This window comes from Coregonus lavaretus (assembly GCF_964263955.1).
Source record: "Coregonus lavaretus genome assembly, chromosome: 27".
NCBI classification, from domain to species: domain Eukaryota; kingdom Metazoa; phylum Chordata; class Actinopteri; order Salmoniformes; family Salmonidae; genus Coregonus; species Coregonus lavaretus.
The window spans coordinates 20,854,499-20,979,230 of NC_140014.1; the positions used below are offsets into that span (position 1 = coordinate 20,854,499).

At 44.8% G+C, this 124,732-nt stretch overlaps 3 protein-coding genes and 1 pseudogene across 10 annotated transcripts; all 4 read left to right on the forward strand.

The window, feature by feature from the left end:
• Positions 1-3,166: 3,166 nt before the first annotated feature.
• On the forward strand, positions 3,167-15,489 carry LOC311102661 (protein max-like). Of its 5 annotated transcripts, XM_084144022.1 has the most exons (5): positions 3,167-3,305; positions 5,774-5,897; positions 13,461-13,577; positions 13,916-14,099; positions 14,272-15,455. In XM_084144022.1, exons 2-5 carry the CDS (start codon positions 5,874-5,876, stop codon positions 14,457-14,459), a joined length of 513 nt encoding a protein of 170 aa, XP_084000148.1. In that variant the 5' UTR covers positions 3,167-3,305; positions 5,774-5,873; the 3' UTR covers positions 14,460-15,455. The 5 variants fall into 5 exon arrangements, with proteins under 5 accessions (XP_084000148.1, XP_084000150.1, XP_084000146.1 ...); XM_084144024.1 differs by lacking the exon at positions 5,774-5,897 and having other exon boundaries at positions 13,461-13,568; positions 13,916-14,054; positions 14,272-15,489; XM_084144020.1 differs by lacking the exon at positions 5,774-5,897.
• Positions 15,490-17,906: 2,417 nt separating this feature from the next.
• LOC311102728 (ras-related protein Rab-15-like) lies at positions 17,907-25,954 on the forward strand. Of its 2 annotated transcripts, none has more exons than XM_084144102.1 (7): positions 17,907-18,254; positions 22,957-23,017; positions 23,212-23,272; positions 23,421-23,498; positions 23,678-23,767; positions 23,867-23,932; positions 24,839-25,954. In XM_084144102.1, exons 1-7 carry the CDS (start codon positions 18,032-18,034, stop codon positions 24,995-24,997), a joined length of 738 nt encoding a protein of 245 aa, XP_084000228.1. In that variant the 5' UTR covers positions 17,907-18,031; the 3' UTR covers positions 24,998-25,954. The 2 variants fall into 2 exon arrangements, with proteins under 2 accessions (XP_084000228.1, XP_084000229.1); XM_084144103.1 differs by lacking the exon at positions 17,907-18,254 and adding an exon at positions 19,274-19,422 and having other exon boundaries at positions 24,839-25,953.
• A 648-nt stretch (positions 25,955-26,602) lies between these two features.
• LOC311102576 (glutathione peroxidase 2-like) lies at positions 26,603-27,411 on the forward strand (annotated as a pseudogene). Its single transcript has 3 exons — positions 26,603-26,609; positions 26,790-26,914; positions 27,058-27,411. The product of its transcript is annotated as a glutathione peroxidase 2-like (transcript).
• Positions 27,412-30,937: 3,526 nt separating this feature from the next.
• Positions 30,938-119,366, forward strand: LOC311102884 (signal-induced proliferation-associated 1-like protein 1). 2 transcript variants are annotated; one of them, XM_084144342.1, is made up of 21 exons: positions 30,938-31,144; positions 70,675-72,290; positions 72,722-72,852; positions 73,909-74,097; positions 74,324-74,498; positions 76,709-76,812; positions 77,003-77,160; positions 90,139-90,718; positions 91,683-91,957; positions 92,091-92,339; positions 92,437-92,586; positions 92,903-93,048; positions 96,828-96,910; positions 97,093-97,463; positions 112,180-112,404; positions 112,708-112,864; positions 115,914-116,115; positions 116,369-116,521; positions 116,649-116,757; positions 117,013-117,091; positions 117,450-119,366. In XM_084144342.1, the coding sequence occupies exons 2-21, from the start codon at positions 70,841-70,843 to the stop codon at positions 117,591-117,593; spliced, it is 5,130 nt and encodes a 1,709-aa protein (XP_084000468.1). In that variant the 5' UTR covers positions 30,938-31,144; positions 70,675-70,840; the 3' UTR covers positions 117,594-119,366. The 2 variants fall into 2 exon arrangements, with proteins under 2 accessions (XP_084000468.1, XP_084000469.1); XM_084144343.1 differs by having other exon boundaries at positions 116,369-116,512.
• Positions 119,367-124,732: the final 5,366 nt, after the last annotated feature.

A 124,732-nucleotide genomic window follows, 5' to 3' on the forward strand; every position in this document is an offset into this window, starting at 1 on the left:
CGTGTAAAAGAAAGAATGAATGGGGCCATGTATCGTGAGACTTTGAGTGAAAACCTCCTTCCATCAGCAAGGGCATTGAAGATGAAACGTGGCTGGGTCTTTCAGCATGACAATGATCCCAAACACACCGCCCGGGCAACGAAGGAGTGGCTTCGTAAGAAGCATTTCAAGGTCCTGGAGTGGCCTAGCCAGTCTCCAGATCTCAACCCCATAGAAAATCTTTGGAAGGAGTTGAAAGTCCGTGTTGCCCAGCGACAGCCCCAAAACATCACTGCTCTAGAGGAGATCTGCATGGAGGAATGGGCCAAAATACCAGCAAGAGTGTGTAAAAACCTTGTGAAGACTTACAGAAAACGTTTGACCTGTGTCATTGCCAACAAAGGGTATATAACAAAGTATTGAGAAACTTTTGTTATTGACCAAAAACTTATTTTACACCATCATTTGCAAATAAATTCATTAAAAATCCTACAATGTGATTTTATGGATTTCTTTTTCTCATTTTGTCTGTCATAGTTGACGTGTACCTATGATGAAAATTACAGGCCTCTCTCATCTTTTTAAGTGGGAGAACTTGCACAATTGGTGGCTGACTAAATACTTTTTTCCCCCACTGTAGCTGGTTGTTCTATGAACATTGATTCAGTTGATGTAAGTTGTCTAGTTGGGCTCGGTCTGACCCATCTGACAAAGTAGTGCCTACTTGGGATGTTTATCATTTGACAGTGTCATTCTCTTTACTGCTAAAGAATCAGTGTCAAACATAACTAATACAAGATCTTACAGAATGTATCTACTGTAAGATCATTCATTAACCATCAGGGACCATATGGCATAATTGCAAAATGTCAGATGGTTGGATAATTTATGTTTACTTATCTGATTGATTAGGTGAACACCAAACATAATCCCATTTCTGAATACTATAGGTGGCCTGTTTTTTTTTTTTTTTAAGTATTTGATCACCTACCAACCAGTAAGAATTCCGGCTCTCACAGACCTGTTAGTTTTTCTTTAAGAAGCCCTCCTGTTCTCCACTCATTACCTGTATTAACTGCACCTGTTTGAACTCGTTACCTGTATAAAAGACACCTGTCCACACACTCAATCAAACAGACTCCAACCTCTCCACAATGGCCAAGACCAGAGAGCTGTGTAAGGACATCAGGGATAAAATTGTAGACCTGCACAAGGCTGGGATGGGCTACAGGACAATAGGCAAGCAGCTTGGTGAGAAGGCAACAACTGTTGCCGCAATTATTAGAAAATGGAAGAAGTTCAAGATGACGGTCAATCACCCTCGGTCTGGGGCTCAATGCAAGATCTCACCTCGTGGGGCATCAATGATCATGAGGAAGGTGAGGGATCAGCCCAGAACTACACGGCAGGACCTGGTCAATGACCTGAAAAGAGCTGGGACCACAGTCTCAAAGAAAACCATTAGTAACACACTACGCCGTCATAGATTAAAATCCTGTAGCACACGCAAGGTCCCCCTGCTCAAGCCAGCGCATGTCCAGGCCCGTCTGAAGTTTGCCAATGACCATCTGGATGATCCAGAGGAGGAATGGGAGAAGGTCATGTGGTCTGATGAGACAAAAATATAGCTTTTTGGTCTAAACTCCACTCGCCGTGTTTGGAGGAAGAAGAAGGATGAGTACAACCCCAAGAACACCATCCCAACCGTGAAGCATGGGGGTGGAAACATCATTCTTTGGGATGCTTTTCTGCAAAGGGGACAGGACGACTGCACCGTATTGAGGGGAGGCTGGATGGGGCCATGTATCGCGAGATCTTGGCCAACAACCTCCTTCCCTCAGTAAGAGCATTGAAGATGGGTCGTGGCTGGGTCTTCCAGCATGACAACGACCCGAAACACACAGCCAGGGCAACTAAGGAGTGGCTCCGTAAGAAGCATCTCATGGTCCTGGAGTGGCCTAGCCAGTCTCCAGACCTGAACCCAATAGAAAATCTTTGGAGGGAGCTGAAAGTCCGTATTGCCCAGCGACAGCCCCGAAACCTGAAGGATCTGGAGAAGGTCTGTATGGAGGAGTGGGCCAAAATCCCTGCTGCAGTGTGTGCAAACCTGGTCAAGACCTACAGGAAACGTATGATCTCTGTAATTGCAAACAAAGGTTTCTGTACCAAATATTAAGTTGTGCTTTTCTGATGTATCAAATACTTATGTCATGCAATAAACTACTTAAAAATCATACAATGTGATTTTCTGGATTTTTGTTTTAGATTCCGTCTCTCACAGTTGAAGTGTACCTATGATAAAAATTACAGACCTCTACATGCTTTGTAAGTAGGAAAACCTGCAAAATCGGCAGTGTATCAAATACTTGTTCTCCCCACTGTATATATAAAAAAGTACACAGTTATTTCCTTGATTATCAAATATCATACCCATTTGTGAGATTATTTTTTAAAATGTTTTATTTGTTCTGCCAATGTTGCATACCCTCAGACTGCAGCCAGGGGAATTTTCAGGTGCTGGTAGGGAAACAACAGCTTTATGCAGGTCCTATGGAGAGAAGTGTATGCTCAGGGTGGGGAGTGGGGGAGGGCTTCTGAAGCTGGGCTGCCATCTGGTTTATAATCACAGGCTGCAGATAGAGATGCCTGGTTATCATCATAATCACAGGCTGCAGATAGAGATGCCTGGTTATCATCGCTGCCTGCCTATACCCCTCTATTATTCTTGTGATCAATGGCCTCTGCAAACAAGAATGTTAACCATGCATGCTTAAACAGGGAAAATATATAGATTGTACATACATACATAGGCCTAATTCTGAATAACAATAAACAGGTAAAGACAGCAATAATAATATAATATGCCATTTAGCAGAAAGCGACTTACAGACTTGCCTGTCTGTCTCTCTTTCTATACATCTGTAGAAGTCACTGAATTAGGATCAGCTGCCTATTCACCACAAGGTGTAAGGCACAATGATAAAGCAGATCTTGGAACAGTTGTAATGGTATTTTAAAACTTTGTCAGGAATAATACAGTCCAATTACAAAACGGTGACATAATGGTAAGAATCGAATGAGTCACTCCAAAGACACCAATACCTATACAACCTTTCGTCTTCGCACATGCGCTTTACAGGCTGTTGTGTCCATGTGTAGGCGAATCACGTGTAGAGAAACCGTTGAGCGTCATGTCCCTGCTGAAGGATTCACTCCGTTCTTGATTTCATTTTGGTTGCTAGCTCATCTCATTGTTTTTACCACTATTTTTTCATACATTTCACCGAAGAATGAGCGACAACGAAGATATCGATGTTGACAGTGACGTAAGTTAATGTGTGCTCGAACGAGTCTTTATGATTAGGGAAACGCGTGCTTTTCGTAGTTTCCCGGTGTACTAGCTAGCTAGCTGTAGCTGAACTGGCAGATCAGAAGTAGTTTTGACCCAATAGCCTGCAAACCCAGTCAGCTAAAACAAAGAAAATTGTCAACAAATTATAATTTATGAATTTTTTTAAATAAATGTGCATCTATTATAATGTCATCAAATAAACGTTTGACTTACTAGCTAATGTTAGCCAGCGTTACCAGTTTTAGGAGAATGTAGTTAACGTTAGCCCAACACGAAGCTTGCCTGTTTTATTTGAAGCGGTGAACTGAATGAAAATCGCTTGCTAACTTGGCTAGACCCTTGGGCAACAACAAACACCGATGTCTGCGACGCAAAAGCCAGCTGTATCATTTGTCTATCTTGCAAGAAGATACCAACCCTACCATTACGCTGAGTTGCACAGTCAGTGGGGTCGGAACGCAAACATGGTTACATTAAGATACCTGGAGCTGGCGCCAGTCTGAAAACGTACCTCAATACAGGAATGTGATTAGCCCTTGATCATGACTCTCAGTTCCATTACACGTAAGTCATTGGATGAAGGCATCTTCTCTACGGGGGAGTTTTGTTAAGAGCCCTGACACTTGGTCTCAACATTAACACGCATCTCTTGCAGTGGGGTTTTGGAAGGATAAGGATCTTATCTTTTATAATCAATGAAAAATAAATGTATACAATACGTTAAATTGATACACACCTTTACAGGGTTAGTGTTCCCACACGGCCATATCTCCATGTTACAGCGTGTGTTGGATATCACACAAATTGCGGGTAAAAAATAAATAATATATACAGCTCTGGAAAAAATTAAGACCACTGCAAAATTATCAGTTTCTCTGGCTTTACTATTTATAGGTATGTGTTTGGATAAAATTAACATTTTGATTTTATTCTATAAACTACTGACAACATTTCTCCCAAATCCCCCCCCCCCCAAATATTGTAATTTAGAGCATTTATTTGCAGAAAATGACAACTGGTCAAAATAACAAAAAATATGTAGTGTTGTCAGACCTCGAATAATGAAAAGAAAATAAGTTCATGTTCATTTTTAAACAACACAATACTAATGTTTTAACTGGGTCTTGATCTGGTGGTCCTCCATCCACACCTTGATTGACCTGGCTGTGTGGCATGGCGCATTGTCCTGCTGGAAAAACCAATCCTCAGAGTTGGGGAACAATGTCAGAGCAAAAGGAAGCAAGTTTTCTTCCAGGACAACCTTGTACGTGGCTTGATTCATGCGTCCTTCACAAAGACAAATCTGCCCGATTCCAGCCTTGCTGAAGCACCCCCAGATCATCACAGATGCTCCACCAAATTTCACAGTGGGTGCGAGACACTGTGGCTTGTAGGCCTCTCCAGGTCTCCGTCTAACCATTAGACGACCAGGTGTTGGGCAAAGCTGAAAATTGGACTCATCAGAGAAAATGACCTTACTCCAGTCCTCTACGGTCCAATCCTTATGGTCTTTTGCAAACCTCAGCCTGGCTCTTCTTTGCTTCTCATTGATGAAGGGCTTTTTTCTAGCTTTGCACGACTTCAGACCTGCCCGTAGGAGCCTGTTTCAAACCGTCCTCGCCGTGCACTTCACCCCAGCTGCCGTTTGTCATTATTTTTGTAGGTCACTTGATGTCATCCTACGGTTGTTGAGTGACATTCGAATGAGTCGGCGGTCATCCCGGTCAGTAGAGAGTCGTTTTCGCCCTCTGCCGGTCTGTAGCTTTGTTGTCCCCAATGTCTGCTGCTTGACCTTGTTCTTATGAACCGCCGTCTTTTAAATTTTAAGGATGGAAGCAACCTGACGCTCACTGTATCCCCCTGCCAGTAAAGCCAGAATTGAACCCTTCTTTTCCTCACTCAACTTTCCTTTTCAACTCTTTTGGCATGGTCCATAGTTATTTCTGATTTAATATTACTTTTGAGATACTATTAGCACTGTTTTTGCCATCCAGCTGGTCTTATTGCAAGAGGATAGTGATGACCACAGCAGTGGTTTTTATACTTTTCCTCATTAAATAAGATTTGGTTCAGGTGATCACCTAATCAGTACCTAATTCAGTAGAATGAGGTGTGCCTGTGTTGGAATTCAACAGACACTGGAATGGAATGGCTGTCATACATGTAGAGATGCTGATTCAAGAAAAATGTGCAGTGGTCTCTTAATTTTTTCCAGAGCTGTATATGGCTACCGGCTTCGGTTTGCCTCGACAATGTTTGTTCCTGAACAACCTGTGCTAATTATCTATCTAGCATGCTCTGAACACCTGTGTCACAGAGGTTGGTGGCTCCTTAATTGGGTAGGATGGGCTCGTGGTAATGGCTGGAGCGGAATTAGTATCAAATCAAATACATCAAACCTGGTTTGATGCCATTCCATTCATTCCATTCACTCCGTTCCAGCCATTATTAGGAGCCGTCCTCCTCCGAGCAGCCTCCACTGACCTGTTTGTACAAGTAACTGGGGAGAAAGTGTAGTTCATCAACTGGAGGCACACAGTGTATGGATCTGTGCAAAACCGCTACAGTAAGTGTCTCTTTTTTATTTGAAATATTATTTCTCGCTGATATGAAAGAAGCATACAGTGCGTTCTGAAAGTAATCAGACCCCTTGACTTTTTCCACATTTTGTTACGTTACAGCCTTGTTCCCGCATCAATCTACATACAATACCCCATAATGACAAAACAAAAACAGGTTTTTAGAAATGTTTGCTAATGTATAAAAATACATGAACTGATACCACATTTACATAAGTATTCAGACCCTTTGCTATGAGACTCGAAATTGAGCTCAGGTGCATCCTGTATCCATTGATCATCCTTGAGATGTTTCTACAACTTGATTGGAGTCCACCTGTGGTAAATTCAATTGATTGGACATGATTTGGAAAGGCACACACCTGTCTATATAAGGTCCCACAGTTGAGAGTGCATGTCAGAGCAAAAACTAAGCCATGAGGTCGAAGGAATTGTCCATAGAGCTCCGAAATAGGATTGTGTCGAGGCACAGATCTGGGAAAGGGTACCAAAACATTTCTGAGGGCCAAACTTTTTCAGCCTTCCTCACAACTCTGCGCGTGTGTTTGAACCATTTTAAGTCTTTAGTGATTTGGCCACGAGGAACTTGAAGCTGTCTACCTGCTCCATTGCCGCCTGTCGATGTGGATGGGGGCGTGCTCGCTTCCCGTTTCCTGTAAGTCCACAAACAGCTCCTTGGTCTTCCTGACGTTGAGGGAGAGCCCCACACTGCCAGGTCACTGTCCTCCTCCCTGTAGGCTGACTCGTTGTCGCCGGTGATCAGGCCTACCACTGTCGTGTCATCAGCAAACTTGATAATGGCGTTGCAGTTGTGCGTGGCCATACAGTCGTGGGTGAATAGGGAGTACAGGAGGGGACTAAGCACACACCCCTGTGGGGCCCTTGTGTTAAGGGTCAGCGTGGTTGAGGTGATGTTGCCTACCCTCACCACCTGGGGTCGGCCTGTCAGGAAGTCCAGTATCCAGTTGCAGAGGGAGGTGTTCAGACCCAGAGTCCTAAGCTTTGTGATGAGCTTGGAGGGATAATGGTGTTGAAAGCTGAGCTGTAGTCAGTGAACAGCATTCTCACATAGGTGTTCCTCTTATCTAGGTGGGTGAGGGCAGTTTTGAGATCAATTGAGATTGCGTCGTCTATGGATCTGTTGGGGCGGTATGCAAATTGGAGTGGGTCTAGGGTGGCTGGGATGGTGGAGTTAATGTTTGCCATAACCAACCAGAAGTGAGTGCTACAGGGTGGTAATCATTGTGGCATGAAGCCTTAGAATTCTTAGGAACAGGAATGATTGTGGTCATCTTAAAACATGTGGGGATTACAGACTGGAACAAGGAGAGGTTGAAAATTAATGTGAATATGCATTGAGTTCGTCTGGTAGAGAAGCATCGTTGGGTAGATCACGTTTGGGTCTTCCTTTTGTAATCCGTAATGGACTGTTGCCTCTGCCACATGTGGCGGGCGTCAGAGCCTGTGTAATATGAGTCCACCTTATTCCTATAGTGTCCTTTTGCTCGTTTGATGAATCTGCAGAGGTCATTGCAGGCCTTCTTGTACTTATGCCTGTCTTCGGCCATAGCATCAGGGTTGTCTACGATAGCTCTGTGTGCGGTAGCCCTGCTCTTTAGTTTAGCGCCAACCTCTGTGTTAATCCAGGGCTTTTGACTGGGGAAGCAGCGAACCCTCACCGTGGGTACAACGTCGCCGGTGCATTTTCTAATGAAGCCAGTGACTGATGTGATTAGCTCATCAATGTTATCGGCGTAGTCTCGAAACATATTCCAATCAGCGCTAGCAAAGCAGTCCTGTAGCATAACCTCTGATTTTGGTGAACATTTCTCAACGGAGCGAATCGCGGGTACTTCCAGTTTCCACGTCTGCTTGTAAACAGGAAGCAAGAGTAGGGAGTCATTATCTGATTTGCCGAATAGTGGACGAAGAAGGGCCTTGTATGCTTGCTTGTGGGTAGAATAGCAGTGGTCTAGAACTTTATCGCCCCTAAAACTCCCTCGGGAGGTAGAAGGGTTGGCATTTGACCATCAGGTATTCCAAGACGGGTGAACAGCGGGTCGACACTTCCACCACGCTGGAATTAGCACACCAGTTGGAGTTGATGAAGAGGCAAACCCCTCCTTTGTTGTTCAACGTGACGTGCCATTCCATAATGGCTGCTGTGATTACTGCTAGCTAGCATGAGGACTCGTGTGACAAATAACGTTTGATTTGAAAACAAGCAGTATTTCAATTTTCTCGATGGAGTAGGCTTTCGAAACATATGGCCTTTATCTTTCACCAGCGAGAAAGAATCCTTAAAATAAAAAGGATACACTTACTGTAGCAGTTTTGCACACATCCATACAGCTATGGGTGCCTCCATCCAACAAAACTACACTTCCGCTACACTTCTCGAGTTACGCTGACACACAGGTGTTCGGAGCATGCTAGATAGCTAATTAGCACAGGTGGTCGCCTCTGTCTTCCGTCTGTGTTCTGTAAACAAGCGCTGTAACATGGAGATATGGACGTGTGGTAACCCTATAAAAGGTGTGTGGTAATTTAACCTTTTGTTTTTTGAAAATTATTTGGAAAATACGTTCCTTATGTTTCCAAAACCGTAAAAACGATGTGTTTTAATGTTCAGAACGAGTGTCGGGACTCTTAACAAAACTTCCCCGGCCAGAAGATGGTATCATCAATGGGTGCCAAAGGTAGTTTTAGTGTCTATGAATGGGTTAATATTACCCCAACAACACGGTTGCGAGGTCAGCTAAGCTCGTGCAGAGAAGTGTACAAGGACAGTGCCATTTTTCCAAAGTTAGCTAGCTAGTTATACTTTTCTCTTATACATGTAGTTAGCTAAAATGACAACTATGAGGTTTATGAAAGCGTAATTCCATCCTATATGCCTAAACACATCCTATATTTAGCTAGCTAGCGGGAAGAAATTACCCTTTCCTTTAGTTTGTTTTCTTGCATGCAGCTTGTAAACCTTACGGCTTAACCTAACCATGTTAGATGGGTAAATTCCGCCAAGTATCAAGCTAGTATCATGCTATGCAGAGGATGCCATTCTCAAGTCATGTCATTTTTGGCTGTGTACTGTGCTCCCCAGGAGAGGGAATAATATACATTGTGTCCTTCCCGTCAAGATTTCACATTTATTTAGTATTTTGACAGGTTGTTCACACTTCATCGATAGGTGAAAAGACAATGCATTTGGGCTGTTTGTTTCTGTTAAAGCCCAGAAAGCAACATATAAATGTTTTTTTCTTCATATTGTTGTGCATGCCAGATCATGGCACTTGTTGTCTGTATGATGCTATCAGAGCTTTTTCATAGAGATCTAAAGGAGGATTCCTGTCCCCCATTTTGATTGAGCTGGATGATGGATCACCAGCTCTGGATAAGAGCAGTGATATTACACTGACTGATATGGCATATTGTCTTCTTGCATAAATTCAATGATTGGCGAATCCCTCATAATGCTTGGTGATGAACATGGAGTCATACACCATTTTGTTAGCTGTTTAGAGAGCAACCAACTGACGTGGTACCATTCAGTCCTGCTTAGAACTTGGGACATTGGTGATTTCAAAAACAATATTAAAAGGACATGTAGGCTAGAGGTGGGTGATGATGAGGATCAGACAGAGTACATCGGAGGTAGTATAGTATTAGACCGACATTGTCCATTAGGGCTGGGAATTGCCAGGGACCTCACGATACGATATTATCACGATACTTAGGTTCCGAAACTATATGTATTGCAATTCTCATAACTCTCACGATTCTATATATAGTTTGTTCATGTTTATTCTGTTATTCAGTAGGTGATTGATAACATTTCATCTTAGATATAGAATGAAATTACTATAACTTTGTACATTTGAAATAGCAGTGTCATAATTTGCTGTCTGTCTTTTGGGACCCTGTCATAACGCAGAATGTCACATCCATAACACTACATTTTTCCTCTAATGTTATTATGAAAGTGCAAATATTTCTAGAATTGTTATTGAGGTATGCAGCCCTCTAATTCACAATAAAAATAGTGATTTTTCAAATAAAGAATTGCAAATGCATGATGCTTTTGATGAGTCAGGGAAATAAAAGTGCAGAAAACCTGTTGGCTCACTATTTAGAAGGAGAACAAGAAATAGGATAAAATACTGGAATTTTGGCGCAGGTACAGCCGACTAGCGCTAGCTAACTCTACCTACAGTAGCAAACCTTTTTTTTTTTTTTTTTTTTTACAAATCGATACTTGGAGTCAGATAGTATCGTCCCAAAATAATATTTGTGACAAGATGGCGGCGAGTTCCAACCCAACTTTGCTATATAGTGACTTTTATCGTGTTTATCTTAACTTTTTTTGTACAGAAAGTTCATACTATTATCACATTATACCCTAGACCCACTCCAATTCGCATACTGCCCCAACAGATCCACAGAACACACAATCTAAATTGCACTTCACACTGCCCTCTCCCACCTGGACAGTAGGGGAAATAACTAGGTAAGAATGCTGTTCATAGACTACAGCTCAGCGTTCAAAACCATAGATCCCTCCAAGAGGGCACGGCAGCACCTCGTGAAGAGGGCACGGCAGCACCTCGTGAAGAGGGCACGGCAGCACCTCGTGAAGAGGGCACGGCAGCACCTCGTGAAGAGGGCACGGCAGCACCTCGTGAAGAGGGCACGGCAGCACCTCGTGAAGAGGGCACGGCAGCACCTCTTCCCCCTCAGGAGGCAAAAAAGATTTGGCATGGGCCCTCGTATCCTCAAAGTTCTACAGCTGCACCATCGAGAGCATCTTGACTGGCTGCATGCCCGCTTGGTATGGCAAATGCAACGCCCTTCACCGCAAAGTGCTACAGAGGGTGGTGCGGACAGCCAAGTACATCACTGGGGCCGAGATCCCTGCCATCCAGGACCTCTATATCAGGCGGTGTCAGAGGAAAGCCCGAAAAATTGCGAAGGACTCCAGCCACCCAAGCAATAGACTGTTCACTCTGGTACTGTCCAGCAAACGGTACCGGAGCATCGGCAGCTTCTGCCCCCAAGCCATAAGACTGCTAAATAGTCAATTAATGGTACCTGAACTAACTGCACTGATCCTACGCACACTCACTAGACTATACAGTGCATTCGGAAAGTATTCAGACCCCTTGACTTTTTCCACATTTTGTTACATTACAGCCTTATTCTAAAATTTATTAAATAAATAGAAGCAATCTACACACAATACGCCATAATGACAAAGCAAACACATTTTTTTTGACATTTTTGCAAATGTATTAACAATAAACTCATCACATTTGCATAACTATTCAGACCCATTACTCAATATTTTGTTGAAGCACCTTTTGCAGCGATTACTGCCTGGAGTCTTCTTGGGTATGATGCTACAAGCTAGGCACACCTGTATTTGGGGAGTTTCTCCCATTCTTCTCTGCAGATCCTCTCAAGCTCGGTCAGGTTGGATGGGAAGCGTCGCTGCACAGCTATTTTCAGGTCTCTCCAGAGATGTTCAAGTCTGGGCTCTGGCTGTGCCACTCAAGGACATTCAGAGACTTGTCCTGAAGCCACTCCTGCGTTGACTTGGCTGTGTGCTTAGGGTCGTTATGCTGTTGGAAGGTGAACCTTCTCCCCAGTCTGAGGTCCTGAGTGATCTGGAGCAGGTTTTCATCAAGGATCTCTCTGTACTTTGCTCCGTTGATCTTTCCCTCAATCCTGACTAGTCTCCCAGTCCCTGCCTGAAAAACATCTTCACAGCATGATGCTGCCACCACCATGCTTCAACGTAGGGATGGTGTCAGGTTCCTCCAGACGTGACGCTTGGCATTCAGGCCAAAGAGTTCAATCTTGGTTTCATCAGACCAGAGAATCTTGTTTCTCATGGTCAGAGTCCTTTAGGTGCCTTTTTAGCAAACTCCAAGCGGGCTGTCTTGCCTTTTACTTAGGAGTGGCTTCTATCTGGCCACTCTACCATAAAGGCTTGATTGGTGTAGTGCTGCAGAGATGGTTGTCCTTCTGAAAGGTTCTCCCATCTCCACAGAGGAGCTTTGGAGCTCTGTCAGCGTGACCATCGGGTTCTTGGTCACCTTCCTGACCAAGGCCCTTCTCCCCCGATTGCTCAGTTTGGCCGGGCGGCCAGCTCTAGGAAGAGTCTTGGTGGTTCCAAACTTCTTCCATTTAAGAATGATGGAGGCCACTGTGTTCTTGGGGACCTTCAATGCTGCAAAAATAAATGTGGTACCCTTCCCCAGATCTGTGCCTCGACACAATCCTGTCTCGGAGCTCTACGGACAATTCCTTGGACCTCATGGCTTGGTTTTTGCTCTGACATGCACTGTCAACTGTGGGACCTTTATATAGACCGGTGTGTGCCTTTCCAAATCATGTCCAATTACATTTAACACAGGTGGACTCTAATCAAGTTGTAGAAACATCTGAAGGATGATCAATGGCAACAGGAAGCACCTGAGCTCAATTTCGAGTCTCCTAGCAAAGGGTCTGAATACTTATGTAAATAAGGTATTTCTGTTTTGATTTATTTGTCAAAAATCTGTTTTCGCTTTCTCATTACGGGGTATTGTGTGTAGATTGATGAGGGACAAAAAGTATTTAATCAATTTTAGATTAAGGCTGTAACGAAATGTGGAAAAAGAGAAGGGGTCTGAATACTTTCCGAATGCACTGTATAGTGTAGAATCATTGTACCATCCATAACCCAAAATATTGTATTTTCAGCTTTTTGAAGCTGGTGTACAAAATCGAAAGTAAAAGACACAAAAACAAAACTTAAGAACGGGAAGCATAGAAATAGGGCACATAGAACATACCTACACAGACTTGCTTTCAATGAAAATGACAGATCTATAACTTTTCTATGTGAATTTGGTCGGTTGCCCAAAATGTTACATATTGCAGCTTTAAAGGGATAGTTTATCCAAATTACAAAATTACACATTGGTTTCCTTACACTGTAAGCAGTCTATGGACAAGGTATGACAGCAATCCATGCTTTGGTTTAGTTTCCACATGCTAACGTTCTAGCATTTGTGGCATAAATCCCATTCGTCATGGGACCAATATTAGCATTTTTTGTCCAAATCATCCGAAAGCATCTAAAATGTATTGTGAAGCTCAACAGTCACTTACAGATGTTTTGAACATGTGCGAAAAAGACTCATATTGGTCCCATGACTTGAATGGGATTTGTGCCACCAATGCTAAAATGTTAGCATGTCTATAGACTGCTTACAGGGTAAGGAAACCAATGTCATTTTGTAATTTGGGTGAAATATCCCTTTAAATTATGCATCAGTCTATATTTAGTCTTACCATTACTAGGATAAACTCATTAGCAATGTGTAGGGCTAATGTGTTAAATCATTGGGTTTGGAGTATAATGGGGATTGAAAGGGGCAGCCTATGGTTAAAAAAAAAAAACATTTTAACATTGGAGGATGAAACCTACTTTAACATTTGGCCACCAATTAGGCCCATTGCTAGTTTGGGTTGACATTGATTCCTCTGTGAATCTCTCTTTGCAGGCTGACAAACGAGCACATCACAATGCGCTGGAGCGCAAACGTAGGGACCACATTAAAGACAGCTTCAGCAGTTTACGGGACTCTGTGCCTGTGTTACAAGGGGAGAAGGTTAGTAAAGTTAGTAATCTGTATTTTCAACTTTCCAGCTCTGTCTGACTGTAGAATAAATACCGTATGAAGTTAGTAGTTTGTATGAATGTCCAAATGTATTCATGCTAAATGTACTACAGTAGCAATGGTGATCTAATAAGCCTCACCCATTATTTTGAACAGTTTATCTTTCATTTTCATTAATGAGTTAATAATCAGCTTGGATTGATACTTGGTTCCAATAAGCTAATGGTATTTAGACTAATCTTGAATAACTAGGCCAGCAGTGTGTGTCATCTGTAATGCTGTGTTAAGGACAAAAGCAACATTGTCTCATGGCTGAGTTTTTAATTTGCTGCTGGCAGCAATCTGTCAAACAGGCTTCCCGAGCTCAGATCCTAGACAAAGCCACAGACTACATCCAGTACATGAGACGAAAAAACCACACACACCAGCAGGACATTGACGACCTGAAGAAGCAGAATGCAATGCTAGAGCAGCAGGGTGAGTGTGGGCTCAAGGCCCAGGGACAACTGCAGGTGCAGGAGGGTGAGTCATGGTGTGTCTGGGTCAGGTGCACTACTGATCAGAGCCATACTTGCACTACTTACGCTCTGCTTCTGATGGCCTTTTTTTGCATTATCCCAGTGAACAATGTTTCATGGTGGAGAAGGGAGAGACTGATACTTCTCCTGTTCTGTGTTTCTCTGGGTGATTGCAGTCCGTGCACTGGAGAAGGCCAAGGGGAACACTACGCTCCAGCCCAACTACTCGTCCTCTGACAGCAGCTGGTACACCAACCCCAAAGGGAGCACAGTGTCTGCCTTCGATGGAGGCTCCGACTCCAGCTCTGAATCAGAGCCAGAGGAGTCGCCCAATAGAAAGAAGCTGCGTGTTGAGCCCAGCTAGACTCCATCCACAGTGCTAGCACCAGAGACTCTCTTATCCACCAGCCCCCTCCTCTTTCTTTTGGCAGTCTGTTTCCTACCTTCTCATGCCAGTCCAGGAGACAGAGGGAAGACCATGTGAGAAAGGTGCCATCATATATATATATATATATATAACGCTTCAACCTTTCTCCTCCTTCACCAGCGTATTGTCACTCCTCTCATATTGCATCAACAACTCTCAACACCCCCAAAGTGAGGCAGCTCTGCAGTTGAAGGACTTAATGCTTTTAAAACATAATTATTCAGAATCGGATATAAAAATAAAAATATGAAGGTGAACAGCTTTAGTCTAGCTACAACAAATCGTTTTGGATCAATGAACCTGTTCCAAGAGTTTGAGAAAATATCCATAGGAATAGTTGACCTTTTTAATATTTGTACTTTTCCACAAAAGAATGTGAAGTTGCTTTGAAAAATATACATGTAATGCAACCCTCCAGAATCAGTGTAGATGGCTGAAGTTTTCAGTCTTTGAAATATTTGTGTAATCAAATCCCTATATTTAAAGTGATATGTTGAAATTGATTTCTTATCCCATATTGTACATTTTTGTTGTTTAACTTTACCACTTGTCAATGGAGATTGATGGATGAACAATGTTGGCATCATTTAATATATTAAGAAAATGGAGATTCAATTATTATAATATTTTTTCAAAATGGATAAATACTAAATGTTACACAATGCAGTTAAAAGGTAGTAACTTTTTATTTGTATTAAAGGAAAAGAAGGCCATATCAGTGTAGTGCATAACACTATATACTCTTAAATGTTGTCCATTCTACAAAGAAATCTCTGGAAATATTTGCCTGGCCTGGGAATGTTTGTCATTTAGATTTTTTATTTTACAGATAATTAGTGTGTAAGAATTAGATTTGTTTGATTCCATTCTATGGCAATTACAGGTGTTGTACGTACTGCCAACAATTGTCTTGCAAGTTGAGGCATACCTTTGCTGAGAAACTATTATAAATAAAACTATTTTATCCTAGTGCTGTGTGTTTAGTGACATGATGCATTTATTTTGAATGGTAAACTCTTGGTCTGATGGGGTGTTGTGATAGCATAGCATACTTTCAGAGGAACAGTCAACTAGATTACCCTTGTTTGACAGAAGACACGTTTGAAAACCTATATAGACTGCTTCAAGGTGGTCTTGCTTCCAATCTTACAGCTGATGTTATGACATTTGTTAGTGGGGGTCAGTAGAGACTACAATACAGACGTAAGACAAATTAAATGGATCTGTACCAAGTCTACCTTATCCAGGAAGTCCCATTGCGGTCAGAATACCTCTTTTACAAGGGAGACCTGGCCTAGAGGGCAGCTTAAAATGTATGCCAAAGCATACCTTACTGTTTGTTGAGTTTTCTTGGTACTTAGTGCATGCCAGTGCTGAGCACCTCTGCACTGTTATTAGTGTCAATGTTTGTCCCACATTTTAAACCCTACCTGCTCTAAACACTGAGTTGCATGGTGCTGGCTGGCCGGCCTATTGACACTGCCAATTTGAGGTGAGCACTGAGCTCAGATTATCCACATACCTGACACCCACCTCTCATGCAGGCACATCATACATTTTAAAGGCACAGTCTTGATATCTGGTGGAGTAGGCTAGTACATTTACATTGACATTTTAGTCCCTGTTCTGTTCAGGAGTTTCGGTTTAGGAGAGTAAAGGAATGACGGATGAAGCATCCATATCAACACCAGGATCTCAAAGACTGGTGTTTGTCAAAGGTTGAGGATGAAAAAATGTTGGCAATTCAAAGAAGTTCGAAATGATTGCGAACTTTGAAAAGATGCTTTCAGTAAGTACATTTCACTGGCTTTCAGTTTTGGGAAAATGAGCCACATGAAAATATTCTCGGAGGATGGATGGTAGACTGGTATGTCCATGTACTCCACACTATCTGCTACAATAACCTATCAACACCAAAATGTACTTGCTTCTGAAATGATGCCTATGCATGCATCCAACCCTAACAGGAGGAAATAATATTTGTGATGAGAAATAGAACAACACTGACATCTCCTGGTAGATTAAGGTAATATGTAGCAATACTTTTCAGGAAATCAGTCTGTGCAGTTCAACGTGAATAAAAAAATAATTTCCAACTGCTGCCATTTGACACTATTTAAATATGAAATACCGCTTGTATTTTTTGTTTGAAAACTGTTTACAGAGATGGAACAAATATATAGCCTGTTTCATTTGTGAGAGAGATGGGCTACTTTGTAACCACTTTATTGTTGTGGTGCTCGTCGCTTCTCCAAGCCTTTGATCTAACTCTCTGAGTTTTCGCAAATTATAGAGCCACCCCCATGCAAGTGAGTTCTCACCATAGAGATCATTACTTGGAAATAACCTATTTTTGCATGAACATTGCCATTGGGAAAAGTAAACGGGTTGGGAGCCATCAGCTAATGATCAGAGAGCATTGTCTTCAGGACTACCTGGCCTGATGACTCCTTGCTGTCCCCAGTCCACCTGGTCATACTGCTGCTCCAGTTTACACTCTTCTGCCTGCGGCTATGGAACCCTGATCTGTTCACCGGACGTGCTACCTTGTCCCAGACCTGCTGTTTTCAACTCTCTCTCTCTCTGCTGCACCTGCTATTTCAACCTCTAAATGCCCGGCTATGAAAAGCCAAGTGACATTTACTCCTGATGTACTGACCCGTTGCAACCTCTACAACCACTGTGATTATTACTTGACCCTGCGGGTCATCTATGAACATTTGAACATCTTGGCGAAAAGGGTCATCTATGAACATTTGAACATCTTGGAGAAAAATCTGGCCTTAATGGCCATGTACTGTTATAATCTCCACCTGGCACAGCCAGAAGGGGCCACCCATCAGAGCCTGGTTCCTCTCTAGGTTTCTTCCTAGGTTTCTGCCTTTCTAGGGAGTTTTTCCTAGCCACCGTGCTTCTACATCTGCATTGCTTGCTGTTTGGGGTTTTAGGCTGGGTTTCTGTATAGCACTTTGTGACATCTGCTGATGTAAAAAGGGCTTTATAAATAAAATGTGATTGATTCTTAAAATTGGTTTGCGTAGTTTGTAAATGGCTTTAAGATAAGACCGCCATCTACTGGCCATAATAAATTAATTACAATATTTGGTTCAACATTCCAGCACCGCAGGTCAATCAAAAGAAGTAGAAAATGTACTACTTTAAAATGAAGATAGCCTCAATGGTGCTGCCCATGCTGTCACATATGCCATAATGGCACCTGTAGACCTACAACGTTGAGATTTCTATAAATCTCTATGGTTCTCACTGATTGGGAAGAAGGGGAAGGCCAGGGAACCAGAGGTGTATTCATTTTGTCTTGCAACGGAAACCATTTATCATTTAAGAACCAAACGGAACGAAACAGGGAGGGACCTACCTGAATTTGTCCAAAAGAAACTCTCGTTTTCGTCGCCAAACTTTTTCGTTTGAAGTAAACGGTTTCTGTTGCAAAATTTTGCAACAGACGAAACGTTTTGCAACAGAATAGGCGTAATGAATACATCCCATATATGCCTACAAGGAATGCAACTAATTTCCTCATCAGTAGCTATGCCACATCCTTGGAATATGCGACAGGCATTTTGGATTTCAGAGTTTTTTTGTCCACCATGGCAAAGCAGTACGACGTTTTGCTCAGGTTGCTGGTTTTAGGAGATTCCGGGGTTGGGAAAACCTGTTTGTTGTGCAGGTTCACGGATAATGAATTTAATTCATCGCATATCTCTACTATTGGTAAGCTGCTGTTGATTGCAATCGTTTAGTTTGACGATTTATTTATGCAAGTTTGCCGCCAACTATGCGGATCCCACAACAAGTGATTGACAGCAAGTAATTCTATACGAAACGATAGAATGGACTTTTCTTGTAGATTTATCATGCCTTCACCTAAATCTTTGTTGAAGGACATATTTCTGAAACTGTACTAGCCATAGGCCTAACTGTATTAAAGGTTGTCTTTGTTAGTCCTATAAACTTGATAAACTGAGGAAATGTTTCACAAACACGCTTTGATCCCCATCAGAGTGAGAATGTACTACAAGCTTTGATGAACCGGATGATTGTTTTCTCGGCATCCATGTTCAACATGTAATTTCCCCCACCCCCCATGGCTATGGACATGTTTGTTTAGAAACTCCAGCCGATTTTGACCCTATGTCGGAGGTAATCTGATACAAAATGTCCACAGGGAAGTGTTATCAAACTGACATTCAGTATTCTTGTCAGTATATCATTTGTATTTCCGTTTTTTATTTTCAATACATTTACATTTTGTCATTTAGCAGACGCTCTTATTCAGAGCGATTTACAGTTAGTGAGTGCATACATGTTATTTTTATTTTTATTCTGGCCCCCGGTGGGAATCGAACCCACAACCCTGGCGTTGCAAACGCCATGCTCTACCAACTGAGCTACACAGGGCTGATGCAATTCGCACGTGACAAACACTTTCACAATATGGCCAAGCCTAACCTAACAGCAAACACTTCCAGTTTATTGCAAGGAGAAACGTGCTTCTGTCAACTACATTCCGTTAGTGCGTTGTGCATCACATGCAATGCTTCAACAGATTGAAAACACAAGCAACAGAGCCTAGCATTGCCGCAAAAAGCCGGGTAAACAACACTTTCCTGTGGATACCATATCTCCACCTCCTACCGCCAAAAGGACCAACAGCATGTACAATAGTGAAGGGTCATTCGCGAACGAACATCTCTTTTTGAACATCTCTTATTTTTTTGAACGTGCATTTCATGATCTGACAATGGTAGACTACTTTTTGGGCCTTACATTAGGATATTTGAAAGTTTCCTTGGTTCTATATATAGATTCTTAAGCATTTTGAATGAGCCGGCTCAACGAAAAGACTCGGAATTCCCATCACTAATGTACAACCGGTAAAGTAAGTGTAAATATCATTTTATTCAACATTCTGCCTTCTTCTGCAATACTGATCACATACATTATCATTTAGCCTATTATGGATAGATGTTTTTTTTTAGAAAGGAAATACGCCTCTCTTTGGCAGAGCACAATGGAGCTGCAGGGTCTGTAATAGCCCTTGATAATGACTCTGTTCCGTTATTGGGATAGGTCTGTAATTCCATAGAAAGCCTCTCCAAGCCTGATGGTTATTTTACTGGAAAGGGAGTTCTTTCTTGTTGAACAGGAAGTGGCAGGGTTGGGGAAAATGTATCTTATGCATTCCCTCTGATTGGTTCTCCATTAAGCCACCACTTTGTTTTGGTTTCATACAAAGTAGAGGTGTAGACAGACAATGTGTGACTCACATTAAATTGGCGCCCTCAAGACTGAAGCATTTCCCCCACTAATTATGTGGCCAATGTCTAATGATTTTTACAAAGGTTATATGCAGCAGAAAAAGTACTTATTGGCCAGATTGACTTCCGTTTCCCATGGGTCATCAGCAGTCATTGCACCCTCTTATTTATAAACATGGTGGTGATCCTGCAGTATGACTGACTGATTGACTGGCTCAAATATTCTGAAAAGCTCAGGGCAGGGGTTCTGTTGGAAAAGTATCAGTCTGCAGGAAAGTCTACATACTATACACACACACACTAATACACATGTCTTGAGGTTGTTTATCTAACCCTGTAACTTTCTTCCTACTGTTTGTTCAACTTAAACAAAACAGTATGTGACTAGAAGGAATGGGGAAGGTTTTGACTCACTTTGCAACTAGCTCTACTGGTGAGTTTAATCTCTGTGAAGCAAGGTAATAAAAGCTGCTGCTGATCTACAAAAAAACGATTGTATTCGATTACAAGTGTTATTGAGGGGGAGAGGTACGCTACAGTATCATGCAGAACAGAATCCGAGCAAGGCACCTGATCTCTCCCCCGTGACTATCAGCCTAGATTCTAGTTTGCTTAATTCCTTATTATTCTTCAGTCCTGAACCCCCAACCCTCAGTTCCTGGAATACAGTGTAAACCTGCTAAATTAGCTCATTAAAGATTTGACTGGGTTCACTGACGATGAATGTAATGTCAGACCTATTGAACACATGATTAGCCTATAACACTGGCAAGGCAGACACCACACACACACAGGCAAAGGTAGTGAAGCATGTACAGCATGTCAAATTTGAATGTGCTCTCTCTCTCCCATGTGTCAGTGTTGGGGCAATAATTGGGAAGGCTGCCTCCACTATTAGAGATGGCATTTGTTAATCAAGTCCAACAGACAGAACAGTTTCAAACATCACTAGAAGCACAGTTTGGATTCACCAAGAACATTGTGCCTTCAGAAAGTATTCACACCCCTTGACTTTCACATTTTGTTGTGTTATAGCCTGAATAGAAAATAGATTAAATTGAGATTTTGTGTCACTGGACTACACACAATACCCCATAATGTCAAAGTGGAATTATGATTTTAGACATTTTTATAAATTAATGAAAAGTTGAAATATCTTGAGTCAATAAGTATTCAACCCCTTAATGACAAGCCTAAATAAGTTCAGGAGTAAAAATGTGCTTAAGTCACATAAATTGCATGGACTCTGTGTGCAATAATAGTGTTTAACATGATTTTTGAATGACTACCGCATCTCTGTACTCCACACAATTATTTGTAATGTCCCTCAGTCGAGCAGTGAATTTCAAACACAGATTCAGCCACAAGGACCAGGGAGGTTTTCCAATGCCTCGCAAAGAAGGGCACCTATTGTTAGATGGGTAAAAAAAGCAGACATTGAATATCCCTTTTGAGCATGGTGAAGTTATTAATTACACTTTGGATGGTGTAACAATACACCCAGTCACTACAAAGATACAGGCATCCTTCCTAACTCAGTTGCGGGAGAGGAAGGAAACTGCTCAGGGATTTCACCATGAGACCAATGGTGACCTTAAACAGTTACAGAGTTTGATGGCTGTGATAGGAGAAAACTCAGGATGGATTGTGCTGGGGACAAAAGGCAACTCTAAAATGTGCCGTTTTGTCACACGACACTGCCATAGCAGCGTGCAATTGGCATGCTGACTGCAGGAATGCCCAACAGAGCTGTTGCCAGAGAATTGAATGTTCATTTCTCTACCATAAACCGCTTCCAACGTAATTTTAGAGAATTTGGCAGTATGTCCAACCAGCCTCGCAACTGCAGACCACGTGTAACCACGCCAGCCCAGGACCTCCACATCTGGTTTCTTCACCTGCGAGATCATCTGAGACCAGCCACCTGGACAGCTGATGAAACTGAAAAGTATTTCTGTCTGTAATAAAGCACTTTTGTGGGGAAAAACTCATTCTGAGTGGCTGGGCCTGGTTCCCAAGTGGGTGGACCTATGCCCATCCATGGCTGCGCCCCTGCCCAGTCATGTGAAATCCATATATTAGGGTCTAATGAATTGATTTCAATTGACTGATTTCCTTATATGAACTGTAACGCAGTAAAATCGTTAATTGTTGCATGTTGCGTTTTATATTTTTGTTCATTATAAATGAGATTTCATTTTCAATAGATTTGCAAACATATTGTGTGTAGATGGGTGAGATTTGTAATTTATTTAATCAATTTTGAATTCAGGCTGTAACAACAAAATATGCGAAAAGTCAAGGGGTATGAATACTTTCTCAAGGCACTATACGATGCCAATCCGTTGCCTGAAGCATATCCTGGTGTGAAGTGTTTGTATCAGCTCTGTGTTGTTTACTGTGTTTGTCGGCTGGTGTTGTTGTTAAGCTAAGTGATGGTAATGTTGCAAGCAGCTGACCTTTTGCACCTGACTATTTGATGGGTTTTTACGCTTCTTCAACTGTGAAGCTTTCACACACACACCACTGACATCTAAATTGATATATTTTTCATGCAGAAGTCGATAGACAACCCAAGTCACGTCTTCCTTGGCCCTGCAGGAATACACTGTAGTAAATAACAACTGAATTCCTTTTAGCAAGATGACATGCTTTAAAGGTTACCTCTAAAGACTGATTGAAAGGACATTCAACTGGGATAAGTGGGTATCTAAGCAACCCAGTCCTCATCAGTGTCCACTTCAAGTATGTGTCACTTTTACCATTAGCCCAGAGTTACGAATATTACCCTACTTATTGAATAGTACAGGCTGTTTTGATGAGTAAAAAACAAAAAATTGCCAGCCAATGAGATGATGTCCAACTTTTTTCTATTCATTTATTTATGCAGAGACATTTTTTAAAATTGTTATGCACCAATAGGATATATTGAGATTAGGCTACACTCTTTGAGGCTTCGGTAAAACTCCAATCCTGCAATGGAAAAATGAAGAATAAAGAAACATGAAAGCACAAGCTCAAAAGATACATGTTAGTAAGGAAAACAGGAGGGAGATAAAGAATCCAACTATAGGGAGACAGAGAAGATGGATATAAAATGCAGGCAAGAGTAATACATGTTTGTTTGTAAAACATATATATATATTTTTTTGTAGGAGTGGATTTCAAAATGAAAACATTACAAGTAGATGGCATTAAAGTACGAGTACAGATATGGTGAGTGAAAAGATCTTACAGACAATGACTTACCCTAATACAGTAGTTATTGACACACCTATCACGTTAATTTTACATTCTGTAAGACAGTGTTTGAAATAAGCTTTACCTGTTGATTTGATTAAGATGATAAATATTCTGAAATGTGGTCACATCACCATGTAAAACTGAGGATTGCTTTTGTCTGTGTGCAGGGATACTGCTGGCCAGGAACGATACCAGACCATCACCAAACAGTACTACAGACGGGCACAGGTGGGTTCTCTATATACCAATAATCCCTGTTCAGGAATGAAGATATGTACCAGTTAAAAACAGTTTACTGTGCCTAGTTCCATGCTCACCCTCAGTCATGTGCTCACAATCTGTCATGATGGTCCCTCCCCTCTTGATCTTTCACCAGGGAATTATCCTGGTGTATGACATCACAAGTTCCAGCTCCTTTCAGCACATTTTGAAGTGGGCTAGCGATGTGGATGAGGTAAGGCTAACACCTACTGATAAAACACAGCCCTCTCCATTCACTGTGTCATTATTTTTGTCCCCCCTTCTCCTTTTCTCAGGTTCTCTGTGTTTGACTGACCCAGTATTTACATCCTCTCTTATTGAATTGTTGGTGCCCAGTCGTCTATTTCTCAACCCTGTCAAACTATGTTTCAGTTCGCCCCTGACAAGGTGCAGAGGATCCTGGTGGGGAACAAGGCTGATGAGGAGCAGATGAGGAAAGTTCCTAAAGAACAAGGAAACAAGGTTGGCCTTTATCGCACTGTTTTACTCAGCCATAACAACGGTTTTCTTCCATACACAGTTGAACATTTTCCATTCTTAATGAACTCCTGTGTGTTACAGCTAGCAAAAACCTATGGAATGGAATTCTTTGAGACAAGTGCCTGCACCAACTGCAACATAAATGAGGTGAGTCATAGGCCTTATTGAGTCAATACCTTGTATACTGAACAAAAATATAAACTAAACATGCAACAATTCCAATGATGTTACTGCGTTACAGTTCATATAAGGAAATCAGTCAATTGAAATGCATTCATTAGCCCTAATTTATGGATTTCACATGACTGGGCAGGGGTGCAGCCATGGCTGTGCCTGGGAGGGCATAGGCCCAACCACTTGGGAGCCAGGCCCACCCACTGGGGAGCCAGGCCCAGCCAATCAGAATGAGTTTTTCCCCACAAAAGGGCTTTTATTAAAGACCAAAATACTCCTCAGATTCATCAGCTGTCTGGGTGGCTGGTCTCAGATGATCCCACAGGTGAAGTACTCCTGAGTGGCGCAGTGGTCTAAGGCACTGCATCGCAGTGCTAACTGTGCCACTAGAGATCCTGGTTCGAATCCAGGCTCTGTCGCAGCCGGCCGCGACCGGGAGACTCATGGGCGGCGCACAATTGGCCCAGCGTCGTCCAGGGTAGGGGAGGGAATGGCCGGCAGGGATGTAGCTCAGTTGATAGAGCATGGCGTTTGCAACGCCAGGGTTGTGGGTTCAATTCCCACGGGGGGCCAGTATAAAAAAATATGTATTCACAGAGCGACTTACTTGATATGCCACATCTGTCAGGTGGATGAATTATCTTGGTAAGGTAAAGGAGAAATGCTCACTAACAGGGATGTAAACAAATTTGTGCACAGAATTTGAGATAAATAAGCTTTTTGTGCGTATGGATTTTATTTTGGATTTTTCTCTTCAGCTCATGAAACATGGGACCAACACTTTACGTGTTGCGTTTATATTTTCGTTCAGTATATGTACGCTATGTTGGGTGAACATGTGAGGCAATTGTGATCATATATTTTCTTTACATCTTCCAGTCGTTTATCCGGTTGACACAGCTGGTTCTGCAGGCTCACAAGAAAGAGATGGATGCCTTCCAGGGTTCCACTAATAAATACCTAGACATGACTTCTCTGTGGGGAGAGCAGGACAAACAGGACAGTGATGCAAACTCCCAGAAGTCCTGCACATGTTAGCATAAGGGCAAAGCTCTCCACATGGGGGTGTTTGTCTAGAAGAATGCCCCTGGCCCTGTGACATAATGACATTGAAATGTGTAACTTATGAAATGTGAGAGTATGTTCGGTGCTTACTGAATATTGCCCTTGCTGCTGCTCAGATGAATGCATTATCACTTTTTGGCCTACTCACTGTTCAGTTTTCATCTTCATGTATAATTTCATAGTTACTTGGCTTTTTCATGTTTATTACCCTATTCTGCAACACCTAAACTGATGGCACGCTGAGTTAAGTAGTCCACATGTAATAAGAACATTTGCCAGCAGAGGGGCTACTGTCTGCAAAACTCTGAAAGCTGCAACTCAGTTACTGGGTATACTTAAGCCTTCTTCTGTATAATTTGTATTGCCACAATTTTACCCTTCATATCACAAACAACTTTGCTGTCTACTTGAAATAACAAAACTTATGCTTACAAAGTCATTTGCTAAAAATTATGAAGTGTGGGACTATAGTGAAAGAGAATCTGAGGCTCTTGAGTGGTCCTTTATGAGGTGAGACAAGGATAGGGGAGACAGGGTGGGCAGAGGGCAAGGTTCAATTATTAATATGCAGAAATAGAATCCAAGCTAGCTGGAAGGGATAATTTACCTGTGGAAGAGTAACCAATACTCAGACAAGCATTAACGCAAAACCTCAATCTAAAACTGAAATTATGTTCAACACCATCTTTGAGTAACTTTGAGTATGTTGTGTGAATTTCATTGCCAATTCAAAGTATTTTTCCAGGTTGAAAAGCTGTAGCAAATGCCACACTGGTGCATACACACATACTATTATAAAGGTTATTTAGGGTGCCACTGATTGCTGACTGTTTTGACGTTTTTGAATAGCTGTGCTAGCTATAAGATAAAATATGATTTTTTGTGTGTGGAAAAATAACAAAAATACTCATTAAAAGTTCACGTTAACTTATTGGCCATCTTGTAGTTGCATTTTGTGAGATATACTAGAGGGGAGTTGAGTGAAGCCTTGGTTCATTGAGTTTAAATAGAACTAGAAGATCAAATAGGACAGTCATTCATTTTTTATCACATACTGGGAAAGGCAGGTAATGACTTGATAAATGGTTGATGGTGAGAAACTGATATATAGGCCCTTGAATTAGCATAAAGCTGAATATTGTGCCCATATCATAATACATGGTTCCCTTCCTTCTCATTATTCTCACAGGAAATAAGTCATTTGTAATGACAAACAACTGTAAATAGCTACAAGCACAGTGCATTTTACTGTACATTAGATCTCTGGTAAATGTTTTGATACCGTGGAATACATTTTTAACAGATCAGATTCACAGATGAGTCTTATCTGTAAAACCACTAGGCGTATTTGTCCATAATACAAAAACTTGAAGGGGTGAAGATATGTAATGGCATGTTAAATGCCTAAATGTAATTTGTATGAAATATTATATTAAGTAATCCTGTTTTGATATGATGCTGTTTTAACAAACCATGCAAGGAATTAACCATAGGTTTGATATAACATGACCCCGTTCATACCGATGTGTGCAAGTTTACAAGCTGAAATATGAGCATGTCTGTGTGTGAGAGTATTCTATGTCAGGTGGGTATCAGTTTTCTGCAGAGTTATTTGACACCCAGGTAAGGTAAGGCAGTAGCATATATTTGAAGTCAGGTGACCTGTGGTGGGATTAACACACAGACACACTGGTTGTCACCTCTGCCAGTGTGACCACAGTACAGGACCATGACGTTCATTGCTAAGACCTTCTATGATCTGAAGGCCACAATGTGGCATCGCTCTGAGGGACAACTACACAGGGCTATAGCCAGCTCAACCTGCTCCAGAGCAAGTACCCTCAACTGCTAGTGGTCCTGGGCTTCCCCTGCAATCAGTTTGGCTACCAGGTCAGTATGCAACATCTTGGCCTTTGGTTATGTGGTTCAGTTAAATCCATAAAAACAAGCTAATCTAGTAAAATATTCTGTTAACAGTATCAGTTGATTTGTTTAATTATGAATGTCAGATGAGAATGTTATGTGTTTTACAGGAGAACTGTTAAATGGGGAGATCCTGAACTCCTTGAAGTATGTGCGTCCAGGAGATGGCTACCAGCCTGGCTTCACAGTCCTTTGAGAAGTGTGATGTGAATGTAACCAACATCCACCCTGTCTTTGCCTATTTGAAAGACAAACTTCCCTACCCTGATGATGATCCATCCACACACCCTCATCCAGGATCCCAAATTCCTCATTTGGAGTCCCATCAGCAGGACATCTCTTGGAATTTTGAGAAATGTCTGGTTGGGCCAGAGGGAGAGCCCTTTAAACGGTACAACAAAAAATTTGAAACCATCAACATGGAGCCTGAAAGCCAAAGACTGTTGAGGCCAACCAAGACCTGAAAATGGCATTGAAATGTTTTCCTTGTATACTTCTCTTTATGCTACAGAAAGGCCTATACTCCAGCATTTTGGATTTTGTTTTATATGAGGCGACCGTACAGAATGTGGCCTTTTATTTGAGGGTATTTTCATACTGATATGTTTTACCATTTAGAAATGAATGCACTTTATGAATCTACTCCCCCCATTTTGAAGGTGTCAAGTATTTGGACACATTCACTTACAGTGTATAACATTTAGTCAAAAGTTTAGTATTTGGTCCCATATTCCACAATGACTAAGTCAAGCTTGTGACTCTACAAACTTGTTGGATGTATTTGCAGTTTGTTTTGGTTGTGTGTCGTATTATATTGTGCCCAATAGAAATGAATGTTAAATAATGTATTGTGTCATTTTGGAGTCACTTTTATTGCCAATAAGAATATAATATTTTTCTGAACACTTCGACATTAACACATTTTGAGCATTACACATTTGATTTAGTAGCCTACTAGCCTATACAGTAAGTTCATACCCCCCCAAACATGCTAACCTCTTACCATTACCAATAACAGGAGAGGTTAGATTTTTTGGGGGGGATATGATATGCCTGTGTAACTTTCTCATTCATCATTATTCACAATGCATTCATGATTATGCGTAATATGGTACATTAATATTCTATTCCTATTTACAATAAAGGTGACTGACCTAGTAAACCCTCTCCTCTCTCTATTCCCATGCTGGCCAGCAGGTGGTGCCACTGACTCATTGAGAGAAAAAAAGCTATGAACGTTTTGAGAATGACACAAAGTTCGCTGCTTCAGTGTTTAGAGATATTTTTGTCAGATGTTACTATGGTATACTGAAGTATAATTACAAGCATTTCATAAGTGTCAAAGGCTTTAATTGACAATTACATGAAGTTTATGCAAAGAGTCAATATTTGCAGTGTTGACCCTTCTTTTTCAAGACCTCTGCAATCCGCCCTGGCATGCTATCAATTAATTTCTGGGCCACATCCTGACTGATGGCAGCCCATTCTTGCATAATCAATGCTTGGAGTTTGTCAGAATTTGTGGGTTTTTGTTTGTCCACCTGCCTCTTGAGGATCGACCACAAGTTCTCAATGGGATTAAGGTCTGGGGAGTTTCCTGGCCATGGACACAACATTTCGATGTTTTTTTCCCCGAGCCACTTAGTTATCACTTTTGCCTTATGGCAAGGTGCTCCATCATGCTGGAAAAAGCATTGGTCATCACCAAACTGTTCTTGGATGGTTGGGAGAAGTTGCTCTCGGAGGATAATAATAATAATAATATGCCATTTAGCAGACACTTTTATCCAAAGCGACTTACAGTCGTGCGTGCATACATTTTTGTGTATGGGTGGTCCCGGGGATCGAACCCACTACCTTGGCGTTACAAGCGCCGTGCTCTACCAGCTGAGCTACAGAGGACCACGATGTGTTGGTACCATTCTTTATTTATGGCTGTGTTCTTAGGCAAAATTGTGAGTGAGCCCACTCCCTTGGCTGAGAAGCAACACCACACATGAATGGTCTCAGGATGCTTTACTGTTGGCATGACACAGGACTGATGGTAGTGCTCACCTTGTATCCGGACAAGGTGTTTTCCGGATGCCCCAAACAATCGGAAAGGGGATTCATCAGAGAAAATGACTTTACCCCAGTCCTCAGCAGTCCAATCCCTGTACCTTTTGCAGAATATCAGTCTGTCCCTGATGTTTTTCCTGGAGAGAAGTGGCTTCTTTGCTGCCCTTCTTGACACCAGGCCATCCTCCAAAAGTATTTGCCTCACTGTGCGTGCAGATGCACTCACACCTGCCTGCTGCCATTCCTGAGCAAGCTCTGCACTGGTGGTGCCCCGATCCCGCAGCTGAATCAACTTTAGGAGACGGTCCTGGCGCATGCTGGACTTTCTTGGGCGCCCTGACGCCTTCTTCACAACAATTGAATCTCTCTCCTTGAAGTTCTTGATGATCCGATAAATGGTTGATTTAGGTGCAATCTTACTAGCAGCAATATCCTTGCCTGTGAAGCCCTTTTTGTGCAAAGCAATGATGACGGTACATGTTTCCTTGCAGGTAACCATGGTTAACAGAGTAAGAACAATGATTTCAAGCACCACCCTCCTTTTAAAGCTTCCAGTCTGTTATTCTAACTTAATCAGCATGACCGAGTGATCTCCAGCCTTGTCCTCGTCAACAATCTCACCTGTGTTAACGAGGGAATCACTGATATGATGGCAGCTAGTCCTTTTGTGGCAGGGCTGAAATGCAGTGGAAATGTTTTTGGGGGGATTAAGTTCATTTTAATGGAAGAGGGACTTTGCAATTAATTGCAATTCATCTGATCACTCTTCATGACATTCTGGAGTATATGCAAATTGCCATTATCAAAACTGAGGCAGCAGACTTTGTGAAAATTAGTATTTGTGTCATTCTCAAAACTTTTGACCACGACTGTACTATATACATAAGATAACATTATTCAAAATTGATATAGAATTGTAGTTGGAATAAAGTTATTGTATTCTACTTTTATTATCCAAAATGTATCTTATTGTTCCACCATACCCCATTTATAGTAATCATGTTATAATCATTTTACATTGTCAAGTTTCACATGACATGTTATTTTAAAGATTGATGGCAAAATTGTTATCATACCTGAAATACCTTTGTGTTGCAGAGTAGAAATAAGATATTAGTAGTACAGGAGTTGTATATCTTGTTAGAAATATACTTCCAGGTAATTCCCCTGCACTGAACCACCCTCATGATGACAGAGGCTGGTCTACTATAATAGATTATGTCTCTACAGGCATTTGCATGCGTAATGGTGGCAAACCTCTGCCAAGTTTCTCAACATCACCCCCCCCCCCCCTCCATTTCTGCAGTCCCCTTGTCTACCCAGTCCATATGTCCTTTCAAACAGTCCCATCTACTGCTGACTGAGAGGCAGTGCTGCTGAGTAATGCCCTAATGTAATTTATGTTATGACAGTCCCTGGAGAGATCTGTGACAACAGTGAAAGGTTAGGCTACTCTTTGCTCAGAGGCAGCTATGCATTTTCTCTAAAGCCTGTGTTTTCTGCAAGTAGAGTGAGTGCCTTGACTAATGCAATACCGTAGCTCAGTCCAGAAACTACCCATAGCGCCTATACCCCCATAGCCAAAATGTACATGAACTCTAGGATAAGAAGCCTATAACCCATTACGGGAAACAGAAAGCTCATATGACATGGAAATTATGAATCGCATTTACTCATATATCACATTGACTGATTTGTACAGTATTGCAGTTGCGTTCACATGTTCTGTAATAGATAGAGGTAGTTTTGTTTTCTAAGGGCCAATTCAAGAGAGCTTCTACAGAAACACCACCAGGTGAGCAGAAATGGCGTTGTTACCACAGTAACGTTAGATTTATAGTATGAAGTCCTCTCGCGAGATTCCATAACAGTGAGGGGAGGGTGGTTGGTATGATCTCATCCCTACAGCAACTGCATAGTGCAGCGAAGCAGACCCCTAACTTTGTGTCAAACTTCTACATCTCTGACGAAGGCAACAAGATCATTGTGATTTTAACCTGAACGGAAACAATTGTTTTGAAGCAATATACATAACGGCGTTTCTGCATTTTTACACTGAAGGGTCTTGAGAAACAAAAAGGGAAAAACGCTTAGGATTGTGTTAATGCCATCCAATGGTTGACGGTAAGAGGAGAAAAGGTGAGTCGGAAACCTGTGTTTTAACGTTGGGGAATGTGTATGATGTTTTGGGGTACATGGTTGGAAGCAACATCAGGAAAGTCTCCTCAACCAATTAGAATTTTAAACAGCTAAATCTGACCGATTTGTATGTGTTCTATAGTAGCCTAAGTAGCCTACATTAGAATGCGCAATCAGGGTATTTTCTTCCCCCAAATTAGGAGGGAACCAGAAAGGTTGCTTTGTGGGTTCAGAACGCGCACTATGCGCGTGACTGGAGTGGAAAATGTCAATTTTGATCATGTCATGATCAATGTAATCCGTCATTGTATCACGTTTGTCAAAGACAATGTGCAATGTTTCGAGTCCAACTTGGGTTTGGTGATTTCCAGGTGGCATCGAGCAAACGGGCTTAACGTAATAGCGCTGTAATAGGTGTGTAATGCTGCAGCTTTCTCTGTAGTCCCCTCCTTAGCAAGCTATAAGCAATAGCCTACATCCTTTTCTACCATTAATATAGTTCGTTCTGGCCTCTACAAGTGGTGGGTTAATGTTGATGTTCCTTTGACAGTGACAGACCACCACTATCAATCCAAATAGTTGAACAAACTATTGAGCATTACACATTTGAGCTGCACATTTTATTTAGTATAGTAGGCTACGTTGTGAAGCAAGATCCATCAAGCTGCTATTAGCAAGGCAACAACCATTGATGTGGATTGGACTGTCACATGGGATAACACTATTATCTACTCAACCACTAGGTACAAAAACTGTACAGTATTGCTCAACACTGTGCGCTTAGGACATATTTACTTGGCCTTTAGGCTGTCTGTCTGTCTCTGTCAGAGAGAAGCCTCCAAGCCTGAGGGTTTGTCTCATTCACATTATATATACAAAAGTATGTGGACACACCTTCAAATTAGTGGATTCAGCTATTTCAGCCACATCCGATGCTGACAGGTGTATAAAATCTCTATAGACAAACATTGGCTATAGAATGGCCTTACTGAAGAGCTCAGGGACTTTCAATGTGGCACCGTCATAGGATGCCACCTTTCCAACAAGTCAGTTCGTCAAATTTCTGCCCTGTAAGTGCTGTTATTGGGAAGCGGAAACGTCTAGGAGCAACAACGGCACAGCTACGAAGTGGTAGGCCACACAAGCTCACAGAACAGGACCACCGAGTGCTGAAGCGTGTAGCGCGTAAAAATCGTCTGTCCTCGGTTGCAACACTACCGAGTTCCAAACAGCCTCTGAAAGTAACGTCAGCACAATAACTGTTCATCGGGAGCTTCATGAAATCGTTTTCCATGGCCGAGCAACCACACACAAGCCTAAGATCACCATGCACAATGCCAAGCGTCAGCTGGAGTGGTGTAAAGCACGCCGCCATTGGACTCTGGAGTAGTGGAAACGCGTTCTCTGGAGTGATTAATCACTCTTTACCATCTGGCAGTCCGACGGACGAATCTGGGTTTGGTGGATGCCAGGAGAACGCTACCTTCCCCAATGCATAGTGCCAACTGTAAAGTTTGGTGGATGAGGAATAATGGTCTGGGGCTTTTTTTCATGGTTCGGGCTAGGCCCATTAGTTCCAGTGAAGGGAAATCTTAACGCTACAGCATACAATTACATTCTAGACGATTCTGTGCTTCCAACTTTGTGGCAACAGTTTGGGGAAGGCCCTTTCCTGTTTTAGCATGACAATGCCCCTGTGCACAAAGCGAGGTCCATACAGAAATGGTTTGTCGAGATCGGTGTGGAAGAACTTGACGGCCTGCACAGAGCCCTGACCTCAACCCCATCAAACACCTTTGGGATGAATTGGAACGCCGACTATGAGCCAGGCCTAATCACCCAACATCAGTGCCCGACCTCACTAATGCTGTTGTAGCTGAATGGAAGCAAGTCCCTGCAGAAATGTTCCAACATCTAGTGGAAAGCATTCCCAGAAGAGTGGAGGCTGTTATAGCAGCAAAGGGGGGACCGACTCCATATAAATGACCATGATTTTGGAATGAGATGTTCAGCAGGTGTCCACATACTTTTGGTCATGAAGTGTATTCTTGTGTGCAACCTCTGATCCCAGACATTTTCCATACGCACCAAAAAAGTATTTATCTCAAATTGTGCACACATTTGTTTACATCCCTGTTAGTGAGCATTTCTCCTTTGCCAAGATAATCAATCCACCTGACAGGTGTGGCATATCGAGAAGCTGATTAAACAGCATGATCATTACACAGGTGCACTTGTGCTGGGGACAATAAAAGGCCACTCTAAAATGTGTAGTTTTGCCACAGAACACAATGCCACAGATGTCTCAAGTTTTGACGGACCTTGCAATTGGCATGCTGACTGCAGGAATGTCCACCAGAGGTGTTGCCAGAGAATTGAGTGTTAATTTCTCTACCATAAGTCGCCTCCATGTCGTTTTCGAGAATTTGGCAGTATGTCCAACCGGCCTCACAACCACAGACCACATTTAACCACACCAGCCCAGGACCTCCACATCCGGCTTCTTCACCTGCGAGATCGTCTGAGACTGTGGGTTTGCACAACCGAAGAATTTCTGCACAAACGGTCTCAGGGAAGTTCATCTGCGTGCTCGTCTTCCTCACCAGGGTCTTGACCTGACTGCAGTTTGGCATCGTAACCGACTTCAGTGGGCAAATACTCACGTTCGATGGCCACTGGCACGCTGGAGAAGTGTGCTCTTCACGGAAGAATCCCGGTTTCAACTGTACCGGCAGCTGGCAGACAGCATGTATGGCGTTGTGTGGGTGAGCGGTTTGGTGATGTCAACTTTGTGAATAGAGTGCCCCTATGGTGGCGGTGATGTTATGGTATGGGCAGGTATAATCTATGGACAACGAACACAATTTAATTTAATTGATGGCATTTTGAATGCACAGAGATAACGTGATGAGATCCTGAGGCCCATTGTCGTGCCATTCATCCGCCGCCATCACCTCATGTTTCAGCATGATAATGCATAGCCCGATGTCGCAAGGATCTGTACACATTTCCTGGAGCTGAAAATGTCCCAGTTTTTCCATGATCTGCATACTCACCAGACATATCACCCATTGAGCATGTTTGGGATGCTCTGGATCGACGTGTACGACAGCGTGTTCCAGTTCAAGTTATTTCTTGTTTGTTTCACAAGAAAAAATATTTTGCATCTTCAAAGTGGTAGGCATGCTGTGTAAATCAAATGATACAACCCCCCCAAAAATCCATTTTAATTCCAGGTTGTAAGGCAACAAAATAGGAAAAATGCCAAAGAGGGTGAAGACTTTCGCAAGCCACTGTATCTGTGACCAACAAATGCATATTTGTATTCCCAGTCATGTGAAATCCATATACAGTTGAAGTCGGAAGTTTACATACACCTTAGCCAAATACATTTAAACTCAGGTTTTCACAATTCCTGACATTTAATCCTAGTAAAAATTCCCTGTCTTAGGTCAGTTAGGATCACCACTTTATTTTAAGAATAATAGAGAGAATGATTTATTTCAGCTTTGATTTATTTCATCACATTCCCAGTGGGTTAGAAGTGTACATACACTCAATTAGTATTTGTTAGCATTGCCTTTAAATTGTTTAACTTGGGTCAAACGTTTCAGGTAGCCTTCCACAAGCTTCCCACAATAAGTTGGGTGAATTTTGGGCCATTCCTCCTGACAGAGCTTGTTAAACTGAGTCAGGTTTGTAGGCTTCCTTGCTTGCACACGCTTTTTCAGTTCTGCCCCCAAATTTTCTATAGGATTGAGGTCAGGGCTTTTTGATGGTCACTCCAATATCTTTACTTTTGTCCTTAAGCCATTTTTCCACAACTTTGGAAGTATGCTTGGGGTCATTGTCCATTTGGAAGACCCATTTGCGACCAAGCTTTAACTTCCTGACTGATGTCTTGAGATGTTGCTTCAATATATCCACATAATTTTCCTTCCTCATGATGCCATCTATTTTTGTGAAATGCACCAGTCCCTCCTGCAGCAAAGCACCCCCACAGCATGATGCTGCCACCCCCGTGCTTCACGGTTGGGATGGTGTTCTTCGGCTTGCAAGCACCCCCCTTTTTCCTCCAAACGTAATGATGGTCATTATGGCCAAAGAGTTCTATTTTTGTGTCATCAGACCAGAGTACATTTCTCCAAAAAGTACGATCTTTGTCCCCATGTGCAGTTGCAAACCGTAGTCTGGCTTTTTTATGGCGGTTTTGGAGCAGTAGCTTCTTCCTTGCTGAGCGGCCTTTCAGGTTATGTCGATGTAGGACTAGTTTTACTGTGGATATTGATACTTTGGTACCTGTTTCCTCCAGCATCTTCACAAGGTCCTTTGCTGTTGTTCTGGGATTGATTTGCACTTTCCGCACCAAAGTACGTTTGTCTCTAGAAGACAGAACGCGTCTCCTTCCTGAGCGGTATGATGGCTGCATGGTCCCATGGTATTTATACTTATGTACTATTGTTTGTACAGATGAACATGGTACCTTCAGGCGTTTGGAAATTGCTCCCAAGGATGAACCAGACTTGTGGAGGTCTACAATTTTTTTTCTGAGGTCTTGGCTGATTTCTTTTGATATTCCCATGATGTCAAGCAAAGAGGCACTGAGTTTGAAGGTAGGCCTTGAAATACATCCACAGGTACACCTCCAATTGACTCAAATGATGTCAATTAGCCTATCAGAAGCTTCTAAAGCCATGACATCATTTTCTGGAATTTCCCAAGCTGTTTAAAGTCACAGTCAACTTAGTGTATGTAAACTTCTGACCCACTGGAATTGTGATACAGTGAATTATAAGTGAAATAATCTGTCTGTAAACAATTGTTGGAAAAATTACTTGTGTCATGCACAAAGTAGATGTCCTCCAACCGACTTGCCAAAACTATAGTTTGTTAACAAGAAATTTGTGGAGTGGTTGAAAAAATAGTTTTAATGACTCCAACCTAAGTGTATGTAAACTTCAGACTTCAACTGTATTAGGGCCTAATTTATTTATTTAAATTGACTGATTTCCTGAACTGTAACTCAGTAAAATCGTATAAATTGTTGCGTGTTGCGTTTGTATTTGCCTCACTGACCAAGTAATAGCCTATTGAATTGCATAAAGCTATTGGTTGAAACTTTATAAGGCAGACAATGTTTTGGGTATTGAATGGTGGCAAATCTGGATGCACTTGGACACAAGATTTGAATTAGGCCTCTATGGCCAGCGGTTTCTGACAGTTCCAGTAGCTGTCACAAGGAGTAGATAGATTTAGCACTCACTCACTATTAGCTTTTTTTGTTATATATCTTTGCGTTTGTACTTGATGTCCTATGCAGATAAGCACTTCAACATCACAGTGTTGAATGTTTTGTCCCCCTAGTATTCCTTCTGTATTGGTGTATGCTGATCTGTGGCATTGTTCTGTGGTTATGGTGGGATGGGTCAGAAAGGGGAAGGAAAGAATATTGAGTTGCATAGTTGGCAAAATATTAGCCTTCATAAACTTCATAGTCATAACAATTGAAGACCTCTGTTTTGCTGTTTAATAAATATTTTCTTTACACCATTACTCTTATATTTAATCTGATATTATTTAGCTGAAGGCAAATCATCATGCAAACTGGACCAGTGCTCCTTATGATGGAGTCTAAACTTTAAAGCAATCCAGTGCTGACACTGCTATGGGGAAAATCATCTTTCTATTTTAATCTTCATTGATGGGCAAACCAGTCTCTGCTTAAGAATTTGTTCTTAACTGACTTGCCTAGTTAAATAAAGGTAAAATACAAATAAAAAAAAATCACAAAAATATCCTTCATGGTTAACATAAGACAATAGTATAGGCTATATGCAGCTCACTTCTCATCACCGGAGTAGGATGACTGTAGGTCATTACTGAACTCTAAGACTCTAAGAACAGGTAAATCGTGAGGAGCATGACATCCAGCCGCAGTAAACGGCAGTAGCCTACAGCAGGGTCAGGGAGGTGGACTCCAGGGCAGGCTCTTCCCTGGTGACATCTGGCACTGAATGCTCAATGGTAGTACGATTTTGAGCATTGTTCAGGTTTATAAAGTGCCTCTCTGGAATGTGTTTGCTGCAATTGTTAGTAGCCATCGTGAAATACTAACATGAATATATGTATTTATAAAAAAAGAAGAAAATAGAAAAACAACAAATAATTAAGAGCAACAATAAAATAACAGTAACGAGGCTATATACACGGGGTACCGGTACAGAGCCAATGTGCGGGGCACAGATTACAGGGTGGAATATGATTCCAGACCAATTAAATACCCTGGCCTGCCTGCCTATTTATTCAAGGTGCTCAAATGTTTACATTCAACAATAATTAGGATAATCAGTTTGAATTCTCATTAGAAAGACACTGTCTAGTCCACTGTGAGTTTGAGACTTAAATCGTCTCTCAAGGCCATCTTCTTTTAATTTCTATTCTGACTCATCACTGTGAAATATAAGAAGTGGATTGACCTTTTGGCCAACCGTCCGTAACCACAAAAGATAACGACTATAAATGTATTACCATTATGGAAAAATGAGTAGGCTCCTGTTCAAATGATTAAGCAATGTTTGTCAGACCCAAATGCAGAAGAGTAAATGATTGGCTTGGTAATCTGTCCTCCAGTGCCCTACGATGTCACCATTGAGTTGAATGGGGGTGATAAAGCTGACTGGGATGAGGATGACGGTGGTAGTGTCTCCTATTAAACTGTTGGAATGCACCGGCTTTGTCTGCTTGGGCCTGCCGGGGGTATGCCAACCGATGGAAATGGCGAGAGAGCTAAGTACTCACAATGGCGATGACGTAATCTCTTTCAGCTCGCTGTCACAGAGTACATGCAGATGAACAAAGAAAACTGCCCCCTCGACCACGTTTGGGGAACGTCAACCTCACAAAAATGCTAACGGCGACTGTTCACTTTTGTGGTTTTACCATTATTTATGTGGAGATCACATTTTTTGCCTTGTGACTCCCCCCTACTTATTCTCCTGATGAGGCAGAATGTAATGTAGTGGTGCAGGTGCAACATAGTTGATGTGCTGATTTGGGACAAGATGTCTATTCTAATCTAGCCCTCCCACGGCTGACAAATAGTCCTATTCCCCACAGTGTCAGTCCACTTCTTGTTCTGCCCTGATAGTCTGTTAGTCTGTTGCTAATGCTGATGAACTCAAGTAACCTCACACTAAAGCCTTGTTCACACTGCATGCCTTAATGCTCATATCAGTTTTGTTTTTCAAATCCGTTTTGGAATACTGACTGTCCAATCAGCAAGTTACAAGTGACCAAATGGTATTTGTGTGTTCAGACAGCAGTCATTTGCTGACATGGCTACGCTAGTTGACATAGTGACGACGGTGTGTGCATGGTGGTGTAGGCTGATGGTGGTGATGCTCCTGCTTCCTGTCACTCAGAAGTTATGTAGCAAGCTAGGGTCACAACCAATGTTCCCTCTAATTTTTTCAGCACTGAGCAAATTTCAGGTCTGCTGAGCGCAAACTTGAACTTGTGAAAATTCTGTGCAACATTCAGCATGCGTTTACTGTGAACACTGAGGCTGTACCCGCTTTAAGTTACAGTTTTAACAGTGGCCAAGTAGGCTACTGTGGCTATTTGATCATAATGTAGGCCTACCAGAGTGGCCTACCATCAAAAACAATGGAGAAAAATGCATCCCATAACATTTTAACATGGATATAGCTGTTCTATCATTCAGCCTACAGTAGCAGCCAATGTGTGATGTAAAAAAAAACATACAGGGCTTGACATTAACCTGTTTATCCACTTGTCCTTCAGACAAGGAGGTGACTGAAAATGTTGTATTTGATGCAAGAAACCACTTTACAAAATAAAATGCATTATTATTCACATTATATGCTATTCTCTGCCTATTGGCTACATAGCTTATTCAAGGGTGGCAGGTAGCTTAGTGGTTAAGAGCGTTGTGCCAGTAACCGAAAGGTTGCTTGTTCTAATCCCCGAGCCGAATAGGTGAAAAATCTGTCGATGTGCCCTAGAGCAAGGCACTTAACCCTAATTGCTCCTGTAAGTCACTCTGGATAAGAGCGTCTGCTAAATGACTAAAATGTAAAATGTCTCAAACACTTCCCCTTTAAGACATAACATAGCTCTTTACCTGACTCACTTTTCAAAGATGGCTAGAAATGCACACATTTTGTTCTCTTGTTGGAAGCAACCACTCCCCCATTGTTGAATAGAAAGTAGCTATAACTGGGCTAATAACTCACTAACTAGCAAAGAATATTAACAAATGTGCACACATGGCTACATGCAGCTCTCACTTTGATCTCAAAACAAGCGCATCTACTCCTGACCACTCATACAGTAGCCTAAACACAGTCCAGTTCAAAGTGAATGGCACAGATCCATATATGGCAATGGCTATTTGCATATAGGCCTACTGCAGCTCTGATTGGTTATGACGCACTGGTCTGTGTAGAGTACGGGCTGAGTCCTGCCTGTCAATGCAATAAAATCCTACTCCAATGCGCTCTGCCTACAAGAACATCGTCGCATGGCCAGGAATCAGATTTGTATCTGACTTCGTCGGTAGTTTGAAATGTGGTTTGAAATATCTGATTCCATCTGGCTTTTGACGATTTGAATCGGATATGCCAAAAAATTGGATTTGGGTCACTTCAAACTGTTAATGTGAACAAGGCTTAAGAGACCGAGTGATGCCCTGACTGACTTAGCCTAACCCTAACCCAAAGCCACAATCCCACCAGACCAGACAGGCTGTAATTCCCATCTCTCTCTGCCTCTCAGGTCCAACAAGTGCTGGAAATAGTGTGTGGTGGGCAGGGATTGGGGAACAAACAACCACACAGAGAAAAACGAACTGTTTGGAAAGAAAAGGTTTCCGTAATGAAATGTTGGTCCCTGAAGATGTATTGTGTTGCTTCAGACTATCTTGCCTGACATAGTGATGATCTGCCTGGTTGTGTCTGAACATGCAAGTCAGTCTCTACACGGTATCACACTGTAAGGCCTACTCCCCCCTTACTCTCCCTCACATACTGTAGCTGACAGGGTTCTCTCTGCTACTATTCATAGTCTATAAACAGAGAACAAGGCCTATGCCCCATGCTGTGTCTGCCATGCAATAGTGACATATTATTTGCCCATACGGGTCAAACAACAAAGCTGTACTGTTGTTCTGTGGAAAGAAATCTGAGCAGATTGGAATGTGATGTGGGTTGGTCATTCCTGAATCAGGATATCAATCTGCAGACAGGTCTTGAAGAAAAAGAAGCAGCAGGAGTGCTTCAGGTATTCCAAAAACAACCACAGGTGCTCTTGGGGGGGGGGGGGGGTAGTTTCCAAGATGGCGTAGTAGTGCAGTTCTGTTTTTGTCGTATATCTGTAAATAGCCTGTAAATACCCTATTTTTCTGTATTTTTCGTACATATTTCCCTATCAGACTTTTCATCCTTCTACAAAATATACTTTCCTGCAACCCGCCTCACTCAATGTGGAACGGATTCTATTATTGACTTACCTTTATCTAGAATCTAGAATCTCCAGTTGAAACTAGCTAGCCAGCTAACTAGCTACTTGCTATTAGCCACAGCTAGCGGTATTTCACCCAGAACATTGGATTTTTTTTCTGCGGGATTAATTTTAATCACTGGACATTAATCACCGGATATTCGGCCAGTCTGCACAGCGCGTTATCGACCCAGAACATATCAGTTTTTCCGCCGGAATCACTGAATCACTGGACCTTTAACTCCGGATTCATCGCTACCAGCTAGCTACAACAAAACGGACGCTGTGGTCTGGCTAATCATCCTGAGCTAGGCCCATCTCCCGGCTATCTACCTCTCTGTCAACCGGACGGGACCACCTAGTGTTGACACGGAGCCCCGCCGATCCTACACGACTGGTCTGCCGACGAAATCGTCTGATGTGGTTACGACGTTAACCACGAAGATTCCATCTGCTAGCCCCGGCCCGCTAGCACACGCTAGCCGTGGCCTCTTACTCACTAGTGCTTTACCACCGGACCTTATGATAACTCAGCTATACAGCTGATGTCTGCTGGACTGTTCCTTTTTACGGTACTACATCCTGTTTATGTTTAGCCTCAGCCCAAACATGGTTAGTTTATTGTTGTTTCGGTTATTTCTAATTGTACTATTTCACTGTAGACCCCCCAGCCTAGCTAAACCTGCCTTAGTTAGCTCCTTTGTCCCTCCCCCTATACACGCGGAGACCGACTCAATTGATGCCTCCAGCGATGCTATCTCTTTCATTGTTACCCAACGCTTAGGTTTACCTCCACTTTACTCATATCCTTCCATATCCTTGTCTGTACATAATGCCCTGAATCTTTTCTATAACACCCGGAAATCTGCCCCCTTTATTCTCTGTACCCAACGCACTAGAAGACCAGTTCTTAAAGCCTTTAGCCGTATCCTTATTCTAGTCCTCCTCTGTTCCTCTGGTGATGTAGAGGCTAACCCAGGCCCTGCAGCCCTCAGTATCACTCCTACTCCCCAGGCGCTATCATTTGCTGACTTCTGTAATCGCAAAAGTCTTGGTTTCTTGCACATAAATATCAGAAGTCTACTTCCTAAGTTTGAGTTATTCACTGCGTTAGCACACTCTGCCAACCCTGATGTTCTAGCAGTGTCTGAATCCTGGCTCAGGAAGGCCACCAAAAATTCTGAAATGTCCATCCCCAACTATAACATTTTCCGTCTAGATAGAACTGCCAAAGGGGGTGGAGTTGCAATCTACTGTAGAGATAGCCTGCAGAGCTCTATCATACTATCCAGGTCTGTGCCCAAACAGTTTGAGCTTCTACTTCTAAAAATCCACCTTTCCAGAAATAAGTCTCTCACTGTTGCCGCTTGCTACAGACCCCCCTCAGCCCCCAGCTGTGCCCTGGACACCATATGTGAATTGATTGCCCCCCATTTATCCTCAGAGTTTGTACTGCTTGGTGACCTAAATTGGGATATGCTTAATACCCCAGCCATCCTACAATCCAAGCTAGATGCCCTCAACCTCACGCAAATTATCAACGAACCTACCAGGTACAACCCTAAATCCGTAAACATGGGTACCCTCATAGATATCATCCTGACTAACATACCCTCTAAATACACCTCAGCTGTCTTCAACCAGGATCTCAGCGATCACTGCCTTATTGCCTGCGTCCGTAACGGGTCCGCGGTCAAACGACCACCCCTCATCACTGTCAAACGCTCCCTAAAACACTTTAGCGAGCAGGCCTTCCTAATTGACCTGGCACAGGTATCCTGGATGGATATAGATCTCATTCCGTCAGTAGAGGATGCCTGGTTGTTCCTTAAAAGTAATTTCCTCTCAATCTTAAATAAACATGCCCCATTCAAAAAATACAGAACTAAGAACCGATATAGCCCCTGGTTCTCCTCAGACTTGACTGCCCTTGACCAGCACAAAAACATCCTGTGGCGTACAGCATTAGCATCAAATAGCCCCCACGATATGCAACTTTTCAGGGAAGTTAGGAACCAATATACACAAGCAGTCAGGAAAGCAAAGGCTAACTTTTTCAAACAGAAATTTGCATCCTGTAGCACTAACTCCAAAAAGTTTTGGGACACTGTAAAGTCCATGGAGAATAAGAGCACTTCCTCCCAGCTGCCCACTGCACTGAGGCTAGGAAACACTATCACCACCGATAAATCTACAATAATCGAGAATTTCAACAAGCATTTTGCTACAGCTGGCCATGCTTTCCATCTGGCTACCACTACCCCGGCCACCAACTCTGCACCCTCTGCTGCAACTTGCCCATGCCCCCCCCCCTGCTTCTCCTTCACACAAATTCAGACAGCTGATGTTTTGAAAGCGCTGCAAAATCTGGACCCCTACAAATCAGCTGGGCTAGACAATCTGGACCCTTTCTTTCTAAAACTAGCCGCCGAAATTGTCGCAACCCCTATTACTAGTCTGTTCAACCTCTCTTTCATAACGTCTGAGATCCCCAGAGATTGGAAAGCTGCCGCGGTCATCCCCCTCTTCAAAGGGGGTGACACTCTAGATCCAAACTGCTACAGACCTATATCCATCCTGCCCTGCCTTTCGAAAGTTTTTGAAAGCCAAGTTAACAAACAGATCACCGACCATTTCGAATACCACCGTACCTTCTCCGCTATGCAATCCGGTTTCCGAGCTGGTCATGGGTGCACTTCAGCCACGCTCAAGGTCCTAAACGATATTATAACCGCGATTGATAATAGACAGTACTGTGCAGCCGTCTTCATCGACCTGGCCAAGGCTTTCGACTCTGTCAACCACCGCATTCTTATTGGCAGAATAAATAGCCTTGGTTTCTCAAATGACTGCCTCGCCTGGTTCACCAACTACTTCTCAGATAGAGTTCAGTGTGTCAAATCGGAGGGCCTGTTGTCTGGACCTATGGCAGTCTCTATGGGGGTGCCACAGGGTTCAATTCTTGGGCCGACACTTTTCTCTGTGTATATCAATGATGTCGCTCTTGCTGCTGGTGACTCTCAGATCCACCTCTACGCAGACGACACCATATTGTATACATCTGGCCCTTCATTGGACACTGTGTTAACAAACCTCCAAACGAGCTTCAATGCCATACAACAATCCTTCAGTAGCCTCCAACTGCTCTTAAACACTAGTAAAACTAAATGCATGCTTTTCAATCGAACGCTGCTGGCACCCGCCCACCCGACTAGAATCACCACTCTCGACGGGTCTGACCTAGAGTATGTGGACAACTACAAATACCTAGGTGTCTGGTTAGACTGTAAACTCAACTTCCAGACTCACATAAAGAATCTCCAATCCAAAGTTAAATCTAGAATCGGCTTCCTATTTCGCAACAAAGCCTCCTTCACTCATGCTGCCAAACATGCCCTCGTAAAACTGACTATCCTACCGATCCTTGACTTCGGCGATGTCATTTACAAAATAGCCTCCAACACTCTACTCAGCAAATTGGATGTAGTCTATCACAGTGCCATCCGTTTTGTCTCCAAAGCCCCATACACTACCCACCACTGTGACCTGTACGCTCTTGTTGGCTGGTCCTCACTACATGTTCGTCGTCAAACCCACTGGCTCCAGGCCATCTATAAATCACTGTTAGGCAAATCCCCGCCTTATCTTAGCTCATTGGTCACCATAGCAGCACCCACCCGTAGTCTGCGCTCCAGCAGGTATATCTCACTGGTCATTCCCAAAGCCAACACCTCCTTTGGCCGCCATTCCTTCCAGTTCTCTGCTGCCAATGACTGGAACGAATTGCAAAAATCTCTGAAGCTGGAGACTCTTATCTCCCTCAATAACTTTAAGCATCAGTTGTCAGAGCACCTTACCGATCACTGCACCTGTACACAGCCCATCTGAAATTAGCCCACCCAACTACCTCATCCCTATATTGTTATTTATTTTGCTCTTTTGCACCCCAGTATCTCTATTTGCACATAATCTCTTGCACATCTAGCATTCCAGTGTTAATACTATTGTAATTATTTTGCACTATAGCCTATTTATTGCCTTACCTCCATAACTTGCTACATTTGCACACACTGTATATATATTTTCTGTTGTATTTTTGACTTTATGTTTTTTACCCCATATGTAACTCTGTGTTGTTTTTATTGCACTGCTTTGCTTTATCTTGGCCAGGTCGCAGTTGTAAATGAGAACCTGTTCTCAACTGGCTTACCTGGTTAAATAAAGGTGAAAAAAATAAAACAAATAAAAAATAGAAAATAGTACTAGAAAAGCAAAAGGGAAAATGTATAACCACAAATAGGTGCTAAGTGGCATAAAACATCTCAAGTCCAGGCACTCATGTGGGTTTGCAAGTAAAAAAGCCTTTAAAATATACAGAATGGACTTGGATTTTTTATGCCACTTAGCACCTGTTTGTGGTTATAATTTTTCGTTTAGCTTTTCTGCAGACAGGTCTGTTCAGATAGTCCTTCACTTTAACAGCTCAACTGTTTTTGTCACTTTCAGGAGCAGCGTGGCGTGCAGTGGAATTCCAAGCACCATAGCACCGCGTGAGTTCTCCTCAGAACTTAATATGTTGAAACCCCCAACACACTATCTAAAGACGCAGATTGTTAACAACATTTCTGAAAGAGTTGCAGGTTCCCCCTCCTCCCCTTTGTTTCCTGCATCCCAACTAGCAGAAATCCCACTTCATATTGCTCCAAGATTTCACATCCTCTCTGTAGTCGAAGCACATAATAAGTTTCCATCCTGTGAGTTGAGTTCCTGCTCCGCTCCGCTCAGGGCATGGTTGGGGGTGAGGAATGAGTGCTTGGCTCCAGTTCCTTCCTTGTCCTGTGTGAGGATGTCAGGGGCTCTTCTCTGAAACACACAAAGAGAGAGTGGGGGAAGGAATTCAATGCAATGGAATAGTCAATTTACTGTGTTCTCACCTGATATCGCTATGATTCCCTGACAAGGGGGGACAATTCTGTCATTTTAAAGGGTAGGTAGCATAAATGTAACCACATGCAACATAAGTATTTGCATTAGTATACGCATCAAAAGTCCCAATGCAAAGTTACCTTACTTTTCTATTTTTCAAGTTATTACCTAAAACCGATCAGAATTCCGATGAATGCCGAAGTCTTGCCGGAAATAATTTTTGCGGGTGTGACGTTATATGGAGGACCCAGCAAGGCAGCCTATTCCCTATTATGTAAACTCCAACAGAAATAACTTCCAAATGTATAACTTCAAATTAAACCAAATCGTTTGCACTCATGACTGCTGGTTTCAATTTAATTTTCAGCCAACTTACAAGCAAATACTTTATTTATTTATTGGTACAAATCAGCTTGCAAGGTTGCCAGCCAACTAGCCTGCTAACGTTAGCCCTACCAGCCTGCTAACATTACGTTAGCACTGCATGAGTCAGTCAGTTGCAATCAACACCTAGTTTACAGCTACATTAAAGTAAACCAAAGTTTTGGAAATGCATAACGCCATCTAACCAGTTATCAATAATGTTACCGGTATATGCAGTTATGTTTGCCAGCCAGCTAAAGTTAGTTATTTTACATTTTACATTGACATTTTAGTCATTTAGGAGACGCTCTTATCCAGAGCGACTTACAGTTCGTGAGTGCATACTTAGCCTAGCCAGCTAAGTAGCCTAGCTAGCCAACCACCACGGTCGACATAGCTAAGTAGTAAGCCAGAGAACAACACAAACTAGTCTAGCACAGGCAGGAACCCACAGGCACAACAACAAAAAAAGCCAGCCGATATAAAGTAGAGCGAGCGTAGATTTACCGATTGACGGCTGAGTTAGCTACCAAAGTAAAGCCAAGGAGAGAGACTTTTCAGAGGGAGTGGCCGTTTCACTGGCCAAGGGAGAGTCCGCTAATCCAGTAGCGATATAGTGAGGTAAATCCAAAGTAGATCGATTCCAGAGGCAATAATCCAGAGGCGGCATTGGGCACAGGAGATGAGGGGAAGAGTCCTACAATAAGACGTCGGTCAGTGGAAGCCTCCAGTCAGATGGAAATGATCACAACAGCACAGTCAATCAGCTACTACTAATCCAAGGTTGAAAAACTCTGGTAGCCTACTTCACAGAGATTATGCGCCCCCCACGTGTGGGGAATCTGATTGGTTGTTTACATCACACCTCCTCGTGATTGGTGGATTGTAGCTCACCACTGCCAACACTACAGTAGGTCTGCATGGCTAGTGGCTAATGCAGAGTAGATTCTCCATATGAAGTTAAGAAATGGTGCATTGTGGGTCGTTTAGAAGATATCTGGAAATAAGTTCATAAATATGTAAAATCCCCAAAACATAACTATGTTTGTAGTTATAGGTAACCAGATCATGACTACAACTAAGTTAGTAAGTCTTTGACCACGCTGTGTTGTTACTTTGGTGAGTAAAAACTAGGGCTGTCCCCAATTAGTTGACTGGTCGATTGCTTGGTCGATAATTTTTTTAGTCAGGCAGTAGCATATATATTTATTTATTTATTTGTATGGCACACGAGACACCTGTCTTTTTCGCGCACTTCTCAGTGAACTAATCCATTGCGGAGGCCGAGACTAATCCATTGCGGAGGCCGCGGGGATGGCACAGTTCTAGAAGAAGGCAAGTGTGGCTGCACAATGCACGTCTCTCTTTTAGAATGCGCTCTCTCCTGCCAATTTGTGCACATTAATTGTTTCATGACTTCATTGTGTGAATTGTTTGCGTTTGATTGTTAGTATTCAGACCCCATAATGACAAAGCAAAAACAGGTTGTTGGAGTGGAGTTTTGGTTTATTTCATTCCATTTACGAGTTTTGTCAATTTAGTCTGTCTTTTGTTTGGAGCGCTCCTGTCAATGTTGAGTAAGGACGTGCACCTGATTACGCATAGAAGTAGGCCAAAACCTACCTGGCCTGCGCGCAAATGTAGGCATATAAATCAAATCAAATTGTATTTGTCACATGCGCCGAATACAACAGGTGTAGACCTTACAGTGAAATGCTTACTTACAAGCCCTTAACCAACAATGCAATTATAAGAAATAACCCCCCCCCCCCCCAAAAAAAAAATGAATACACCAAAAACGTTAAATAAAAAATTATAAGAAATAAAAGTAACAAGAATGTGTTATTAACTGATTTGCCTAGTTAAATAAAGGTAAAAAAAAAAAAAGAGCAGCAGTAAAATCACAATAGCGAGGCTATATACAGGGGGTACCGGTACCGAGTCAATGTGCGGGGGCACTGGTTAGTCGAGGTAATTGAGGTAATAGGTACATGTAGGTAGAGTTATTAAAGTGACTATGCATAAATAATAAACAGAGAGTAGCAGCAGCGTAAAAGGGGGGCTGTTTAGAAGCCTCTTGGACCTAGACTTGGTGCTCCGGTACCGCTTGCCATGCGGTAGCAGAGAGAACAGTCTATGATTAGGGTGGCTGGAGTCTTTGATAATTTTTAGGGCCTTCCTCTGACACCGCCTGGTATAGAGGTCCTGGTTGCATGAAGCTTGGCCCCAGTGATGTACTGGGCCGTACGCACTACCCTCTGTAGTGCCTTGTGGTCGGAGGCCGAGCAGTTGCCATACCAGGCAGTGATGCAACCAGTCAGGATGCTCTTGATGGTGCAGCTGTAGAACCTTTTGTGGATCTGAGGATCCATGCCAAATCTTTTCAGTATCCTTAAGGGGAATATGTTTTGTCGTGCCCGCTTCACGACTGTCTTGGTGTGCTTGGACCATGTTCGTTTGTTGGTGATGTGGACACCAAGGAACTTGAAGCTCTCAACCTGCTCCACTACAGCCCCGTCGATGAGAATGGTGGCATGCTCTGTCCTCTTCTTTTTCCTGTAGTCCACAATCATCTCCTTTGTCTTGATCACGTTGAGGGAGAGGTTGTTGTCCTGGCACCACACGGCCAGGTCTCTGACCTCCTCCCTATAGGCTGTCTCGTCGTTGTCGGTGATCAGACCTACCGGCAAACTTAATGATGGTGTTGGAGTCGTGCCTGGCCATGCAGTCATGAGTGAACAGGGAGTACAGGAGGGGACTGAGCATGCACCCCTGAGGGGCCCCCGTGTTAAGGATCAGCGTGGCGGATGTGTTGTTACCTACCCTTACCACCTGGGGGCGGCCCGTCAGGAAGTCCAGGATCCAGTTGCAGAGGGAGGTGTTCAGTCCCAGGGTCCTTAGCTTAGTGGTGAGCTTTGAGGGCACTATGGTGTTGAACGCTGAGCTGTAGTCAATGAATAGCATTCTCACATACAGTGAGGGAAAAAAGTATTTGATCCCCTGCTGATTTTGTACGTTTGCCCACTGACAAAGACATGATCAGAGTATAATTTTAATTGTAGGTTTATTTGAACAGTGAGAGACAGAATAACAACAAATAAATCCAGAAAAACGCATGTCAAAAATGTTATTAATTGATTTGCATTTTAATGAGGGAAATAAGTATTTGACCCCCTCTCAATCAGAAAGATTTCTGATCCCAGGTGTCTTTTATACAGGTAACGAGCTGAGATTAGGAGCACACTCTTAAAGGGAGTGCTCCTAATCTCAGCTTGTTACCTGTATAAAAGACACCTGTCCACAGAAGCAATAAATCAATCAGATTCCAAACTCTCCACCATGGCCAAGACCAAAGCGCTCTCCAAGGATGTCAGGGACAAGATTGTAGACCTACACAAGGCTGGAATGGGCTACAAGACCATCGCCAAGCAGCTTGGTGAGAAAGTGACAACAGTTGGTGCGATTATTCGCAAATGGAAGAAACACAAAAGAACTGTCAATCTCCCTCGGCCTGGGGCTCCATGCAAGATCTCACCTCGTGGAGTTGCAATGATCATGAGAACGGTGAGGAATCAGCCCAGAACTACACGGGAGGATCTTGTCAATGATCTCAAGGCAGCTGGGACCATAGTCACCAAGAAAACAATTGGTAACACACTACGCCGTGAAGGACTGAAATCCTGCAGCGCCCGCAAGGTCCCCCTGCTCAAGAAAGCACATATACAGGGCCATCTGAAGTTTGCCAATGAACATCTGAATGATTCAGAGGAGAACTGGGTGAAAGTGTTGTGGTCAGATGAGACCAAAATCGAGCTCTTTGCCATCAACTCAACTCGCGTGTTTGGAGGAGGAGGAATGCTGCCTATGACCCCAAGAACACCATCCCCACCGTCAAACATGGAGGTGGAAACATTTGGGGGGGGTTTTCTGCTAAGGGGACAGGACAACTTCACCGCATCAAAGGGACGACGGACGGGGCTATGTACCATCAAATCTTGGGTGAGAACCTCCTTCCCTCAGCCAGGGCATTGAAAATGGGTCGTGGATGGGTATTCCAGCATGACAATGACCCAAAACACACGGCCAAGGCAACAAAGGAGTGGCTCAAGAAGAAGCACATTAAGGTCCTGGAGTGGCCTAGCCAGTCTCCAGACCTTAATCCCATAGGAAATCTGTGGAGGGAGCTGAAGGTTCAAGTTGCCAAACGTCAGCCTCGAAACCTTAATGACTTGAAGAAGATCTGCTAAGAGGAGTGGGACAAAATCCCTCCTGAGATGTGTGCAAACCTGGTGGCCAACTACAAGAAACGTCTGACCTCTGTGATTGCCAACAAGGGTTTTGCCACCAAGTACTAAGTCATGTTTTGCAGAGGGGTCAAATACTTATTTCCCTCATTAAAATGCAAATAAATTTATAACATTTTGACATGCATTTTGGGGGATTTTGTTGTTGTTATTTGTCTCTCACTGTTCAAATAAACCTACCATTATAATGATAGACTGCTCATGTCTTTGTCAGTGAGCAAACTTACAAAATCAGCAGGGGATCAAATACTTTTTCCCTCACTGTAGGTGTTCCTTTTGTCCAGGTGTGAAAGGGCAGTGTGGAGCACAATAGAGATCGCATCATCTGTGGATCTGTTGGGGCGGTATGCAAATTGGAGTGCGTCTAGGGTTTCTGGGATAATGGTGTTGATGTGAGCCATGCCCAGCCTTTCAAAGCACTTCATGGCTACAGATGTGAGTGCTACGGGTTGGTAGTCATTTACGCAGGTTACCTTAGTGTTCTTGGGCACAGGGACTAACATGCTGGTAGATATGAGGTAAAACGGATTTAAGTTTCCCTGAATTAAAGTCCCCGGCCACTAGGAGTGCCACATCTGGATGAGCGTTATCCTGTTTTCTTATGGCCGTATACAGTTCATTGAGAGTGGTCTTAGTGGCAGCATCGGTTTGTGGTGGTAAATAGACAGCTACGAAGAATATAGATGAAAACTCTCTTGGTAGATAGTGTGGTCTACAGCTTATCATGAGATACTCTACCTCAGGCAAGCAAAACCTTGAGACTTCCTTAGATATCATGCACCAGCTGTTGTTTACAAATATACATAGACCGCCACCCCTTGTCTTACCAGAGGCTGCTGTTCTATCCTGCCGATACAGTGTATAACCCTCCAGCTGTATGTTATTCATGTCGTCGTTCAGCCACGACTCGGTGAAACATAAGATGTGCCCACTTGGGGATCTGATAGTATTTCTGATTGGCTTAACGTACCACCACTAATGAGCTGTGGAGCTTCTCAAAGTAATGTTTTCTTCACCTCAAACAGCAAGCAAACAAAGTCTGTTTTTACATCCATTGAGAATGACAATAGTTCCTAAATGCATTTGAAAAATCTTTCCAGTTCTCTCCCTTTTGATAACCACTCAGCGTGAAAGGGGAAAATGTCATGCTCTGATCCAGAGGAATCATCATAAAATAGCCTGACCTGATTACTTCTTATCCCTTGTGCAAATAGCCTACAGCTGTGTCTGTCCCATGCTCACTGGAGCAGGAAACTGAGGGCCCAGAATATTTTATGCAATGTTGCAAATTTGCAAGCATAAGCTTCTGGCAAGACCCAAGTTGATAGTTGATACAGTGTTTCAAGTTCGTTGCAGTCAGGCCATGGTAGCCAATGGGATTCATAGGATATTTATTTTTATCAGGATATTTTCTACCTGCAGGCTGCAAGGTTTTTATTTGTTGGCTTTATAGGCTATTTTTACATAGTTGACAATATAAGTAATTTTTTTAGGTTTGTGTCATTTTCATTTAGATTTTGATAGAATTTTGATTAACCACATGACAATGATTTTGAGATATGAAGACGTTATTATATATTAAATGAAACTGTTCCACGATGTGTGCATATGAAAACCATAACTGGCACGCAGATTGGTAGAAATTGTAAGATAAATTGGCATTGCACATGAGAAAGTTTGCCGACTCCAGAATCTGTGAAAGCCAGTAGGACCGGGAGGAGGATGGTCGGGAAAAGGTTTTTTCTTCTGGTTATCTTGATCTCTGGCTTCCTCTTGAGTCATTTGTGTCTTATTTCATCAAACAGTGCGCTTATTAAAGCATCAGACAAGCTCAATGCATATATAGTTGATTGTTATTAAAACACATAGGGAATGTCTATATATGGAAAAATACACGTTTAAAAATTTGGTCGAAAGAACAGACGACTTTCGGTCTACTAAGATTTTTTGGGGTCGGGGACAGCCCTAACAAAAACTCATACTTCCTACCCTTCAAGGATCACCCCTCTCTTTCTGTGTTACTGTTTCACTTTTGTGGTTGACAGTGACACAACCTCATAGATTAGGAGTAGTAGAAATTGGTAACACATGAGTGCCCTGCCTTTCTGACTAGATAAACTGTCCCTCTCACTACCTATGAGTTTGACTGCTGCAGAGAGACCCACTTTCCATCTGTCCCTAGGTGGAGAGAGCAGATCGGGCCGACCAATAACAAACATGACTGCTGCTTTTACAGGCTTTCCTCCCAGACTGTTTCCTGTGTATTTAATTGATGTATTCCTGGATACCTTGGCTACAGCTTTGCTGCCGGAATGAGATACATACATCAACTCCCCAAATCCAAAGCTGCTGGATGGAGGCCTATTTGGAAGCTCATCCTCTCAGCAATAAATAGCAATACACTTTTGACAGATTTGGTCTGTTTTTATGATGTTGCTCTTGAAGCCAAGGACGAGGAGCTAGACAACTAGACTGACTCTATGGAAATGCCAGTTGAAACGACGGCACTGTGTCTCATATCTTAGGGGTGGATCATGATATTCTCCCTTAGTTAAGGTAACAAGTGCTGAGTTGAAGGGCGGTCATCTGTTACAATACATTAACTAAGGAGGGGCTGCATGGCAAAGAGTCGTGCAGTCTGCTGTGCAAGGTATCACATAAAAGCCTGCCTGCCATTATTGCTCAATTAGAGGCAGGGAGGATCCTTTGTGACGTGGGCCTTTTGCGGCTGGTGGACTAGTGTTTATGTGGCGTGGCTCCCTGCCTTGAATGCTAATTAGCAGGAGTCACAAGGGATCAAGTACTGTTGGAATCAAAACACCTGCACCTGTACACCCTGGTCTCTCATCCTTCTGCTCCACTTGGTTCCCCGTAAACAACACGTATAACCTTATGATCACAACATTAGCCTTAACTTTGATATGTTGTTAGTTAACCACTGCAGACGTCACTGTGTCTGTAGTGAACCAGGTTGACGCTCTCTCCACAGCTCTGATGCAATATGTGTGTGTGTGTGTGTGTGTGTGTGTGACGCTCCTGTTATTGTACAAATGCAAATGAAGGATCACACAGAGCTCAAACCTCAGCATGTTTTTTCCTTCAATACTTCTGGGGATTCTGAGCCTTGATTAGAGCGAGGTGGGGGTATGAGTGGGGCGTGTTAATTGCATTCTGGTTTTTCCTGAGTCCCTTGAACCAAGACTAAAATGGAAAAATTGGAACAACTGTTAGATGTTGTCAGCCCAATAAAGTGTATGCTAATCTGTAGGCCTTTTGGTGTTTTTGACTGTGAATGAGTTCTTTGTATTTCTGCGTTTCTTTTTGATGGGAATAGGAAAGCACTCCACCCTAGGCCCTGTGTAGATCAGTTCTGGCTTGTATGGAAATGGCTTTTGATCAGCACCATTCCAGAGTTGTCTACAGTGTGGGTTACAGTGTGGTGTGTGTGGTCAGCAGCAGTGCACCATGCAGGTTTGTCATTTGTGATTTAGCATGGCTACCGTTATGCAATGCTGCCTGAATGAATGCTGCACAAATGACTCTGGATGAATTTATTAACTGAGGCTTTATTGTACATAATAGGAGCAAAAGTGAATCAAGCCCAAATCAATGACTGGAAATAGTTCACATGCAAAGGAAACATAATGGAATTTGAATATGGTATATAGCCCTAATAGAATACAGTGTGATACGTTGATCCTACATACACTATATATACAACAGTATGTGGACACCCCTTCAAATTAGTGGATTTGGCTATTTCAGCCACACCCGTTGCTGACAGATGTATAAAATCGAGCTCACAGCCATGCAATCTCCATAGACAAACATTGGCAGTAGAATGGCCTTACTGAAGAGCTCAGTGACTTTCAACATGGCACCGTCATAGGATGCCACCTTTCCAACAAGTCTGTTCGTCAAATTTCTGCCCTGCTAGAGCTGCCCCGGTCAACTGTAAGTGCTGTTATTGTGAAGTGGAAATGTCTAGGAGCAACAACGGCTCAGCCAAGAAGTGGTAGGCCACACAAGCTCACAGAATGGGACCGGCGAGTGCTGAGGCGCGTAGTGCGTAAAAATCGTCTGTCCTCGGTTGCAACACTCACTACCGAGTTCCAAACTGCCTCTGGAAGCAACGTCAGCACAATAACTGTTTGTCGGGAGCTTCATGAAATGGGTATCCATGACCTAGTAGCCGCACACAAGCCTAAAATGACCATGCGCAATGCCAAGCGTCTGCTGGAGTGGTGTAACGCTCGCCGCCATTGGACTCTGTAGCAGTGGAAACGCGTTCTCTGGAGTGATGAATCATGCTTCACCATCTGGCAGTCCGACGGACTAATCTGGGTTTGGCGGATGCCAGGAGAACGCTACCTGCCCTAATGCATAGTGCCAACTGTAAAGTTTGGTGGAGGAGGAATAATGGTCTGGGGCTGTTTTTCATGGTTCGGACTAGGCCCCTTAGTTCCAGTGAAGGGAAATCTTAACGCTACAGCATACAATGACATTCTAGATGATTCTGTGCTTCCAACTTTGTGGCAACAGTTTGGGGAAGGCCCTTTCCTGTTTCAGCATGACAATGCCCCGGGGCACAAAGCAAGGTCCATGCAGAAATGGTTTGTCAAGATCGGTGTGGAAGAATTTGACTGGCCTGCACAGAGCCCTGAGCTCAACCCCATCTAACACCTTTGGGATGAATTGGAACGCCGACTGCGAGCCAGGCCTAATCGCCCAACATCAGTGCCCGACCTCACTAATGCTCTTGTGGCTGAATGGAAGCAAGTCCCCGCAGCAATGTTCCAACATCTAGTGGAAAGCCTTCCCAGAAGAGTGGAGGCTGTTGTAGCAACAAAGGGGGGACCAACTCCATATTAATGCCCATGATTTTGGAATGAGATGTTCGACGAGCTTTTGTCATGAATGTATTTTACTTCACATTGCAAAATTTTCCTTCTGTGTGAATCTGCAATAACGTGCCCAAATTATGTTAGATATAGCTCATTGAGCAACAGTACCTGTGCTGTATTTGTCTCTGTCCCCCTCTCTCTGACTGAGCCAGCTCTCTGGGCGCTGTAGGATTATATGCTGTCAGCTGGGCTCCTCAGTGGGGTGATCCAGTGTTTCTCCTTCCCTTCATCATAGCCTGGGACTCTAACAGCAACAGCTTTCCCCTGTAGTCAGCACCTGCAGGCAGCTAGGAAATTATTACATGGCCCTGCAGAACATTAGAGTTATAGTAGCCCTTGCTCTTCTATGGGATTTTAATGAATGAGACCCCTTACTGTTAATCCACAGTCATTCGAGGGGTTAATTAAAAGTACTCATCTTTTCCAGAGCACATCTTCTTGTGTGGTAGAGAAGTAATTAGTGTATGGGAGCAGCAGAGCAGCTATTTGGCTGGTGTGAGGGGATATTAATGAGGCTTTCACCTTGAGATCCATGTTAGCAGGGAAAGGAAAGGGTGTGTCTCACTGTGCTGCTGCATCAGGCTTTCTAAATGACATGTATCTTAATAATCCTCATACACATGCTATTACTCTGTTATTATTCCAGAAAACCACAGAGTTTGTGATATGGCTGGCACAATAACCGTATAATCGTGTAACCGACGATTATGGATGAAGACCTTAATGAAAATAAAATAACTGTTGTAACCGCAAAAAAATATTTCATTATTATTTGTATTTTATGTAGGGCTGCCCCCGACCCCAAAAAATATTGGTCGACCAAGAGTCGTCTGTTCTTTCGACCAAGTGATTGGTTGAAATTTTAAAGCGTGTATTTTTCCATATATAGAAACATCCTATGTGTTTTAATCAAACAAACTACAGTATATGCACTGAGCTTGTCTGATGCTTTAAGCACACTTTTTGTTGAAATAATTAAGTGACTAGAGGGAGTCCGACTGCAATTGATTTGATTGTGCCGGGCCAGGCTCAGACTTGCTGCACTGTGTTAAAAAAATGACAGCGAGTGACTGTGTGACTAGCACCCGTTGTCTTCCTCTCCTCCCTGCTGAAGCGACCACCACAGAACATCAACAGTGTTTATCGCGCTGTCCGTGTTGCTGAAGCTGCAACATAATTAGAGCCATTTACATTCCCTAGTCCCTCAACCCTTGCTCTCTTTACGTGACACATGTATGCATCGCATGCACGTGACCAATAGGGCCTGACCTATAGCATATCATAATCACATCAATAAATTGGTTATAACAAATTCCGAACACCGTGACAGCAAAATGGATGCAGAGGACATGACAAATAAACTCTAAATGGGTGTATATTTACTGGTTTCTCAGGAGTAAACGGGAAGTCAGTACAATTTGACTAGTTGTGGAAAATATAGGACATCAAGAAAAAGAAGGTAAGTAGCAAGCGCTGCATGCATATTATGTGTGCCAAACAGGTGCTGTCAGATTACAATATAATTCTTCTGATCGTTTGGAACAATGTAAACAACACTAAATCAATTATAACCGTACTAGAGAGTCGGTTGTAAAGTTTTTTTTTGTTAAGCCATTATTACAGCAAAGACTAAAAACAGTCGCATTCATTTGTGAATGCAATTTCCAAAATGAAACGGTTATTTTATTGTTTATGCTAATTATTCAAGGCTCGCTTTGTTATTTTATTTTAAAACAAAAATGCTTGATTGCACTTCAAATCATGAATGACTCATATGCAATGTTCCCTAAAAATACATTCGCCATTGAGCACATTTCTGGTCTGCTGAGCGCACACTTGAACTTTGTGAAAATTCGGTGTAACTTCTGGCACGCGTTTACTGTGAACACTGAGGCTGTACCTGCTTGAAGTTACAGTTATAACAGTGGCCAAGTAGGCTACTGTGGCTATTTGATCATAATGTAGGCATATCAAAGTGGCCTACCATAAAAAACGATGGAGAAAATGTATCCCATAACATTTTAACATGGAAATAAATAGCTGTTCTAACACTGTCAACCCGTTTACGCATACAGTTTGACGCATACGTTCGATAAATCCAACCTATGCACCACACAGAACGCACTGCAACTGCCTCTGCAACGCAATGCTGCGTTTGCCATTCAGCCTACAGTAGCAGCCAATGTGTGGTGTTCAATGTAGGCCTACATTCCATGAGACATTTGAAAGAAACATGTAGGGATTGACATTAACCTGTTTATCCTTCAGACAAGGAGGTGTCTGAAAATGTTGTTGTTTGATGCAAAGAATCAGACAAATTATGCTACCCTCTGCCTATTGGATACTTAGCTTATTCAAACCTGTCTCAAAATACAACACTTCCCCTTTAAGACAGAAAAAAAGCTATTTTACCTGACTTGCTTTTCAAAGATGGCTAGAAATGCACACATTTTGTGTTCTTGTAGGAAGCAACCACTCCCCCATTGCTGACTAGAAATTAGCTATAACTGGGCTATTAACCCACTTACTAGCAAATAATATTACAAATGTGCACACGTGGCTACATGCAGCTCTCGCTTTGACCTCAGAACAAGCGCATCTACTTGCGACCACTAATGCTGTAAACACAGTCCAGTTCAAAGTGAATGGCACAGATCCATATATGGCAATGGCCTATTTGCATATAGGGATACTGCAGCTCTGATTGGTTATGGCGCACCAGTCTGTGTAGAGTATGGGCCTGAGTCATGCCTGTCAATGCAGAAGAATCCTACTCCAATGCGCTCTGCGTACAAGAAAATCTCTTGCATAGTTTGTTTTGTTTTGCTATGTTGCGTTGCGTTGATTCGATTACAATTCCCACAGTAGAGGGAAACGTTGATAGTGAAAATTAGAAAGTTGAGTGAAGTTCAATCTCGTGCTTCTCTGCGCAGGCTGATATTTTTTCTGCGCGGCAGTCCCGGGGAACTTAGAGGGAACTTTGCTCATATGCTGTGTGATGACATGAACGAATGAATGATTGATTGATACAGTAGCCTATATAAGTATTAAAAAAAATATAGGCCTAAGTAAGTTACGGTATTAAGACTAAACAGGATGCGTTCTTAGGCCTACAGCTCAATAGTGGTCATACAAGGCTGCTATACTAAGCCTACTAATGATAATGACATTACTTATTATTATAATGATGATCATAATAATAATAATAGTAATAATATCAATAGGAAGGAGATCAAGAAGAAGGAGGGTTATTTTGATTATAAATATGTTTTTTTTTCGGACAATTTGGAACAGTGTAAACACAAAATAAATGATAAATAATACCAGAGAGTCTGTTCTAATGAAAAAAAAGTGTAAAGCCTTTATTACAGCAAAGCAAAGATTAAAAGATTTGTGAAGTTTGTGGTTGTGTGAGGCTTGGTGCTCACGGAATCAGTAGGCTATTAAACAAATACTCAAACAGGCAACAGAAGCAGGATCTGTCTTATTTCTGTAGATATATATGGATGATTTATAAAGTCAGGCACATTTAACAGTTAGGCTATTGATTATAGACCTAATTAAGTTGGGGTTTCCTCCCTCCTCACTTTTCTTAGACAATAAGGCAAGGGCTGTTTTCTCATCTCCTAACTCCGCTGCTGCCTCCGCTGCATTGTTCTCAACACCAATATGCTGGTTAACTTTGCTATTATGCACATAGCAACATGGTCTAGGAAAAGGCACCAATTCAACAGCGTACTGATGTGTTTCAGAACCCCGGACAGCGGCCACTGACCAACAACCGTCATCCAAAATTCCATGACCGTCACAGCCCTATGTTTGTCGTATTCACTTCTTGGTAATGAGGGATCAGAAATGAATCTCTTATTTATTGAATGATAATGTAGGTCATGGTTAGTGAGTGTGCTCTCTTCTTGCCTCATGTTTCTGGTTACAGGTTTACTCTACAGAATCTGTCAATACGAGATTAAGTTTACTGTATCTTGTTGGACTGGGATTACTCTAGCTGGTTTGGTGGTGTTTGGTGGTAGACGGGAGCTCATGGTAGCTTATCATATGTTTACTCAGTGATTTCCTGACCCTTCCCATACTGATGTTTCCAACTGTCACTACAGCTCCTCTCCCAACCCAGCCAACCTGCTCTGACAGCCCAATGTCAAACAGAGTCACAATAAACGGACACGTCCCTGTCCTGAGCAACAGATTATTCAGGGAGAGAAAAATGTAAGGTTTTTAAGTTATTATCATTATGGCATGATTTATACACATGATGTAATATTTATCAGTAAGCAATGTGTAACCCATGACCTAGAGGCCTGTTATTTTATGTAATCTGATAGTATTAATGCAGTTATTTCATTAACAGTGTTATGGCAACAGATGTAATGTTTATGTAACATAGATTCTCTAAACATGATGATGACATATTCTCTATGTAGTATTAGTACGTGAGTTGACAGGTCTGTAGATCGCATATTATTCTCAGTATCTTGTTAGACTCTGAATTGAAAGATATTTAAAGGATATCTTTGTCTCATTTAGTTGTGCTTTAGCCCCTGTATCTCCGTGCCCTGGCCCATGGTGTGAAAGGATGCTGCTGGATGGCTTACAAACATCACAGGTCTTTGCCATATTGACACCTCTGCAGAGGGAATCTGTCAGGTCACTGTCAACTGACCTTGCTGCTATACTGCAGTTTGTCACTAGAGCCACACATTTTCTCTCTCTCTCTCTCTCTCTCTCTCTCTCTCTCTCTCTCTCTCTCACACACACACACGCATGAACGTCGCGCATGGATGTCGCGCAGGCCGCAAACACGCTCACACACACAGGGACATAGGAGAGATTTAGTTCATTTGTATATTTTGTGGGAAACGGATATGATTATGTACATGGTTTAAGAGTTGTCCAGGACTGTTGTTCAGTCCCTGTTGTACTGAGACCCACAGCGTCCAGTGTGGGAGAAGTAAATGGGTGTTTTGGCTGTGGCCCAGTATGGACTGGCACTGGGCAGTTGACCAAATCACCGCTAACGGGCTGCCTGGCACACACAGCACAAATCTACCCCCATATAGCACCAGCACAGAGCCCCGACATGCACTGTCACTGGCTGCCCTTACTGCCCCAGGCATGTGTCAATGCACTGCTGCTGGATCGAACACTCACCCAATCATCTATTGAACTACCTAATGAAAGGGCAAAATCTAAATGTCTCTGTTCTAATCATCATCATGGAAATACTAGCCTATCATTAAGGTGTTGATTAGTTTAACTGCTTGCATTTTCACTAGATTCCCCAAACACAGTTCATACATTCTCTCATAGTGAGCATTCTCTGCTCCTATTATTGGGTCTGACGTTGATTCAGTGTAGCAGTCAAACAAGTCAATGCTAGGCTACTGTAAATTTAGCCTGAGTGCGAACTCCCCATTGTTTAGATGCTGAATTACTGTGATCTGGGGGCGAGTTGATAGCAACCTTGGGGGAAAGAAGGCTGGTGCTTGGCTCGCCACCAGGGCTTTGCATCTGGAGAGGCTGAATTATATGATGCAGACACACAACGATTCAACCGCCCCATCCCTGGGTTAATTATACTGCTATGCTATCTATCACTTCTATTTCAGGCTCATCTCTCCCTGTTTGTGTCGCTATAGCATTATCCACCCACCACCCCTAAATCCGCTGAGATGAGGATATTTGTTTGATCACAAATGGGTCCAATTTTACCTCTGATTATTTGAAGGGATTATTTACCTTTGTGGAGTGCATTGAGGAAGGTGATAGTCACTCCCTTTTAGCTGATCCTGCCCTGCCTAATTTTTATACCGCATATGCTTCTGGGAACTGCTCAAGCTTGCAAAAAAATGAATGGGCCGGTTGTGAAATCCTCCCTGCAAGGCAAACTTTGGTCAAGGGCTCCTAACATTGATTGCATTGTGTATTGTGGCCTGGAGGAAAAAGCAGCAAATAGTTTCACAGCAGTTTCTATTCAGAATGCAAGGTGGGTGGTTGGATAGGGAGTTGATGTGAAGTCTGCATGCACATCCTCTATTCTAAACTAACATTAGGTGAGAGAAAGACACTGAGGTGAGAAAGTTGTAGAGAAAATGTAGTAGGAGGGGAGTCAATCACGCTAATAAGCATAAAACAACAGTGGAGAACGCCCTCCATCACTCCACACAAATTGACTGCAGTAAACCATGGCAGTGCCACTGGCATCAACGATCTGAATTTCAAAGCCATCTCTCAAAGCAGCATCAGCTATACCCACATAAAGTCATGAATCTTTTCTCTGTATTTAGTGCAGAGGGAAAGGTAAGACGTTGGCAAAGAATTTTTATGGAAAATGGCTGTCAGTGTTCTCCCTCTAGAGCACGACTGAGATTTGGTTGTCACAGTTAATACTTCCAGATGTCTTTTGAATCTACTGCACCCCCACCACCACTAGCACGCCACCCCATTCTTAGCGTGGGTTTTCAGATGTAGGAGCAAAAACATACTTTGCAGACGGATGCACCTGGGTAGACCTACATTTCCTGATTCATTGAGTCTCATTGAGAACTCAAATCGAGTCATTTTAAATATCATATCCAATATCAGAAAATCTTTACTGAGGTTAGATTGAACCCAGACTGCTGAGCCCTTTCGTCAGTAAGACCCATTCACCTTTTGGACTACTGTGGTGTGTGTACCAAGAAGTGACTTGCAGCATCTTACCCCTGTCACCCTGTCTTGCCTTGCTTCTTGTCTCTCTAATGTAGTGAAAACACTTCTGGTTAGGAAGCGAGGAGAGGTAAGTGATAGTTCAGAGGCAGGCGGCAGTGAGGGCATGGAGAAGGAAAGTGCAGCCTAGAGCAGGCTCAGACTGACTGACTGACTGGCTGACTGCTGCAGCTCTATAGCCAGTAACAGAGGCAGCCAGGCACCTCATTAGAATGCTTCACATTCCTCTTCAGGCACCAATGCTCTCTGCTTCCTCTTCACTGCTCTTTATACTACAGAGCAGGCTGGGGAAAGTTGACAACCTCAGAAGTCTGAGCCTCTCTGTAAAACGGATAAAGCGAATGCTCCTCTATTAAATAGGACCAGTTTTACCATATCGTCTCCACCCACTCAACCACATAGGCAGTTTGTGAATAAATCATATTAATCTATAGAATTATTAAGCAGAACATGAATAATGACTTTTTATATATGGAGAGAATTCCACCATGAGACATTATAGTCTTTGTCAGACATTAGATCTTAGAGCTTTTTTGCTTGCAGTGTTTTTTGTCTGGTCAGCGAGACCACATAAGCCGCAACCAGTTCAGTTATTCGTTTAGGCAGGTTACTATGGCCCTCGACAAAATAACACCACTTCGTGCCAAACTTCCAGCCCACCTCTAAATACACCACTTTTGGTTGAAACAGATACCACGCGCTTAAATGCAATTTGGACAGTGGTGCCACCCACCCATTATCTCACTACTACCCACAACACAAAACAATTGAATGTGGTTAAGTGAAGATCCCAGGATAGGAGGAGGAGGAGAGAGAGAGGGCCCTAGCAGAGATACCGACAGTGTCTTCATTTGGCGGCTTCCAGATCTGTCTTCTTGTGTAGGGTTCAGTTAATCACACTTTGTCGGTGGTTAGCTATGCTCATTGAACTGTGGCGGGTATCCACTGAAGGGCCTGGTGGTGGTGAGCTGTGTAGTAGCTAGTAGTGCTGCTTTGAAGTGTTCACATGCCATGCCTATTGTATGTCTGTGTGGTCAATAGAGCATGTCATCGCTCCAATTATTGTTTATTGTGGTGTGCTAATCCATGTGAGAAAAGTATTCCCATGATCAAAGCTGATATCATTGGCGCTGATTGTGAAACCAAAGTGGATTTGGGGTTCTTTGGGTATTTGTGGCTGTTTTCTTTGTAACTTTAAACAGGCAGACAGTCTCGACCTTGTACTATCCACTCTCTGTCTCTAACTCTGTCTGGGCTTGCTTTTATCTCTCCTCTCTTACTCACACACTCATCACTTCCTCCATTGATGAAATTTGTGAAATTCCAGCCCGTCCGCCTGTGGTTTCGTGTGGGTGTATATCATTTGTCTGCTGACGGGAGGCATGTGTGTTTTTCTCAGGAGGTGTCAGATTCTCATCCACTGGGCAACCACGTCATTTCTATGTGGTCCTCTGTAGCTCAGCTGGTAGAGCACGGCGCTTGTAACGCCAAGGTAGTGGGTTCGATCCCCGGGACCACCCATACACAAAAAAAATGATGCACGCATGACTGTAAGTCGCTTTGGATAAAAGCGTCTGCTAAATGGCTTATTATTATTATATTATGTGGAAATGTGGGTAATATTGGTTGAGACGTTGATTAATGAGATTTCAACCTTTATTCACCCAATCAAAAAGACAGCCAGAAATATGTTGAGTTCCCAATGTGTTATCACTATGTTTTAAAAGCGCAACCAAATTTCAATGGAAAAACAACATCACATTTTTTGTTTAGCTGTCATCTGAATGTGTTATCAATCAATCAATCAATCAATCACATTGTATTTATAAAGCCCTTTTGTATATCAGCAGATGTCACAAAGTGCTATACAGAAACCCAGCCTAAAACCCCAAACAGCAAGCAATGCAAATGTAGAAGCACGGTGGCTAGGAAAAACTCCCTAGAAAGGCAGAAACCTAGGAAGAAACCTAGAGAGGAACCAGGCTCTGAGGGGTGGCCAGTCCCCTTCTGGCTGTGCCGGGTGGAGATTATAACAGTACATGGCCATTAAGGCCAGATTTTTCTCCAAGATGTTCAAACTTTCATAGATGACCAGCAGGGTCAAATAATAATCACAGTGGTTGTAAAGGTTGCAACAGGTCAGTACATCAGGAGTAAATGTCACTTGGCTTTTCATAGCCGGGCATTTAGAGGTTGAAATAGCAGATGCGGTAGAGAGAGAGAGTTGAAAACAGCAGGTCTGGGTTCCATAGCCGCAGGCAGAAGAGTGGCAACTGGAGCAGCAGCACAACCAGGTGGACTGGGGACAGCAAGGAGTCATCAGGCCAGGTAGTCCTGAGGCATGGTCCTAGGGCTCAGGTCCTCCGGGATGGGAGGACCTGAGCCATTTAAAACCACAACAAAGTTCAAATGGGAATGCAATGTCAGCTATCTTGTATGTATACAACAACTTAATGTGTTATCACTGTGCTTCATCTAATAGCACAACCAAATGACCTGAATTGCAGTTGACATTATTTTTGGTTTAGTTGGAGACGTGAATCCAGCATATCATTAGTTAACTTGTCGACAAGATAATAGGCTATTTACTGTATTGCAAAACTGATATTGAATTGTGAATTGTGTTTGGTTGTCAATGCATTTGAAGGAGATGTAGGCTATCTTCTGTGCCACTGACTTAGTCTGGCTTTAATTCCAGTTTGTCTACAAATTAATAATTTTAATCTCATCAACAAAAAAAAGTTAAAGAATAGGACTAAATCAAATCAAATTTAGTGCAACTTAGTGCATTTCAATTTAGATTTAATTTGATTTTGTCTTATTCTTTAACTTAGATTTTTGGTTGCGATGGAGACGTGAATCCAACAAATCAATTATTAATTTGTAGACAAACTGGAATTAAAGCCAGACTAAGTCAGTGGCACAGATGGAACTATCCAAGCAGAAGATACAGTATATATACAAAAGTACTTCAAATTAGTGGATTTGGCTATTTCAGCCACACCCGTTGCTTACCGGTGTATACAATCGAGCACACAGCCATGCAATCTCCATAGACAAACATTGGCAGTAGAATGGCCTTACTGAAGAGCTCAGTGACTTTCAATATGGCACCTTTCCAACAAGTCAGTTTGTCAAATTTCTGCCCTGCTAGAGCTGCCCCAGTCAACTGTAAGTGCTGTTATTGTGAAGTGGAAACAAAGTGGTAGGCCACACAAGCTTACAGAATGGAACTTCCGAGTGCTGAAGCGTGTAGCGTGTAAATATCGTCTGTCCTCAGTTGCAACACTCACTACCGAGTTCCAAACTGCCTCTGGAAGCAACGCCAGAACAAGAACTGTTCGTCTGGAGCTTCATGAAATGGGTTTCCATGGACGAGCAGCCGCACACAAGCCTAAGATGACCATGCGCAATGCCAAGCGTTGGCTGGAGTGGTGTAAAGCTTACCGCCATTGGACTCTGGAGCAGTGGAAATGCGTTCTCTGGAGTGATGAATCATGCTTCACCATCTGGCAGTCCAACAGACGAATCTGGGTTTGGGAATGCCAGGAGGATGCTAACTGCCCCAATGCATAATGCCAACTGTAAAGTTTGGTGGAGGAGGAATAATGGTCTGGGGCTGTTTTTCATGGTTCGGGCTAGGCCCCTTAGTTCCAGTGAAGGGAATACAATGACAGCATACTATGACATTCTAGACGATTTTGTGCTTCCAACTTTGTGGCAACCGTTTGGGGAAGGCCCTTTCCTGTTTCAGCATGACAATGCCCCCGTGCACAAAGCGGGGTCCATACAGAAATGGTTTGTCGAGATCGGTGTGGAAGAACTTGACGGCCTGCACAGAGCCCTGACCTCAACCCCATCAAACACCTTTGGGATGAATTGGAACGCCGACTGCGAGCCAGCCATAATCGGCCAACATCAGTGCCCGACCTCTAATGCTGTTGTAGCTGAATGGAAGACCTTACCTCACCTCTCGTTTTCCCTACACTCCTCCTACCATTCTAGGAAGGGAAGGAGTGTGGGAGAGAGTATATTGCTGAGGAGTCTTTTTCTTTCAAAGCTATAATTCTCTCTGCTCGGTTGGTGCATGACCTCTTGGTCCTGGCTCGCTGTGGAGAAGTTTGTGGTTGAGCTGTGAGTTTGTTTTCTGTTTTAGTCCTTGTGAATACGAGGCTAGCCAGTGATGTTGGTTGCATGTCATTCTCCGGTAGCTCATCTGTCTGACAGTAAGTCATCTGCTGTGTCAGGTGCATGTCATGTTGAGTTAGCCAGGGATTAGAGCCTGACTCACTTGATTAGACACACTTCATCATGTCCCAATGTTTGACTTACACACGACATGGCCTTTTTTGGGTTGGCCCTCATTTCCCCTTCCTTTGCTTATCACTCTGATTATTTATCCTCTTCTCATCCCTTTCTAATACCTCTAGCACAGTGTTTCCCAACCCTGGTCTTCCAGTACCCCCAACAGTACACATTTTGATTGTAACCCTGGACAAGCACACCTGATTTCAACTTGTCAACTAATCATCAAGCCCTCAATGAGTTTAATGAGGTATGTTTGTCACGGGCTACAACAAAACTGTTTACTGTTGGGGGAACTGGAGGACCAGGTTTGGGAAACACTGTGCTAGCACACACTTTCTCTCCCTCTCTCCCCCACCCCTCCTTTCCCATCTCTCTCTCTCTCACCCCCCCTCTCTCCCATCTCTTTCTCTCACCCCCCCTCTCTCTCATCTCTCTCTCTCCATCCACCCCCCTCTCCTCTCTGTGATTCATTAGGTCCTCTCAGTGGCTTCTACACAATCAGGGTCAGCCTCTTATCAAAGGCCTCTCTGTGCTGGAGATGAGGCCCAGTCTTCCACAGGACAGAGGGAACTTTGTGCCAGCTGTCCACAGCCCAGTGGGCCTGTTGGAGGAGAGGAGCAGGGAGACAGGGAGAGGTAGGGAGGCTGAGTGATGCCTCTTTAAGAGTCGTGGTGTGGGCCAGGCAGTCCCACTCAGTGAGTCTCACTTGGCCAAGCAGCTAAAGGAGAGGTGATTACAGTTTGTAGGCCAGGGATTCTGCTGTATTCTGCGCCATTGTTGGGGGCTTTGTTAACACTGAAGCAGGGCACTGGGAAACTGCTGTCACTCTGTTCATGGAAACAGCTAGAGGTCTCCTAGGCATTCCCGGACATGTTGTTGGTTCTCTCAAGGGGGTGTAGCTTGGCCTCCATGGGGCTCAGGCCGACCAACAGGAGTGTGCCTCTCACCATTGTAAGCTGGCATCAGTGAGCCCTGGCTGTGAGTTGCCTGGGTAACTTCTACACTACAGAATGTGCCCTCACAAGGAAATGCTTTTACCGGGAGCTTTTAGAATACCTTGGAAAAGTGCAAGGTTCTCATCGCAAATATTTTAATAATTAATTCCCGTCTCAGTGCAATGTGCTCTTGCCAGTGGCTTTGATGTTGTGTGCTTGGTAACTGGGTCTGTGTATCTGCTTAATAACACAGTAGTCTGAAAGCACCTTCTATATTACCCTAGCAGCACGCAGGGTATTGTGCCTTGGCTGGCACAACAGAAACAAACCCAACCCCTCCTAGTCTCCCCAGAGGCAGCCATGATGACATGACCCCTGTCTCTCTCTGTCTGAGTGGTGCAGCCTAATACTCATCTGTACCCAGGCCCAGTGGAGCAACTGGGAGGTCAGAGCCCCAATTACAGGAAGTTAACCTCACTTAGTCAACAGGCTTACAGTGCCTCGACATGTCCCACAGACCTGCTAATATACACTACCGATAGGGAGTAGGGACTCCTGTATGGGGACCGGGGAGTGGGGTGGGAAGGATGAGGATTGGGATGTGTGTGTGTCAGCCAGAAGGAGAAGCTTCATCCACCTCTCCTCTTTTTTCCTCCCCAGCTTTCCTCACACACTCTCAGGGTCTCTCCACCCCTGGCTAATGTCTGAAGCTGAGGGGATGTGAGGAAACGTGAGCATAGCATTATGCATTCATGTACACACACACACACCGGCCCCTCAAAATGTCTGTCGGAAGCCAGATTAAGGCCTGTGGCTGTGTTTCGGCTGCGGTGGCTGTGTGTGTTGTGGTCCTATTTATCTTTCCCTGTGGACACTCTGCTCTGTGCAGCAGGCAGGCAGCGGGCCCAAAGCTGCAGGGATTGAAATGCGGAGTGCAAACAGGATAAGGTTTGCCATGCCATGGCTAAGTGTCCATCCATTATAGCAGAGTGCTAGCCGCATAGCCCGGCCTGGCCAGGAGGAAGGAACCTCTGCTTTGCTGTGTGATGGAGGTCATGCACTGTGAGCACCACCAACTACAGTCTCCATTACCCTATTCATTATAGGTTGGATTTCATCATTCATGATATAACTTCTAAACAGTCAAATGTGACACTGATGCGGAATAATGAACTTCATGTACGATAACGATATTATGTTATGATGAATTAAGATTTTTGATCATTTTTGTAGACTGTCTGGTGCAGGAGCAAATCACAGTGTATTTTAAGATATAGATATAGCGCCTGAAATAGAATGAGTCTAAATATGTCCTAGCAGTATTGATGTTCTGATTAAAAGTCAATAAAACAGTGTGATATCCAGTTTGTTTGTTTATTTGTTTGTTTAGAATGGGGATTATTTATCTTAATCTGGCTGCAAGCTTTTACACTACTTAGACTACTAGATCCAATAAGATTTGGGGCACATCAGGAGGGAGGCTCAGACTGGTGCACAGTTGTAGGAGTTTTTTTGGTGTCAGAAACTCCCTCTTGTCAACTCAATGTGTTTATCAGCTCAATGGGGATGATGAGCCTGGAGCGCTATGCATCCTGGAAGAACCCTAGAGCAGGGGTTGGCAACAGACGGCCCGCAGGCCAAAACCGGGCCCCCCAAAGTTTTTAGCAACAAAAACAACCCGACTAAAATCAACAGGAATTCAGCTTTAAAAAAAATCCCACGAATAAAAAAAGAGACGTGATCGTGTCTCAATATAATCAAGATACAAAATTATTTTCAAATGCAATCTCTTTTTGGGCTTAGTTGTGGTCAATTTGCAGTGTACAAATTATTATTATGTTCTGGCTCCCCTACCCCTGCCATAGAGTATAACCTATATTTGTTTTAGTTCCTAATGTACTGTATTTTATTCACAATATTTATATTGTTGCAGAGTGTACATATGGCGCTCCTTTCAGAGTGACAATTTAACCATCTCCCTGGGGTCACTGGCTTACAGTAGCAACACTGATGGCTCCTGGGTAATATGGACTGGTTGTATGGATAGAAATTGTATTTATTTATTGTGTTTGGAGATTCTTAGTGGCAGAAGCATTTATTTATACTGCTTTTGATTTTCTTTCAGATTGTAATCATTTCTGACACATTTTCAATTTAACATGCTTAGAGAACATGTTTATATTTCTGGTGTCTCATCAAGTAAATCAATTCACATACATGTCAATGTCTATTTCCCCTGCTTTGTATGTGTGAAGTAGTGTATGTGTCTGTATGAAGCAGTTTTCCCTGATGTGTGAATGTGCCTGGCATGGAGAAATACAAGCCCATCACAGCATTGACAGCCAGTGGCTAATGTGATCACAGCTTGTGTGCTGCAGGGAGAGGAACCGTAATCTCTCCCAGTGTCTCGCTGCCAAATTGGCTCAATCTGCCAGGGAGAAACATCACAGAGTTCTCTGCTGTCGGCTTTCAAAAGGCCTTTTTTATGTGGGCTCAGGATGTTTGATCCAGTAAACTGTATCTCAGCATTTTGATTTGGTCAACCTGCTATCCATAGCATGTGAAAGGACTTCATAGGGATCACAATTTCCATAACACCTGATATATAAATAGTTAGTAGTGCGTTCTATTGGTTTATTAAATTACCTAATAATCTACTTTGGGAATTCGTTACAGGAATTTAATGATTAGGTTGAAGGCATAATTTTGCTTAGGTTGGAGAAAATATATTACAACTTTTTGGATTTGGCTGAGCTTTTATGTTCCCCCCAGATGTTTATGCTGAAATTGGTTTGAAAAGTAGAGCCGTTATCTGAAATTGAAATGTCAGTGACTTTTTACTGTGTCAGTTTGCCAGGAGGCAAAAATCACATCCAAATATGACTCTGCAGGCAGGTTTGTGAAATCCAGATATCCCTTTCAATCCTGTAGAATAGAAATGTTGGCATGTTTGTAATGCTGTCCTGGAGTTTCTAAAAGCATCTATCTGACTGACTATGCCGATCATAAATACCCCCCGGACATGTCAGGAGAAAGTACGTCTGGAAAACCACAAAATCTGAAAAGAGATAGGTCATATCTAATTTAGCAAATGCCTCGAGAAAAAAGCAAAACTTTTTATTAAAAATGTGGATTCGGGAAGTAAATTTGTTCTGCAGTCATTTCCTACTCCCACACAGTCAGTCAGATGATTAAAGTTGGAGAACATTATCTTGCTTACTCAAGGCCCAAAGAGAGATTAACTAATTAGACACAGTCCAGTACTTTCCACTGTGCTGCCTGCTAGCCTGCTATAAAACCTAGGAGCATCAGTAACAGGGCACTGCACACAGCCAATTACCAGGCAGGTAGCCTGTGTCACTGTGTCATTGTCTACCTATCCAGACCAGAGCTATTGGTGTCATTTTCAACACCAGTCAGTCAGCTTACATTCCCCAACTGTTTCCACTCTTCGCCTAGTTAGAGAAAGTTGGTGTGAAATGAGAGGGTATGCAATTATTGAGTTTACGATATGTTCTAATACCAAACCTCTCCTTTGTTTATTTCAGGGTTGTAGCCAGTTGGAGTGAGATGAGAACCCAGTGGAGTAGCAGACAGACAGAGTCTAGCTGTAGGGGCAGTATGCAGGCTTGAACACTGAGCATCCAGCTCCACAGTCAGCCTAGCCATGCCCTGCTGCTGAGTGCCCTGGTGACCAGCTCTGGCCTTGGCACCATGACCAGTCTGAAGCGCCCACCCATGGAGCGCATCGTGGGGGGCTCTATCCCTGCCATCGACGAGTTCTACACCCGCCACCTCCGCCTGGCCAACGGAGGGGCACCCCCAGCACGCACAGACAGCGCCCACCCTCCAGGGGGCCCGGGGGTGCCTAAAATGGGGGTGCGGGCACGGGTTGCCGAATGGCCCCCGAGGAAGGACCTGGGAGCTCTCTGGCAAGTTACCACGGAGCCAGAGTCCCCAGGCCTGGCCGGAGGGGGGCAGAGCCACCTGAAACTAGGTCACCTGATGAGCCCCCAGGACTCCTCCATGCTCCGCAACATCCACAACACACTGAAGAGTAAAACCCAGGGGGCCAGCTACAGCCCAGACAGCCGTTACCTGTCCCCCACAGACTACAGAGTCCCCTCCCACAGGAACACCCGCCGCATACGCCAGCGCAGCAACAGTGACATCACCATCAGTGAGCTGGACGGTGGCGGGGACAGTGGGGAGGACTGGGGCCCTTCAGGGGCCAAGTGGTCCCCACTACACAGAGAATATGGCAGCACCTCCTCTATAGACCAGCATGGGGCGTCAGGGGAGAGCTTCTTTGAGATGCTGAAGGGCTACCACGGGGACAAGCCTGACCAGCGCAGCCCTGCCCCAGACAGACTAGAGGACCTGCTGACTGCTGGACTCAAGCAGGCCTCCATAGAACTACATGAGGAGACAAGTGAGAGCCAGGCATCCAACAGAGTCAAGGAGAGAGAAAAGCCCACAAAGAGACGCTCCAAGTCAGAGACAGGGGGAGAGTCTATATTCCGTAAACTACGCAGCGTGAGAGGGGAGTCACCGCGGGCCGGGTCTGATGCTGAGGACGGTCGGTCAGAGGACTGGGTAACCCCCCTCAAACCCTGGGTGTGCCAGAGGGGCTTCTCCCACTACGACGTGCAGAGCATGATGTTTGACCTGAATGATGTGATCCAGAGCAGGCAGACGGCGTCGGGGAAGAGGAAGAACACCACCACGGGGGCGTCTGCTGCAGCTGCAGCCTCCAACACCTCCACCTTGTCTTCCACCCAGAGCCTGGCCTACAGCTCCCCCGCTGGCAGCCAGGAGGAGCTCAGTGCCGGGGCCAGGGACAGCCCCAGCATGGACACCGGGGACGAGCAGAGCAACGAGATGCTCCTCAGCTGCCCCTGCTTCCGCAATGAGATTGGGGCCAACGGAAGGCGCACGGCGGGGGCTGGGCCCCCCAAACAGGGGAGTGGGGGCTTGGGGACCCTGGGAAGCGAGGGCAATCTGTTTGAGTCGTCCCTCAGCTCCCACTGCACTAATGCTGGGGTGGCGGTGCTGGAGGGGCCGAAGGACAGCCCCAGTGCCCTCAGTGACAGAGGCAAACACTACATCGTAGAGCATGTGGACCTGGGAGCCTACTACTACAGGAAGTTCTTCTACCTTAGAGGTGAGATAGACTCAGCAGAACATACACTATGTATCCTCTCAAACGTATTCAATTACAAACATTATACAGTACATTAAGTACTATAACACTAGAATGTGTAACATAAACAAACAGTCCAACACAGCCCACTGTGTAATTCAGTTTCCAAATTCAAATGTATGAAGTGAATGTTTATACATAGCTGTCTCTCTCCCCCTCTCTCTCTCTCCCTCTCCCCCCCTCTCTCTCTCCCTCTCCCCCCCCCCTCTCTCTCCCTCTCCCCCCCTCTCTCTCTCCCCCCCCACCCCCCCCCCCCTCTCTCTCTCTCTCTCTCTCTCTCTCTCTCCCTCTCCCCCCCCCCCCCTCTCTCTCTCTCTCTCTCTCTCTCTCTCTCTCTCTCTCTCTCTCTCTCTCTCTCTCTCTCTCTCTCCCTTTTTCTCTCTCACCCTTAGAGCACTGGAACTACTTTGGGATGGACGAGGCTCTGGGTCCAGTAGCTGTGAGTGTGCGCAGGGAGAAGCAGGAGGAGCAAAAGGAACACGGCCAGCAGTACAACTACCGGGTCATCTTCAGAACCTCAGAGGTCAGACAGCTAGCCTCCTGGCTTTACAACTGCTCTCCCTGGACCATGTAACTTATAACAAAGTTAGCAGTTAATGATCCTGCTAGATAGATAGAGATTTCTGGAATTGTTATCAAATCCAGTCATGTTGATTGTCTGTAGGTTAGTTTTTCTGTAGATAAGTCCCTCTCCCCTGTGTCTGTCTTTCTGGTAGTTTCACAGTAAGACTAGCTGGAGGTGAAACTCAGCTCTCCATCCCTCTCTGCTGATTATGTAAGAAGCCCAGAGGGCCATCAGCTGTCCTCTCAGTTCAGCACTGTGTAAAGAAACTATAGGAAAAGCTCTCATCCTCCTCACATCTCCATGGCCTGTCAATGCTACACAACCTCAAACCATTATAGAGAACTCTCCTTTAACATTTCACTGGGAAATCATTTGCTTCATTAAGTTGGAAGGTTGTGATTTTAGTTATGTAGTGACTGCGACACAGCACCATTACATTCCCAGCTATAGATTTAAGACACCTGCCCTGGAGTGTTCAGAGATGGTTGTCTGGGGGTTTTCCCTGGGTTGGAAGGTGGACAGGTGTGTGAATAGACCCTCCAGCTCTGTGTGAGACACCCTAGGACCCCAAGGCCGCAAACCTGGGGAACAACGTCCTTTTGTTAGGGCAGTCTCCTAGGGGAGTGGGAGAGAAAGTTCCCCTCCGTTCCAGCTGCATATGATAGCAGAGTGATTGAGTTCCCTGCCTCTTCTGAACACAATGCACACTCTGTACATATTATGCGTTGCTGAACAACCCACACCCCACCCTCAGCTTTCTACTTCCTCCAGGCCAAAAGTTGGATTCATAACTGAACCTTGTTCTTCTCTGTTATGTCAGATTCCTTTAGATAAATAGTTATGAACTTACTCAGGAGAAGTTAGGGTGTTTGGGAAGCAAAACCGACATGTTCATTTTGGCTATCGCTTTGTTCCATCTTGAAGTGAAAGTTCCATGGACTGGGGATTCCTGAGGCACATTCCTCCTTTCACACCTCTCTCTCTTCCTCTCCTCCTTTTCATCCCACCATCCAGTTGACCACACTCCGGGGGTCTATTCTGGAGGACGCGGTGCCCTCGTCCTCTAAGCATGGCACTACCCGAGGGCTGCCCCTGAAGGAGGTGTTGGAGCACCTGCTTCCAGAGCTGGATGTGCCCTGCCTCCGCCTTGCCCTCAACACGCCCAAGGTCACAGAACAGCTGATGAAACTGGATGAGCAGGGGGTAGGAGGATACATAATACACTACATAAAAATACTCCCTGAAAAGCCCAGCCATGCTACAGCTATATGTTGTTATTGGGCCAGTTATCATATTTCATAGCTCTTTTGATTGGCACTATGTGTTGGCACTATATCATGCTATAAAATGAGGCTAGTCTGATCTCGTATATTTTTTGCACTGCAACATTTCTTAACTTTAAATCTGTCACTCTCCCTGCCCTCTCTAGCTGAGTTTCCAGGTGAAGGTGGGGGTGATGTACTGCAGGGCGGGGCAGAGCAGTGAGGAGGAGATGTACAACAATGAGAAGGCGGGCCCTGCCCTGGAGGAGTTCCTACAGCTGCTGGGGGAGAGGGTCCGCCTCCAGGGCTTCACCAAGTACCGCGCCCAGCTCGACACCAAGAGTACGCTCACACAAACAAACACACACACACACACAAACACACACACTAGCAAAGGTAGTCAAAATTGATAAAAGGTCAAAAATACAGGTCTGATAAATGTAACAGCTGCATAAGAGTAAGATACTCAACAATTGTTTTATTTAAGAAATCCATCAAATATTGACTGTTTTTTAGCACATAACCATTTATGAGAGACAGAAAATCGATGGAATCCAGACAGAGAATTTGTAAACGCCCCCTCACAATCTCCTGTCAACATTCACCATGGCTTTCATCCAAAGATGTGCAACATTACTTATTCATTATTGATGTCTCCTAGAATATTAAATATAGGGCGGAAATGTTTTGTATCAAAATAGCCAATGGGGAATTAACCAATGCATATTTATTTGACAATAGTGGAAAGATACAAAATTGCATGATTGAATAAGATGTGGATTTTTTGTGTCTGCTTTCTTTTCTGAGTGGCAACTTTGTTTACATTATCATCTTCTCAAACATCAAAATGTTCTATCCCACAAAGGGGGACACTAACTGTAAGTAGACCGGTTTCTCTTCTCTCTTGTCATGTAGTTGCCGTGTCAGTGTGTTTAATCCCCATCGGTATATCAACTTTTATAAACATGTGGGTCAAAACCTTTTTGTCCCATGTCCTAAATTAACGACGATACCCCCATCCTTTTGAGACATCGTTTCTTACTTTTTCCCAATGGTAAAGTCCAGGAGAAAAGGTGGTTTGCACAGGTAATAGTACGAATATGGTCTGTTTCTATTTTGAAAGCAATCGGTGAAGTTAAAGTTGAATTAGTTGACAAATAGATTATCCACTTCTCAAACACAGCCAAATGAAAGCTACAGAGCAAGGCTCAAGGTGGGCGTGGCTTGAGCCTTGCTACACACACACAGTCGTGTTTAACTAACCTTGTGGGAACACACAATTGTTTCCCATTCAACATTTTATTTTCTCTAACCCCTAAACCTAACCTTAACCCTAACCTTAACCCAAGAACCTTAATCCTAACCCTAAACCTAACCTTTAACCCCTAATTCTAACCCTAACACTAATTTTAACCTTAACCCTAAACCCCCTAGAAATTGAGTTTTTCCTTATAGGGACTAACAATTTCTCTTAGTTTACTATAGTTAAACACTTACACACAGACAAACACACACACACACACAGCACAGACAGTGCATTTAAAAGTGTGATTGGCCTTTTGTATTTGACCAAGGATGTAGCGGGACATGCTCCTGTGTGGGAACCTGACTGACCCTCTCTCTGACCTCCTCACTCCAGGTCTCACAGCATGAATTATGAGTCCTGTAGAATCTGCTTCATATTTGCTGTAGGCGGTGCTCTGATCTGCCTTGTGTGTTATCAACAACAGTTTGGGGTAATCTCTGGAATCCAGGAAATAGGTTTTCCTCTCCTGTCTCTTGCAGGTTTTTTATGTGTAGTCCCTTTTACTTCATGTAGCCTGTTTTTCTTTCAAATCTCTTGTAACCCTTCATTTCCCCTTGCTCCTCTTATCAATCCACTCTACCTGTTCCTCTGACCAACCCTTTCTCATACCCCTAACTCCCTCCCTCCCTCCCTCCCTCCCTCCCTCCCTCCTTCTGTCTCTGGTGTATTGAGGACTAAATCAGGTCCACTATGGCTGGCCCACACGCTCCACTACATCCTTTATGTTCCTAATGAGAGCAGAGCAGGAAATGGCAGCTCATCGCAATTATGCACTTAATTACATTAGACTATTTCTGGCACTTCCTGTATCCATAAGCTCAATGAATATGAACATTCCTCTTTTGTCCATACATTTTGGTTGTGGTGGCTGTCTTGGTAATTTCTGCACCCAGAACCAAATCAGTTAATGTGATGAGAGACAAGCGCATGGGTACCTTTGCTCTTAAGGTTATGGTATTTTTAGATGTTGTATTTTTAAGCAACAATACAGTATTATTGATAGGGCTCTACCTGTATGACTAAAATTATTTGTTGTTGTTTTCCTTTCACGCTATGTCGGCAGACATTGATCAGGCTACGCTAGCATGGTTATTGTTTGGGCTATGAAACAGGAGACAGTCGTGTACATAAAGCACTGAGCAGATAGGTTGCAGGAGGACAGAGTTGGGTTGCAGGAGGACAGAGTTGGGTTGCAGGAGTAGGACAATGGGGTCTTATATTGTGGCGCTCCTCTCTCTTCCTCCAGCTGATTCCACTGGCACCCACTCCCTGTACACGGCCTACAGGGACTATGAGATTATGTTCCACGTGTCTACCCTGCTGCCCTACACACCCAACAACAAACAACAGGTAAGGAAGGGCTCCATGATATCACATAATAAATTAATATCTAAGTGACATGCTTTAGGATAACATGATATGCCATAGATGGATTCAATTATTAATCAAGTTTAATGCTGCCATGTAGAAGAATAGGATATTCATTGAGATAGTGTAATTCTTGTACGGTTATACCATGTTTGTCCTTGCTGTGTTGTAGTTGCTGAGGAAGAGACACATTGGGAATGACATCGTTACCATAGTGTTCCAGGAGCCGGGAGCGCTCCCCTTCACCCCCAAGACCATCCGCTCCCACTTCCAACACGTGTTCATCATCGTCCGTGTGCACAGCCCCTGCTCCGACAATACCTGCTACAGGTGAGTGTAAACCGTGTTCAGACCACTAGAGGGCCTGGCGGTCACTAACAACCTGGAAAGCCCCTGGTACTACTACAGTGGTTGTTTTGAACAACTCACACAGGTAGATAACATAATGAGGAAAGAGAACCACTGGAAAGCATGGTCACAAACCCAGATAAAATCACTTGGGTAACTACTAGCGCTCCTCTTTTCTCTCTGTAGCCAGGGTACTATAGGCAGGAGACTGTAGGCAGGGTACTATAGGCAGGGTACTGTAGGTAGGGAAATATAGGCAGGGTACTGTAGGCAGGGTACTATAGGCAGGGTACTGTAGGCAGGGTACTATAGGCAGGGTAATGTAGGCAGGGTACTGTAGGCAGGGTAATATAGGCAGGGTAATATAGGCAGGGTACTGTAGGCAGGGTAATGTGGGCAGGGTAATGTAGGCAGGGTACTATAGGCAGGATACTATAAGCAGAGTACTGTAGACAGGGCACTGTTTATTTTATTTTATTTTACCTTTATTTAACTAGGCAAGTCAGTTAAGAACAAATTCTTATTTACAATGACGGCCTACACCGGCCAAACCCGGACGATGCTGGGCCAATTGTGCGCCGCCCTATGGGACTCCCAGTCACGGCCGGTTGTGATACAGCCTGGAATCAAACCAGGGGGTCTGTAGTGACGCCTCAAGCACTGAGATGCAGTGCCTTAGACCGCTGCGCCACTCGGGAGCCCCAAGTGTAGGCAGGGTACTGTAGCCAGGGTACTGTAGGCAGGATACTATAGGTAGGGTACTGTAGGCAGGATACTATAGGCAGGGTACTGTAGGCAGGATACTGTAGCCAGGGTACTGTAGCCAGGGTACTGTAGGCAGGATAATATAAGCAGGGTACTGTAGGCAGGATACTATAGGCAGGGTACTGTAGGCAGGATACTGTAGCCAGGGCTCTGTAGGCAGGGTACTGTAGGCAGGATACTATAGGCAGGGTACTATAGGCAGGGTACTGTAGGCAGGATACTGTAGGCAGGATACTATAAGCAGGGTACTGTAGTCAGGGTTCTGTAGGCAGGGTACTGTAGCCAGGGTACTATAGGCAGGGTACTATAGGCAGGATACTATAGGCAGGGTACTATAGGCCAGGATTTTGTAGGCAGGGTACTGTAGGCAGGATACTATAGGCAGGGTACTGTAGGCAGGGTAATATAGGCAGGGTACTGTAGGCAGGGTACTTTAGCCAGGGTACTGTAGGCAGGGTACTATAGGCAGGATACTGTCGGCAGGGTACTGTAGGCAGGATACTATAGGCAGGGTACTGTAGGCAGGGTAATATAGGCAGGATACTGTAGGTAGGATACTATATGCAGGATACTGTTGGCAGGGTACAGTAGGCAGGATACTGTAGGCAGGGTACTGTAGCCAGGGTTCTATAGGTAGAGTACTGTAGGCAGGGTACTATAGGCAGGATACTGTAGGTAGGATACTGTAGACAGGATACTGTAGGCAGGGTACTGTAGCCAGGGTACTATAGGCAGGGGACTGTAGCTAGGGTACTGTAGGCAGGGTACTGTAGGAAGGGTACTGTAGGCAGGGTACTGTAGGCAGGGTACTGTAGGCAGGGTACTGTAGCCAGGGTACTATTGGCAGGGTACTGTAGGCAGGGTACTGTAGCCAGGGTACTGTAGTCAGGGTTCTGTAGGCAGGGTACTGTAGCCAGGGTACTATAGGCAGGGTACTGTAGCCAGGGTTCTGTAGGCAGGGTACTGTAGCCAGGGTACTGTAGCCAGGGTACTATAGGCAGGGTACTGTAGGCAGGGTACTGTAGCCAGGGTACTATGAGCAGGGGACTGTAGCTAGGGTACTGTAGCTAGGGTACTGTAGGCAGGGTACTATTGGCAGGGTACTGTAGCCAGGGTACTATAGGCAGGGTACTATAGGCAGGGTACTATAGGCCAGGATACTATAGGCAGGGTAAAATAGGCAGGGTACTGTAGGCAGAGTACTGTAGCCAGGCACTGTTTATTTTATTTAATTTTACCTTTATTTAACTAGGCAAGTCAGTTAAGAACAAATTCTTATTTACAATGATGGCCTACACCTGCCAAACCCGGACGACGCTGGGCCAATTGTGCGCCGCCCTATGGGACTCCCAGTCACGGCCGGTTGTGATACAGCCTGGAATCAAACCAGGGGGTCTGTAGTGACGCCTCAAGCACTGAGATGCAGTGCCTTAGACCGCTGCGCCACTCGGGAGCCCCAAGTGTAGGCAGGGTACTGTAGCCAGGGTACTGTAGGCAGGATACTATAGGTAGGGTACTGTAGGCAGGATACTATAGGCAGGGTACTGTAGGCAGGATACTGTAGCCAGGGTACTGTAGCCAGGGTACTGTAGGCAGGATAATATAAGCAGGGTACTGTAGGCAGGATACTATAGGCAGGGTACTGTAGGCAGGATACTGTAGCCAGGGCTCTGTAGGCAGGGTACTGTAGGCAGGATACTATAGGCAGGGTACTATAGGCAGGGTACTGTAGGCAGGATACTGTAGGCAGGATACTATAAGCAGGGTACTGTAGTCAGGGTTCTGTAGGCAGGGTACTGTAGCCAGGGTACTATAGGCAGGGTACTATAGGCAGGATACTATAGGCAGGGTACTATAGGCCAGGGTACTGTAGGCAGGATACTATAGGCAGGGTACTGTAGGCAGGGTAATATAGGCAGGGTACTGTAGGCAGGGTACTTTAGCCAGGGTACTGTAGGCAGGGTACTATAGGCAGGATACTGTCGGCAGGGTACTGTAGGCAGGGTACTATAGGCAGGGTACTGTAGGCAGGGTAATATAGGCAGGATACTGTAGGTAGGATACTATATGCAGGATACTGTAGGCAGGATACTGTAGGCAGGGTACTATAGGTAGAGTACTGTAGGCAGGGTACTATAGGCAGGATACTGTAGGTAGGATACTGTAGACAGGATACTGTAGGCAGGGTACTGTAGCCAGGGTACTATAGGCAGGGGACTGTAGCTAGGGTACTGTAGGCAGGGTACTGTAGGAAGGGTACTGTAGGCAGGGTACTGTAGGCAGGGTACTGTAGGCAGGGTACTGTAGCCAGGGTACTATTGGCAGGGTACTGTAGGCAGGGTACTGTAGCCAGGGTACTGTAGTCAGGGTTCTGTAGGCAGGGTACTGTAGCCAGGGTACTATAGGCAGGGTACTGTAGCCAGGGTTCTGTAGGCAGGGTACTGTAGCCAGGGTACTATAGGCAGGGTACTGTAGGCAGGGTACTGTAGCCAGGGTACTATAAGCAGGGGACTGTAGCTAGGGTACTGTAGCTAGGGTACTGTAGCCAGGGTACTATAGGCAGGGTACTATAGGCAGGGTACTATAGGCCAGGATACTATAGGCAGGGTAAAATAGGCAGGGTACTGTAGGCAGAGTACTGTAGCCAGGGCACTGTTTATTTTATTTAATTTTACCTTTATTTAACTAGGCAAGTCAGTTAAGAACAAATTCTTATTTACAATGATGGCCTACACCTGCCAAACCCGGACGACGCTGGGCCAATTGTGCGCCGCCCTATGGGACTCCCAGTCACGGCCGGTTGTGATACAGCCTGGAATCGAACCAGGGGGTCTGTAGTGACGCATCAAGCACTGAGATGCAGTGCCTTAGACCGCTGCGCCACTCGGGAGCCCCAAGTGTAGGCAGGGTACTGTAGCCAGGGTACTGTAGGCAGGATACTATAGGCAGGGTACTGTAGCCAGGATACTATAGGCAGGATACTGTAGGCATGATACTATAGGCAGGGTACTGTAGGCAGGATACTGTAGCCAGGGTACTGTAGACAGGATACTATAAGCAGGGTACTGTAGCCAGGGTTCTGTAGTCAGGGTTCTGTAGGCAGGGTACTGTAGCCAGGGTACTATAGGCAGGGTACTATAGGCAGGGTACTATATGCCAGGATACTGTTAGCAGGGTACTGTAGACAGGATAATGTAGGCAGGGTACTGTAGCCAGGGTTCTATAGGTAGAGTACTGTAGGCAGGGTACTATAGGCAGGATACTGTAGGTAGGATTCTATAGGCAGGATACTGTAGACAGGGTACTGTAGGCAGGATACTGTAGGCAGGGTACTGTAGCCAGGGTACTATAGGCAGGGGACTGTAGCTAGGGTACTGTAGCTAGGGTACTGTAGGCAGGGTACTGTAGGCAGGGTACTGTAGCCAGGGTTCTATTGGCAGGGTACTGTAGGCAGGGTACTGTAGCCAGGGTTCTATTGGCAGGGTACTGTAGCCAGGGTACTGTAGCCAGGGTTCTGTAGGCAGGGTACTGTTGCCAGGGTACTATAGGCAGGGTACTATAGGCAGGATACTATAGGCAGGGTACTGTAGCCAGGGTACTGTAGTCAGGGTTCTGTAGGCAGGGTACTGTAGCCAGGGTACTATAGGCAGGGTACTATAGGCAGGGTACTATAGGCAGGATACTATAGGCAGGTTACTATAGGCCAGGATACTGTAGGCAGGATACTATAGGCAGGATACTGTAGGCAGGGTAATATAGGCAGGGTACTGTAGGCAGGGTACTGTAGCCAGGGTACTGTAGGCAGGGTACTATTGGCAGGATACTGTCGGCAGGGTACTGTAGGCAGGATACTATAGGCATGATACTATAGGCAGGGTAATATAGGCAGGGTACTGTTGGCAGGGTACTATAGGCAGGATACTGTAGGCAGGATACTGTAGGCAGGGTACTGTAGGCAGGGTACTGTAGGCAAGGGTGCTGTAGCCAGGGTACTTTAGGCAGAGTACTGTAGGCAGGGGACTGTAGGCAGGGTACTGTAGGCAGGATACTGTAGGCAGGGTACTATATGCAGGGTACTATAGGCAGGGTACTGTAGGCAGGGTACTGTAGGCAGAGTACTGTAGACAGGGTACTGTAGGCAGGATACTGTAGGCAGGGTACTATAGGCAGGGTACTATAGGCAGGGTAATATAGGCAGGGTACTGTAGGCAGGGTACTGTAGCCAGGGTACTGTAGGCAGGGTACTATAGGCAGGATACTGTAGGCAGGGTACTGTAGTCAGGGTTCTGTAGGCAGGGTACTGTAGCCAGGGTACTATAGGCAGGGTACTATAGGCCAGGATACCGTTGGCAGGGTACTGTAGGTAGGATACTGTAGGCAGGGTACTGTAGCCAGGGTTCTATATGCAGAGTACTGTAGGCAGGGTACTATAGGCAGGATACTGTAGGTAGGATTCTATAGGCAGGATACTGTAGACAGGGTACTGTAGGCAGGATACTGTAGGCAGGGTACTATAGGCAGGGGACTGTAGCTAGGGTACTGTAGCTAGGGTACTGTAGGCAGGGTACTGTAGCCAGGGTTCTATTGGCAGGGTACTGTAGCCAGGGTACTGTAGCCAGGGTTCTGTAGGCAGGGTACTGTTGCCAGGGTACTATAGGCAGGGTACTATAGGCAGGATACTATAGGCAGGGTACTGTAGCCAGGGTACTGTAGTCAGGGTTCTGTAGGCAGGGTACTGTAGCCAGGGTACTATAGGCAGGGTACTATAGGCAGGGTACTATAGGCAGGATACCATAGGCAGGGTACTATGGGCCAGGATACTGTAGGCAGGGTACTGTAGGCAGGATACTATAGGCAGGGTATGTAGGCAGGGTAATATAGGCAGGGTACTGTAGGCAGGGTACTGTCGGCAGGGTACTGTAGGCAGGATACTATAGGCATGATACTATAGGCAGGGTAATATAGGCAGGGTACTGTTGGCAGGGTACTATAGGCAGGATACTGTAGGTAGGATACTATAGGCAGGATACTGTAGGCAGGGTACTGTAGGCAGGGTACTGTAGGCAAGGGTACTGTAGCCAGGGTACTATAGGCAGAGTACTGTAGGCAGGGGACTGTAGGCAGGGGACTGTAGGCAGGGTACTGTAGGCAGAGTACTATAGGCAGAGTACTATAGGCAGGGTACTGTAGGCAGGATACTGTAGGCAGGGTACTATAGGCAGGGTACTGTAGCCAGGGTACTGTAGCCAGGGTTCTGTAGGCAGGGTACTGTTGCCAGGGTACTATAGGCAGGGTACTATAGGCAGGATACTATAAGCAGGGTACTGTAGCCAGGGTACTGTAGTCAGGGTTCTGTAGGCAGGGTACTGTAGCCAGGGTACTATAGGCAGGGTACTATAGGCAGGATACTATAGGCAGGTTACTATAGGCCAGGATACTGTAGGCAGGGTACTGTAGGCAGGATACTATAGGCAGGATACTGTAGGCAGGGTAATATAGGCAGGGTACTGTAGGCAGGGTACTGTAGCCAGGGTACTGTAGGCAGGGTACTATTGGCAGGATACTGTCGGCAGGGTACTGTAGGCAGGATACTATAGGCATGATACTATAGGCAGGGTAATATAGGCAGGGTACTGTTGGCAGGGTACTATAGGCAGGATACTGTAGGCAGGATACTGTAGGCAGGATACTGTAGGCAGGATACTGTAGGCAGGGTACTGTAGGCAGGGTACTGTAGGCAAGGGTGCTGTAGGCAGGGTACTGTAGTCAGGGTTCTGTAGGCAGGGTACTATAGGCCAGGATACCGTTGGCAGGGTACTGTAGGTAGGATACTGTAGGCAGGGTACTGTAGCCAGGGTTCTATATGCAGAGTACTGTAGGCAGGGTACTATAGGCAGGATACTGTAGGTAGGATTCTATAGGCAGGATACTGTAGACAGGGTACTGTAGGCAGGATACTGTAGGCAGGGTACTATAGGCAGGGGACTGTAGCTAGGGTACTGTAGCTAGGGTACTGTAGGCAGGGTACTGTAGCCAGGGTTCTATTGGCAGGGTACTGTAGCCAGGGTACTGTAGCCAGGGTTCTGTAGGCAGGGTACTGTTGCCAGGGTACTATAGGCAGGGTACTATAGGCAGGATACTATAGGCAGGGTACTGTAGCCAGGGTACTGTAGTCAGGGTTCTGTAGGTAGGGTACTGTAGCCAGGGTACTATAGGCAGGGTACTATAGGCAGGGTACTATAGGCAGGGTACTATAGGCAGGATACCATAGGCAGGGTACTATGGGCCAGGATACTGTAGGCAGGGTACTGTAGGCAGGATACTATAGGCAGGGTACTGTAGGCAGGGTAATATAGGCAGGGTACTGTAGGCAGGGTACTGTCGGCAGGGTACTGTAGGCAGGATACTATAGGCATGATACTATAGGCAGGGTAATATAGGCAGGGTACTGTTGGCAGGGTACTATAGGCAGGATACTGTAGGTAGGATACTATAGGCAGGATACTGTAGGCAGGGTACTGTAGGCAAGGGTACTGTAGCCAGGGTACTATAGGCAGAGTACTGTAGGCAGGGGACTGTAGGCAGGGGACTGTAGCCAGGGGACTGTAGGCAGGGGACTGTAGCCAGGGTACTGTAGGCAGGGTACTATAGGCAGGTTACTATAGGCCAGGATACTGTAGGCAGGGTACTGTAGGCAGGATACTATAGGCAGGATACTGTAGGCAGGGTAATATAGGCAGGGTACTGTAGGCAGGGTACTGTAGCCAGGGTACTGTAGGCAGGGTACTATTGGCAGGATACTGTCGGCAGGGTACTGTAGGCAGGATACTATAGGCATGATACTATAGGCAGGGTAATATAGGCAGGGTACTGTTGGCAGGGTACTATAGGCAGGATACTGTAGGCAGGATACTGTAGGCAGGATACTGTAGGCAGGGTTCTGTAGGCAGGGTACTGTAGGCAAGGGTGCTGTAGCCAGGGTACTTTAGGCAGAGTACTGTAGGCAGGGGACTGTAGGCAGGGTACTGTAGGCAGGATACTGTAGGCAGGGTACTATATGCAGGGTACTATAGGCAGGGTACTGTAGGCAGGGTACTGTAGGCAGAGTACTGTAGACAGGGTACTGTAGGCAGGATACTGTAGGCAGGGTACTATAGGCAGGGTACTATAGGCAGGGTAATATAGGCAGGATACTGTAGGCAGGGTACTGTAGCCAGGGTACTGTAGGCAGGGTACTATAGGCAGGATACTGTAGGCAGGGTACTGTAGTCAGGGTTCTGTAGGCAGGGTACTGTAGCCAGGGTACTATAGGCAGGGTACTATAGGCAGGATACTATAGGCAGGGTACTATAGGCCAGGATACCGTTGGCAGGGTACTGTAGGTAGGATACTGTAGGCAGGGTACTGTAGCCAGGGTTCTATATGCAGAGTACTGTAGGCAGGGTACTATAGGCAGGATACTGTAGGTAGGATTCTATAGGCAGGATACTGTAGACAGGGTACTGTAGGCAGGATACTGTAGGCAGGGTACTATAGGCAGGGGACTGTAGCTAGGGTACTGTAGCTAGGGTACTGTAGGCAGGGTACTGTAGCCAGGGTTCTATTGGCAGGGTACTGTAGCCAGGGTACTGTTGCCAGGGTACTATAGGCAGGGTACTATAGGCAGGATACTATAGGCAGGGTACTGTAGCCAGGGTACTGTAGTCAGGGTTCTGTAGGTAGGGTACTGTAGCCAGGGTACTATAGGCAGGGTACTATAGGCAGGATACCATAGGCAGGGTACTATGGGCCAGGATACTGTAGGCAGGGTACTGTAGGCAGGATACTATAGGCAGGGTACTGTAGGCAGGGTAATATAGGCAGGGTACTGTAGGCAGGGTACTGTCGGCAGGGTACTGTAGGCAGGATACTATAGGCATGATACTATAGGCAGGGTAATATAGGCAGGATACTGTAGGTAGGATACTATAGGCAGGATACTGTAGGCAGGGTACTGTAGGCAGGGTACTGTAGGCAAGGGTACTGTAGCCAGGGTACTATAGGCAGAGTACTGTAGGCAGGGGACTGTAGGCAGGGGACTGTAGGCAGGGTACTGTAGGCAGAGTACTATAGGCAGAGTACTATAGGCAGGGTACTGTAGGCAGGATACTGTAGGCAGGGTACTATAGGCAGGGTACTGTAGCCAGGGTACTGTAGGCCATGATACTGTAGGCAGGATACTATAGGCAGGGTACTGTAGGCAGGGTAATATAGGCAGGGTACTGTAGGCAGGGTACTGTATGCAGGATACTGTAGGCAGGGTACTATAGGCAGGGTACTATAGGCAGAGTACTGTAGGCAGGGTACTGTAGTCAGGATACTGTAGGCAGGGTACTATAGGCAAGGTACTATAGGCAGGGTACTGTAGGCAGGGTACTGTAGGCAGAGTACTATAGGCAGAGTACTGTAGGCAGGGTACTATAGACAGGATACTATAGGCAGGATACTATAGGCAGGGTACTGTAGGCAGGGTAATATAGGCAGGGTACTATAGGCAGGATACTGTAGGTAGGATACTGTAGCCAGGGTTCTATTGGCAGGGTACTACAGGCAGGGTACTATAGGTAGGGTACTCTAGGCAGGGTACTGTAGGTAGGGTACTGTAGGCAGGGTACTGTAGGTAGGGTACTGTAGCCAGGGTACGGTAGCCAGGGTACTGTAGGCAGGGTGCTGTAGGCAGAGGACTGTAGGCAGGGTACTGTAGGAAGTGTACTGTAGGCAGGGTACTGTAGGCAGGGTACTGTAGCCAGGGTACTATAGGCAGGGTACTATAAGCAGGGTACTATAGGCAGGGTACTATAGGCAGGGTGCTATAGGCAGGGGACTGTAGCCAGGGTACTATAGGCAGGGTACTATAGGCAGGGTACTCTAGGCAGGGTACTGTAGGCAGGGTACTATAGGCAGAGTACTGTAGGCAGGGTACTGTAGCCAGGATACTTTAGGCAGGGTACTATAGGCAGGGTACTGTAGGCAGGGTACTGTAGGCAGAGTACTATAGGCAGAGTACTGTAGGCAGGGTACTGTATGCAGGATACTGTAGGCAGGGTACTATAGGCAGGGTACTATAGGCAGAGTACTGTAGGCAGGGTACTGTAGTCAGGATACTGTAGGCAGGGTACTATAGGCAAGGTACTATAGGCAGGGTACTGTAGGCAGGGTACTGTAGGCAGAGTACTATAGGCAGAGTACTGTAGGCAGGGTACTATAGGCAAGGTACTATAGGCAGGGTACTGTAGGCAGGGTACTGTAGGCAGAGTACTATAGGCAGAGTACTGTAGGCAGGATACTGTAGGCAGGGTACTATAGCCAGGGTACTGTAGCCATTTGTTTGATTATGGTTGACGAGGAGAGATCACCCCTGCAGCTGCTGTCTAGCTGATGGGATGGGGCCCTACTCTACTGTTCTCCCTGTGATCACGGAGCTCTGTGGCATTCTCACTGACACGCTCACCCCCACCTCAGCCCCTGCCACACACACACACACACTCACTCACTCAACTCTCCTGCCTACCACACTGCCTTGGGGCAACGGAGCTGGAGCGATCCGAAGGAGTTAGCAGCATACACATCAATGATTCCCTTGCTGGACGAGCGAATCAGAGGATTCTTGAGCAGCCATGCAGTGCTCTGTCCCTCAGTGCTCACAGACCCTCCCCGAGGAACACTTGTACAGGCTCTGGGTCTCAGCTCAAACCTCATCAAAGTTGGGCTAATTTATTCTGAACCCTCCCCTCCAGTAACCAATCTACCAACCCCCAGCTCTGCCTGCCAAACATTGGATTCCCTCCTCAGCTGGAGTTGTTCTTTTTTAATGGGGACATCTTTTGATTTGAAGCCAACGAGTGTCGTCGAGGAGAAGAGGCTGAGAGGGAGAAATGCTGGCTTTTCTTCTTGGATGAAATAGAGAGCGGGACCCTGAAGCAGTGAAGACTCCACTCCACCCAGCGTTCAGCTTCCAGCCTCTGACTCAGTCCCATGGATCTAATGAACACACTACAAGTTCCAAACCCTATCTGTTCTGTTCTGCCACCAGAGAGCTGATACGCTAGAAGCCTGATTTGCTTGGAGCCTGGGATGCCATTTCAAAGAGGAGTAAGAAACTCACACGATCTAGAAACAGAACAACGGTTGGACGGGCAGCGCAAGCAGCTATAATTAGCTGGATAAAGCTGTGTGTACCTGCAGTAGTGTGATCAGACCAAGCAGACAGGATAGGAGGATTCACTTCAAGGATACTTATTTTTGTAATGCCTAGCCCAGGAGTTGGTAGAGGTACTTAAATAGTCGAACTGGGAACCGTAAGGTTCAGATGCCGGAGCAAGAGCAGGTGGGTCAGGGGTTTGTGTCACGGTGTGTGTGTTACTGTGTGTCTGTGTGTGTGTGTGTAGGAGGGATCCGAGATGTGATGCTGATGACCTGTGTGAAAAGGAGGGGGTCAGTGGACACAGGGGTTTCAGCACACACACACACACGGCTGCACTACTGTGATTTATGGCATAATGTGTGATACAATGACTATGTTTTGCCAAGGTTCTATTGGATATTTTTGTTCTTGTCACAGTACATTATGAAGTAACTACAGTAGCTTTAGATATTGATCAGTATTGAGTGTGTGACTGGCTCTGTATCCTGTTAGCACACAGTAAAAGCAGGATCTTTGGAATGATGCATCTGTGATCTTCAGGCCAACAGAGCAGTAGTTGGTCTGTGGCCAGCCTAGTGATACAGCCTAGTGATAATCTCGTGCCATCAACTGCTGTCCAAACACAGATAGGTCAACTCACCCATATTGCATAACGATCAGAGCTTTGTTTAGAAAATAGGGAGAAGCCTCCTCCTCTCCACTCCACGTCTCTTCTCTGTGATCTGGGGACTAGGGCTGGCTGAGAGTGGCCGTCTCAGTGGTAGCTGGCTTGTCAGCTGCGCTGAATGTATATTTATATACGCCTGCCTGGTTTAGCGAGGCGCGGGCTGTAATGTCACGGCTGCATGCGATGGCTGTGTTATCTGTTTAATGGACTGGACTGAGGCTTGTCATGACTTTGACATCAGCCTACATGAGCTTGGCCTGCAGTGGGTTTCTATAGTGCTACTGTTCAGCTTTTCCTCAACATTGTTAGATAATATATGGATTTGGCAGCCAATCATTGTCAGTCATCTGCATCAGAACTAGGTTAGCTTTCATGCTAACTTTTCTCATTCAACTCTAGGAGGCCTATTGTGGAGCAACAATGGGAGTTGAATGGGAAGGGTAGTAGGAGAGCCCTGCCCATAGGAAGACTCATGCCCTCCTTTGTGCTGGGAAGGGAAAGGGGCGAGGAGGAACCATAAGAATGTCACTGCTCTTCTTTCCCAGCCTATGATACTGTTTTCTGCCCTCAAGTCTACTGTTTTCTGCCCTCTAGTCTACTGTTTTCTGCCCTCTAGTCTACCGTTTTCTGCCCTCTAGTCTACTCTTTTCTGCCCTATAGTCTACTGTTTTCTGCCCTCTAGTCTACTGTTTTCTGCCCTCTAGTCTACTGTTTTCTGCCCTCTAGTCTACTGTTTTCTGCCCTCTAGTCTACTGTTTTCTGCACTCTAATCTACTGTTTTCTGCACTCTAATCTACTGTTTTCTGCCCTCTAGTCTACTGTTTTCTGCACTATAGTCTACTGTTTTCTGCACTCTAATCTACTGTTTTCTGCACTCTAGTCTACTGTTTTCTGCACTCTAGTCTACTGTTTTCTGCACTCTAGTCTACTGTTTTCTGCACTCTAGTCTACTGTTTTCTGCCCTCCCTGAGAGGATTGGATAGGGATAAGACATAGTAAAAGCAGCAGCTTGCCATCTTACGTCTATTCAATTCTTTCAGATCTAGTTCCCTGGGGATCCATTGAGATTGGGTATAGGACTCCCTCCCTCAGTGTGCTTACTAGTTAGTGACCTTACTTTCTCTCTCTCTCTCTCTCTCTCTCTCTCTCTCTCTCTCTCTCTCTCTCTCTCTCTCTCTCTCTCTCTCTCTCTCTCTCTCTCTCTCTCTCTCTCTCTCTCTCTCTCTCTCTCTCTCTCTCTCTCTCTCTCTCTCTCTCTCTCTCTCTCTCTCTCTCTCTCTCTCTCTCTCTCTCTCTCTCTCTCTCTCTCTCTCTCTCTCTCTCTCTCTCTCTCTCCTCTCCCCAGCGTGGCTGTGACTCGTTCCCAGGACGTGCCCTCCTTCGGCCCTCCTATCCCCAAGGGTGTGACCTTCCCCAAGTCCACTGTCTTCAGGGACTTCCTGCTGGCCAAGGTCATCAACGCAGAGAACGCTGCCCACAAGTCTGAGAAGTTTGGTGCCATGGCGACACGCACGCGACAGGAGTACCTGCGGGACCTGGCAGAGCGTCACGTGACCAGCACGCCGGTGGAGCCCACGGGGAAATTCCCCTTCATCTCATTGGCTCACAAGCGGAGAGAGAGGGTGCGGCCGTACAGCGGGGCGGAGCTAAGGAGCCTAGGTGCAGTGACATGGCCAGTGTATGCGGAGGACCAGGTAGCCGGGGCGGAGAGGGAGTGTCTACTGGCAATCTCCAACGATTTCCTCATCCTGTTGGATCAGGAGGCTAAGGCTGTGGTCTTTAACTGTGCCACGCGTGACGTCATTGGCTGGTCCTCGGGCAGCCCCGCCTCCATGAAGATCTACTATGAGCGTGGGGAGAGCGTGTCGCTGCGCTCCATCAACAACAACACGGAGGACTTTGGAGAGGTGGTCAAACGCCTGGAGGTCAGTAGCAGCACATTTCGTCTGCTACGCTGATGGCTTAATAATATTTCACACACCATCTGTTGTGATTATTACAGGGTTCCCAAGTTTCAAGCCAGATAAGGACCTTTCATCACTAACAAATGGGTTATGGGTTATAATAAACATACCTCTCATTTCCACCTCTGATAATCCATTATGTTCAAAGGAGATGCAGTATAGGCCTACAGTGATTACAAATACAATGTTACAGGTATAGCACTCAGCATTGACCGTATTTGGAGAGGTAGTTTAATCATTCACATGAGATTAGGCAATGCCAGTTGTCTTGAATGAAATATTAACACTATTTGCTAAGGGTTATTTCATGTTTGCGTGTACAGTGAGTGTGTGTATATACCATACCCTTTGTTGTGGGAAAGAGGAGGCATCGTCAGTGTTGTAGCATAATATCCTGCTCTGGCCCTGTTGTGGTTGCCTGGAGGTCTGTGTTAAGTACTATGTTACAACCTCTTTCCACCTGACCTGGGTCAGAAGGGCCAGGCAGGGTGTATTCAACCTTAAACCCTCCCTCCTGTACACAAACACTTTAATTGAAGGGTACTGCATCCGCTGATGATAGATTCAGTCTGCTAGTGTGTGTCTTATCACATCTAAGCCCTAGGGCAGATTGGGTTTATGTGATGTATTTTATAGTAGCAGCAGCCAACAGAATAGTTTAGATTTAAAGATTGAGACTAGACCAGAGGAAAGAGTGCCTCCTACTGGCCCTCCAACACCACTTCCAGCAGCATCAGGTCTCCCATCCAGGGACCAACCCTGCTTAGCTTCAGAGGCAAGCCAGCAGTGGGATACAAGGTGGTATGCTGCACAGAGCATACACAGCACGTGTAGTGTAATCTGTCTTTGGATTTAGAGGTTCTTACGTTATGTAGTGATAACTCTTCTGCTTCTCCTCTTCCTCCTCCACCTCCTCTATCCCTAGCTCCTGACGAAGGGCAGCCAGACCACAGAGATGACCCTGAGGAGGAACGGCCTGGGCCAGCTGGGCTTCCATGTAAACTTTGAAGGCATCGTGGCAGAGGTAGAGCCCTACGGGTACGCCTGGCAGGCCGGGCTGCGCCAGGGCAGCAGGCTGGTAGAGATCTGTAAGGTGGCCGTGGCATCGCTGTCCCACGAGCAGATGATCGATCTGCTGAGGACCTCCGTCACCGTCAAGGTGGTCATCATACCCCCGCACGAGGACTCCACCCCTCGCAGGTACAGCTCACAGACAACAAATCATCTATCTATCAACAGATATGCCCCTCCATCAGTCATATCAGTAGCATGCATTTGGGTACTGGGGCAGCGCTGCAGTGTTTGTAGTGTATATCTCTGTCTCTTCTCACAGAGGCTGTTCAGAGCTGTACCACATGCCCCTGGTGGACTATAAGAACCACAAGGAGGGGATGCCCTATGAGTTTAAATTCCCCTTCCGCAGCAACAACAAGTGGCCCCGCACCTCCTCCAGCCCCCAGAGCCGCACCACAGGGGCCCTGGGGGGGACGCTCATCAAGGCCCCGGCTTCAGGCTACCAGGACCCGGCTGGAGTCATCCCCCGCAGTGTGTCCAACGACGGGCGCCCTCTCAACCCCAAAAGGTAAGAGAGCCACCCCGGCTAATAATATGATATATCGGAGGGAAGGTGTACAAGCTTTAAGCTTAGTGGTGGAATCTGTATGCTCGGTATCCCTCAGGTATTCCCCAGGGAATGATAACTATGCCCTGGCCTGTTCCATCGTGATGGGCCGCTCTCCACACACCCGCAACACTCCTACCAGCCTCTCCTACACAGACACCGGTAGTGCGGGCTCTAACCACTGGAGACAGAAGTCCATGCCAGACGGGTGAGAGGTCACTCAGGCCAGAACAAACCTGGGCCAATTTAAGGCCACATTCAGACCACACCCAGATCATACACAGACCAAAATTCAGATGGAGAAACAGATCGCTGTAGGGTTTTACCTAAATTGCTCTATTTTCAGATGTAGTCTGCATTTACTGTAATTACGTCTTTGGGAGTTATCCAACAATAGAAAGGAAATGACTAAAATATAATGATATGTTGTACTAGTTGATATGTTGTACTCTCCAAGACTAAAACGACTTCTGTTTTGTTCAGTAAATGATGCAGCTAGCCCTCTTCTTCCATCTCTTTTCCAGGTTTAACAACAATAACCGCCTCTCCCCTGTGTCTGCTGAGCATCAGGGAGTGGGAGAGGGGTCTAACGGGGCTAAGCCTGCCACCGGATGGCCACGAGCGGTGGAGGGGGAGGTGGCCGACAGGGGGGCTGATAGAGCTACAACAGGTAAGCTTTAGAATAGTGGTATTCAAAGTCGCGGTCACGACGCCAGGAACTGCAGTGGGGTCGACAAAATTATACAGTGGGGGAAAAAAGTATTTAGTCAGCCACCAATTGTGCAAGTTCTCCCACTTAAAAAGATGAGAGAGGCCTGTAATTTTCATCATAGGTACACGTCAACTATGACAGACAAATTGAGAAAAAAAATCTAGAAAATCACATTGTATGATTTTTAATGAATTTATTTGCAAATTATGGTGGAAAATAAGTATTTGGTCACCTACAAACAAGCAAGATTTCTGGCTCTCACAGACCTGTAACTTCTTCTTCTTCTTCTTCTTCAGTGTACTCCACTCGTTACCTATATTAATGGCACCTGTTTGAACTTGTTATCAGTATAAAAGACACCTGTCCACAACCTCAAACAGTCACACTCCAAACTCCACTATGGCCAAGACCAAAGAGCTGTCAAAGGACACCAGAAACAAAATTGTAGACCTGCACCAGGCTGGGAAGACTGAATCTGCAGTAGGTAAGCAGCTTGGTTTGAAGAAATCAACTGTGGGAGCAATTATTAGGAAATGGAAGACATACAAGACCACTGATAATCTCCCTCGATCTGGGGCTCCACGCAAGATCTCACCCCGTGGGGTCAAAATGATCACAAGAACGGTGAGCAAAAATCCCAGAACCACACGGGGGGACCTAGTGAATGACCTGCAGAGAGCTGGGACCAAAGTAACAAAGCCTACCATCAGTAACACACTACGCCGCCAGGGACTCAAATCCTGCAGTGCCAGACGTGTCCCCCTGCTTAAGCCAGTACATGTCCAGGCCCGTCTGAAGTTTGCTAGAGTGCAGAAGAGGATTGGGAGAATGTCATATGGTCAGATGAAACCAAAATATAACTTTTTGGTAAAAACTCAACTCGTCGTGTTTGGAGGACAAAGAATGCTGAGTTGCATCCAAAGAACACCATACCTAATGTGAAGCATGGGGGTGGAAACATCATGCTTTGGGGCTGTTTTTCTGCAAAGGGACCAGGACGACTGATCCGTGTAAAAGAAAGAATGAATGGGGCCATGTATCGTGAGATTTTGAGTGAAAACCTCCTTCCATCAGCAAGGGCATTGAAGATGAAACGTGGCTGGGTCTTTCAGCATGAGTGGCTTCGTAAGAAGCATTTCAAGGTCCTGGAGTGGCCTAGCCAGTCTCCAGATCTCAACCCCATAGAAAATATTTGGAGGGAGTTGAAAGTCTGTGTTGCCCAGCGACAGCCCCAAAACATCACTGCTCTAGAGGAGATTTGCATGGAGGAATGGGCCAAAATACCAGCAACAGTGTGTGAAAACCTTGTGAAGACTTACAGAAAACGTTTGACCTGTGTCATTGCCAACAAAGGGTATATAACAAAGTATTGAGAAACTTTTGTTATTGACCAAATACTTATTTTCCACCATAATTTGCAAATAAATTCATTAAAAATCCTACAATGTGATTTTCTGGGAAAAAAAATCTCATTTTGTCTGTCATAGTTGACGTGTACCTATGATGAAAATTACAGGCCTCTCTCATCTTTTTAAGTGGGAGAACTTGCACAATTGGTGGCTGACTAAATACTTTTTTTCCCCACTGTATATACACTGCTCAAAAAAATAAAGGGAACACTAAAATAACACATCCTAGATCTGAATGAATGAAATAATCTTATTAAATACTTTTTTCTTTACATAGTTGAATGTGCTGACAACAAAATCACACAAAAATTATCAATGGAAATCAAATTTATCAACCCATGGAGGTCTGGATTTGGAGTCACCCTCAAAATTAAAGTGGAAAACCACACTACAGGCTGATCCAACTTTGATGTAATGTCCTTAAAACAAGTCAATATGAGGCTCAGTAGTGTGTGTGGCCTCCACGTGCCTATATGACCTCCCTACAACGCCTGGGCATGCTCCTGATGAGGTGGCAGATGGTCTCCTGAGGGATCTCCTCCCAGACCTGGAGTAAAGCATCCGCCAACTCCTGGACAGTCTGTGGTGCAACGTGGCGTTGGTGGATGGAGCGAGACATGATGTCCCAGATGTGCTCAATTGGATTCAGGTCTGGGGAACGGGCGGTCCATAGCATCAATGCCTTCCTCTTGCAGGAACTGCTGACACACTCCAGCCACATGAGGTCTAGCATTGTCTTGCATTATGAGGAACCCAGGGCCAACCGCACCAGCATATGGTCTCACAAGGGGTCTGAGGATCTCATCTCGGTACCTAATGGCAGTCAGGCTACCTCTGGCGAGCACATGGAGGGCTGTGCGGCCCCCCAAAGAAATGCCACCCCACACCATGACTGACCCACCGCCAAACCGGTCATGCTGGAGGATGTTGCAGGCAGCAGAACGTTCTCCACGGCGTCTCCAGACTCTGTCACGTCTGTCACATGTGCTCAGTGTGAACCTGCTTTCATCTGTGAAGAGCACAGGGCGCCAGTGGCGAATTTGCCAATCTTGGTGTTCTCTGGCAAATGCCAAACGTCCTGCACGGTGTTGGGCTGTAAGCACAACCCCCACCTGTGGACGTCGGGCCCTCATACCACCCTCATGGAGTCTGTTTCTGACCGTTTGAGCAGACACATGCACATTTGTGGCCTGCTGGAGGTCATTTTGCAGGGCTCTGGCAGTGCTCCTCCTGCTCCTCCTTGCACAAAGGCGGAGGTAGCAGTCCTGCTCCTGGGTTGTTGCCCTCCTACGGCCTCCTCCACGTCTCCTGATGTACTGGCCTGTCTCCTGGTAGCACCTCCATGCTCTGAACACTACGCTGACAGACACAGCAAACCTTCTTGCCACAGCTCGCATTGATGTGCCATCCTGGATGAGCTGCACTACCTGAGCCACTTGTGTGGGTTGTAATAATAATAATAATATAATAATAATAATATGCCATTTAGCAGACGCTTTTATCCAAAGCGACTTACAGTCATGCGTGCATAATTTTTTTTTTTGTATATGGGTGGTCCCGGGGTTCGACCCCACTACCTTGGCGTTACAAGCGCCGTGCTCTACCAGCTCTGTCTCATGCTACCACTAGAGTGAAAGCACCGCCAGCATTCAAAAGTGACCAAAACATCAGCCAGGAAGCATAGGAACTGAGAAGTGGTCTGTGGTCACCACCTGCAAAACCAGTCCTTTATTGGGGGTGTCTTGCTAATTGCCTATAATTTCCACCTGTTGTCTATTCCATTTGCACAACAGCATGTGAATTTTATTGTCAATCAGTGTTGCTTCCTAAGTGGACAGTTTGATTTCACAGAAGTGTGATTGACTTGGTGTTACATTGTGTTGTTTAAGTGTTCCCTTTATTTTTTTGAGCAGTGTATATATTTTTTTATTGTATGGGATAATATACAAACGTTTTTGAGAAAGATCATTTGAAAAATAAAATGTTATTGAGTAAATATATTTATTGGTTTATTTTCATTTTGATAAGAGATGAAAATGCAATTAATTGAAGGATATTTGTTGATTACAAATTCTAAATGTACCGATTTTAAGGTTGTGTCATTAGATTTGGCGTGGGGTGGGGTCACGAGAAAATCTTGGGGAAAAATGGGGTCCCCAGAAATTGGCTGAAAATGTTTGAATACCACTGCTTTAGAAAATGCCCAAGTCATGTCTCTGGTGTTTTGGGTGATGCAGATGATGAGAGTCAGAGACAGGAATACTTCTCTATGTTACTGGTATTGTTATCTGTGTGTCTCATTCCTCTGTTTGCTCCTGTCCCTCCCAGACCCAGCTGTATCCAAGGCTGCAGTATCTTGTCTCCAGCAGCAGGAACAGGGAATACACCTGTCTCCCAACAAGAACATCAAGGTGAGGCACCAGGCTCAAATATGACCAAATATGTCTTCTAAGATTGAATGAAGAGCCTGTAATGGGAGCTTGAGCTATGGCAAATAGACATAGGAATATAGCTAGCTTGACAATGTCAAAGTAGTCTTTATTTACTATGGTCAAAAAAACAGGAAGTTACTCTAGGGCCTCTGTCTCTACAGGTGGAAGCTTCCTACTCCTCCAGCCAATCAGGCAGCAACACACTGTCCAGTAATGCCTCCAGCTCTGCCCACAGTGATGAAAAGTGGTATGAGATTGGCTCCAGCAGGACAGGGGTGCGGCCTGACTCAGAGCTCAACGGCTACCTGCAGGGGGCATCCACAGACAGCGGCATCGATGCTACCTCCTACGGGGCCACAGGGTCCGGGGGCTCCAGAGCCAAAGAGCGGCGGGCCCCAGAGACCTCTCCTTCAGCCCCAGACTCTCCCGGCCACCCAGGGAGCAGCTTGTACCCAGCCCAGAGCCCCCTTGTGTTCCCCCCAGCCCCGGACAGTGGCTCCTACACCCTCAGTGATGCTGCATCCCACTCCAGGTGTGTGTGCCTCCCTGTGCTGTGCTACCCCACATGAAAAAAAAACTATAGTGTATACTATGGTAGGAATACTATAGTATTCACTGTAGTGTTTTTGCAGACTTTACTGTAGTATTTGCAGTTTACTATAGTAGAAATACTGTAGTAGAAAAAGAGTAGTACAGTGAGGGAAAAAAGTATTTGATCCCCTGCTGATTTTGTACGTTTGCCCACTGACAAAGACATGATCAGTCTATAATTTTAATGGTAGGTTTATTTGAACAGTGAGAGACAGAATATCAACCAAAAAATCCAGAAAAACGCATGTCAGAAATGTTATAAATTGATTTGCATTTTAATGAGGGAAATAAGTATTTGACCCCTCTGCAAAACATGACTTAGTACTTGGTGGCAAAACCCTTGTTGGCAATCACAGAGGTCAGACGTTTCTTGTAGTTGGCCACCAGGTTTGCACACATCTCAGGAGGGATTTTGTTCCACTCCTCTTTGCAGATCTTCTCCAAGTCATAAAGGTTTCGAGGCTGACGTTTGGCAACTTGAACCTTCAGCTCCCTCCACAGATTTTCTATGGGATTAAGGTCTGGAGACTGGCTAGGCCACTCCAGGACCTTAATGTGCTTCTTCTTGAGCCACTCCTTTGTTGCCTTGGCCGTGTGTTTTGGGTCATTGTCATGCTGGAATACCCATCCACGACCCATTTTCAATGCCCTGGCTGAGGGAAGGAGGTTCTCACCAAAGATTTGACGGTACATGGCCCCGTTCATCGTCCCTTTGATGCAGTGAAGTTGTCCTGTCCCCTTCGCAGAAAAACACCCCCAAAGCATAATGTTTCCACCTCCATGTTTGACGGTGGGGATGGTGTTCTTGGGGTCATAGGCAGCATTCCTCCTCCTCCAAACAAAACGAGTTGAGTTGATGCCAAAGAGCTCGATTTTGGTCTCATCTGACCACAACACTTTCACCCAGTTCTCCTCTGAATCATTCAGATGTTCATTGGCAAACTTCAGACGGCCCTGTATATGTGCTTTCTTGAGCAGGGGGACCTTGCGGGCGCTGCAGGATTTCAGTCCTTCACAGCGTAGTGTGTTACCAATTGTTTTCTTGGTGACTATTGTCCCAGCTGCCTTGAGATCATTGACAAGATCCTCCCGTGTAGTTCTGGGCTGATTCCTCACCGTTCTCATGATCATTGCAACTCCACGAGGTGAGATCTTGCATGGAGCCCCAGGCCGAGGGAGATTGACAGTTATTTTGTGTTTCTTCCATTTGCGAATAATCGCACCAACTGTTGTCACCTTCTCACCAAGCTTGTCCCTGACATCTTGTCCCTGACATCCTTGGAGAGCTCTTTGGTCTTGGCCATGGTAGAGAGTTTGGAATCTGATTGATTGATTGCTTCTGTAGACTGGTGTCTTTTATACAGGTAACAAGCTAAGATTAGGAGCACTCCCTTTAAGAGTGAGCTCCTAATCTCAGCTCATTACCTGTATAAAAGACACCTGGGAGCCAGAAATCTTTCTGATTGCGAGGGGGTCAAATACTTATTTCCCTCATTAAAATGCAAATCAATTTATAACATTTTTGACATGCGTTTTTCTGGATTTTTTTGTTGTTATTCTGTCTCTCACTGTTCAAATAAACCTACCATTAAAATTATAGACTGATAATTTCTTTGTCAGTGGGCAAATGTACAAAATCAGCAGGGGATCAAATACTTTTTTCCCTCACTGTATACACTATAGTATTTACTGTAGTGTTTTTGTAGACATTACTGTAGTATTTACTATAGTATTTTTGTTTTATTATCTTTGACATAGAAGTGGAGGTGTTCTCCTTGAGGAAACCCTCTGGAGAAATAAACTCAGCAAAAAAAGAAATGTCCCTTTTTCAGGACCCTGTCTTTCAAAGATAATTAGTCAAAATCCAAATAACTTCACAGATCTTCATTGTAAAGGGTTTAAACACTGTTTCCATGCTTGTACAATGAACCATATACAATTAATGAACATGTGCCTGTGGAACGGTCATTAAAACACTTAACAGCTTACAGACGGTAGGCAATTAAGGTCACAGTTATGAAAACTTAGGACACTAAAGAGGCCTTTCTACTGACTCTGAAAAACACCAAAAGAAAGATGCCCAGGGTCCCTGCTCATCTGCGTGAACATGCCTTAGGCATGCTGCAAGGAGGCATGAGGACTGCAGATGTGGCCAGGGCAATAAATTGCAATGTCCGTACTGTGAGACGCCTAAGACAGCACTACAGGGAGACAGGATGGACAGCTGATCGTCCTAGCAGTGGCAGACCACGTGTAACAACACCTGCACTGGATCGGTACATCAAAACATCACACCTGCGGGACAGGTACAGGATGGCAACAACAACTGCCCGAGTTACACCAGGAACGCACAATCCCTCCGTCAGTGCTCAGACTGTCCGCAATAGGCTGAGAGAGGCTGGACTGAGTGCTTGTAGGCCTGTTGTAAGGCAGGTCCTCACCAGACATCACCGGCAACAACGTCACCTATGGGCACAAACCCACCGTCGCTGGACCAGACAGGACTGGCAAAAAGTGCTCTTCACAGACGAATCGCGGTTTTGTCTCACCAGGGGTGATGGTCGGATTTGCGTTTATCGTCGAAGGAATGAGCGTTACACCGTGGCCTGTACTCTGGAGCGGGATCGATTTGGAGGTGGAGGGTCCGTCATGGTCTGGGGCGGTGTGTCACAGCATCATCGGACTGAGCTTGTTGTCATTGCAGGCAATCTCAACGCTGTGCCTTACAGGGAAGACAACCTCCTCCCTCATGTGGTACCCTTCCTGCAGGCTCATCCTGACATGACCCTCCAGCATGACAATGCCACCAGCCATACTGCTCATTCTGTGCGTGATTTCCTGCAAGACAGGAATGTCAGTGTTCTGCCATTGCCAGCGAAGAGCCCGGATCTCAATCCCATTGAGCACGTCTGGGACCTGTTGGATCGTAGGGTGAGGGATAGGGCCATTCCCCCCAGAAATGTCCGGGAACATGCAGGTGCCTTGGTGGAAGAGTGGGGTAACATCTCACAGCAAGAACTGGCAAATCTGGTGCAGTCCATGAGGAGGAGATGCACTGCAGTACTTAATGCAGCTGGTGGCCACACCAGATACTGACTGTTACTTTTGATTTTGACTCCCCCTTTGTTCAGGGACACATTATTCCATTTCTGTTAGTCACATGTCTGTGGAACTTGTTCAGATTATGTCTCAGTTGTAGAATCTTGTTATGTTCATACAAATATTTACACATGTTAAGTTTGCTGAAAATAAACGCAGTTGACAGTGAGAGGACATTTATTTTCTTTGCTGAGTTTACTAAAAGAGCAAATGTTCTATAACCTGTTGGTAGGTAGGAATGGGGTCTGAACGGATAGTTTGGTGCTTCTGGTCTTTTCTATAACCATAGGGTACACAATATATGGTCTATACTTGGCATGTAGGTTTATCACTTACAGGTGGCACATATTGGGATATAGGGAGGGGAATGGGCAGGGTATATGCAAATAAAAAAATAATAGTTTTTGTTTTTGCTGACATTTCTGTAGTATTTACTACAGTGTTTTTTTAAATAGAAAATACTGTAGTGTATATATACTATAGTATTCTACAGTACAGTGGGGAAAAAAAGTATTTAGTCAGCCACCAATTGTGCAAGTTCTCCCACTTAAAAAGATGAGAGAGGCCTTTAATTTTCATCATAGGTACACGTCAACTATGACAGACAAATTGAGATTTTTTTTCTCCAGAAAATCACATTGTAGGATTTTTTATTAATTTATTTGCAAATTATGGTGGAAAATAAGTATTTGGTCACCTACAAACAAGCAAGATTTCTGGCTCTCACAGACCTGTAACTTCTTCTTTAAGTGGCTCCTCTGTCCTCCACTCGTTACCTGTATTAATGGCACCTGTTTGAACTTGTTATCAGTATAAAAGACACCTGTCCACAACCTCAAACAGTCACACTCCAAACTCCACTATGGCCAAGACCAAAGAGCTGTCAAAGGACACCAGAAACAAAATTGTAGACCTGCACCAGGCTGGGAAGACTGAATCTGCAATAGGTAAGCAGCTTGGTTTGAAGAAATCAACTGTGGGAGCAATTATTAGGAAATGGAAGACATACAAGACCACTGATAATCTCCCTCGATCTGGGGCTCCACGCAAGATCTCACCCCGTGGGGTCAAAATGATCACAAGAATGGTGAGCAAAAATCCCAGAACCACACGGGGGGACCTAGTGAATGACCTGCAGAGAGCTGGGACCAAAGTAACAAAGCCTACCATCAGTAACACACTACGCCGCCAGGGACTCAAATCCTGCAGTGCCAGACGTGTCCCCCTGCTTAAGCCAGTACATGTCCAGGCCCGTCTGAAGTTTGCTAGAGTGCATTTGGATGATCCAGAAGAGGATTGGGAGAATGTCATATGGTCAGATGAAACCAAAATAGAACTTTTTGGTAAAAACTCAACTCGTCGTGTTTGGAGGACAAAGAATGCTGAGTTGCATCCAAAGAACACCATACCTACTGTGAAGCATGGGGGTGGAAACATCATGCTTTGGGGCTGTTTTTTTGCAAAGGGACCAGGACGACTGATCCATGTAAAGGAAAGTATGAATGGGGCCATGTATCGTGAGATTTTGAGTGAAAACCTCCTTCCATCAGCAAGGGCATTGAAGATGAAACGTGGCTGGGTCTTTCAGCATGACAATGATCCCAAACACACCGCCCGGGCAACGAAGGAGTGGCTTCGTAAGAAGCATTTCAAGGTCCTCGAGTGGCCTAGCCAGTCTCCAGATCTCAACCCCATAGAAAATCTTTGGAGGGAGTTGAAAGTCCGTGTTGCCCAGTGACAGCCCCAAAACATCACTGCTCTAGAGGAGATCTGCATGGAGGAATGGGCCAAAATACCAGCAACAGTGTGTGAAAACCTTGTGAAGACTTACAGAAAACGTTTGACCTGTGTCATTGCCAACAAAGGGTATATAACAAAGTATTGAGAAACTTTTGTTATTGACCAAATACTTATTTTCCACCATAATTTGCAAATAAATTCATAAAAAATCCTACAATGTGATTTTCTGGAATGTTTTTTCTCATTTTGTCTGTCATAGTTGACGTGTACCTATGATGAAAATTACAGGCCTCTCTCATCTTTTTAAGTGGGAGAACTTGCACAATTGGTGGCTGACTAAATACTTTTTTTCCCCACTGTACACCCCCAGGAAGAATATGACACTTTTTAAACAATTTTCTGACAAGCGACCAGTTAGATATGGTCATGTTTTCATAAATTCTTAGAATGTTTAGGAATTACGTATACTAAGGCATTTGTGAATATTCTACAGCAATATAGAGTGGGAAAGCGGCCGTGCGTTTGGACAGTTAATAGACACTGCAGTAAATAAAACCGAATAAAAACATCTGTCTTGTCCAGGACCGGAGTCTACACAGACCGGTTCGCCAATCAGAGCTACAGTAGGCCTTTATACAAACAAGCCATTTGCCACACGGGCCTGCCATCATTCACTTTGAAGCTTACTGTGTGGTTACAGGCAGTGCAACAGCGTGACTTTAGATCAATAGAACGCATTCGCCAAAAGCCACAAAATACAACTGAATGGATAAAAAAAAATATGTAAACACCACAGGAGTCCTCTTACATTTGGGAACTTTACAGTCCTACTGATCAAACAACCATGAAAAGGTAGGCTCTCTCTCCCTCAGTTATGCACATCAACAACAACAAGATCAACAACTAATGCTAGCCAGAGCAAGATGAGCTAAAATCTAACAAAGGAACATTAGATAAACCCTCTCAACTCTTTTCAGCTAGTTGGCCGTCAAAATTGCACTGATAAATTATGGGGAATTGTAGCCTCCTCGTCCTTCTGCAACTTGCCTGTCAATGCATGATTATCCCAACCAAGCACCCAAGCTAACTGGCTAAAGTTGGCTAGCAGAGCTGGTTAGGCTGTTTACATGTTATCTAGAGCGTTGCTGAGTTGCATCCAATGCTGAGTTGCATCCAAAGAACACCATACCTACTGTGAAGCATGGGGGTGGAAACATCATGCTTTGGGGCTGTTTTTCTGCAAAGGGACCAGGACGACTGATCCGTGTAAAGGAAAGAATGAATGGGACCATGTATCGTGAGATTTTGAGTGAAAACCTCCTTCCATCAGCAAGGGCATTGAAGATGAAACGTGGCTGGGCCTTTCAGCATGACAATGATCCCAAACACACCGCCCGGGCAACAAAGGAGTGGCTTCGTAAGAAGTATTTCAAGGTCCTGGAGTGGCCTAGCCAGTCTCCAGATCTCAACCCCATAGAAAATCTTTGGAGGGAGTTAAAAGTCTGTGTTGCCCAGCGACAGCCCCAAAACATCACTGCTCTAGAGGAGATCTGCATGGAGGAATGGGCCAAAATACCAGCAACAGTGTGTGAAAACCTTGTGAAGACTTACATAAAACGTTTGACCTGTGTCATTGCCAACAAAGGGTATATAACAAAGTATTGAGAAACTTTTGTTATTGACCAAATACTTATTTTCCACCATAATTTGCAAATAAATTCATAAAAAATCCTCCAATGTGATTTTCTGGATTTATTTTTCTCATTTTGTCTGTCATAGTTGACGTGTACCTATGATGAAAATTACAGGCCTCTCTCATCTTTTTAAGTGGGAGAACTTGCACAATTGGTGGCTGACTAAATACTTTTTTTCCCCACTGTATATTAATCATGCATTGAACTGCATCCATCTATTCTGCCAACAATGCCTTAGTGTATGTCATGGAACATTGAGTCAAATAGAACCTATTTTAAAAACCTCTTATAAAGTTGGTTTTGTAGCATAAACTGAGAATTTGATATTTTTTACTGATATTATGATTGTCTGTTTGTTTCATATCTGTAAAGTACAGTGCCTTGCAAAAGTATTCATCTCCCTTGGCATTTTGTTGGATTACAACCTGTAATTTAAATGGATTTTTATTTGGATTTCATGTAATGGACATACACAAAATAGTCCACATTGGTGAAGTGAAATGAAAAAAATTACTTGTTTCAAAGAATTCTAAAAAATAAATAACGGAAAAGTGGTGCGTGCATATGTTTTCACCCCCTTTGCTATGAAGCCCTTAAATAAGATCTGGTGCAACCAATTATCTTCAGAAGTCACATAATTAGTTAAATAAAGTACACCTGTGTGCAATCTAAGTGTCACATGATCTGTCACATGATCTCAATATATATACACCTGTTCTGAAAGGCCCCAGAGACTGCAACACCACTAAGCAAGGGGCACCACCAAGCAAGCGGCACCATGAAGACCAAGGAGCTCTCCAAACAGGTCAGGGACAAAGTTGTGGAGAAGTATTTGCTGCTCTGGCACCCCAATGGTGGAACAAGCTCCCCCACGACGCCAGGACAGCAGAGTCACTGACCACCTTCCGGAGACACTTGAAACCCTACCTCTTTAAGGAATACCTGGAATAGTATAAAATAGTATAAAAAAGTGGTTGTCCCACTTGCTATCATAAGTTGAATGCACCAATTTGTAAGTCGCTCTGGATAAGAGCGTCTGCTAAATGATGTAAATGTAAAATGTAAATGTAAGTACAGATCAGGGTTGGGTTATAAAAAAAATAACCAAAACTTTGAACATCCCATGGAGCACCATTTTAAATCCATTATAAAAAAAATGGAAAGAATAAGGCACCACAACAAACCTGCCAAGAGAGGGCCGCCCACCAAAACTCACGGACCAGGCAAGGAGGGCATTAATCAGAGAGGCAACAAAGAGACCAAAGATAACCCTGAAGGAGCTGCAAAGCTCCACAGCGGAGATTGGAGTATCTGTCCATAGGACCACTTTAAGCCGTACACTCCACAGAGCTGGGCTTTACGGAAGAGTGGCCAGAAAAAAGCAATTGCTTAAAGAAAAAAAATAAGGCATGTGGGAGACTCCCCAAACATATGGAAGAAGGTACTCTGGTCAGATGAGACTAAAATTGAGCTTTTTGGCAATCAAGGAAAACGCTATGTCTGGCGCAAACCCAACACCTCTCATCACCCCGAGAACACCATCCCCACAGTGAAGCATGGGGGTGGCAGCATCATGCTGTGGGGGTGTTTTTCATCGGCAGGGACTGGGAAACTGGTCAGAATTGAAGGAATATATATACAGGGAAATTCTTGATGGAAACCTGTTTCAGTCTTCCAGAGATTTGAGACTGGGACGGAGGTTCGCCTTCCAGCAGGACAATGACCCGAAGCATACTGCTAAAGCAACACTCAAGTGGTTTAAGGGGAAACTTTTAAATGTCTTGGAATGGCCTAGTCAAAGCCCAGACCTCAATCCAATTGAGAATCTGTGGTATGACTTAAAGATTGCTGTACACCAGCGGAACCCATCCAACTTGAAGGAGCTGGAGCAGTTTTGCCTTGAAGAATGGACATAAATCCCAATGGGAAGATGTGCCAAGCTTATAGAGACATATCCCAAGAGACTTGCAGCTGTAATTGCTGCAAAATATGACTCTACAAAGTATTGACTTTGGGGGGTGAATAGTTATGCACGCTCAAGTTTTCTGTTTTTTTGTCTTATTGTTTGTTTCACCCAAAAAAATATTTTGCATCTTCAAAGTGGTAGGCATGTTGTGTAAATCAAATAATACAAACCCCCCAAAAATCCATTTTAATTCCAGGTTGTAAGGCAACAAAATAGGGAAAATGCCAAGGGGGGTGAATACTTTCGCAAGCCACTGTAGTTAAAACGCTGTCAGTTCCACTTTAAACTTTAGGTCACCAGTTACTGTGCTAAACGTGAAATGCTTTTTGCCATGGGAGGTGATAGTTGTACATTTCGATTGGGAAATGCTTAATGGTTGTGTTTTTGTATTCTTATGATTGTTACCTACTGGCTTATTATGTCAGAGTTTATGGACTGCTTATCCTTTAACATCATGCTGTGTGTGACTGCTGTCTTTCCATCGGCCCTATGTAAATCAAATCAAATCAAATTTGATTTGTCACATACACGTGTTTAGCAGATGTTATAGCGGGTGTAGCGAAATGGTTGTGCTTCTAGCTCTGACAGTGCAGTAATATCTAACAATTTCACAACATATACCCAATACACACAAAACTAGTAAGGAATGGGATTTAAGAATATATACATATATGGACAAGCAATGACAGAGCGGCATGGACTAAGATACAGAAGAATATTATAGAATAGAATGCAGTATATACATATGAGATGAGTAGTGCAAGAAATGTAAATATTATTAAAGTGACTAGTGTTCCATTTCTTAAAGTGGCCAGTGATTTCAATAGGCAGCAGCAGCCTCTAATGTGCTAGTGATGGCTATTTAACAGTCTGATGGCCTTGAGATAGAAGCTGTTTTTCATTCTCTTGGTCCCAGCTTTGATGCACCTGTACTGACCTCACCTTCTGGATGATAGCGGGGTGAACAGGCAGTGGCTCGGGTGGTTGATGTCCTTGATGATCTTTTTGGCCTTCCTGTGACATCGGGTGCTGTATGTGTCTTGGAGGGCGGGTAGTTTGCCCCCGGTAATGCGTTTGGCAGACCGCACCACCCTCTGGAGAGCCCTGCGGTTGTAGACGGTGCAGTTGCCGTACCAGGCGGTGATACAGCCCGACAGGATGCTCTCAATTGTGCATCTGTAAAAGTTTTTTAGGGTTTTAGGTGATAAGCCACATTTCTTCAGCCTCCTGAGGTTGAAGAGGCTCTGTTGCGCCTTCTTCACCACACTGTCTGCGTGGGTGGACCATTTCAGTTTGTCAGTGATGTGTACACCAAGGAACTTGAAGCTTTCAACCTTCTCCACTGCTGTTTCCTGAAGGCCACAATCATCTCCTTTGTTTTGTTGATGTTGAGTGAGAGGTTATTTTCCTGGCACCACACTCCCAGAGGCCTCACCTCCTCCCTGTATGCGGTCTCGTCATTGTTGGTAATCAAGCCTACTACTGTTGTGTCGTCTGCAAACTTGATGATTGAGTTGGAGGCGTGCTTGGCCACGCAGTCATGGGTGAGCAGGGAGTACAGGAGGGGGCTGAGCACGCACCCTTGTGGGGCCCCAGTGTTGAGGATCAGCAAAGTGGAGATGTTGTTTCCTACCTTCACCACCTGGGGGCGGCCCATCAGGAAGTCCAGGACCCAGTTGCACAGGGCGGGGTTCAGACCCAGGGCCTCGAGCTTAATGATGAGCTTGGAGGGTACTATGGTGTTGAATGCTGAGCTATAGTCAATTAACAGCATTCTTACAGAGGTATTCCTCTTGTCCAGATGGGATAGTGTGATAGTGTGCAGTGTGATGGCGATTGCATCGTCTGTGGATCTATTGGGGCGGTAAGCAAATTGAAGTGGGTCTAGGGTGACAGGTAAGGTAGAGGAGATATGATCCTTGACTAGTCTCTCAAAGCACTTCATGATGACAGAGGTGAGTGCTACAGGGCGATAGTCATTTAGTTCAGTTACCTTTGCTTTCTTGGGTACAGGAACAATAATATAATATAATATGCCATTTAGCAGACGCTTTTATCCAAAGCGACTTACAGTCATAACAATGGTGGCCATCTTGAAGCATGTGGGAACAACAGACTGGGAAAGGGAGAGATTGAATATGTCCATGAACATACCAGCCAGCTGGTCTGCGCATGCTCTGAGGACGCAGCTAGGGATGCCGTCTGGTCCGGCAGCCTTGCGGGGGTTAACATGCTTAAATGTCTTAATCACGTCGGCCATGGAGAAGGAGAGGCGACAGTCCTTGGTAGTGGGCCTCGTCAGTGGCACTGTGTTATTCTCAAAGCGGGCGAAGAAGGTGTTTAGCTTGTCTGGAAGCGAGACGTCGGTGTCGGCGACGTGGCTGGTTTTCTTTTTGTAGTCTGTGATTGTCTGTAGACCCTGCCACATACGTCTCGTGTCTGAGCCGTTGAATTGCGACTCCACTTTGTCTCTATACTGATGTTTTGCCAGTTGAATTGCCTTGCGGAGTGAGTAGCTACACTGTTTGTATTCTGCCTTATTCCCAGTCACCTTGCCATGGTTGAATGCGGTGGTTCGCGCATTCCGATTTGCGCGAATGCTGCCGTCTATCCACGGTTTCTGGTTAGGGTAGGTTTTAATAGTCACAGTGGGCACAACATCACCTATACACTTCCTGATAAACTCAGTCACCGTTTCAGTGTATATGTCTAAATTATTTTCGGAAGCTACGCGGAACATATCCCAGTCTGCGTGATCAAAACAATCTAGAAGCGTGGATTCCGATTGATCAGACCAGCGTTGGATAGTCCTTAGCACGGGTACTTCCTGTTTGAGTTTCTGCCTATAGGAAGGGAGAAGCAAAATGGAGTTGTGGTCAGATTTGCCGAAAGGAGGGCGGGGGAGGGCCTTATAACCATCCCGGAAGTTTGAATAGCAATTGTTGAGGATTTTAGCAGCGCGAGAACAACAGTCGATATGTTGATAGAACTTCGGCAGCCTAGTCCTCAAATTTGCTTTGTTAAAATCCCTGGCTACAATAAATGCAGCCTCAGGATATGTGGTTTCCAGTTTGCATAAGGTCCAGTGAAGTTCTTTGAGGGCCGTCGTGGTATCGGCTTGAGGGGGGATATACACGGCCGTGACTATAACCAAATAAAATTATCTTGGGAGATAATACGGTCGGCATTTGATTGTGAGATATTCTAGGTCGGGTGAACAGAAGGACTCGAGTTCCTCTATGTTACTACAATTACACCACGAGTCGTTAATCATGAAACACACACCTCCGTCCTTCTGCTTCCCGGAGAGATATTTATTTCTGTCTGCGCGATGAACTGAGAACCCATCTGGCTGGACCGATTTCGACAGAATATCCCAAGAGAGCCATGTTTCCGTGAAACAGAGTATGTTACAGGCCTTGATGTCTCTCTGGAAAGAAATCCTTGCCCGTAGTTCGTCAACTTTGTTAACCAAAGATTGAACATTAGCGAGTAGAATACTTGGAAGTGGTGGGTGGTGTGCGCGCCTCCTAAGTCGGACCAGCAGGCCGCTCCGAGTGCCTCTCCTCCGCCGGCGATGTTTTGGGTCAGCCGCTGGAATCAGTTCAGTTGCCCTGGGGAGAGCAAACAAAGGATCTGCTTCGGGAAAGTCGTATTCCTGGTCGTAATGCTGGTGAGTTACCGCCGCTCTGATATCCAATAGTTTTTCCCGGCTGTATGTTATGATGCAAAACACTTTCTGAGCTAATAATGTAAAAAATAATACATAAAAAAACAAAATACTGCAAAGTTTCCTAAGAGCTAGTCACAAGGCCGCCACCTTCGTCGGCGCCAGTAAGTAGCAACAAATTGGTTGTAGTGGTGCCTGGAGAAGTGTGTATATTCAAATGTTACCTAAAAATTCCCAAACGGCCTGCCCAGCGAAGGAAAGACACCCTGTGTGAAAAATCATATGTTTTCCTATGTTTAAAAAAAAAAAATCCTTTAGATTTTTCAGATTTCCACTCTAAAAATCACACCAAAAAATAAATAAAATCGAAACAAAATTGATGGTCTAACTCCACAACAATGCTTAAACCACATCAATCTGATTGGGTGGGCCTGTCAGGGCCTGGCTCCCCAGTGTGTGGGCTTCTGTCCACCCAGGCCCATCCATGTCTACGCCCCTGATGCAAACAGCACATGATGACAATTGCGCATCACATATAGCCTACACTTCGGACTAAATATTTTCAATACCTGGTTTGCATGCCCATTGTTGCCTTAGTTAGCATTTACTGGTAGATATCATAAGTTGAAACGTCTTTCCTACCCTAACAGCTACCGATGTCATTCTTCTGTGAGCTGCTCCATGCCAAAACCATTTGACAGCTACACACTCTTGCTGCCTGCGGATGATATTCCGCTGAAACTAGGCTATGTGGTGCTCATGTGAATATATTTCACGTGCTTTGTGATTGTGTAGGCTACTTTGTGCATGATTTCTCTATTTCACTACATAATTGATGTCATATACCTCCACTACAGTACTTTGATACGCATCAGTAGGGATTAAGAAGTGAGTATAATTAAGCAATAATGCACGAGGAGGTGTGGTATATGGCCAATATATCACGGCTAAGGACTGTTCTTATACACAACGCAACATGGAGTGCCTGGATACAGCCCTTAGCCGTGGTATATTGGCCATATACCACAAACCACAGAGGTGCTTTATTGCTATTATAAACGGGTTACCAACGTAATTAGAGCAGTAAAAAGAAATGTTTTGTCATACCTGTGGTATACGGTCTGATATACCACGGCTGTCAGCCAATCAGCATTCAGGGCTCGAACCACCCAGTTTATAATACACAATGCCCACTGAAAAAAGTGTATACCGTCCACTTTGTTTTACAAAAAGTGCACTCTCCTGCATGACTGCGCTGGTATTACGGTTGCTGTCCTTTCAGAATCACGAACCTGTCACACACTGAAGGCCTATAGGTTCGCCACTGCGCAAACATGTCTATAATAGATATAAAGGCTGTTAAGATAATGTTTCAAGAAAGGAGTTTATATATTTGGCCTGGCAAGGCGGTTTTATGCGCTGACTGAATGGAAGCTGATAATTATGACATTTTTACTCCGCTGGTCTCGAGAAGAAATTACCAGTCCTCACTGTCGTGCCTGGCCATGCAGTCATGGGTGAACAGGGAGTACTGGAGGGGACTGAGCACGCACCCCTGAGGGGCCCCCGTGTTGAGGATCAGCGTTGCAGGTGTGTTGTTACCTACCCTTACCACCTGGGGGCGGCCCGTCAGGAAGTCCAGGATCCAGTTGCAGAGGGAGGTGTTTAGTCCCAGGGTCCTTAGCTTAGTGGTGAGCTTTGAGGGCACTATGGTGTTCTATTACAGAGTTATATTACAGTCTGCTCTTTATGCAGCCAATACATTTCCTCTCACATATCAATGTTTCATTAAGCAGACAGTGATGCATTGTAGTCCTTATACATGTATATCCCCTATTGTCCCAGATGGAAAACTCCCAAGCTTTGCGGTTTGGTGGTAGCAAGCAGCAACCTGCTGTATGTGTATGTGAGTGTGTGTTTGTGTGTGTGCGTGTGTGTGTGTGCGTGCTTGTTTGTGTTTGAGCCAGGTTCTCACAGAGGGAAAGAGAGCACTTGAAACACTGAGGAATGCTGAATGTGAGAGCTCAGCACTGTTAACACTCCTAAACCACAGTTCCTTTGAGTGAACAAAGCCTTTCCTCCTCTGCTCAGCCTCTCCTCTGTGGCTCTGAACTAACTACAGCTCCACCAGACTAGTGACTGTTCTATTGTACACACAGCATGTCTTTCATGTCAAACTGGGGAGAAAAGTTGTTTGAAATTTTAAAATGGAAGAAGTCCAAGGACACTGTGTCCTATTTCTTTTTCTTTATGAATTTAAATTCTCATCTCAGATGTGGAGATATCTGAGATGTAGTATGTGGGGAAAAGTAGTCAAAATGACCATATGTTTTTGAAATAGTTTTGAAATATTGTACAGAAATGTGTTCATAGATGAGTGCACATTACAGAAATGTGAAGTGAAACACCAATGTGAGTGTGTGTGAGTTATGAATACATTAGTATAAATATACCTATACTAACCCATATCTGTGTTTTTCCCTCCCAGTACTCTGAGCTCAGGTCACTCTGGCAGTCCCATGGTTCCAGGCTGCAGCCCCAGCTGCTCCCAGGAGGAGTCAGCCGTTGCCACCTCCCCCACCTCTCAGACCTCCCTCTCCCCTGTAGGCCCCAAGAGCTTCTACCCCCGCCAGGGAGCCACCTCCAAGTACCTGATCGGCTGGAGGAAGCCGGGAGGTACCATCAACTCTGTGGACTTTGGCAAAACACGCAAGTGAGCATGGGGGGCAGTAGAGGAGGAATGTTGAACATACATGTGTTTATTGACACGTCACTGAGGCCATTACACTGTGAGGGGTGTAAGTAATGTTGTGAAAGGATGTTCTTTCCCTATTGAAACAAATCCAACTGTTCTAGATTGTTGATGTTAGAGACACTTGAGATCTGAGTAAACTGAGAGGAGATTCCCACCTCAGTCCTGGCTTATGTTTTGTTTATGAGTACAACACTCCCACCCTGTGGTTGAACCGAGAACTGCAGCCTATAACTGCTTGTCTTTGCGCTTCCTCTTTCTCAGACGTCACCAGAGTGATGGGTTGCTGGGTGGCCAGCCTCAGCTCAGGGCTCAGCTTAGGGCCCAATCCCCCCAGCGGGTCACAAAGTCCAGCCTGCAGGAGGACCTGAAGAAACTCATCACCCTGGACAGCCCCCCACCCTCCTCCCACGACCAAAAGGTAGTAGGCAGCACTGTGCTGTAGTAACAACCATTGTCACCATCTATTCAAATAAAATTAAATTAAATTTTATTGGCCACATGCGCCGAATACAACAGGTGCAGACATTACAGTGAAATGCTTACTTACAGCCCTTAACCAACAGTGCATTTATTTTTAACAAAAAAGTAAAAATAAAACAACAACAAAAAAAGTGTTGAGAAAAAAAGAGCAGAAGTAAAATAAAATAACAGTAGGGAGGCTATATATACAGGGGGGTACCGGTGCAGAGTCAATGTGCGGGGGCACCGGCTAGTTGAGGTAGTTGAAGTAATATGTCCATGTGGGTAGAGTTAAAGTGACTATGCATAAATAATTAACAGAGTAGCAGCAGCGTAAAAGGATGGGGTGGGGGGTCAGTGCAAATAGTCCGGGTAGCCATGATTAGCTGTTCAGGAGTCTTATGGCTTGGGGGTAGAAGCTGTTGAGAAGTCTTTTGGACCTAGACTTGGCACTCCGGTACCGCTTGCCGTGCGGTAGCAGAGAGAACAGTCTATGACTAGGGTGGCTGGAGTCTTTGACAATTTTGAGGGCCTTCCTCTGACACCGCCTGGTATAGAGGTCCTGGATGGTAGGAAGCTTGGCCCCAGTGATGTACTGGGCCGTACGCACTACCCTCTGTAGTGCCTTGCGGTCGGAGGCCAAGCAGTTGCCATACCAGGCGGTGATGCAACCGGTCAGGATGCTCTCGATGGTGCAGCTGTAGAATTTTTTTAGGATCTGAGAACCCATGCCAAATCTTTTCAGTCTCCTGAGGGGGAATAGGCTTTGTCGTGCCCTCTTCACGACTGTCTTGGTGTGTTTGGACCATGATAGTTTGTTGGTGATGTGGACACCAAGGAACTTGAAGCTCTCAACCTGTTCCACTACAGCCCTGTCGATGAGAATGGGGGCGTGCTCAGTCCTATTTTTTTTCCTGTAGTCCACAATCATCTCCTTTGTCTTGGTCACTACGAGGGAGAGGTTGTTGTCCTGGCACCACACGGCCAGGTCTCTGACCTCCTCCCTATAGGCTGTCTCATCGTTGTCGGTGATCAGGCCTGCCACTGTTGTGTCGTCGGCAAACTTAATGATGGTGTTGGAGTCGTGCCTGGCCATGCAGTCATGGGTGAACAGGGAGTACAGGAGGGGACTGAGCACGCACCCCTGAGGGGCCCCCGTGTTGAGGATCAGTGTGGCAGATGTGTTGTTACCTACCCTTACCACCTGGGGGCGGCTCACATAGTCATCCGGAACAGCTGGTGCTCTCATGCATGCTTCAGTGTTGCTTGCCTCGAAGCGAGCATAGAAGTGGTTTAGCTCGTCTGGTAGGCTTGTGTCACTGGGCAGCTCGCGGCTGTGCTTCCCTTTGTAGTCTGTAATAGTTTTCAAGCCCTGCCACATCCGACGAGCGTCAGAGCCAGTGTAGTACGATTCAATCTTAGTCCTGTATTGACTCTTTGCCTGTTTGATGGTTCGTCGGAGGGCATAGCGGGATTTCTTATAAGCGTCCGGGTTAGAGTCCCGCTCCTTGAAAGCGGCAGCTCTACCCTTTAGCTCAGTGCGGATGTTTCCTGTAATCCATGGCTTCTGGTTGGGGGTATGTACGTACGGTCACTGTGGGGACGACATCATCGATGCACTTATTGATGAAGCCAGTGACTGATGTGGTGTACTCCTCAATGCTATCTGAAGAATCCCGGAACATGTTCCAGTCTGTGCTAGCAAAACAGTCCTGTAGCTTAGCATCTGCGTCATCTGACCACTTTTTTATTAACCGAGTCACTGGTGCTTCCTGCTTTAGTTTTTGCTTATAAGCAGGAATCAGGAGGATAGAGTTATGGTCAGATTTGCCAAATGGAGGGCGAGGGAGAGCTTTGTATGCATCTCTGTGTGTGGAGTAAAGGTGGTCTAGAGTTTTTTTTTTCCTCTGGTTGCACATTTAACATGCTGGTAGAAATTAGGTAGAACGGATTTAAGTTTCCCTGCATTAAAGTCCCCGGCCACTAGGAGCTCTGCATCTGGATGAGCGTTTTCCTGTTGATTTATGGCCTTATACAGCTCATTCAGTGCAATCTTAATGCCAGCATTGGTTTGTGGTGGTAAATAGACAGCTATGAAAAATATAGATGAAAACTCTCTTGGTAAATAGTGTGGTCTACAGCTTATCATAAGATACTCTACCTCAGGCGAGCAAAACCTTGAGACTTCCTTAGTATTTGATTTTGTGCACCAGCTGTTGTTTACAAATATACACAGACCGCCACCCCTTGTCTTACCGGAGTCAGCCGTTCTATCCTGCCGATGTAGCGTATAGCCCGCTAGCTGTATGTTATCCATGTCGTCGTTCAGCCACGACTCGGTGAAACATAAGATATTACAGTTTTTAATGTCCCGTTGGTAGGATAACCGTAATCTTAGGTCATCCAATTTGTTCTCCAATGATTGAAGATTGGCTAATAGGATTGATGGGAGCGGCAGTTTACTCGCTCGCCGTCGGATCCTTACAAGGCACCCCGGCCTACGTCCACGATATCTCCGTCTCTTCCTCATGCGAATGACGGGGATTTGGGCCTTGTCGGGTGTCTGTATGATATCCTTCGCGGCCGCCTCGTTGAAGAAAAAATCTTCATCCAATACGAGGTGAGTAATCGCTGTCCTGATATCCAGAAGCTCTTTTTGGTTATAAGAGACGATGGCAGAAACATTATGTACAAAATAAATTACAAATAACGCGGAAAAACACACATAATAGTACAATTGGTTAGAGGGCTGTAAAACGGCAGCCATCTTCTCCGGCGCTGTTCTGTCAATTATATTACTTTGAAAATTGTCAAATTAATGAGAACTCCCATGGTTATTTTTAAAACGCATTCCAGAGTATTTGATATGCAGTATTTGCTTGATGAATCCAAACTCCCTCCTCTGCTTTGCCACATACACTGGTCAACATGCTAAAGGCTAAAGGCTGAGTTTACGGGGTCAATCAGCAGCCTCACAGTGCTCCTCTCTCTCCCCTCACTCTCTCCAGCCCTCTTTCCCCGTCCCCCCTCCCAGCCGGCGGTCCCTGCAGAGGACCCTGTCAGACGAGAGCATCTACAGCGGGCAGCGGGAGCCCTCGTACAGCGGGCACAGAGAGACGCCCAACAACCTGCTCTTCAGCTGCTCCACCATACCCCGCTCGCCCACCGCCCGCCACGTGCCACCCCGACAACCCTCTTACAAGTCTCTGGGTTAGCCTCAGATTATCCTGAAAGTAATCCTTGCGTAAAGCCAATGCCAGTTTATCCAAATGGGTTCCATCTCAAACCAGGGGAGCACAGGTTATCATAGTGTGTATCAGTGTATACCATATGTCCTTAAGTATGGGTTACTCTAAACGAGTTATGTGTAATCTTGTTTATGGTATGTACTTTATTTGAAACCTGTCTCCACTTCCTCTGTTGTAACCCGCTATCTCTCCTCCCCCTCTCCTCTCCCCTACAGGTGACCTGTGTGAGTCGTCCAGCCAGGACCAGGGGGGTAGGAGACAGCAGCTGGGGGACCCAGGCCTCATGCCCCTGCCTAACTCTGGAGCTGACCGTGCTCTGGACTGGTCCAACCTGGTGGATGCTGCCAAGGCCTTTGAGGGTAGGCAAAGTAAGCTGGAGATGTACTATCTTTACCACCAGAGGGCAGCAGTGCTGCCCTTCCTCATTCCTGTGTGTTGTCAATCTGAGCTATGACTGAAGCTGTAACTGTTGTGTTTTTCTTTGTGTGTCTTCAGTTCATAGACTGTTATCTGTTAATGATGGGAGCTCCAGCCCAGAGGTCACAGCCACCAGCCCCCAGCAGGCCGAACCCCAGGCTGCCCCACAGAGAAACACTTTGCCTGGGTAAGACCCATTTACCTACTACATACCATGCACGTCCAGAGAATTCTGTAGACATAGGTAGGGCCAGGAGCTTATCCTAAAACTTGGGCCCAGTTTTTCCTGGCCATGCCACATGATTATGAAAAACTCCTGGCCCTACTCCTAGGGTCTAAAGCTGTGGCTTGCTACACCTCATTTTATGCCAATATGCCCCAGGTCATGCTAGTCTTGTTGTAGGTTAAAATATGGTAGTTAACACTGTTCCCCCTCCCACAGTGAGAGCCCAGCTTGTCTGATGGGGAAGGTAAGCCAGCTGGAGTCCATGGTGAAACTGCTGAAGGATGACCTAAAGAAGGTGAGACAAGAAACAACCAGGTCTTCAGCACCAGAGGCTAAGCCTTAGCCTAGCCATCTCTACTCTGCTGTTCACATCTTACTAAACCTGGTGCCCTTTCCCTAACAGTGGTTAGAACAGTAGATAGACCAGTTGAAAGGGCAGCCTTCTCAGTGTGGAAAGGTCAATCAAGTGTGTTAGGAGGATATCTCTGTAGTGTGGTTCCAGTTCTCCATATATCAGTAGTGCTGATTCGGCACAGGTACTTACTACTCTGCCTTTTGGTTTTAGCTGCCCCATATCCTGAGGACAGTCCTAGAGAGGAATGAGAGCCTTCCACTCCTCTCTGTTAATGATGACTGCCTGTGTGTGTCCCCAGGAGAAGGATGCCAAGGTGTCCCTGCAGGCCCAGATACAGAGCCTGAGAGAGGACAACCAGCGGCTCCAGGAGGAGTCCTACAGCGCCTCAGCCAAGCTCAAGAAGTTCACAGAGTGGGTCTTCAACACCATCGACATGAACTGACTATCCATGTGCTATAGACAGGAACAGCTGAACACGTGTGACCACAACACACTCAAACTTGAACGGATTCACACTATCGGTGCTCAGAACCACAGGACTTGCTTCTTTGATTCCTTCATTAGAACTGCTATTCTTCTGTTGACATGGACCGATGAACAGTGGATGTAAATGCTGTATGAACAACATGAACTGATCTGCCATTATTCTTCAACACATTGGATCTGTAAAAGGAGGAGATAGAGGGAGAGAGACTGAGAGATGATCAGCATGCAATCCTTTCTTTAGGATTTGCTGGCACTGTACTGTAGTGTCCCTGCATGTCTGACAGAGATGTATTAACCTCCCTGGGCTATGATGTGGAACCTCCCCATGTTGACCTTGTCCTTCAGATCCTGCTCCTTCATACTGTACTCCTCTCCACAGTGGAACCAACTGTCCACTGTAGGACAGTGTTGTGTTATTTAAGAAAGTCCCAGAAAATAACAGTTCAGAAATGTGTGTTGCATTCAGTTCCATTCATAGTTCAAGTTAGAGGAGTAGCTGCCTGTGCGTTAGCTAGACACACATACATATGCACATACACACATATACCCAGTCTCTGAGTTTGTTAACAGGTTCACAGCACGTTACAAGATTTCGAAAGACCAAGTTGCATATGGAAGATATGAGTGATCAGCTGTTATTTTGTTGTTTATGGAAAAACATGATGGGGCTGTCACTTGTCCCCTAGAATTTAACGTGGCCCTTTCGGTACTAGAAAGGTACACACAGGCAGTCTATTGGCGTGTGTATTGTGTATTGGATATAGTTTAATATTACAATGCATCTCTGTGATGCCTCTCCCATTGAGCCTCTATAAGGGAATGTGAAACATGTTGCAGGGGGTTGAGTATACCTCACATACAGTACTGTACATGACTACAGCTAGTTAACTGATGAAAAGATCTTCACTTGCCATGTAAAAATATACAAATTAAATAATATGGGTGCCATAATCTACTAAAGCTGTTCAACAATTTATTTTGTAAATATATATAAACAGAAATGTTACCACTGCAAAACACCTGATATTGTTTTACCACTTCCCCACGTCTCTTTATGGATTGGCCTCATTTCAGGAGGGTAAAATGGGTTTACTGGATGCAGTTGTTCCAGATTGTACTATTGGTTATTGTATAAAAACAACTGGGCTGACTGGGTGTTTGGGTGGATGGCTGGAAGACCAGGGTTACTGTTCAATTAACTTCTAACTGATGATTCTACATGATCTAGTTTATTATCCTACGAGATTATTAGTGTGGTCCCATCCTCGCCTGCCTGCTGTATTGGATCCACAGTGCCACCTAGTGATGATAATATGTCTTGTTACATGGAAATACGTACTATACTTGATCCTGATCCACAGCATGTTACAAGGCCCCTGGTGCCACATGTATTTCATCCTGTTCTACTCTCTGTAGATGAAATCGGTACTGTATGTCATGACATACAAAGATTTTATGTAAATCCTGAAATGCCAGCTACAGTCATCTAAGTCTATTAGTAAGGAACTTGGCAGACCCTCCATGTCTACAGTCAATTGTACTATTAAAACCCCCAAGCTTCCCCTTATGTTCTTATTCTGTACAACCTGTATATATATCAAAGGATTCTGACGCTCATCATAATTTGCACCTTCCTTCTTGACATGTTTTACAGCATGTGATGATGTTTCCTTTGAGCTGTGATGTGTAAAAATGTTTATATCTATTAAAGATATTTTGTTCAATTGTATCTTTGTACAGGGGTCACTGTAGTGATGCCTGCATACCCAGATGCAGATATGGTATGTATGATGTAGCGACAATATATATTATTAGGTTATAGATTATTACCTTTATTTACGTTTCCCCCCCCAGCGTTAATGCATTGGTCTTATATGAACAAAAAGCTACATGGACCTTATGGAGTACAGCACACCCCATATCTTCCCTGTTGGAGCATGACAATAGAGGATAACCCACAGAGGTGTTACCAGGGTGTAAAGGAATACTTGCCAGTCCAGTGGTAGCCTCAGGAGGTGACCGGGATCATGTGTTATTTTGTGATTAACATTGAGCTGCTGTTTTTCCACTGACAGACCATTATACAACATCCTAACTGAGGCTAGAGCACTTCTCACCCAGCCAGATCCTCCATGAGAGAGGTAGAGAGAGAGGAGGGAGTTTTAGGTGATGGATTGGCCTTAAAGGAGTTTTATACAGGAAAGTTATTTGTGATATTGAAAGTTTTAATATTGCTGACCCTGCAGTCTTGAACCAGGTCTTTCTTGCAAAAAAAAAGATTTCTCAATGCCCAAAAAGTATTTCTCAATGAGATTAACCTGGAAAAATTAAGATTAAATAGAAGGGAAAAAAGCTAAAGGGACCATATTTTTCAATTTGTGAATCTACTGGTGAAAAATGTTCTCCTTGCTGAGTTCAGAGTTGTTGACTTCCCCAGATGTTCTCTACATCCTAGGACATGATTTAGAACATATGCATGCTGTACTGTACACAGATAAGAACCAGTCCCATTTTACTGATCCAGTTGATTAATGCAGCGAGTCCAGAGAGGAGCGGAAGAGCTGGGGGATGTCAGATGTGATGATCTCTAGGTTCATATTTCACCAATGAAGACTGTGTTTGGCCTTTACTGCTGTAGCCCATAGAAACACATTGAATAACACATTCATGGCAAAACAGACAGTCAAAAAATAAATCATAAGAAATAAGGTTTTTAAGTGTCTGTCCTATACCTAAAATATATAAGAAAGCTCAGGAATTATTTATGTATTTTTGACACATATTTAACCCTTGTTTTGGGGGGCACAAAACTACTTCCATACTTCCATTCATTTTTTAAACCGGTACCGGGTTACCTTCAGATGAGTCCCGTGACACTTGTAGGGGTCGTAGAACAAAACGGAGAACACCATCGTGTTCGTGAGAGTCTCCCCTTTCCATGGAGTAGTTTGTAGGCCAAACCGGACGCTATAGACGTTTTTGTGAGAAGACCGATTTTCTCCTGGTCTGACAAATGGCGCTGTAGCTCTGCCATTTTCCACTGCAGATGTGGAAGGCCGACAGGCTGATGCGATTGATTGAAATGAAGCCCATACAAAAAAATATATCTCTAGCTTAAACAGATGGATTTTTTTTTATTACGTAAATTCATTGACGCACGAGCCTAGCCTAGCGATTACAGCCTCGAGTCTTCTTGGGTATGTCGCTACAAGCTTGGCACACCTGTATTTGGGGAGTTTCTCCCATTCTTTTCTGCAGATCCTCTCAAGCTCTGTCAGGTTGGATGGGGAGCGTCGCTGCACAGCTATTTTCAGGTCTCTCCAGAGATGTTCGATCGGGTTCAAGTCTGGCCTCTGGCTGGGCCACTCAAGGACATTCATAGACTTGTCCCGAAGCCACTCCTGCGTTGTCTTGGCTGTGTGCTTAGGGTCGTTGTCCTGTTGGAAGCTGAACCTTCACCCCAGTCTGAGGTCCTGAGTGCTCTGGAGCAGGTTTTCATCAATAATCTCTCTGTACTTTGCTATGTTCATCTTTCCCTTGATCCTGACTAGTCTCCCTGCCGCTGAAAAACATCCACACAGCATGATGCTGCCACCACCATGCTTCACCGTAGGAATGGTGCCAGGTTTCCTCCAGATGTGACGCTTGGCATTCAGGCTAAAGAGTTCAATCTTGGTTTCATCAGACCAGAGAATCTTGTTTCTCACTAGGTGCCTGTTGGCAAACTCCAAGCGGGCTGTCTTGTGCTTTTTACTGAGGAGTGGCTTCCGTCTGGCCACTCTACCATAAAGGCCTGTTTGGTAGAGTGCTGCAGAGATGGTTGTCCTTCTGGACGGTTCTCCTATCTCCACAGAGGAACTCTAGAGCTCTGTCAGAGTGACCATCAGGAAATAGTTTGGTACCCTTCCCCAGATCTCTGCCTTGACACAATCCTGTCTCGTAGCTCTACGGACAATTCCTTTGACCTGGTTTTTGCTCTGACATGCACTGTCAACTGTGGGACCTTATATAGACAGGTGTGTACCTTTCCAAATCATGTTCAATCAATTGAATTTACCACAGGTGGACTCCAATCAAGTTGTTGAAACATCTCAAGGATGATCAATGGAAACAGGATGCACATGAGCTCAATTTCGAGTCTCATAGCAAAGGGTCTGAATACTTATGTATGTTTTTTTAGCTTTAATACACTTCCAAAAATTTAGAAAAACCTGATTTCGCTTTGTCATTATGGGGTATTGTGTGTAGATTGCTGAAAAAATTATCATATTTAATCAATTTTAGAATAAGGCTGTAACGTAACAAAATGTGGAAAAAGAATACTGAATACTTTCCGAAGGCACTGTAAGTGGGAGATGTTTCAGTTTTACAGGTCACGGCCATAATGCAATACTGTACGGTGTGAGTGTGGGGGATTATCATATTACCATATTACTGTGGTTTATGTTTTACTGTAAGCACTCCAACAAATCAAATCAAATGTTATTTGTCACGTACTTCGTAAACGTGGTGTAGACTAACAGTGAAATTCTTACTTCCCAACAATTGAGAGAGAAAGAAATAATTGAAAAGTAAAACACGTAATAATAAAAAATACACAATGCGTAACGATAACTTGGCTATGTACACGGGCTACCAATACAGAGTCGATGTGCAGGGGTACGAGGTAATTGAGGTAGATATGTACATATAACTCGGAATAAGTGACAGATAATAAACAGAAGCAGCACCGTATGTGATGAGTCAATAAAGTGAGTGCAAAAAGGGTCAATGCAGATAGTCCTGGAACTATTTAGCCGTCTTATGGCCTTCGGGTAGAAGCTGTTCAGGGTCCTGTTGGTTCCAGACTTGGTGCATCGGTACCGCTTGCCGTGCGGTAGTAGAGAGAACAGTATGACTTGAGTGGCTGGAGTCTTTGACAATTTTTAGGGCCTTCCTTTGACACAGCCTGATATAGAGGTCCTGGATGGCAGGGAGTGCTGTAGTGCTTTGCGGTCGGATGCCAAGCAGTTGCCATACCAAGCGGTGATGCAGCCAGTCAAGATGCTCTCACTGATGCAGCTGTATAACTTTTTGAGGATCTGAGCGCCCATGCCAAATCTTTTCAGCCTCCTGAGGGGGAAGAGGCGTTGTCGTGCCCTCTTCACGACTGTGTTAGATGCTTAGTGATGTGGACATCGAGGAGCTTGAAGCTCTCAACCCGCTCCACTACAGCCCCATCGATGTGAATGGGGGCGTGCTCGATCAGCTCCTTTGTCTTTCTGACGTTGAGGGAGATATTGTTGTCCTGGCACCACACTGCCAGGTCTCTGACCTCCTCCCTATAGGCTGTCGTTGTTGGTGATCAGGCCTACCATCGTTGTGTTGTTGGCAAACTTAATGAAGGTGTTGGAGTCATGTGCGGCCATACAGTTGTGGGTGAACACAGAGTACAGGAGTGGACTAAGCACCCCTGAGGGGCCCCCGTGTTGAGGGTCAGCATGGCGGATGTGTTGTTGCCTACCCTCACCACCTGGGGCGGCCCAGCAGGAAGTCCAGGATCTAATTGGAGAGGGAGGTGTTCAGTCCCCGTGTTCAACCCGTGTTCAGTCCCAGGGTCCTTAGCTGAGTGATAAGCTTGGAGGGCACTATGGTGTTGAACGCTGAGCTGTAGTCATTGAACAGCATTCTCACATACAGTGGGGAGAACAAGTATTTGATACACTGCCGATTTTGCAGGTTTTCCTACTTACAAAGCATGTAGAGGTCTGTAATTTTTATCATAGGTACACTTCAACTGTGAGAGACGGAATCTAAAACAAAAATCCAGAAAATCACATTGTATGAATTTTAAGTAATTAATTTGCATTTTATTGCATGACATATGTATTTGATCACCTACCAACCAGTAAGAATTCCGGCTCTCATAGACCTGTTAGTTTTTCTTTAAGAAGCCCTCCTGTTCTCCACTCATTACCTGTATTAACTGAACCTGTTTGAACTCGTTACCTGTATAAAAGACACCTGTCCACACACTCAATCAAACAGACTCCAACCTCTCCACAATGGCCAAGACCAGAGAGCTGTGTAAGGACATCAGGGATAAAATTGTAGACCTGCACAAGGCTGGGATGGGCTACAGGACAATAGGCAAGCAGCTTGGTGAGAAGGCAACAACTGTTGGCGCAATTATTAGAAAATGGAAGAAGTTCAAGATGACGGTCAATCACCCTCGGTCTGGGGCTCCATGCAAGATCTCACCTCGTGGGGCATCAATGATCATGAGGAAGGTGAGGGATCAGCCCAGAACTACACGGCAGGACCTGGTCAATGACCTGAAGAGAGCTGGGACCACAGTCTCAAAGAAAACCATTAGTAACACACTACGCCGTCATGGATTAAAATCCTGCAGCGCACGCAAGGTCCCCCTGCTCAAGCCAGCGCATGTCCAGGCCTGTCTGAAGTTTGCCAATGACCATCTGGATGATCCAGAGGAGGAATGGGAGAAGGTCATGTGGTCTGATGAGACAAAAATAGAGCTTTTTGGTCTAAACTCCACTCGCCGTGTTTGGAGGAAGAAGAAGGATGAGTACAACCCCAAGAACACCATCCCAACCGTGAAGCATGGATGTGGAAACATCATTCTTTGGGGATGCTTTTCTGCAAAGGGGACAGGACGACTGCACCGTATTGAGGGGAGGATGGATGGGGCCATGTATCTCGAGATCTTGGCCAACAACCTCCTTCCCTCAGTAAGAGCATTGAAGATGGGTCGTGGCTGGGTCTTCCAGCATGACAATGACCCGAAACACACAGCCAGGGCAACTAAGGAGTGGCTCCGTAAGAAGCATCTCAAGGTCCTGGAGTGGCCTAGCCAGTCTCCAGACCTGAACCCAATAGAAAATCTTTGGAGGGAGCTGAAAGTCCGTATTGCCCAGCGACAGCCCCGAAACCTGAAGGATCTGGAGAAGGTCTGTATGGTAGGAGTGGGCCAAAATCCCTGCTGCAGTGTGTGCAAACCTGGTCAAGGCCTACAGGAAACGTATGATCTCTGTAATTGCAAACAAAGGTTTTTGTACCAAATATTAAGTTCTGCTTTTCTGATGTATCAAATAC

Coding starts and splice junctions, on each gene's coding strand:
- LOC311102661 (XM_084144020.1), top strand. CDS start 3,270: ATGAGCGACAACGAAGATATCGATGTTGACAGTGAC. Junction 3,306..13,460: donor ATATCGATGTTGACAGTGAC/GTAAGTTAATGT, acceptor CTCTCTTTGCAG/GCTGACAAACGAGCACATCA. Junction 14,100..14,271: donor ACAACTGCAGGTGCAGGAGG/GTGAGTCATGGT, acceptor GGGTGATTGCAG/TCCGTGCACTGGAGAAGGCC.
- LOC311102728 (XM_084144102.1), top strand. CDS start 18,032: ATGCCTACAAGGAATGCAACTAATTTCCTCATCAGTAGCTATGCCACA. Junction 18,255..22,956: donor ATCGCATATCTCTACTATTG/GTAAGCTGCTGT, acceptor ATTTTTTTGTAG/GAGTGGATTTCAAAATGAAA. Junction 23,273..23,420: donor AGTACTACAGACGGGCACAG/GTGGGTTCTCTA, acceptor ATCTTTCACCAG/GGAATTATCCTGGTGTATGA.
- LOC311102884 (XM_084144342.1), top strand. CDS start 70,841: ATGACCAGTCTGAAGCGCCCACCCATGGAGCGCATCGTGGGGGGCTCT. Junction 74,098..74,323: donor TGAAACTGGATGAGCAGGGG/GTAGGAGGATAC, acceptor TGCCCTCTCTAG/CTGAGTTTCCAGGTGAAGGT. Junction 93,049..96,827: donor GGCTGATAGAGCTACAACAG/GTAAGCTTTAGA, acceptor TGTCCCTCCCAG/ACCCAGCTGTATCCAAGGCT.